Here is a 102,715-nt window from a genome sequence, read left to right as displayed (position 1 = left end):
CATTTTTACACTTTTCAACAAAGCAATCTACAAGGTTCACTTTTGGATTTTTAGGATTAGGCAGTGGATTGTTGTTGACATCCAGCTTCTCACCAAATTTTTTGAAGCTTAACCATCCATCATTAATTAAAGATTGCACATTCCTTTTTAAAGCCAAACAATATCAGTTGAGTGTCCCGCTCCTCCGACATGATAATCACATTGAGCATTTGAATCATACCATTTTGGATAAGGAGATTGTATAGGATTCATTGGGATAGGAGCTAACTTTCGATTTTGAATTAGCTGAGGTAAAAGTTCTGTATATGTCATGGGAATTGGGTCAGATCGAAATGTATCTGAGTCGGTCTTGCTACCCTGACCTTGTACAAATGGTCGAGAAAAGTTTGAATTAACAAGTTTTGGAGCTCCAGAGAGTGAGTGAGTTGGTACATAGTTGTTATAAGGGATATGAGTAACATTGCTTATATATGAAGGAAAACTTTGGTCATGTTTTCTTTGGCCGAAAGTTGATTTGTGGTTCCCTAAATTAGGAAAACCAATTGCATGAACCTCACCTTCTTTCTTCTTAGGTGTTGTTCCTTTCTTTAGTCCACCATATTCAGCTTAAGTCTCTGTTAACCTCTCGTGTTCTATCCCATATTCAATTCTTTCACCAATAACAATAATGTCAGAAAAATTGGTTGTAGCATTACCAATCATTCAATCATAGAACGACGCCCGCAAAGTATTCATAAACATAAATGTCATTTCTTTGTCTGTTAATGGTGGTTGAACCTCTGTGGCTATATCTCTCCATCGTTGAGCATATTCTTTAAAGCTTTCTGAACTCTTCTTCTCCATCCATTATAAGTCTAAACGATCTGGAGCCATATCAATATTATGTTTGTATTGCTTTAGAAATGCATCAGCTAAATCCTTTCAAACATGAATGTGTGCATTATCTAATTGAATATACCATCGAGTAGCTGGACCAGTCAAACTGTCCTGAAAGCAATGGATCAACAATTTATCATTACCAATATGTGTTGCCATCTTTCTACAATACATTATAAGATGACTCCTTGGACACGATGATCCATCATATTTGTCAAATTCGGGAACTTTAAACTTTGCTGGAATGATCAAAACCTGGTACTAAGCACAGCTGTGTTGCATCTATATTTCCATAAACATCAGTCCCTTCAATTGCTCGGAATCTTTCTTCCAAAACATCTAGTTTTTGCTTAACCGAATTGCTCTCATTTGCCCCATGTCTTGAATTTTAGCCTGAGCTTCCAATTGTTCTATATCTGGGACAAGAGGTGGAATATGAAAAATTGAATTCATAGCAACATAATGTTGAGCGGTTTGAGACTATGTAACGTTCATGTGGCGTGACGTAAGTCCTGGGGGATAAATGGGATCATTGGTCTCTTGAACTGGATTGCTTGATTGTGCTATTTCTACGACAACTTTCCCTTTTCCTACTGAAAGTAATTCCAGTATTTTTGAAACTTGTTCCCCAAGACTATTAATATCTTGTCTCATTTTATCCATGTCTTTATCTTGTTCTTCTATGATTCGACTTTTATGCATCGTATTGTAAGGATGATGAATTGGAGTAGGGTGAGCTATGTTTTCCTTTGATTATTTTGAAAACTTTGAAGACTAAAGAGCAAGGGAAGAAAGAGAAAGAAAATTTAAAATTTTAAAAATTAAAAATTAAAAATTTAAAAATTAAAAATTTAAAAATTAAAAATCAAAAATCAAAAATCAAAAATCAAAAAACAAAAATCAAAAATCAAAAATCAAAAGAAAAAATCAAAATTAAAAAGAAAAAAAACATGAAAAGAAAAGAAATAAGAATTTTATGTACTTTAGCTTAATTATTTTTTAATATTTAGTTAATTTTAGAAAATGTAAAGGTTTTCATGTGTCTCTGCAATGTAAACATTACTTTCTTTAAAGTATGCATGAAGCCAAATGACCCAATTTCTAGGGAACCAAGATAAATAAAATTTAAATATCAAACTCAAAATAATAATAATATAGAAAATATTGTTATTGAATTTTTTTAAAAAAAATGAAATATGTATTATTTAAAATTTTAGGAAAATGTGAAACTTTGTTAAAGTAAATAAATAAAAATAATTTGAACAGTTGACTTTTGGATAAAATATGTCAAAAAGAAACTGACATAGTGTTGGTATCATCTAAACTCTTAGAAGTTAAAGGCCCTCAAACTTATTCTAATGTTATTTAAGAAATAACAAAAGAATTAATCTGAGTGAGGATTTTTCATGTGCCTACACGGGAGTCGAAACCCCTCGAAAGTCAACACTACTCTATCCTCAATTCTAGTCCTATAAGGTTGTAGCCCGGGTAGAGGGCTTGTGAGTGTGTATAAATGCATGCTGGCATAAAAAAAATGTACCAATAACATAGTACAAAATATTACATAGGAATCAATAAAAAAAAAAAAAAAAATTAAGTGAACCAACATATTATAATATAATAAGAATAAAAGATAAAAATGTACTGGCTTGACTCTCTTACACATTGCAATGTCCCCAGTGGAGTCGCCAAGATGTCGCGACGTGATCGCTACGCGGAGCGACCGACCTCCTCGTTTATTTAATTTTAATAAATAGTTTTGGAGTCGCCACCAACCATTTTAGGGTGTGATTGGTCACCCAAAAAAAAGAAAAAAAATGGTCTGCGTAAATTCTGAGATTTAAGTTCGGGAGTCAGTTGTGTGTAGGGAAGGTGTTAGCACCCTACAACACCCACAAAATGGTTACCCAATTTTATCTTTTAACTTAAATCATAGAGGTTCACAAAGCTAAGTCTGGGCATCACCGTTCGACTTTTGTGGGCAAGGAACTTCGAGATCACTTAAAATCGGCCACCTAGTAGTTAGATGTGAACTTTCGAGGCCTTCGACCCCGTTCTAAGTTCGGTCATTCCTTTCTAGGCCATTGTGCCTTTCTTTGGCGTTTTGGGACAGAACCAAGAAACCGAGTATGGGGCATCACCGTTCAGCTTTTGTGGGCAAGAAACTTTGAGATCACTCAAAATCAGACCACCCAGTAGTTAGATGTGAACTTTTGAGGCCTTCGGCCCCGTTCTAAGTCCGGTCGTTCCTTTCTAGGCCATTGTGCCTTTCTTCGGCGTTTTCGGACGAAACCAAGAAACCGAGTCTGGGGCATCACCGTTCGGCTTTTGTGGGCAAGAAACTTCGAGATCACTCAAAATCGGACCACCCAGTAGTTAGATGTGAACTTTCGAGGCCTCCGACCCTGTTCTAAGTCTGGTCGTTCCTTTCTAGGCCATTGTGCCTTTCTTCGGCATTTTGGGACGGAACCAAGAAACCGAGTCTGGGGCATCACCGTTCAGCTTTTGTGGGTAAAAAACTTCGAGATCACTCAGAATTAAAAAACAAAAGCGGGCACGTGCACTTCACGCGCGCCTCTCTAGGATTGCGAATTTGGCTTCCGCACGGCTGGTGGTGGGAGCTTCAGGCGGGTGATTTGGTTATCTTCGGTGAATTGCAGTAGCGTCTTCGGTGAATTGTGGCAGCATGGAGTGAATTCGGTGATTATTTAATTCCATACGCGGTGATTTTCATCTTGTTTTGTGAGATTTATTGTCCAATCAAAATTTTAGTTTAATCGGTTTCCATGTTCGAATTTAAAATTTATTTGAGCTAATATGTGTAAGAACTTCATGTGGTTGAATTTAGAAGTATTGAGTATTAGATCTGAGTTGAAAGATAGTGTTTTACGTTAATAGTCTCCAGTTCGTTCAATTTCATCCGCTGGAGGGCTCTAATTATCATATATGGGTTTCAATTCAATTTCTTTCTGAGCGCATCCATCACGGGTGTTTGGTTCAAAGCATGAAATGATGAAGAAAGGCTCTAGTGACCCTGAAGAGGTGAAACGTGCGATGTCAGGTCTTCAACGCGTGCACGATTTGGCGGCGAACGACTGGAGGGCGGTGACTGCAAAAGCTGACCTAATTTCTGTGAGGAAGAAACGGTCCGACATGAGTGGAATCGAACTGGCTCACGTGAACCGGGAAACTAAAGAGAACCGAAATGCTGGATAAAGGGAGGATGGGCCATATGTTTTGGATGTGAACTTAACGTCGCCCATGGATGGAGTGACGAATGGGCTGAAACCGATTGGCATGGATGCAAGGTAGAGCTGATAGCGGATGGGCCGCTAGAATATGGGCCATCAGATGATGGGTTGACCACTACATCTTACTTCAAGACCACACGGAAGGAAGACTTAGTTGCTGGTAGATTGTGGACTCATAATACTAGGCCAATTGCAGCTGCAAAAAGCAATTGGCCCGGGTTGGCGGCTAATAGAATGGTTTCAAAGAATGGGTCGGCTGATTTCAGAGGACCGGTTGGAGCTACTTCAAAGGGTGGGCCGCCAGATCCGAAGCTTGGGCATGATGGGCAGAATTCAAAGATTCTACAAGATGAAGCTAAAAAAGGAGGAAATTCATGGGCAGCCTTATTCGGGTCAACAAGGAGTTCTTCTTTGCCCTATACACCTCCGACCACCGTGGGAGAGAAAATTGTGTTGACTCCATCTGAAGAAGTTATTAGCCAAGGAGTTAGATTGTGGGAGAACTCCCTCGTTGGCCAATTAATTGATGCCAAATTGTCGTATACTATCATCTATTGTCTTATAGAGAAGATTTGGGGTAGAATTGAAATGCCCACTATCATTCTTATGGAAAATGGGCTCATCTGCTTTCAATTCAAACGTCCGAGTTCGTTAGAGTGGATCTTATCCCACGGCCCATGGCACCTTGGAGGCAAACCTATGCTCCTCCAAAAATGGAAACCAGGTATAGTTCCTGAAACCTTTGTCTTTGATTTTGTTCCTGTTTGGATCAAGCTAGGGAGGATCCCATTGGAGTTATGGACGGATGCCAGTTTGACTGCTGTAGCGAGTGCGATAGGAAAACCTCTCTCTTTTGATCTTGCTACCAAAGAAAGACGTCGCCTTTCTTATGCGTGTATATGTGTGGAATTGAATGTGGATAGTACGATGCCTACCGAAATAACTGTCAACCTTAGAGGAGAGGAACTCATTGTTACAGTTACTTACGAGTGGAAACAGAGAAAATGTAACAAGTGTCGATCATTTGGTCACTCACAAAGCACATGTCCTAAGGAAATAGCAAATGAAGATAGTAAAAAGAAAGCTGTTAGTAAAGAGAATCTTGTTAAAGAGGTAGTTCCTATTAAAAAGGTAGTTCCGACTTGCGAGGAGTATGGCGATGTTGTGTTGGAATCCTTCCAACACCTAGAAGAAGGTGAGATCATTACCCATAAACTACCTGAAAAGGTGGAGAGTGAAAACCGTGAGGAATTTACCCCAGTTGACAGAAAAAATAGAGGGATGATCTCTGTTCGGGACAAAGGGAATAGTGCGGAAGTAAGTATCACTAACTCCTTTGACAACCTCATGGAGGTGGATAAAGGAGAAAAATGGGCTTTATCTATAGTGGATGGCTCCCCTCAACCCTTACGAGTAGATGACTCTGCTATAGTCCTGTTGAGTACTACAGGTGATGTAATTCCTATGGGAGAGGCTGTTCCCATACGACCTTATGGTTAGTTGGTGTACGTGGAACGTGCGGGGCCTTAATAGCTCTGTAAAGTGTAGAGCGGTGAAGGACTTCTTAGCCGTGTCTATGGTGGGTTTCTGTTGCATTCTGGAGACTAGAGTTCATGAGGAGAACTTTGTCTCGATATCCAACAGATTTGGTGATTCATGGGGGTTCACTAGTAACTACAACAATAATGGAGTAGGTCGGATGTGGATTATGTGGAAACGTAACAGATTCATGTTCATGACTTACGAGATTACCGACCAGTTTATTTCTAGTGGGGTAACAAATTTGATCTCTGGGGAGAAGGCAGAGGTTCTGTGTAAGTATGCCTCTAATAGTAATATCAAGAGACGTGTGTTATAGAGGCGTATGGCTGAGATCTCTGCTGGTTGGAGAGGGTCGGGCATGGTCATGGGTGATTTTAACACCATCAGACTACACTCTGAAGTCTTCGGGGGTGCTCCGAACGTAGAGGAAATGGAGGAGTTTGACATGGCTATTTGAGAGGCGGAACTTGTTGAACCCGCGGTCCAAGGGAACTGGTGTACTTGGACTAGTAAGATACATGGGTCGGGTTTGATGAGGAGGCTTGATCGTATCCTAGTGAATGATGAGGGGCTTGGTACATGGCCTAACATGAGGGTTAACGTCCTCTGGTGGGGTATTTCTGATCACTCCCCCATACTTGCCTATCCTAGTAATCTGTGAAGCCAGTGACTGGTGTCTTTTCGTTTCTTTAACCATTGGGTTGAAGAAGCGTCCTTTATGGATGTTGTGTCCTCTGCTTGGACCAAAGATACTCGAGTTTCTCGAATTATGAATATTGTGAGGAACTTAAGAAATCTCAAGCCGATCCTTTGCAGACATTTTGGTAGGCATATCTGGACCATCAGTGAGGATGTTCGTCTTGCCAATGATACCATGGACCGAGCTCAGAGAGAGATGGAGACGAACCCTCTTTCGGAGGAGGTGAGCAATCACGCGAGCTTAACCACGGTGAACTTTTGGAAAGCGGTTAAAGTGGAGGAAGTCGCGAATCGGATGGTTGAAGCTAGGTGACCAAAATACTGCCTTTTTTCATCGATCTGTTCGATCAAGGCAGAGCAGCAATGCTTTGAGATCAGTTATTGACCCAGATGGAAATCGGTTGACTAACCATGATCAGGTGTCTCAGGTGGTAGTTAATTATTTCAAAAATAGTCTGGGTTCTTAGAATATTAGCTACAGAGAGATCTCTAATAGTATTGAGGAGATTGTTCAGTTCAAATGGACTGAGGAGTGTTGCCAACTCCAGGCGCCTATTGGCAGGGAGGAAGTGAGACATGTTCTGTTTTCCATGGATAGTGGAAAGGCTCCAGTCCCTGATGGGTATTCGGTTGGCTTTTTTAAAGGAGCTTGGACGTCGGTTGGAGAGGATTTCTGTGATGTCGTCTTACACTTCTTTGAGACCAATTACTTCCCTCAAGGGGTAAATATGACTGCCATTACACTTATTCCTAAAAGGAATGGTGCTGATCGGTTGGAGGATTTCAGGCCTATATGTTGCTGTAACGTTATTTGCAAGTGCATTTCAAGAATATTGGCAGATAGGCTTCGTGAGTGGCTTCCTTCTTTTGTTAGTGGAAACCAGTCAGCTTTCATCCCTGGGAGGAGTATTATTGATAATATTCTTCTTTGTCAGGAGCTTGTAGGGGCATACCATTTGCACAGAGGTAAACCTCGGTGCACTATGAAGGTTGACCTCCAAAAAGCTTATGATTCTGTTAGTTGGGATTTCCTCTTTGGCCTGCTGATTGCCATAGGTACGCCTTTAAGATTTGTGAGTTGGGTTCGAGCATGTGTGACCTCTCCGATGTTCTCCATTATGATCAATGGATCGTTGGAAGGTTTTTTCCATGGGAGGAAAGAACTTAGACAAGGTGATCCTTTATCCCCGTTCTTATTTGTGATGGTCATGGAGGTGCTATCTCGCATGTTGAACAACCCGCCTCAGAATTTTCAATTCCACCAGTTTTGTGAGAAGGTCAAATTAACTCATCTTACTTTTGCCGATGACCTAATGATCTTTTGTGCTGCTGATAATTATTATATGAGTTTCATAAAAGACATTATTAAGAGGTTTGGTGAGCTTTCGGGACTATTTGCTAATCTCGCTAAAAGCTCTATTTTTCTTGTGGGGGTTAATAGTTCGGAAGCTTCTCGGATTGTTGCTAATATGGGTTTTTCCATTGGCTACCTCCCCGTTCGTTATCTTGGGCTTCCTCTCCTCTTTGGAAGATTGCGGAGCTCTGATTGTGATCCCCTTATCCAGCGTATTACCAGTCGTATTCGGTCTTGGTCTGCTAGAGTGTTATCTTTTGTCGGTAGACTTCAACTTATTCGCTCAGTCGTTAGGAGCCTTCAGGTTTATTGGGCTAGTGTGTTCATGCTTCCTATGAAAATCCACAAAGACGTGGATAAGATTTTGAGGTCTTATCTGTGGAGAGGTAAGGATGAGGGTAGAGGTGGTGCTAAAGTTGCATGGGATGAGGTTTGTCTTCCTTTTTATGAAGGAGGTCTTGCTATTCGCGATAGAACTTCTTGGAATATTGCAAGCACGTTGAAGATCTTATGGTTGCTTCTAGTTAAATCTGGGAGTTTGTGGGTTGCTTGGGTGGACGCTTATATCCTTAAAGGGAGATCGTTGTGGGAGATCGATGCTGGGGTGGGTCGTTCTTGGTGTTTTAGGGCAATCTTGCGCAAGCGGGATATCCTTAAAGCTCATGTTAAGATGGAGGTGGGCAATGGCAGGAAGTGTAGAGTGTGGTTGGATCCTTGGATTCAGGGTGGGCCAATTATCCAGCAGTTTGGGGAGAGGGTGATATATGATGCGGGTAGTCAGCGGGATGCGAGGCTTGTGGATTTCATGGGTCAGGATGGAGATTGGAGGTGGCCGCTTGTTTCTTTGGATTTGATGGACATTTGGGATAGGATTCAGGGAGTTAGGCCGAGTCTGAGTGTTGAGGATAGGTGGGTCTGGGTGTCGGAGAGTCTTGATAGTTTTTCTATCGCAAGTGCGTGGGAGACTATCCGTCCTCATAGTAGTAGGGTTGGCTGGTCGGGTTTACTGTGGAGTGGGGGAAATATTCCTAAGCACTCCTTATGTGCTTGGATGGCCATCAGGGATAGGTTGGGTACTAGAGATAGGTTAAGTCGGTGGGATAGGTCGATTCCTTTATCGTGTATGCTGTGTGGAGGGAACTATGAGTCTCGTGATCATTTGTTTTTTTCTTGTCCTTTTGGGTGGGAGATTTGGTCGAGAACCCTTTTGCTTATGTCTTCTTCTCATAGAATAGGTTATTGGGGGGTTGAGTTATCTTGGATTTGCAATTAGGGTATTGGGAAGCGTGTAAGGAAAAAATTGTGGCGCCTTCTCTGGTGTGCTACAATATATTTCATTTGGCAGGAGCGAAATCATCGTCTTCATGGTGGTGCTGTTCGGGAGCCTATGGTTGTTTTCCAGCTCATTCAGTCGTGTATTAAAGCGCTGCTGCTTCTTGGAACGATGGAGTTCATGGTCTTATTTAATATGCTTTTCGTTTGCTTGTCCCCGAGCTGTGGGGTTTCTCATCTCTTTTTTGTCTTTGTTGTCTTTCTTTTTCCTTCTTATCCTTTTAATGTTTGGTAAACTAGTTGGTTTCTTTTGGTTTTGAGTCTTGTCCCCGAGATGTGGGGTTGTTTTGGGTACTTATGGGTTGTTTTGCCTAACAACTTATTCTGTGCGTATTTTTTGCACTTGTGCCTTGACCATAGGCTGTGAGGTCCACCTTGTTGTATAATATTATCATTACCTTTTCAAATAAAAAAAACCTTCGAGATCACTCAAAAACGGACCACTCAGTAGTTAGATGTGAACTTTCGAAACATCCGACCCCGTTCTAAGTCCGGTCGTTCCTTTCTAGGCCATTGTGCCTTTCTTCGGTGTTTTGGGAAGGAACCAAGAAACCGACTCTGAGACATCAACGTTCGGCTTTTGTGGGCAAGAAACTTCGAGATCACTAGAAATCGGGCCACCTAGTAGTTAGATGTGAACTTTCAAGGCCTTCGACCCCGTTTTAAGTCTGGTCGTTCCATTCTAGGCCAACGTGCCTTTCTTTGTCGTTTAGGGACGGAACCAAGAAACCGAGTCTAGGGCATCACCGTTCGGCTTTTGTGAGTAAGAGACTTTGAGATCACTCAGAATCAGACCACACCTAGTAGCTAGATGTGAACTTTCGAGGCCTCGGACCCCGTTCCAAGTCCGGTCGTTCCTTTCTAGGCCATTGTGCCTTTCTTCAGCGTTTTGGGACGGAACCAAGAAACCGAGTCTGGGGCATCACCGTTCGGCTTTTGTGGGCAAGAGACTTTGAGATCACTCAGAATCGGACCACACCCAGTAGCTAGATGTGAACTTTCGAGGCCTCTGACCCCGTTTCAAGTTCGGTCATTCCTTTTTAGGCCATTGTGCCTTTCTTTGGCATTTTGGAACGGAACCAAGAAACCGAGTCTGGGGCATCACCGTTCGGAATTTGTGGGCAAGAGACTTCGAGATCACTCAGAATCGGACCACACCAAGTAGCTAGATGTGAACTTTCGAGGCCTCGGACCCCGTTCCAGGTCTGGTCGTTCCTTTCTAGGCCATTGTGCCTTTCTTCTGCGTTTTGGGACGGAACCATGAAACCGAGTCTGGGACATCACAGTAAGGCTTTTGTGGGCAAGAAACTTTGAGATCACTCAGAATCGGACCATCCAGTAGTTAGATTCGAACTTTAGAGGTCTCCGACCCTGTTCTAAGTCCGGTCGTTCCTTTCTAGGCCATTGTGCCTTTATTCGACGTTTTGAGACGAAACCAAGAAACCGAGTCTGGGCGTCACCGTTCGGCTTTTGTGGGCAAGAGACTTCGAGATCACTCACAATCGGACCACACCCAGTAGCTAGATGTGAACTTTCGATGCCTTGGACCCCGTTCCAAGTCCGGTCGTTCCTTTCTAGGCCATTCTGCCTTTTTTCGGCGTTTTGGGACGGAACCAAGAAACCGAGTCTGGGTCATCACCGTTCGGCTTTTGTGGGCAAGAGACTTTGAGATCACTCAGAATCGGACCACATCCAGTAGCTAGATGTGAACTTTTGAGGCCTCGGACCCCGTTCCAAGTCCGGTCGTTCCTTTTTAGCCCATTGTGCCTTTCTTCGGCGTTTTGAGACGGAAACAAGAAACCGAGTCTGGGCGTCACCGTTCGGCTTTTGTGGGCAAGAGACTTCGAGATCACTCAGAATCGGACCACACCCAGTAGCTAGATGTGAACTTTTGAGGCCTCGGACCCCGTTCCAAGTCCGGTCGTTCCTTTCTAGGCCATTGTGCCTTTCTTCGGCGTTTTGAGACGGAACCAAGAAACCGAATCTGGGCGTCACCGTTCGGCTTTTGTGGGCAAGAGACTTTGAGATCACTCAGAATCGGACCACACCGAGTAGCTAGATGTGATCTTTCGCGGCCTCGGACCCCGTTCCAAGTCCGGTCGTTCCTTTCTAGGCCATTGTGCCTTTCTTCGGCGTTTTGGGACAGAACTAAGAAACCGAGTCTGGGGCATCACCGTTCGGCTTTTGTGGACAAGAGACTTTGAGATCACTCAGAATCGGACCACACCCAATAGCTAGATGTAAACTTTCGAGGCCTCGAACCCCGTTCCAAGTCCGGTCGTTCCTTTTTAGGCCATTGTGCCTTTCTTCGGCGTTTTGAGACGAAACCAAGAAACCGAGTCTGGGCGTCACCGTTCGGCTTTTGTGGGCAAAAGACTTCGAGATCACTCAGAATGGACCACCCAGTAGCGAAATGTGGACTTGTTCCAAGTCCGGTCGTCCCTCTCTAGGTCATTGTGCCTTTTTTCGGCGTTTTGGGACGGAACCAAGACACCGAGTCTGGGGCGTCACCGTTCGGCTTTTGTGGGCAAGAAACTTCGAGATCACTCAGAATCGGACCACCCAGAAGCTAGATGTGGACTTTCAAGGCCTCGGACCCCGTTCCAAGTCCGGTCGTCCCTTTCTAGGCCATTGTGCCTTTCTTCGGCGTTTTGGGACGGAACCAAGAAACCGAGTCTGGGGCGTCACCGTTCGGCTTTTATGGGCAAGAAACTTCGAGATCACTCAGAATCGGACCACCCAGTTGCTAGATGTGGACTTTCGAGGCCTCGGACCCCGTTCCAAGTCTGGTCGTTCCTTTCTAGGCCATTGTGCCTTTCTTCGGCGTTTTGGGACGGAACCATGAAACCGAGTCTGGGCGTCAGCGTTCGGCTTTTGTGGGCAAGAAACTTCGAGATCGCTCAGAATCGGACCACCCAGTAGCCAGATGTGAACTTTCGAGGCCTCGAACCTTGTTCCAAGTCCGGTCGTTCTTTTCTAGGCCATTGTGCCTTCCTTCGGCGTTTTGGGACGGAATTAAGAAACCGAGTCTGGGGCGTCACCGTTCGGCTTTTGTGGGCAAGAGACTTCGAGATCGCTCAGAATCGGACCACCTAGTAGCCAGATATGGACTTTTGAGGTCTCGAACCCCGTTCCAAGTCCGGTCGTTCCTTTCTAGGCCATTGTGCCTACCTTCGGCGTTTTGGGACGGAACCAAGAAACCGTGTCTGGGGCGTCACCGTTCGGCTTTTGTGGGCAAGAAACTTCGAGATCACTCAGATTCAGACCACCCAGTAGCTAGATGTGGACTTTTGAGGCCTCGGACCCCGTTCCAAGTCCGGTTGTTCCTTTCTAGGCCATTGTGCCTTTCTTCGGCGTCTTGGGATGGAACCAAGAAACAGAGACTAGGGCGTCACCGTTCGGCTTTTGTGGGCAAGAAACTTCGAGATCCCTCAGAATCGGACCATCCAGTTGCCAGATGATGACTTTCGAGGCCTCGGACCCCGTTCCAAGTCCGGTCGTTCCTTTCTAGGCCATTGTGCCTTTCTTCGGCGTTTTGGGACGGAACCAAGAAACCGAGTCTGGCGCGTCACCGTTCGGCTTTTATGGGCAAGAAACTTCGAGATCACTCAGAATCGAACCACTCAGTAGCCATATGTGGACTTTCGACGCCTCGGACCCCGTTCCAAGTCCGGTCGTTCCTTTCTAGGCCAATGTGTCATCCTTCAGCGTTTTGGGACGGAACCAAGAAATCGAGTCTGGGGCGTCACCGTTCGGCTTTTGTGGGGAAGAAACTTGGAGATCACTCAGAATCGGACCACTCAGTAGCTAGATGTGAACTTTCGAGGTCTCGGACCCTGTTCCAAGTCCGGTCGTTCCTTTCTAGGCCATTGTGCCTTTCTTCGGCGTTTTGGGACGGAACCAAGAAACCGAGTCTGGGGCGTCACCGTTCGGCTTTTGTGGTTCGGGATCACTCAGAATCGGACCACCCATAAGCTAGATGTAAACTTTCGAGGCCTCGGACCCCGTTCCAAGTCCGGTCGTTCCTTTCTAGGCCATTGTGCCTTTCTTCAGCGTTTTGGGACGGAACCAAGAAACCGAGTCTGGGCGTCACTGTTCAGCTTTTGTGGTTCGGGATCACTCAGAATCGGACCACCCAGTAGCTAGATGTGAACTTTCGAGATCTCGGACCCCGTTCCAAGTTCGGTCGTTCCTTTCTAGGCCATTGTGCCTTTCTTCGGCGTTTTGGGACGGATCCAAGAAACCGACTCTGGGGCGTCACCGTTCGGCTTAAGTGGGCGAGAAACTTTGAGATCACTCAGAATCAGACCACCCAGTAGCTAGATGTGTGGACTTTCGAGGCCTCGGACCCCGTTCTAAGTCCGGTCGTTCCTTTCTAGGCCATTGTGCCTTTCTTCGGCGTTTTGGGACGGAACCAAGAAACCGAGTCTGGGGCGTCACCGTTCGGCTTTTATGGTTCGGGATCACTCAGAATCGGACCACCTAGTAGCTAGATGTGAACTTTCGAGATCTCGGACCCCGTTCCAAGTCCGATCGTTCCTTTCTAGGCCATTGTGCCTTTCTTCGACGTTTTGGGACGGATCCAAGAAACCGATTCTAGGGCGTCACCGTTCGGCTTAAGTGGGCAAGAAACTTTGAGATCACTCAGAATCAGACCACCCAGTAGCTAGATGTGTGGACTTTCGAGGCCTCGGACCCCGTTCCAAGTCCGGTCGTTCCTTTCTAGGCCATTGTGCCTTTCTTCGGCGTTTTGGGACGGAACCAAGAAACCGAGTTTGGGGCGTCACCGCTCAGCTTTTGTGGGCAAGTATCTTCGAGATCACTCAGAATTAGACCACCCAGTAGCTAGATGTGTGGACTTTCGAGGCCTTGGACCCCGTTCGAAGTCCGGTCGTTCCTTTCTAGGCTATTGTGCCTATCTTCGGCGTTTTTGGATGGAACCAAGAAACGGAGTCTGGGGCGTCACCGTTCGGCTTTTGTGGGCACGAAACTTTGGGATCACTTAGAATCGGACGGCATAGTAGGTAGATGTGGATTTTCGAGGCCTCGGACCCGGTTCCAAGTCCGATCGTTCCTTTCTAGGAAATTGTGTCTTTCTTCGGCGTTTTGGGACGGAACCATGAAATTGAATCTGGGGCGTCACCGTTCGGCTTTTGTGGGCAAGAAACTTCGAGATCACACAGAATCGGACCACACAGTAGCTAGATGTGTGGACTTTCAAGGCCTCGGACCCCTATCCAAGTCAAGTCGTTTCTTTCTAAGCCATTGTGCCTTTCTTCGGCGTTTTGGGACGGAATCAAGAAACCGAGTCTGGGGCGTCACCGCTCGGCTTTTGTGGGCAAGAAACTTCGAGATCACTCAGAATCGGACCACCCAGTAGCTAGATGTTTGGACTTTCAAGGCCTTGGACCCCGTTCCAAGTCCGGTCGTTCCTTTCTAAGCCATTGTACCTTTCTTCGGCGTTTTGGGACGGAACCAACAAACCGAGTCTAGGGCGTCACCGTTTGGCTTTTGTGGGCAAGAAACTTCGAGATCACTCAGAATCAGACCACCCAGTAGCTAGATGTGTGGACTTTCAAGGCCTCGGACCCTGTTCTAAGTCCGGTCGTTCCTTTCTAGGCCATTGTGCCTTTCTTCGGCGTTTTGGGACGGAACCAAGAAACCGAGTCTGGGGCGTCACCGTTCGGCTTTTGTGGGCAAGAAACTTCGAGATCGGACCACCCAGTAGCTAGATGTGGACTTTCGAGGCCTCAGACCCCGTTCCAAGTCCGATCGTCCCTTTCTAGGCCATTGTGCCTTTCTTCGACGTTTTGGGACGGAACCAAGAAACCGAGTCTGGGGCGTCACCGTTCGGCTTTTGTGGGCAAGAAACTTCGAGATCGGACCACTCAGTAGCTAGATGTGGACTTTCGAGGCCTCAGAACCCGTTCCAAGTCCGGTCGTCCTTTTCTAGGCCATTGTGCCTTTCTTCGGCGTTTTGGGACGGAACCAAGAAACCGAGTCTGGGGCGTCACCGTTCGGCTTTTGTGGGCAAGAAAATTCGAGATTGGACCACCCAGTAGCTAGATGTGGACTTTCGAGGCCTCGGACCCCGTTCCAAGTCTGGTCGTCCCTTTCTAGGCCATTGTGCCTTTCTTCGGCTTTTGGGACGAAACCAAGAAACCGAGTCTGGGGCGTCACCGTTCGGCTTTTGTGGGCAAGAAACTTCGAGATCGGACCACCCAGTAGCTAGATGTGGACTTTCGAGGCCTCGGAACCTGTTCCAAGTCTGGTTGTCCTTTTCTAGGCCATTTTGCCTTTCTTCGGCGTTTTGGGACGGAACCAAGAAATCGAGTCTGGGGCGTCACCGTTCGGCTTTTGTGGGCAAGAAACTTCGAGATCGCTCAGAATCGGACCACCCAGTAGCCAGATATGGACTTTCGAGGCCTCGGACCCCGTTCCAAGTCCGGTCGTCCCTTTCTAGGCCATTGTGCCTTTCTTCGACGTTTTGGGACGGAACCAAGAAACCGAGTCTGGGGCGTCACCGTTCGGCTTTTGTGGGCAAGAAACTTTGAGATAGGACCACCCAGTAGCTAGATGTGGACTTTTGAGGCCTCGGACACCGTTCCAAGTCCGGTCTTGACATGGTTTGTATTGACAAAGAACACAAATAAGGACACAATATTGACAAAGAACAAATAAATTAAAATGGTCAATAACTCTTGTATCGTTCCTATCTCTCTAATTGGAGTTTTTTTTGTTCACCATCATTTTAGATGTGACATCATCTAACAACGTTGTTTCCACTATCTGCTTAAAAACCTCGAACTCGCCATTTTGTTTGAGTTTGTTGAAATCTGCATGCACTACAAATCTAAAAGGTTTGATTGTATACACCTTAAACCTTGCTCATACAAATGCTCGCAATACTTTCACCCTAGCCAACTCATTGGCAAAAAAAACCACCATCATTCCTCAACTTAAACAACTATATTCTTCTTGTGTTGAGAGCTATGACGAAGTTGTTTGTGACATTTGAAAATGCCCAAAAGGACTTCGCACGTGGGGACTTTAATGGTGTCAACATTGTAACTTCTGGTGATATGACAAATATTGACGAATATCAGGATAAGTTCGCGCAACCGTCAAAGGATACATCATTGCTTTTGAAGAATGATAAGACTCTAAAGAATATATGCACCATTATTTTGGTTATATCCACTCCTCTTTGAGGGCTATGTATAATTGGATATTTTGATCAATAAATAAAATGAAGTTTAATTATTAAAATAATAACATTACAATGTGATGGTGATTGGAATGGATTATTTTGATTAGTTTTTTAGATGAATAAAAAATCAATTAATAGATTATTCTAACAAATCTAAATAAATAAAAAATGACTTGAAAAAAAATTTTCCTCATAAACTTATATTAATAGATAATTCTAAAAACTTTACTATACTTATAAAAAATTTGTTATATTTGAATTACAAAATATAATCTCTTCAATTTACGAAATGTTTTCAACAATACTGTAAACTATTAATTTAAGTTTAATTATTCAAATTTATACAATATATAGTTGCTTTTATTAATTCAAGTGTTATATATTTGAAAATAAATTTAGTTTTTTAAAATAACTAATAAATGATAATTAATTTCAATATTTGTACAAAGAGGAAAAAATCTCTAAGTATAGAAGCAGTTTTAGCCACTATAAGAAATGTATGATGTATAATAAAAGGAACGATGAATTTTAAATTTCTGTTGAAATTAAAATAAATCAAAACATTATTCTAAAAGAATCATTGTTTTATTTTAAACAACAAACTAAAAATATTTTAAAAAATGCATAGTTTAATATTACAAGACGAATCAATGATTATAAGTATTTTTTTCTAAATAATATGGACCGAATGTGAAACCTAAAGAGAGTACATATGTAATAATGTGAAATAAATATGTTCAAATGTATATTATAATGCGTCTAAAATTCATTAAATAAATACCTTAATAATTAAGAAGGAACAAATAAAACTAACCAAATACAAAATATCAAAAAGTAAATAATCTATTTAATTTGTTAAACCAATATGGTTACATTAATTAAAATTTAAAGAACACAAAAACGAAAATCATTAATATTATAATTACATTATAATTCTATATTTTGTAATTAGAATCTAAAAAATACTAAGTAAAAATTAAATGATCATTACTATGAAATATAAATAATATTAACAATATGCAAATACTTAATGATTAGTTTAAATTATATATTTAACATAAAATGTGTATATGTTTAATCAACGAAAAATTAAAAAAACTTAAAAATATATAAATTTATGAAAAATATTTCAAATGAAAAAAATGTATTTATGATTATTTTGTTATAGAATATTAATATAATACAAACAATAATATAATAAACCTAAAATATGCTTTGGAATCTCAATCAATAACCTTTTTCTTTAAGTTGAAGTTTTGAATTCCCCACCCCCACTAGTTATTGCACTTATAACCTTAAAGAAATGTTTTTTTAATACTTCAAATTTATATGTTTTGAAGTAATGATTTTTTTTAACATATAGTTTAGATTGAAATAAAGGGATTTGTTGACACGTCTCTTAGTGAAAATTAAACTATATTATATTAAAAAAGTAGGTATGAACCTAATTAAACAAATTATATTTTTAAACACGTAGGAAGGACGAACTACTAAGGGTTGACCAATTCCATATATTTTAGGATCTTCTTTACTTTCCAATTTAAAACAATATAATCCTAACATTTTTAATAGAGTTTTATTCCAAAAAAAAGTTAAAAGAAAATTTAAAATGAACTTGTAAATATTTTATCAAATATTTTATTATTTTTATATATTTTTTTAAAAAAAAAAAATTGTCAAAAATATCAAATTTAATAATAAACATTCATATGTATTACTCTAAGTTTTTCATTTAAAGAAAAAGACAAGCAAACAAAAAATGATATAACTATAAAGTTTCAACTCTTTTTATCTTAAAAATATCTTGTTTACAAATTAAAATGTGTGAAAAATCTATAAAATTGGCACAATTTTTTTTTACCTTAATATATAATCAAATTATATCAATTATACATTTGAGTTAAACTATTTAAAAAAACATTTTTTTTTAAGAAAAAAAATTGTTGTTGAAATATTTAAAAGATAGTCCAACAAATGGTGGACCAAGTCTTAGAAAAATAAATTACTTAGGGAGAGCCAATATTAAATATTGTATTGTTGAATTAAATTGTTGAATATATAATCTTGATCTTTTATTTAATTAATTGTCAACGTTGTGTACAACCCTCCACCGCAACATTAAGCCCTTTAAATACCGCAACTAATTAAATATCAATTCATCACCCTCACGTTATTGGATACTTTATTTATTAGTTTGTATTATTTGTCCCAATATCTCTTATTTTTTTTAATTTTTTTTTGTTAATTTCCAACCCAAAATATTTGACTAAGTCGAATTTTAATAACTTAATCTTTCACGAGATATGTAAATAAAAAAATCATATTTTGTTGTGCAAGGGTGTCTCTTAGATGTAATTATACACATTTTTAAATGCAAGATGTAATTAATTAGTTCTTTAGTTTATGTATGATTGGAATCGTTTGTTTAAGATTTCACGTGATTTTACATATTGTATAGTATTCTTTATTAGTTACAAATAGAACGATGTAATCAGGTTAGCTTAATTAGCAAAATCTAGCCAATGACTTACACGTCTCGTTGTCGATAAATTGCATTTTGGTAAAAAGAGATCACATGCAAAATAATCAAAATAACATATATCAAGAAGTGTTGTGTGCTTGCCACAAATATTCTAACATTACTTACCTTTGTTTCCAACATACGGGTTAGAGCAAATTTTTCAAGGGAAAATGAACTTATAACTTATTTTGAAACTATAAATTTTGTATGCATGTAGAGGGACTATGAATCTATAGGATTTTCTTCGTCACTTTAGAAAAATTAATCTAATTTTGTTTTGTCTCTTTATAAATAGGGTTCTTGACACCGACGAATTTAGTATAGGTCTAGGAAGACGAGTCCCCTCAACTTTATGCTTTATGTATAATGTATATATAAAAAAAATGAAATGATATTAATACGAGTAGTTGGTTTCATGGTGAAATTCTTATATTTTTTTAAATTATTTTACTAAATTATAAAGCTTTCATCAACAAAATTCATTGATCCAACACGAGTGGTTAAAGTGCTTTTATCTATCTTATTTAATATCGGTCAACATAAGAAAGAGGAGTTGGCTTTCATTGTGTCCAAATTCTTTCTCCCACATCTCATTAGCATTGGCTTCTCCCTATCTCTGTTTCATGATTGTTTCAGGTCAGTTTGGGATGTGACAACTTTTTTCCCATTTTACTTACATATTTGACTTCATCTCTTAAGTTTTTAATCCCAAATTACCCCTAACAATAAATATGAAAACAAAATTAGGTTGTAACAATTAAATGTAAACCAACTATCAAACTTCAAAATTAACGATCAAAATCCAATTTAAAATTTAAATTACACTTTTTAGCACAATTTTAATTAGAATTGTTAAGATAAGTATTAATTAAAATGTCATTTCGATCTTTACTTCTTATATAGATGATATATACAATTTTAGTCTACACGTCCTCACAAAAATTTGTTTTAATAACTACAAGAAAAAATTCTTATTTCACTAGATTATTTCAACGTGGAAAATACAAATTATTAGAATATCACATTTGTATATTATTAATTGGTCTCTTTTTCTTCTCCCACCAAAAAAACGCTTTTTTAGGTGTGATTTTTATTTTTAACCTTTTGTTTAAAAAAATACTTTCTTCCCTTAATTTTATTTTTGTAGTATTTTTCAGTTTTTTTTATTAAACCAATAGTTATGGTTGAAATAATTATATTTTTTAACAAAAGTATAATTATTTTTAATTCATACCAAATTCTTTAGATTGTATTAATAAAAAAAATGTAGAATTTTTTATTTTAAAATTTCTTATTCCAGTTTAAATATTTTTTATTATAAACGCCGGTGAAAAAATTTAAAAATGTCCTTGAAATTTGAAGAAAATAATGATATAAAATTAATTTTACTCTTCATCAACAAAAGACGAGTTTTTGAAAAATGTAACCCATTTTCAGACACGAAAATTGAAATTGTTCATATTTGTCAATTTTCGATAAATTATTTAGGCAAAAAACCAAACAAGTTTATGAAGATTAAAAAAAATCTTAAATTTTTAAATTTGTGTCTAATAGTTTTCATAAAAATTACATATCTAAAAATTCTAAACAATTTAATTGTATACAATAGGTTATTGACAAATTTAACGTTTAAAAAAAAAATTATGAAGCTTCTATTCTTGATTGATAAGATTTTATAATGAAAAATTATTATAAATGATAAAATATATAATATATATATATATATATATATATATATATAATCACTCTATTATTAATTATAGCAGTTTTTTAAATAATTTTGTTAATTTTGTTAAAGTTGAAAGTCCCCTTTCATAATTTCATATTTTAGAATATTTGATCAATTTAACAAATATTGAATATGATAACTGTTTATGAAACACATAATTAAAAAATTTTAAAAAGTGACTTACTAAAATATAAAATTAATATATTTTAAAAAGTTTAGAGATTTATTAGGGACGATAATACTAAAAAAAATTAAAATGACTAATTTAACCCTTGAAGAAAATATTATGATGTAAATTAATCGAAAACTAGACAAAGAAAGAAGGCTATAATAGACAAAAAAAAAATTATTAAGAAAAATCATTATCAATAATCATTAATCATATAAGCCACATGAAACATGATGTAATTATTAATAATATATATAGCCCTACTAGGTCAATGTCTAATAAACTATGAAAATATAACTCGACGACGGAAATAATAAATTACAAAGTTTTAATCATATGAATTTTTTTTTATATAGTCAATCGAGAAACGATATCACACTTTGGTGCATAGGACGGTTTGTTTTTATTTCTACTTTATAAATTTTTTAAAAATAAATAATTTACTTAGTTCTCAAAAATCAAATGTCCGATTCTCATTCTCTGTGTTGTCACTACATTAACACATGTGAAAGACCACTCGATGTTGCATTATATTTTAAAATATTTTTAATATAACAAAATAAACCAAAATATGACATTTTTTGTATTTATACAACAAAACAATTTATTTTGTAATTGTTTATTTGTTTTAAATTGTTTTAAGAGAATTGCTACCAAATTTAGATAAACATTTTAATCTTTTCATTTGTTTCACAAAATTTTACTTTCGACTGTTATTTAGTAAAATTTTACTTTAAAGATAACAATATAAAAATATAGGAAAAATAACCTACACATGAATGTTAATTAACCATTTCGTCAATTTGAGTTAATTATCATTATTAAAGTATAGATATATGGTTTAGACTTGGTAAATTTCAATTGATACATTTTGTAATTAATATTATATAATATCTTAATTATTTGATTGTGAACTTTTATTATATTCTAACTAATTTATATAACAACATATTAAGTAATGTTAAATTTAAATTATGGCTCTCTTGCATTCATTTTAATTAAGTAATTATTTAACTTTAATTTCTATGTACAAAATTGGTAAATAAAATACATACATTTAATTTTCAAACGTTAATTACAAACACATTTATTAATTATTTGAGATATTTATATATATCCATTAAATAAGATTTGTAATCCAAATGTACTATAAAACTTTCATAAAAATGGACCCGTGTCTTTCAAAATGTTTTCTTTTCACTTTCATACTTAAGTCCATTGCATCATTCTAACCTCACAAATACTTCACTCATACTTGCTTTGAACTCAACAATAACGACTCCAGTTAAACATGCTTAACTTTGAAATTTAGATGTAATAATAACTATCAATCATTTCTTAAGCATAGCTTCATATATTCAAAATCAAATTTGTTTTGATATAATTTCAACTCACATTCGTGTACCTCTCTTAAACTCCAACGACATTACATAAAATGTCACATCAACATTTATAATTAATTTAAAAAATTACTCAGTAAGGACCCTTTAAGTTTTATTTTTAAAACCTCGACAAATAACAAAATCCAGTTTAAATTTCAAAATTTAGAGATATCTGTTGTAAAATTTGAAACTAAACTAATTTTTCATCCGAACGCGATTGAAAAAGAAAAGAGAGGATTGAGATTTACTCTAAAACTCGTAACAAACTTCATTGATCACATAATTTGAATAGAAGGGCCTTAGTCACCTAATGTAACCAAAACAAAAATAATTGCAAGTTGGATTTTACTTGTTTTGTTTATATGTTTCTTTGAACATTACGAAAAATTCCAACAATTTTGATGGAACATAAAGCCAAATTATGACGTTCGTTTATACCTAACATTTAATTTTTTTTTATCCAAATTCTTCATTCCATAAAATTGGTAAACTATATATTTTGCCACTTTGTCAAATGCAGAAATAAATAATGCTTATAGTTAAGTTTTTATTTTAATGCTTAGATTTATTATTATTTTAAGAAAATCCCAAAATGTATTAGACTTAATACTTTGTTAATATCATTTCTTTAATTCATTAATGAATTATTTTAATTGAACGTACTTATTCATTTAATTCATTTAATGAGTTATTTTAAATGAAGATACTTAAATAATAGACCATGATGAATAGCATTATTGAATCCAAAATTTTCCTGTAGTTTTTAAATATTTTAATTCAGTTTACTATTTAACAAAATATCCCTATTTAATTATCTACTTTAATAACACAAAGTTGAAAAGAAGTTAAAAAGTTATTTAAAATATCAAAGAAAGAATCTGACACATGACACATAATTTGAACAACTATGAAAGCTTAAGAATATGAGTGTACTTATAAGACATTTTTATATTTGAGATATAGCTCTGCTAATAGAAAATGCAATGACGAACTAAAACCTTATATTGACGTTAAATGACATGCACAACTTTTCTCTTCGGTGGTCAAAGCTTCAATCTCTCATTTCCTTGACGGTTGTTGTGCTAAAATTTATGTTTTTTTTAATTATAAAAAATTACATGATTTTATTTTGATGTTGAACTCATAGGTAGATGTGAAAATATTGATTGAAATTTATTGAAATGAGGGTAATTTAAGTAATTTAGATAGAGGAGGTTTGAAGTAGTTATCTCTTTGTCTATGGTTGGTTGATATCAAAATGTTAATCTTTCCGTGGAATGATTTTGGATGGTTATGTGTGTTAAGAAAATGTGTTAATTAAAAAAAGAAGACAAATTAAGGGTAAAAAAAAGAAGTATTAAATTAAAAGAAAGTAAAATAGAGTTATGTTCCCGCCCCAAACATGAGAATCACGTGCTAATGGTTGTGAGCTAACTAACAGACGCAACAGCGAGCACGTGCCTTGATCACCCTCTTCAACGTTCTTGGGTTTTTACCATTTTCTCCTTCTCTATATAAAATCCCATTCCCATTTCTCAACTTCCAGTGTTCAATTTCCCGTTAATCCCACCACCGCCGGATTCCCATCCCTCACTTTCCGTTCAGGTCCGTTCTCTCTTCTTCTTCTTCTTCTTGACTTCGTCTTCTTCTTCGTCTTCAACTACTCATCATTCTACATTCATCATCTTCTCTTCTTCCCCTTTTCTTGATCTGTTTCTCACTTCTCTTCGATTTCGATTCCTCTTTACCTCTTTTACATTACCTTCCTTTCTCTCGTTTTTACTCATAATCTTCTAACCTCTGCGTTTTCCGATCTCTTTACACCTTAACTTCTGTATTTTGAAGAGTTTTTTTTATAGATTTGAAGATCGTGTTTCTCTGCATTTGATTTCTTGATCTGCTGGATTTGCCAGTCGTTTGTGTTTTTTGAGGCATTGAGCTTGTTGATACGCTTGGTCAATTCGTGAGGGTTTATCTCTGTTGTTTTTTGCTTTGGGATTTGAATTTTTAGTAGATTTGTTGTGGTATGTAGTTGTTTGGATTTCTTTAATTTATTGTCTCGGTAGATCATAATGTGATTTGTTGGATTTCTTTCCGTTTTCGGGGATAGATTTGTTGAATTGTGTATGGATTGAATGTAGAACTATTTAATTATGTAGACGTTATTGGTTTTTTTTTTTTTTTTTTTTCGCTTTCTCTACTTATCAACTTTAGATCGATTTGGTGTTTGAACATATGTATTTAATTCGCGAAGGGCTTTTAGTCGAAATATAATGAAACGGAAGAATTATTATGTAATTAGCTAATTGGATTTTAGATAATCGGTATTTGTGATGATGGGAGATGTATTGATTGAGGAAGTTCATTTTATCTAATTTGTGTCTTGGTAACTGTGTTCACTGAATCGTGTGTTGATAAACTTAAAACCTAATTTCTTTTGTTGTAAGTTTATTTAAGTCTTTGCTTTTTGGGGGAAAAAAGTTACGTATAAAGATCTTGTGAAAAAGGTATGATGAAAGATTGTTCCTGTCCTCAGTTTCCTTTGACGGTCACCATGGCTACTGGACAAATATTTTCTCGTACGACCCAAGCACTGTTCTATAATTACAAGCAACTACCCATACAGCGGATGCTTGACTTTGACTTCCTTTGCGGTATGTTTCATTTCTTATAGTTTCCTCTTTTTGTATATGTTATCTTCTATTTTGAGCACCATATCAGTAGTACAGAACTAAAATTTCTGAGTGTTCGAAATTGGTTATCGTTTTTGTTCACTGTGGATTGTGGTTATCTGCACGATTAACTTTTCATTTTGACTTGTTACTCAGGTAGGGAAACACCATCAGTTGCGGGAATCATCAATCCAGGTGCTGAAGGATTTCAGAAACTCTTTTTTGGTCAAGAGGAAATTGCCATCCCTGTGCATTCTACGTGCGTAACTAACTTACACATTCTCTTCTATTAACTATGTTTTTTCACATCTCACCATAATTTCCATCTAATTCCTAGATATGATTTTGTAGCCATTGACCAATGACTTTTTTGTTGGCTTTTAGTTCATAAAGCCGCTTATATAGTTTGTCATTCCTCCAACTTGTGTTTTTTTACTGTACCATGACATGACATTATCATGAAATTCAACAAGTAGTTTAGAGTGGTAGTTTTATCAATCTTCTTAAATTGAATTAAGCATCACTGACCAGTATTACTTCTTAAATAATGAATAGATCGATTGACTTCTGGCTTTCTGTTTGGTACATTTTCAGGATTGAAGCAGCTTGTGCAGCACATCCCACAGCCGATGTCTTCATCAACTTTGCATCCTTCAGAAGGTTAGTGTTCATTCATGTAACTTTATTATGAGAGACATTGGGTTTTCTGTTCCCACTCATAACTAGTTTATGCGCCATGTGCACGGCAGTGCTGCTGCATCATCATTGTCTGCCTTGAAACAGCCTACCATCAGAGTTATAGCTATCATAGCTGAAGGTGTTCCAGAGTCAGACACCAAACAGTTGATTGCATATGCACGAGCTAACAATAAGGTAAGAACAGATTTTATGCTTTTACTAAAACGAAGCTTTTAGCGTCAGTAACACACAGAAATACATACTCGAGGGCACATACATGCACCAAATGACAAGTGAACTGAAACAGCAAAAAAGGAGTAAAAATCTATAATACTTAGGGCCTATTGATGAAGTGGAACCTTTTCTCACTGCTTAATCTAAATGCAGGTCGTTATAGGTCCAGCTACTGTTGGTGGTATTCAAGCTGGTGCATTTAAGATCGGTGACACTGCTGGAACAATTGACAATATAGTACAGTGCAAGCTATACAGGCCTGGATCTGTGGGCTTTGTCTCCAAATCAGTATGTGACTGTTGATGAACTCTCCGTGGAGTCTTTTCCTTACTTTTTTTCAGTGACTTAGTGGTTCAAGTCTACCAAAAGTGTCCGCTTATGATGGAAAAGATTGTTTGATAGATTTATCACGCACCAGTCATTTGTGTTTTTTGGCATATGTCATCAATTTTTATGTTTGCTTGTTGAATAAAGAAAAGTGAACCCTCGTTGCCACCCTCTAAAGTAGTGATTTACTGAGAAATTATACAAATATGATAATGTTTTACAATTCTATAGGGTGGAATGTCTAATGAGATGTACAACACTATTGCCCGTGTTACAGATGGAATTTACGAAGGTAAACTTCCTAGCTTTTCACTGATCTTAGTCTAGGCAGTTTTGAAATATTCAATCTGATTCACATCCTTTAATTGCACAGGTATTGCAATTGGAGGTGATGTGTTTCCAGGTTCCACTCTTTCGGATCATATTTTGCGGTTTAACAACATCCCACAGGTATTGTTATTGACACCTTAGTGTTGTTTATTGCCTTTCGCTTTATTTCTAGTCAGAATTCCTCCATTCACATACAAAAAATGCATACAAGAACAAAATACTTTAACTATAATACTTGTTGCCTCCGTATCATGGATGGCAGTGATGATAACACTTGAGGATCACTTCCACCCTTCACAAACACACAAATGCGAGTAAAAATTAAATGCTTGGCTTAAACTAAGATACTTGCCTCCATAATCGTGTATGGCAGTGTTGATATCACTTCAATGAAGTTATTGACCAATTGGCTTCTTTGAGTACTTTATTCTCTGCATTTAACATGCCTTTATTTTTGCTATTTCTTAGGTTAAGATGATGGTCGTACTAGGAGAACTTGGTGGTAGGGATGAGTATTCTTTAGTTGAAGCCATGAAACAAGGAAAAGTTAACAAGCCAGTGGTTGCCTGGGTTAGCGGTACTTGTGCGACATTGTTCAAATCTGAAGTTCAATTTGGGCATGCTGTAAGTTTACAATGGAAATGGACTCATCCTGCTTCCTGTATTTAATTGTATGTGATACGATTTGCATGCACGTTATTTACTCCTTGACCTTCCCTGACATTGACTTATAGGGAGCAAAAAGTGGTGGTGAGTTGGAGTCTGCACAAGCGAAAAACCAAGCTTTAAGAGATGCTGGAGCAATCGTTCCAACTTCATATGAAGCCCTTGAAGATGCAATTAAGGAAACATTTGGAAAATTGGTAATTCATTAAGAGCTCTTTTATACTTTATTATCCAATTCATCGTAGGGAGAGCTGGAGAGGGATGATGATCATTAAAATTTATCTCCGACTACCAGATAATTTTTTTTCCATCTGATTTTGTGCCTAGGTGGAAGAGGGTAAAATTACTCCAGTAAAGGAAGTGAAGCCTCCACAAATTCCTGAAGATCTTAACTCAGCAATTAAGAGTGGCAAAGTTCGGGCGCCAACCCACATTATTTCCACCATTTCTGATGACAGAGGTTTGCTTTTTAAACTAGTGACAAAATTTTCTTTCAGTGCCTTTTTAGGCTTTATTGCATTAAATAAGTTATGATTGGTTTTTGAAATAAAATAGGTGAGGAGCCCAGCTATGCTGGAATTCCAATGTCTTCCATTGTGGAGCAAGGTTATGGTGTTGGGGATGTTATCTCACTATTATGGTTCAAGCGCAGCCTTCCTCGATACTGTACACATTTTATTGAGGTAAGTAGCTCACAGTAGAAACGGATGATTATAGTCAGATCCCCCTCCCACAAAAAAAAAAAAGAGTCGGGTTTGTCTAGTATTCACATATATTAGATAAACATGGAGTTTGATTTCAAAATGAATTTGCTCTAATTGTCAATTAAGAATATCTTATAGAGAGTGTGAGGTGGTTTGACAAGTTTCGTGCTCTTTTCAGATATGCATCATGCTCTGTGCTGACCATGGTCCTTGTGTATCCGGAGCACACAACACCATAGTAACAGCTAGGGCTGGAAAAGACCTCGTGTCCAGCCTTGTCTCAGGTTCTAATTCAACTTATTTGTACAAGGATGTAATGAGGTCTGTATTTGATTTCCCTAATCAACGACTGTATTCTGAAACAGGTTTGCTTACTATTGGCCCTCGATTTGGTGGTGCCATTGACGATGCCGCTCGGTATTTTAAGGATGCATATGACAGAGTAAGATTTGTTCGTTGCTGAAATTTAAATTAAGTTGGTGCTTTCTGAATCGTTTTTCTCTAAGACTTTATAATGTGACTTCCTGACTTTTTCAGAACCTTACACCTTACGAATTTGTCGAAAGCATGAAGAAGAAAGGGATTCGTGTGCCTGGAATTGGCCACAGGTATAAGGACGATAGTCTCTTTACAAGTTACAACATTTTAGGTTGTTCTCAGTTAAGATTTTCTTATTGGTTATTCAAGTGGCTAATCGATGGTTTGATTTTGTGGAATAAGGATCAAGAGAGGCGACAACCGAGATAAGAGAGTGGAGCTACTGCAACGGTTTGCTCGGACGCATTTCCCATCTGTGAAGTACATGGAATATGCTGTGCAAGTTGAAACTTACACTCTCTCAAAGGCAAACAACTTGGTTCTTAATGTAGATGGTGCAATCGGGTCCCTTTTCTTGGATCTTCTTGCTGGTAGTGGAATGTTCAGCAAACAAGAGATTGATGAGATTGTCGAGATCGGCTATTTGAACGGGCTGTTCGTCCTGGCTCGATCTATTGGTCTGATTGGGTGAGTATGAAACACTCTACTAACCATTATTATCCAAGCTTGTCTGCTTCCTTTCGAACTTAAAAATATATCTATATATGAGACTACAGATACACCAAAACACACTTCTTATAATATACAATTTATAAAGTAAACTCAATAGGTTCACACATTTATATGCTAAAAAAAGAGTTAAATTTATTTCGCTCTATGTCTATTTAGTGTAACATAATACGTGTTTAATACAAGTCTCAACATACGTTGGACGTGTATTGATTTTGCACTAGTAATGTCTTAACACATATTTATTATGCTAACAAACGTGTGATACCTGTCCAAGTGTCGGGCACGGACACACTATGCAAACATAAAAGCATCGTATTTCTTAGTTTTTGGAGTTAAATTTGATCTTTTAGTTATTACCTAATCCGCTTGTTGTAATTGAAATTTCCAGACACACTTTTGATCAGAAGAGACTGAAACAACCACTTTACCGTCATCCTTGGGAAGACGTTCTCTACACCAAATGATGAAATCACAAATAGCAAGAGTTACAAATATCAATCTCAAGTAGTACGTTTCCTTTGCAATATTGAATTTATATTATTGGTGCCTTCTGCTTCTTCTATAATTTTGTGGAATGTCTCTTTTTCTTCTTACATTTCCTCCCTTTAGAACAACTGTTTGTAAGGCCTTAGTGTTACTTCAAATTTCTCAGGTTTTCTAGTTCATAAAAGGAAGAATTGTAGTTCATTTTTTAAATAAACCCAAAACAAAATGTCATCAATCACTATCTTTATGTAAAATTATGTCTTTATTTGACCACTACAAGCTATGCAAATTCTGTCCTTCATTTTTTGGTTCCCCATCCATAAATTAGTCAGTATTTTACTGCTACTTCTAGGTGTTTGGTTTACCAATAAAATTCCACTTTTTCTTTTTTCCTTTTACGTATAATTTTATTTATTTAATTTCATTTTTGTTAAGAGTATAAATATATTCCTAAAATGTTTAGTTTGAAATTCAACTTTAAAGGAAAATATAGTGTATAATTGAAAAAACCAACCCTATAGTTCATAAATACATTAATCAGTCTCAGTTGATAACTTTTTTTTCATTAAGCTTATAAACACAATAAAAACTTACAAAAACTTGTTTTGTGTTTTGTTTTTTGGTTTAGGAATTAAGATATTATTTTAGAAAAAGAATGGTGAAAATCATAATAGGACAAAATTTGAAGAAAACAAAAACTTAATAAATGCATGGAGTTAAGGCAGAATTGATAGTGAAAGAAGAAAAATTCAGAACACACTTCAAAGAAGAACTAAACAAATGTTGAACTCAAGTATTGTTGAACTCAAGTATCGTACTTATTTTACAAGTGTGATGGATGTTAATATTGAAATAATGTTTGAGAGAATGGAAGCATGAATTTGAGTGCAGTTTTAAGGCAATATTTGAGATGTGAGTTGGAGAGTAGTTGTGTTATGGTAAAATTGAGATGGCAAATTGGAAGGTTGAGAGCAGGGAATTGATGGCATTTATATCCAAAGCTGATTGCTCAAAAGTGGAAACTTTGGAAAATTAATAAAGGTTGTTGTTTGGTTGGTTGTATTGTATATGTTCATTTTATTTATATTTTAATTTCATGGAAGAAAAAGAAAAAGAGGGCATCACCATCCACAATTAAAACCCAAACTACGTACAATTCAACTTTACAACTCTATTATAAAACTAACGAATTTGATTGGACTTTTTCCACTTTCTCTCTCTCTCTCTCTCACTATTGATGTCACATGTAAGCAATTTGCCAAAATGTATATATAATAATAATAAAGTGAATATAACATTTTAGCATTTTTTATACAACCATGAGATTGGGAATCCTTCGTTTGCAATTCTTGTTTAACATTTATTCTACTTTGGGTTCCGTTCCATTTTAGTCTTAGTTAGTTCTTTTAATTGTATAGTTTTAATCTTTATAGACACGTTTAATCCTAATTTTAATGAATTCTATATTAATCTTTTTGTTACTAAATCGACAAATAAATAAAGTAAAAGAAGTAGACAATAAAGGTTGATAAAAACATTCTCTAGTTTACGATATATGTTGGTTATGCCTACATGTATCGATAGTGAAAGAGAAAATAATCTGTTATTATGGAGAAATGTCATATATTGTAAATATGCATTTAGGGTCAGAAAATCTAACATGTATAACATGTCACAATAAATCATAGGTCCAAATTTGTATAAAATAAAGAAAATGTATATTTTTCCGAGCTTCCATTGGGGCATGTGATACAAAAACCATAGTGGTTGGAATTGAAAACCCTTTTGAATATGAAAACTCATAGTTTTTCAATCACTAATAATCCAAATCTATTTGATTGGGTTGAATCTGAGTTATCAAATATCTTGAAAAGAGAACAAGTTTCTTGCCTTACAATTCAAGCACTCCATAAATATATAGGATGACCAATCTAGAATGTTCTTGACATGCAACTCAATACATGCCAGATTATGGAAGCTCGTTGGCTAAACTTGAAAGAAAAAGCACCGAGATGAATTCAATTCATCGTAGCCTCCAAAACAACCTAAGGCAAGACTTTAAATAGCCTTCCAATAAAAACTCTCTCGCATCATAGTAAAATAACAAAACCAACCATACTCAAATGTCATCAGAAGCGTAAAATTGGAAGGTTAGTAAAATTACATCAAAATTATTAAATAATATTTAAACAATACATTGAGTCTAGACAATTCATATTGTCATGTCGCTCCTTAAACCTCAACTTCCTATGCTTTGTCATCTTGACAAATGCACGACATTCCAACAATTTCTATATAAATTTTATATTGAAATGAGTTTTTTAAAAAATAATAATTAATTTCAATGCAAAAAAAAAAAAACTGTGTAAACATATTTTTCATCCTTAAAATTCAAACATTTAAAATAACAAAAAAAAATGATAGCAATAATTAAGTTCAACTTAGAGATGGTTTATCATCTCTTTTTTTTACCCACGAAAAAGAAAATACAATTAGTACCTAAGTTTTGTTCTTTTTGTTAGAGAGTGGAGACGATGTTTTAATATAATAATAAAATAGAAAAAAGAATAATAATAGAAGGGAAAAAAAGAAAAGATATATGTGGGGGTGGGTTGGGTATGTGTGTTTGTTTCCAAGTTGCAAAGAAATGGAATGCCCTTTTCAGTCATATGTTTTGCACGCAACCTTAACTTTCCCTATTTACCCTTTTCCAACTCTCCAAAAAATTCCCCAATTCCCCAATTTATTTTTGTTTTCTTTTTTCGTTCCTCATTCAATTACTAACATTTATTTTTATAAACTTTAACAATTTGGAGAACTGAAAATATATATAATAAAGTCTTTCACAAAATAATATCCTCCTCACTTTTTTTATTTTTTATAATCAACTTTAATTTAAAACACATCCATATATTCTTGAATTTTTAATTTTACGTTATCTTCAATCTATTCTATTTTTTTTTCTGACTGTTAAGACTATACAATGCAGGAAAGTAATTTTTTTTTTTTTTATGTTTAACATAATATTCAATTTTAAATTTAATCTATTAATAATAAAGTTTATTTCTAAAAGACTAATGATATATATATATTTTAAATATCACTATACATTTAACTATTAGCCCTAAATTACTACTAACGGCAATTAAAGAAAGATTACTAACTCATTAGTCTCTATTAGTCCCCCTTTTAACTTCGAAGGTTTAGACATTTTTTTTTACATAAAATTTAAAATTTTGTTCTTTAGGGTTTAAACAAAAATTAGTCAAATATTTGACTTCAAACGTAATATAAAAATATCAAAAAAATATTTACATTCCATATAAAAATTGTATATAGTGAACTTTTACCTATAATATATATATTGTTTATTATTATTATTATTCTTACAAAACCCCATGTATATATATACTCGATATTATATCCCATTTTCTTGTAAAGCATAACCATATTTTAAGGAGAACGAAGTTATATGTCTATATCATGTAACATATTAAAAAATTTAAAGTTAAAACAAAATATTTGTCACATGACTGAATAGTTTTATAGGTTGCACAAATATAGTCGTAGTCTATCGAGTAAGTGAAAACGTTAAAGGTTTTATATTATTAAATTGCATATGGGCATTATGGTCATTTAGTTTACATTTAAAAAAGATAGCAATTCGTGTTAAATAATATTAATTTAAGTGTCACACATCATCCTTAGGTCACTTAATTTCACCATATATTATTGAGTAATAATTTGTTTGAAATTTGAAACCTGTGTACAAAAAATTCAATTTAAAATAAAAATAATACACCAACAATAATTATTTCAAATTTCACTACTAAAGTTGTAAAATTATATCAATTTTTATTTTACAAACTTTTTTTATATCATCAAGTTGTTCATTTTATAATAATTATATTTTGAATGAGTCTAAGTTTGCATTTCAAGGATGGACTAAGTGGCAATATTAACTTCAATTTTGAAAATTATGACAATTCTTACCTTATGATAAGTTTGTTAAAATATAGTTTCACATCATTTAAATTAATTAATTATAGTATATAAACTTGAACATTATAATTACCTTTTATGAGTTCTGCAAAAGTTACTAATATAGTTTATTTTCTAAAAGATGTTCCACAATACATTTTGTTAAATTGTGATGGGATGAATGGTCAAATACATACATGACAAGTTTCTAACAAAAAAGAAAAATAAATATGTATGGATGAAGATTAGTATGACCCGTGAAACTTTCACCACTAAAAATTAAAATACTTTATTTCGTTTTAACATTGAAAAACAACTCAAATAAGTAAACTATGTAAAAGGAGAGAAATGTAAACGAAATGATAAGTTTGACTAAAACGAGCACAGAAGTTGGTATAATAGAAAACAAATTTTGTTTGAAGAGAGTTGAAATGTGGTAAAAACAAAGTATAAGAACACTTTGAAAAGAGGATGCTTCTTTAAGACCCATAATCATGAAAGAGGATAGGTACTGTCTTTATAAAGAAGCAAAGTGTACCCTTTTTCTTTTCTCTACTTTTACCCATTTAATTTCCTTCCCTTTCATATACCCAATTTTAATAATAATAATAATAATAATAAACTTACAATAAAAGAAATAAAATAAGTAATGCCAATTTATTAAGATTTTCGAACTATTTGTATAAATTTAAACCTGAACCTAAACTGTTGTAGAAGAGATCAATCGTTATTGTTTAAAAATAATCACTTTAAATATAATTATATTCTCATATAGGAGTTATGTAATAACAAAATTGAAATGAAAATCTTAAATTGATACGATATAAAGTTTGTTATGGACATAAAAAAATATTAATTTTTTTTAGTGATTTATTATTATTATTAATGTAATTTCAAACGAAACCTAACTTAACCTAATTTTAATTATCGAATTTCGTACTAATCAAAAGACAAGTACGATTTAAGAAACATACAAATCTTTCCTACGGCTTTCTAATCAAATAACTACCTTCATCCAAATAATAATAAATACTCATAATAAATAAGTTATCTAACTTAAGCTTTAATTATTCAAACTCATTTAAGAAAAAAATTCATAATTAAAAAGTCAATGGCATTAATTGGGCAGACAATGGATGAACCAAAAGCAATTTAAAACAAAAGGATTTTTGACTCATAAAATCACATCCCAAATAAAATAAAAATACTTTAACATAAACTTCTATGTTATATATATATTTGTGAATGATAAGACATATAATAAATTATTTTTTGAAAAGAATAAAATAAAAAATTAATTATAAACTTGGACTAAGTTTAAGATTTATGATAGAAATTAAAATCTAACATTTAAAATACTAAAATAGAACGGATTTTATAATTAAAAAGAAAAACTAAAATGTAATTTAGAAAAGAAAAGGGTACATCCTAGTCTATAATATCTAGTATATGTTTGGTAAAATCCATCTTTGTTATTATACACAAAAATTATTTTCAAAGACTTTCGTTAAAAGTTAATTTTATAATTTTAAATATAAATTTTACAAAATTAATTTTATATATCATAAAACTGAGTTTAATACAACTACAACTATTTAATTTTGTAGGATTGAAAACATGTTTCGTGAATCAAAATATGGTGGCAGAACGATTTTATTGATTACTAATACACTCATTTTCTTTTTGGTATAGTGGTTGAAAAACAAAAAAAAAAAAAAAAAGTGTGGAAGTCGCCCACAATTAAAGGGACATTTAATATATATAATTTTTGAGAGAGAGAGTTAAAAAGAAAGAAAAAGAAGAAGATTTGGATGGAAATTGGGAGCAGAGAAGTTAGAGGGCGTAATAAAAATAAATTGGAGGTGTGTGATTGGCCACGATACCTACACTCCCAATTCTCCTCTTTTTCTCTCTTATTTAACATTTTTCCTTTTCTTCTTCTTCTTCTTCTTCTTATAATTAACCTCTTTTCTTTTTCTTTTTCTTTTTCTTTTATATATATATAGATTCAGATGATAATGATAAGATAGAAAAACATAACCGCCCAAATTGAACGAATAAGAGTTTGAGAAAAAAAAAAGAAAAAGAAAAGAAGAAAAAAGACTACAACATTTATTAAAACCTACCTCAATACAAAAAAAACAATATATATATTTCTATTTCTATTTCTATTTCTATTTCTATTTCTATTTCTATATTAAATTTGGAGTAAAATGAAATTAAGTTTATTAAAAAAAAAAAAGAAAGAAAGGCGGAGGTCTGTAGGAAGGAAGACTCAAAGTAAGAGGGTGAGCAGGTTCTTGACCCATCAAGACGAAAAACCCTTTCATTCTCTATCAAAAATTTCTGTCTCAACCGATTGACTCTGCTCAACAACAACTGGGTTTCGATTGGATTACGTTTTATTCAATTCGGTTGGTTGGTTCTTTTCTTTTTTTTCTTTTAAGATTACGATCTATCTATCTATCTATCTCTGAGTTCAACGGAATTTCTTGATTTTGATGCTCTTTTTTCTCTTTTTTTTTTTTTTTGGTACAGATTGAAATCTTTCTTTCATCTCTGGGTGTATTGATTTGATGGTCATTTTTGAAGAGGGAAGAGATTTGAAAGATCAGAGGTAGATTGAAGGAAGGAGAAGAGAGGGGAAAGAGTTTGAGAGCAGAGAGTTAGATTGGAAAACAGAGCATTGTTTTTTTTTCTTCTTCTTCTTCTTTTGGGTGTGTGTGTGTGTGTGTATTTTGTTTCTTTTTTTCTTTTGGTTTTTGTTTTTAAAGATTGCGGCAGTGGAAGTGTTGAATATTGATCCGTTGTTGTTGGTTTTTATGGGAACTCCACCAGCAGAGGAGCTTCTGAGGAAGGTCCAAGAGCTGGAGGAGGGTCAAGCGCATCTCAAGAAAGAGATGTCCAAACTTCTTCTCTCAGGAACTGCTGCCGATTCCAACTCCGACCACCAAATCCACCATCACCACCATCACCATCAACGTTCTCAATCCATATCACCTCAACGTTCTAGATTTGCTGCCACTCGTAGAAGAGGTGGCACTACCGGAGGTTTAGACGGCGCTGCTGCAGCCTGGAAAAGAGGCTCTTCCTCGTTTCGACATTCTTCTCCTCTTCAGAGAGAGAGTAGAACTCGCGACCCTATGAATCCCGCCGCCGCCGCCGCCGCAGACGGCGGCGGCGGCTGCTCTGGCCCCGCCGCTGTGAATTTCACCAACAAACAGTATCTAAATATCTTACAGTCACTGGGACAGCCTGTTTATATTTTTGACCTTAATTATCACATAATTTACTGGTACGTTACCTGTTTATATTGTTTCGAGTTTTGGACTAGAACCCAGTTCGTAATTTTCTTTCGGATGTGGCTTTTTTGAAAATTTTATCTTTGTAGGAACCGAGCTGCTGAAATTGTATATGGGTATTCTGCGGCGGAGGCTCTTGGTCAGGATGCCATTGAACTTCTAGTAGATCCTGAGGATTTCGCCATTACAAACCATGTCATTCTTCGTGTAATGGCGGGTGAGAATTGGACTGGTCATTTACCTGTAAAGAACAAGATGGGGCAAAAATTTGTAGTTGTTGCTACCAACACTCCATTCTACGACGATGGTGCATTGATTGGGATTATTTGTATATCCAGCGATTCCCGGCCATTTCAAGATTTGAAGATTCCTTTATCAATAGGTTCTAAACAGCAGGATGCAGATTCAAGCATGGTTCGATCACGAGTCCCGGTTTCGGTTAAGCTTGGTCTTGATCCTCAGCAGCCTCTTCAAGTGGCAATCGCTTCGAAGTTATCGAATTTGGTTAGTATTTTTGTTTCATTTCCCTATGATTTCTTTTGTAGTTTGTGTATCTTGATAGTTTGTAGCCTTGAGATAGGCATCAAAAGTAAGCAACAAAGTCAAGTCCAAAATTCGAACTGGAGAAAACAGCTTGGATCGTGAAGGTGGAAGTGGAGATGGTTATCACTCTGATCATGGCCATCCGGATGCAGTTCTTTGTGATAATCGGGATGATGCAAATTCGAGTGGAGCTAGCACGCCACGAGGAGATTCCACGGCTCATGGTGCATTTTCCCAGGTTGAAGAGAAGTTATCTGGGAGACTGGTGAGGGATTCTAGTGATGAGGGTAAGGGAAAACCTACCATCCAGAAGATTTTATCCTCAAAGGCAGAAGAATGGATTGCCAAGAAAGGCTTATCGTGGCCGTGGAAAGGGACTGAGCAGGAAGGAGGATCTGAAACAAGAGCAGCCCGTTTCGTTTGGCCTTGGGTACAAATTGATCAAGAAGCTGAACCAGCTAATCATAAGAGTTCATCTATATCTGGTAAACTAGAAATGCAGCAAAATGACGGTCATCGAGCAGTCAATAATGAGGCATCGGGATCTTGGTCATCGATCAATATTAACAGCACTAGCAGTGTAAGTAGCTGTGGGAGTACCAGTAGTAGTGCTGTCAACAAGGTTGAGTCGGACATGGACTGCTTGGATCATGAAATCTTGTGGGAAGACCTTACCATTGGGGAGCAAATAGGACAAGGTAAGTGATGGCCTTTGGAATAAATTAGTTTGTGTTTGCAACATTCAACATTTTGTTTCTGCTTTACCATTTATTTTCTGCTCATTTCTCGTCTACTGCTGCTTTACATGATCGACAAAATGCTGGAAATTCAGATGAATTTTTTTAACCTATTTTCATGATTCACCGCTATACCTGATTCTAATTCTCCATCTGTCTAAACTGAAATAATTCAGGAACTCATGGAACTGTTCTTAATGTTTCGTTTAATACTTGTGCAAATCAATTCGATTTTAATCCATGAATTGCTTTCATGTCTGCAGGTTCTTGTGGAACTGTCTATCATGCACTGTGGTATGGATCAGTATGTTCACTTATCCTTTCAATTGCTTCACTTATGCTGTTGTGCAACTAGAATTCTGAGATTCTTTAGGTTTTTTTTTTTTCATTCTATATATAGAAGTACACAACATAAAGAAACTGTTATAATATCTTTGTTTGAAAAATGCTTTGAACTGTTCTTGTAGGATGTTGCCGTTAAAGTGTTCTCCAAACAAGAGTATTCAGATGATGTGATTCTCTCCTTCAAACAGGAGGTATCTTTTCTTTCTGGTTCTCTCTTCACTTCCATGTTCATCAAAACTTTCTGCCAATCAAAGCTTGATTCTTAGAGCTAAATTCAACTTTTTACTTTTGTTTTTGAAGGTATCCCTGATGAAAAAGCTTAGACATCCCAATATTCTTCTCTTTATGGGAGTAGTGACTTCACCTCAGCGTCTCTGCATTGTCACAGAATTCCTTCCACGGTTTGTTCTTGACTATCCCTTTTGGTTTAAATTATTTTGTTTCATTCTTCCAAAAGGAGCATTGTTCATAGGCTGATTGAAGTGTCTGGTACCTATAAAAAACAGTGGAAGTTTGTTTCGTTTACTACAGAGGAACACAGGCAAATTAGATTGGAGACGCCGTGTTCATATGGCTTTGGACATTGTGAGTTTTTCCATATATTCCACAATTTTCTGTTTTAGAAATGATGGTTCCCGATCAACTTTCTCTTCTTTCCATATTGAATACATTCAACTAATTCTTGATAATTCTTATGAATCTATTGTTATTTCATGCTTTTACATGTATTACTCTTTTGATAGGCGCGAGGCATGAACTATCTTCACCATTGCAATCCACCCATTATTCACCGAGACTTGAAATCGTCGAACCTCTTAATCGATAAAAACTGGACCGTGAAGGTATGTCGTTGATTCCTTGAATAAATATATATAATACAATTGCAATTTAAAGTCCTCTAATCTTTATTACTTTTGCAGGTTGGAGATTTTGGTCTATCTCGACTTAAGCATGAGACTTATCTAACAACTAAGACCGGAAAGGGCACGGTAAAGCCCAACATTTCCTTGATTGCTAGTTCCATTGGCATTCAATTCTAGAATTTCTGCTTTGTGCTGCTGCAAACATTAATTACTCAGTTCATTTTCCTTTATGTAGCCTCAATGGATGGCGCCCGAAGTTCTTCGTAACGAGCCCTCAGATGAGAAGTATGTTATTTTCCTTCTAGCAAGCAATAAGACGTTTCAAACTTCATTCTATTCTGAATTGTGAAAACTCAAAGATCGATACGTTGATTATGGTTGCAATATACAGGTCTGACATATACAGTTTTGGAGTCATATTGTGGGAGCTTGCAACTGAGAAGATCCCTTGGGAAAATCTCAATTCAATGCAGGTACTAATTTCTTCAAGTGATACCTAAGAACGTACTTCCAATGCAAGAAAGCAGCAAGTTTATTGTGTTTGTTCTTTGCCAAATGCTGGCAATTGCATATTTGACCATTTTCAGAATTGGTAGGTCATTGGTGCTGTTGGTTTCATGAACCAACGTCTTGAAATCCCAAAGGACGTGGATCCACAATGGATTTCAATTATTGAAAGCTGCTGGCACAGGTACGGAGCCTCAGCTTTATTTATAGTTTCTTAGATAGATAGTTGTTGAATTTATTTAGGGGTATCTGATCCATTGCGTGGCGTTAATAAGTCTGACTCTAATATGTGTAAGACAGAGTTCATCAATGATTGTAAATTTTAAATTAAGAGGAGAAAAATGGAGTTCTATGGTAAAAGTGGAAAGTATAAAGAATGGAAGACGGAGTTACTCAATAAGTATGTTGTGGAAGTATTTACTAACTTAAGAAGTTGGTGGATAAAAGAGGTGATGAATGGTTTAAAAGTAACGGTTATAAGATAAAAAAACTTGTTACGTTTTTCCTTAATAGCATACGTGGCTGAATTAACAAAAACTACCTCTCTTTCTTTGCTATTTATTTTTAAGCTTACTCGTATTCTTCCAAAACGTTGCAATATTACTCCTAACCTATCACAAATGTTACAAAACTATACTTACGGATTAGAAATCACTTTGAGAAACTTGGAACACTTGTAACAGTGATATGGAACAGGTCTCAATTTCCACTCCATGTCACATTCACGTTGTTCCAAGGTCTCATTTCATCCAACATTCCAACAGATTTCTTTTCTCCTCGTAATGTAGTTGTAAAAGTGAAACATTTATGAAAGGTCGAGTAATATTGCAACTTTTGATAATTTAGCCGAGTTTTTGGAGTAGCTCTTTAGCATTATTCTATTTGTTTGATGTGGACAACAGTGAACCTTCAAACCGGCCATCATTCCAAGTTTTGATAGAAAAGCTGAGAGACTTACAAAGGAAGTATACTATTCAATTACAAGCAGCTCGTTCGGGTGGAGATAACAGCAACAGCAACAACAACAATATCCCTCAAAAGGAAACATAATAATAAAATTTAAAAGAAAAACCCAACATTCAATTCTTATGGGTTTATTTTTGCGTTGTCTTCTAATTGATGAAGAAGGCAAAAGTCAAAACAAAAGGTGTATCAAAGTTTTGAAGAGGTTCACAAATGGTGGCAGTAGGATTTGGACTCTCAACATTATTTGAACCACAAAGTGGACATGTAAGTTAATGGCTGTGCATTGGCAGTGAAGGATTTTTTTTTTTTTTTTTTTTTTTATGGCATTTGAGAAGGAAAAGAAAACAAAAGGAAATTGACTCCTCAGACACTGGTGGTAGTCTAGTGGGTGAGACTCTCCCCCATTTTATTTTTCCCTTTTTCTAAAAGGTAAAGTGCCATAATAAAAGACCTCTTTTTTAAAAAAAAAAAAAAAAAAAAAATTAGTGGTGTTTGATTAGGGATGTTCAAGTGTAACCCACTTGCCTTTTCATTTGGTTGTAAATGAGTTTTTTTTTTCCTGACCACTTGTCAAAAGTTGTACAAAGATGATGAAAGAAACACCACATTAATTTTTTTAGAGTTTAGAATTGTGAAACTTAAATGTTCTTTTTTTTTTTCTTCTTTTGCCTTGTCTTTGTCATCCTATTTGCCAATTACTTGTTTGTAATCAGTATTATTGGAGGAATTTTGGTAGAATAATCACTTTTGATTTGATTTGATTGTTTGGTTGTTGTGCCTTTTGGTGTGTACTTCATTGCAAAGATTAAATCAATCAAAATCATGTGAGTTATAAACTAATTGAAACAGTAAGGTGGACTTGAAAAATTGTACATATTAACATGTTAACTCTACTCGTAAAATATTATTGAAATAATTTTGAATTATTCGACACAAACTTATGATCTTAGTTGTCAAACACTTTCCTAAAGCTTGCCATTTGGAATTTAAAAACAAAAAAAAATCCATAAGATAATTTTTAAAGTCCCAAGTATTGTTTTTCATCTAACGCATGGAGACGTTTTCCAACACTTCTACCTAGCAAAAGATCATTTGGCTTCTCATCAAATGGCTTTTGATGGAATACTCTCCTTCAACAAAAACATGTGTGTACGGTCAGGATAAGAAATAATGTTGGAGTTTTACAGACGAACGAAGAAAAGAAGAAACTTCCAGCAAAAAAAAAGGTACAATTCCATACAATCTGGAGTTACAGAAGGCTTTGGGTCTTTTCAAAGTTAGGAGAGACCTGCTTAACGTAGTAAATATCGTATAGCAGCAACAGCGTCGCCTTTGTGCTCTCGCAGTGTTCTTTCAGCAACCTTCTTGTCCAACTGTAGACAGTATAAGAAAAGATTGTGGGAATGAATTAGAACTTGAAAGCTTATTATAAGATGTTATCTACGTTGAAGATGTGAAACAAACCTCGAGTTCATTTGCGATTATGTCGACGTCAGCTGCATTTATCTTGACAGCAGCAAGCTCTTTCTCTCTGAAAGAAGCAAAATACAATGATTACTTAGTAAACAATTCATGCTAGAATTTATACAAAGTATTGTAGCTGGAAAAGCTTAGCAAAGAAGAAAAACATGTATAGTTCAAAGGTCTACTATCTGAATGATGAAAATTAGTTGTTCACAATTATTGGTTTTACTGGATAGCCAAAGATTATGATAAGTACTCATTGTACCCGCACATACGAGAGATGTAGAGAATTAACAACTTGGCAGTTTTGTAGGTAACTATTGAAATTTGGGCAACATTACAATGAAATTACCGAGATTAAATATCAACCACGAAGCTTATACGACCGACATAAAGTTTTGAAGCATTGATGATGCAAGTGGGAAATGATATAACACAAGGTGTACTAAAGGAAGAAAACATTTCGTTGAGACTAAGTTGAATAAACATTTGGATTGTGAAAATCATTCATGTTTTCTCACAATTTCTTTACCATAGTTTTAATTTTTTCCTTGATAAGGATTACAATTCTTGTTCAGCTTTCAGAAGCAAAAGACAAGTTTGTCTTTGATTTTGAAAACACTCTTGACAGATCGATAAGATAACAAAATAAAGAAATCAATTGGTATTAGTGGTGTTATAAGCTTAATCTTCAAAAATACAAAATACAAAATACAAAACAAAGGGTAGACTTGAAGAAACAGAAAATGGAGCAAAGTTCATCCAAAAAAGAATCCCAATGATATAATGGAACTCATTATTTGGCAACAATTCCAAGTCACGTATAAACCAAAAATTTTATCATACCATGACCTTCACCATTTCCTATAAATTAAAGGGGAAAATTCAGGATTTCTATACACACCTCAACATCATAGCGTTCCAATCGGCTTCAGCCGATGCAGCAATAGACGCCATTGCCTGCCAGCGATCGCAAAATGAAAGGACGTTCAATTCAAAATTGTTTCCACTAATTTGTTCATGAGAATCTAAACAGAGACTGCTAGAAAAAAATGACGATACATATATAAAAAACTACAAAACCATTTCAACTTTGTAGTCAAGATAATATCAATTTCTAACTTCAGTCGTAGGTCAGTTAAATTGCTAGTAAATTCATTCATGTTCTAAGCAAGAATAGAAAAGCAAAAAGAAGTGGTTGCAGAAGTAAATACCTCCTGAACACGAGTGGAATCGAGTTGACGGTCTTCAACGCGATCAGTGAGCTTATCGAAGGCTTTACTCTGTTGTTGCATATCCTTCGAATCAACCAGCCTCTCGATTCCATCGTCTCCAGCTTCCATTTTCTGTAAACGAACAACGCAACAATATTTTTGGTGATTTTGTAGTGAGAATCGAAAGAATTTGGTGCGTCTCTGTTGAGAATCGAAACAAATCGGCGATGGCGATGAGCAAAGATCAGCAAAACCCTTACCTCCAATTTCCAGCTCGTCGTTCACTGAGACTAGAATGGAAAGCGGCGCCTAGGCCCAAAATGCAAGCCCAAGCCCAAGTTTTAGGGTGTCATGACTCAAAAGCCCAGTCATTAGAGCGGGCCCAAGAAAAAAGGCAATTAAAAGAAGAAAAAAAATTGCAAATTTAATCTAAAGTTAGGGTTTTAGTTCCAATAGTTTGATAAAACCATTGGTCCTATTATTGCTTCATCTAAGAGATATAGAAAAAAAAAACCATAAAAAGATATCTTATGTATCATATAGTAAAACTATGAACTAGAGCTAGCATTTGAAAATGTTCCTAAAAAATAACATGGATAAGTCACAGTATTAAAAGCAAAGTTCAAAATTTAGTTTGGAAAGTATCCTGGTGATTTACAAATAGAAAACTTTTTAAGTGAGTCTCAACCTCAAAGTTGGCTATCTCAACAAACATAGTTAACTATTCAAAGTCTCTTATACCAATTGAGTGATGGTTATGTTCAAGTTAAAACACTAGGTTGTATTGATAAAATATAAATTTTTTTAAAAAAAGTCCCCCATATTTTTTAATTTTCATTTTGCAATGAAACTTAGAAATGTGTGAAAATTTTCGGAAGCAGATAGAATTTGATAGTGCTTTTCAGTCTTATCTAACGTGAAAGATGAGATTTTAACGTATCTCATGATTTGCTCGTTTTCCCATACGCGATTATCCACAAACTTCCCCATACCTTTCTCTATATCAATGCGGCAACTCTTTTTAATTCAATTTTCATTACCCAATTTCATCATTTCTTCGCCGGAATGGATCGCTCTTCGTCGGAAAATCTCATCCTCGTTAACAGAGAATCAAATGGGATCGCATTCATTACGATCAACCGCCCGAAGTCGTTGAATTCGTTAACGAAACATATGATGGCAGATTTAGCTCACGCGTTTAAGAGCTTAGACCGCGACGATTCTGTCCGGGTCATCATCCTCTCTGGATCAGGACGAGCCTTCTGCTCCGGTGTAGATCTAACTGCGGCTGAGGATGTTTTCAAGGGAGATGTGAAGGATGTTGAATCCGATCCCGTTGCGCAAATGGAACTCTGCCGGAAGCCGATCATCGGAGCGATTGCAGGTTTTGCTATCACCGCTGGATTTGAAATCGCTTTGGCTTGTGATATACTCATCGCTGCCAAAGGAGCCAAGTTCATCGACACTCATGCTAGGTTATTTTCCTCTTTCTTTCAATTAATTGATTAATTTGCTAGGATAAGGGGAAACAAAGTAAATTTCTGAAATTTATTGGCGGTGCGATGCTGTTCTTTTATTGAAATTTCTGGAACCAAATACTGTTACGACAGATTTGGGATATTTCCTTCATGGGGATTATCTCAGAAATTAGGAAGGATAATTGGAGTCAACAAAGCTCGTGAAGTATCGTTAACGGCGATGCCTCTAACGGCGGAGGAAGCAGAGAAGAGGGGATTGGTGAATCAGGTGGTTGAAGGAAGTGAATTGTTGAAGAAAGCTCGAGAGGTTGCGGAGGCAATCTTGAAGAACAATCAGGATTTGGTAGTGAGATACAAGTCAGTCATTAACGATGGCTTGAAGCTTGATCTTGGCCAAGCTCTTACGCTAGAAAAGGTAATTCATAACTATTTCGAATCTCTATTCATCATTGAATTCTGATTTCTTGTTCATGAATTTTGCTTCAAAATTGTCTGGAATGCAAGGATTTGGACTGAAAATTGATTGAAATGGATCAATTTCAACTAAAATTTGTTTGGAATTACACCCTCAAAACTCCAAAATAAATTTATAGAAAAGGGTTAAAATTGGACTCTACTAGGAATCAGACCCTCAATGATGAAAATTGAATTTCAGATTTATAGAATTGTCAACCTTAAGCCTCCAAACTTGTAAGCTAGTAGAAATTTTTGTCTCTTGAACAATAAATTTTGTAGGAATGTTATTATGTTCTTCTAGATTCATATATTTGGGCAATGGTATGGGATGGGATGGTCCTTTCAGTACTCATTTTAAGTTTTTAACCATTTTAATTTTTGAAGTAGATGTTAAGAAGGGTCGAATTTTGTTAGGTAACTTAGATAGTAATATTAGTATGTTAGTAGCAAGGAATCTATTGGTCATTGAATGGAAAGTTAGTTACCGGATGTTGTATAAAATAGTATGAAGGTGAGTGGGGAGAGGAAGACTATTTTGTGGACTGTGGAGTAATCTAAGACCACTGAAGGGAGAGGCCGAGAGGGTTCCTAGCACCATAAACTTGGATGATCCTGTAGTTCTTCTTTAGTTCTCAATATGTTTTCAGAAATTGATTCTTGTTAGGTAGTATCCTAACAAATTTCTTCCATAAATTTTATCTATTTTATCATTTAGTCTCTAAGGACGGTTGGGACATTGAATTCGTTATTGACTTATTAGAGTTACTAGTTAGTACAGGTTATGAGTTATAATAAACTATGTTTAGGATGCATGGTTTGGGCAGAAAATAATGTAATGAAGAAAGAAAAAGATACCCTATAGCAAATAGTAAATAATATAGGTTGTAGTTAAAAGGGATTTGAATAGTAACAACGTTAGTTATAATAGTTAGAAACACGAACTTGAAGTTCATGACTCAAACACCTCCTAAATGTTTGAGATTCAATTTTACAGTTATATGTGTAAGTTTGAACAAGCAACTTTAACATTTGATAAGAGCTCAATTTTTATCGTTGAGTAGACATTTCGGACAAGGAGTTGATTATTATAGCTCTAGGTTGTCGTTGTTGAGTTTAGTTGCATTTGAGACATAGCTTATTTTAGTTTTAATTATAACATAGTATATGTTTGAGGTATAAACTTGTTTAGCTTAAGAAGGAAATAATAAACAAAGTTGTAGCAAATAGAGATTTTGAAATAGTATTGATGTAGCTAATTAGAGAGTACAAAACAATATGGTACTCTAGCTACTATAGTCTTAGGATAACCCTTGTTCTAAACGTTTCCTGAATGTCTGTGTATATAATTGTAATTAACATCATACTTCATAATCTTTTTTGAAAAAAAATAAGAAATCAAAATAGTTATCAAACAAACACGATGAAGTATAGTAATTTTGAAACATCATTAAACTCGTTTATGTTTTGTGAATGCAGGAGAGAGCTCATGCGTATTACAATGGAATGACGAAAGAACAATTCCAGAAAATGCAAGAATTCATAGCTGGTCGGAGCTCCAAGAGACCTTCCAAGTTATAATTAATTTAATTTGTCTAAACCCCTTTCACTTTTTCAATAATAACAAAAACAAACCTTTCATCTTCTTTTTAGCTGTTACTATATTGGAAACAAGAATTTCATCCCCATCGCCATAGCCGATCGATGCGAATCACTTCATAATTAATCTCATCTTAGTGGTTCGATAATACGTAGTTCCACAGAATTGAAGGAATAATTAATTCTAATTCTAACTTTTGGATTTTATTTATCAAACTCTAACTTTTTCTTAATCAAATTTATAAATTAGTAGGTTAAAATACTATTTGGTTTCTGAATCTTTGTTTAATTGTAAAAAAGACTAAGAGATATTTTCAAAGTTGCTTAGGCTTATAAAGTTGATTTATTTAACAATGGATGGTAGAGTTTTGTGCACTCACACACAGTGGTAATCATTTTAACTAACCTAACTCAAAGTTGGCTTTCTTTCCTATTGAAAATTATTGATAATGTTATTCCTATTCCTTCATTTTAATAAATTTAAATTTTATTGTAAGTAGAAATTAAAAACTAAATATTTGGAACTATGAAAACTTCATTTTTTCTATTTTTGAAAAAATAATTAAGAAAATGGGTCAGTCCAACAGACAAATAAGTTCAAGTTTAACAGACAAATAGGTTTAAACTCAGGCCTAACAAGCAAATGAGTTCAAATTCAATAGGCAAATGAGCTTAAGTCCATGTAAAGTCGATGAAATTTCTCTATAAATAGAGATTTTGCCTCTCATTTAAGGAGGTCTTTATTTGAAGGAATAATTGAAGTTTTTATCTTATATTTGAAAGAAAACATTAAAGGAGCAATATTTGCTATATTCATCAATATACAAAATTTAATTCCATAATACAAAATTCAATTCCATAATATACATTTCTTCAAAATATAGTGTGAACACGTACATACATAATTTTATAGATAATTTTTTTTGAAAACTTTGAATAATTCTTTTAAAAATTCTAATAAACCATAAATGCTAATCTTTTAAAAATTTGATGATATAATTTAAAATTTTGATTATTGAAATGAGCATAATGTTTTAAAAAGGTTTAACCAATTATTGAAAAGTGATTTGACAGAAGAAAAAAAATGATAATGAAAAACCGAATTCTGGCGGTGTCCTAAAGAAGAATGAAAGTTGTGAATTTAGAAAGAGAAGAGGGGAAGAGGATGCGTAGTGCGTGCCGCGTTGTTCATTCGTTCATTCATCGCCCATTTCCCATAAAATCACAAACACATTGTTATTTTGGCCCAATCCCACACCATATTAAACGTACAACTCTCTCCCATTACATTCATTGGATGAATCAACCTTTCTAATAACAAATTCCCTTTTCATTTTCATTTTTATCTTTTTCCTTTTCCTTTTTCTGTTTTTAAGCCAATCATTTGACACATATCCATGGTCCCTCTCTTTAATACTCCAACTTATACAGTGTATTATACTAGCAATTACGACTCTACTCGTTTATTTTCAAATTGGTAGAGGTTTATCGGCTAGCATGGTTGGCTAAATTATGAGGTTTTGGTATTTTTCTCTTAGTAAATATGTGTTGCTCTGTGCCTTTTCTCAGTACCCTACGTGCACATGTTTGTGGGCTTTGCTTTGGGTCTTGTCGTGAACAACACTCGACATTTTTGTATATAGGTAAAAACTTAGTTCATGGAGTACATTTCAACATTAAAAAATTGTAATAATTCCTTAGACCATGTTTGGTAACTTTTTTTTTAATTTAGTTTTGCTAGTCCTTAAAACCATGTTTGGTATTTTTTTTTCTATTTTTTGTTTTTGAAATTTAATTTTTAAAAAACATGTGTGATTGGTAACTAATTCACTTTAAACAATAACTTGTTCTTAATACTTTTCTTATCATCTTCTCCCTTTCCTCGATCTTTAAGATCTTGGGCTAATTGAAAAAAAATGATTGAATATGGTGTTAATTACAATTAAATCTTTAAATTAAACTTTTAAAATAAAAAAATAAGCTCCAAAATTTATCCAAATTCTAAAGTTGAATCATCAAACGTATATAACTGTATACATTGTATAAGTTTTGATAATTTAATTTTTCATCATTTGTATGTCCAATTCTAACACTTTTAAAAGTTTAAGATTCATACGTTATTATGGATAGTTTGAGAGTGTAATTGCATCTACGGTCATACTTAGGGATAAAATTTACAATTCTCCCTTCAAATTATGTTTCCACTATTCTTTTTTTTTTTTCTCTATTATTTTATGTCAAATGGTCAAGTTTTCAAATAAACGAAGTGCTTTTTGGTCTTTTAACCTACTCCTTATACAATTTTCTAATATCCAAAATAGTTTTTCAACTTCCAAATAGTCAAATCCTTTGAAGTTATGTTGAAAATCAAACGAATTTGAAAAAAACTTATACTCACTTGTCCTTTTCCTCAATTCTTACCCTCGATATCAGATTTAGAAGAGAACAATCAACTATTACGATATTGTCCACTTTGTTTTTGTTACCATCCCAAAAGATTTTTTACTAATGGAGATGGTTGTCCTCGCTTATATACCCAAGATCATTCTCTTATCTAATCGATGAGGACTTTGATTCCATTACATAAAATTTTGTGGATATCAGGTTATAGGATTTAGTAACCAGGTCAAACTGACCAGGTTATTATTGTTATTATTAATAGTACTACTACAAAGAAAAAATCAACTTTTAATGAAAAAGTAAATAATTAGAAAAAAAAAAGTCATAAATTATGAGTTGGGTTGACCCTTGCACGTTTAACTAATAGATTCAATTTTTGCTAAGCCGTCACTTCGAATTGATCCATAATTTGTCTCAAATCCTACTCAACTCGGCTTATTAGTTACACCCTTAATCTCAAAGCCTCTAAAAAAAATTACTAAACTAATAAACCCAAATAATTATTAAATGAAACATGTAAACAATTATCAAATGATGGAAGATGGAAAAGTAGGGGAAGAAAAAGATAGTGAGAGAGAAATTGACGTATAAATGTGGCGAAGAGATTTTTATATAAACAAAGCAATGCAAAGAGAGGAGTTGGCTTAAGGTGTGATGGAAAGGGTACCGTTTTGCAATTAAATAAAATTCGACGTGTCTTTCTCCCAGAGGCCCCCCCAAAACTACCAATTTGTAAAAAACGCCCTCCCCCACTGCCACCTCACCATTTCAATAACCCTTATATTCTACTTTTTGTTTACTCCATATTATTTTTAGCTCCTATTTTGTCTTCTTTTTTTTTTTTTCTTTTCTTTTCAACTTTTACATTCCTATCAATTTTAAATACCCTTACCTACATACCAAATCCATTCATTTGTTTTCTAGATTACATTTCTACCATTAATTCAATCTTTTAATTTTTTGTATTCGTCGAAAACGTTCGCTTTATAGTACGACAATAATTAATACATGTACGACACTTTTAGAATACGTTTAATTCATTAACTTTAAAATATGTATCTTTATTTTGTTTTTTACCCTTTCTTCCATAATTACTTGATTTTTGGCTTTTTAGAGTTTTTTTTTTTTTTTTGGAGAATTTGATTTAGAAACTTAGTAATTAAATCTTTTATTAAAAAAACAATTTTTTTTTAAAAAAAATAACTATGAATTTAGACATTACAATTAAGTGTGAAGAAAAAAAAATGAACACAATCTTCAAAAAAATCAAAGGGTCATGATAGACACCAAAAATTTCAAAAGTACAAATCTAGTCTATGATTTTGAATATTAAAAATATCTTAGATAGACTAGACACAAAATAAAAGTGTGGGGTTCTTATTCATAGATTTCAATTTTTCATTTTATAAAAATAAATATTTAAGTTACATATCTCGAGTAGGCATTTATCTTTTTGCATCCAATTAAATTGTCCAATTATAACTCGACATATAACAAATTATTGATATTTTTTAAAAATATTTCAAGAAATGTTTTATGTTAGAGACAAGAAGGTATATACATTTCATAATTTCAATCAATCAGTATTGCAACTATGAAATATGGTTAATTATCTTTTTGTGGGGATGATGCAGCTGCTAGATGCTCACTAACATCTCACTACTACACATTTAATCAAACTATATAAAAATTCTCATTAATTTCATGTCCACATTCAAAAGCCCCTTCCCAACGGTAAGTTTGTACCTACAAACATCATAATATATATAGCTTCATTTAAAACATGTATCCTATTTTTAGATATATTCCTTTCCTATACCAAAAGGTTTAAATATCATTTTGTTATTTCTATCTTTTATTTATTTATTTATATATTCACTTTAAATAATAATTTTAATTATATATAAAGGTAAACAAACACTCCATTATTTGTTTTGAAATTGACGTTTTAATAAATGAAACAATGAAGCTAAATTTAGAGAGAATAATGCTAGAAGTAAATCTAAATTAATTGCATAGGAAAGGTTTAGATTTAAATTATTAGTTTACAATTTGAGGTGATATAACTTCAAAAGAATTGTTAGTCTTTTTTTTTTTGGGAATAAAAAACAAATGGAAGAATATTTTAGAAAATACCATATGGTATCTTAAAAATTAGAAACAATCAACACTCCCCTAGGAAACTGTCTTTTAAAAACCAAGCATAGTTTTTTCTAATTTTTTATAATAATTTAAATATTTTCTCAAGCGGATGAATTCTTAAGGAAATTTTAAAAAATAAATCTTTAATAGTTGCATAGTTGGTAGTTTTTCAAAATGTAGAATAGATAAGTTTAATTTTAAAAAACAAAAAAACAAAAACCATAAAATTTACCGTTTTTTTGCTTCACATAATACTTTTTTTTCTCCTGACAGATAAGCAAAAAAATGATAAGGATGAAAGGATGATTACCACACAGTATTGTTGAGCACATAGGAAAAGAAATGGGATATTTTTTTTTGTAATTTAGCAGAAAATAAGCTGTTTTTCAAAATAAAGAAAAACATTCCGTTTTTCTTCCATTATTTAATTTCGATATTGGACCCATTCTTTGGTTTTTAAACAACAATGGTAATGAAAAAATAAAAATCTAAAAAACAGTAAAAACAAATTTTAAAAAACGTCCCCGTGATTCCCTTTGAGCCCATAAATAGTCATTGAGCATTTGCTACTAAACTTACTCCCTTTCAACGCACCGCCAAAAACGTTTAGTTTTCCCGTCACCATCTTAAAACGACATCTCCTCCGTCGTTTTGATACCAAGGAATCATATCTCTCACTCTCTCTCTTTATTTGTTTTGTTTTGTTTTATTTTATTTATTTATCTCCTTCAAGAAAATAAAAATAAACACTCAAAAATGGCTTCTCCATCTCTTCCTCCTTCTCCTCCTCCTCTCGACGGCGAAGACAAACACCCCACCACCGTCGATGGCGGCGACGAACCAAACAGATCGCTTTCGTCTCCATCTCCACCGTCGTTCTCCTTCAAACGCTTCGACATCGTCACCGACTACTCCGATCACCATTACGCCGATTCCAACCTCTTTCCGAACTGCATTGGATCAGACGTCTCGAAGAAGATCATGAGAGAATGGAAGGTTCTCGAAAGGAATCTTCCGGAATCAATTTTCGTTCGGGCTTACGAAGAGCGAATCGATCTATTAAGAGCAGTAATCGTCGGTCCATCCGGAACACCATATCACGATGGATTATTCTTCTTCGATTTAGCCTTCACTTCAGACTATCCAAATACTCCACCAATGGTGTATTACCATTCCTACGGATTGAGATTGAACCCTAACCTATACGAAGACGGTTACGTTTGCTTAAGTTTAATCAACACCTGGGATGGAAAAGAAGAAGAGAGATGGAATCCATCAATTTCAACAGTTCTACAGATTTTAATATCGATTCAAGGGCTGGTGTTGAATGAGAAGCCGTATTTCAACGAACCGGAGTTGGAAAAAGATGAAGCGGATCAAGGGGAGATTTACTCAGATGCGTATAATAAGGAAGTGTATTTGTTGTGTTGTGAGATGATGATGAGATTGATGAAGAATCCGGTGAAGAATTATGAAGAATTTGTGAGGAATTACTTTGGGGGAAAAGGGGAAAGGATATTGGCAGCATGTGAAGCATATTCCGATGGAAGAGTTAGGGTTGGGAGGTACAATGAAAAAGAGAACAACAACAACAATAATAATAATGGTGAAAACTGTAAAAGAGGGGATGTTTCTGCCATTTTCAAGACGTTAATGGAGAAGATGCATCGGGATCTGCACGCAGCTTTTCTCCATTTCTGCACCTCCTCATAGATGGTACCAACTTCCAACCTCCAGCTTTTTTGCTCTTTCTTTTTTTAAACTTTATTCAACGAATTTAAATTATACAGAAATATTTCGGGTTTATTATAACAAAATCCGAAAACAACTATATTTATTAATTTCTTTTTTTATTTTCCCTTCCTTAATTAATTTCTATATTTCCAAAATCAATCCTCCAAACTTGCAAATTTTATTACATTTCAGATACTGCGATGCTATATTACAACATTTTCTTTATCTATGAATTAATTTGGACTTCCGATAATGGTTCGATGGATTATGTTTAGAGAAGTCTAAGGTCATCCCAGCAACGTTCCAATTTTAAATAAATAAATAGTTTATAAGAGCTTTTTAAATTGAGATCCAAACCTTGTGAATATTGAAATTAAAACCTGAATATGATCGCAATTTATTTGTTTGTAATATAAAAATAGTGTATAACGTAAGAGGTTAGTGTGTCCAAGCTAAAGATACAAGGAATCTCCAACTTTTTGAAGAATATGTTATTAAATTAGAAGTAATGGAAGAAAAAGTACCAAACTTATAAGACTAAAAAAGTCATGAGACAAAAATTAATAAATAAATAAATAAATGTGTGTGTGTGTGTGTGTGTGTGTATGCATGGCATATAAAAATGGGGAAGCAATGGTTAGAAGTGATGGTTTCTAGAAGTGGTAAATTTTAGATGTATATAATGCAAAAATTAGATACTATTTCTTTAAAAAGGGTTATAAAGGACACTTTCTACTTTAAACAAAAGTATGTCCTAAACTTCCCATGTGATTTCAAATAAATAATTAAACAAATAAATATAGACTATTAACTAAAATAATAAATTATATATTGAACTTAAAATATCATTTTGTACATTTTAGTTATAAATTTTAAATTTAGTGTCTTCAAGTTAATTTTAATCAGAAATACAATATGTGAATATGTATATTTTTTAATATTCACAGTGAAGTTATTAAAAGTTGTGGAACTAAAAATAGATATTGAGACAAGAAAATACTCTAATATATACATATACTAAAGTGATATTTTAGATATTAAAGAAACTTTTTAAAAAATAAATAAAATCAGAAGGGTATGTTGCGTCCAATAATAAAATGGTGACTAAGGGCCAATAGGTCAAGGATCCACATGGTCATTGTCAAAATTATTGCTGTTTTTTTTTCTATTATTACTTTGTTTGTATTAAATTATTTATTATAGAACAAAAAAAGAATTATAAAAAATAACAAATTTGATAAAAATATCTATTACATATAACAAATATTTTAAATTCTATCGATAATAGACATACATAGACACTGATATGGTGCATTTTGATAACAGTGATAAAAGTCTATTAATTTCTATCATTGATAGAATCCAAAATTTTGATATAACTTGTTAATTTACTTTACTATTTTTAAAAATGTTATGAAAAGGATCGCAAAATATAATTGGTATATGTGATTGATATTAACATAAAAAAGTGCAATTAGCTTTGGAGTGTTAGGTTTGGGATGTGTGACATGAAATAAAAAAATAATCTAAATGTCAAATATTAATAAAGTTTCTTCCTCTTTTATAATACCCTGACCTAACTTCTAAACTATATATTATTTCACATTCAGTGTACTTAAATAATATTTTCCCTAACTTATTCTCAACATTATATATATATATATATATATATATATATATAAATAAATATGGTAGACATTGACAAGTGTTTGTCTCGGTTGATTAGTTAATTTGAAACTTTAGTTTCATTTTCAAATATTAGAAGAAAGATGAGATTTTTTTCTCAAAGTGCGAATGAGTTTGAGACACGTCTTTCGATTTTCTTTTAAGGAAATGATTTAAAAACTGTAATTTTAATTAAAATAAGGTTTGTGTTTGGTCTACTTTTGTTAGAAAGTGATATTGATTATGACTTTGTTTGGATGCACTTTGACCTAAAAGTAATTCTCCAAATGCTAAATTAACATAAAAGTCAAGAAACATCGTCAAATTTTGGAAAATCTGCTGAGTAGTGATTTGACAAAAATGATTTAAAACGAAAGTAATTATTTCAAAAGTGATATTTATTACTAAACAAGTATGAGTTATTATAATATACTAATTATATTAATTGTACAAACTATACAAAAATTTAAAGAAAATATTGAACTTCTCCTTGCTTAAGAAATCAATCATCAAAGATGAACAAGAAACAAGAAGCGACTCACAAATTTATATACACCTTCTTTATCTTCAGTTCTAAATATCGTTACAAAAAAGCTAATTACCATTTGAAAAATCGATAGTTCGATCTTGTACGTATTCTTATATAATCATTGAAGTAACATTAAAAAAAAAAAAAAAAGTTAAAGTAAAGAGAGAGATGTGTGGGAGTGTAGGGAAGAAGGGGAGAATATAGTAGAGGACCCAATTTGATAGAGAGATGTGGACTGGCCATAGCCCATGCTTCCTTCACACCTTGCATTACCTACATGGCCGACCCCCCCCCCCCCCCCCCCCCCACCCCCACACTTTTTCCTTTTTCTTCTTTTTCCAACCCTTTATTACGTTTCAATTTTATTTTTCATTTCTTACCATACTATTTTATTTTCGTTTTTAAATTTTCATTTTCATTTTAAATTCATCTTCGTTTCAATTAATAGTGAAATTTTATTTATTATAATTGTTTTAAATTAATTAATATACATTAACCCCAAATACCAAAATAAGTATATTTAAAACGTATGCACAAAAAATTAACATTAAAATCAAGGATATCATTCAATGTTTTATTTTGTAGTTTTGGGTTTGGGGTTTTTTAAATTTTTATTGATGTTTTTGAAAATGAAGTCAAGTTTTTAGAATTTTGAAGTAAAACACACCATAGTACTAAAAAACAAACAACATAACTCCTATCAAGGGACCACGTTAAATTTGTAAATAGTAGGTTTTGATATGACTCCAGCATATTTCTAAATTGATGTATATGTTATACATAATGAATCGAACTATGTGTCAAATGATACATTGTTTATTGATTTTTTTTTATTTTGTATTTTGTATTGAATAGATTTAATTATGAATTTTAAAGACGGTCAAGATCCATCTACACATCCATTTGAAAATTTAGAAATCTACTTTACCCTTTTTAAAGTTTGTAGATTCAAATAGACCTTTATGATACAATCTCAAATATCTAGTGACAAAGTTTGTAATTTAATGTGATACTTAAGAGTGATTTTAAAATCGTCCAAAATCAATTTCTTTTTTTGTTTTTTTCTTTCAAATTACTATATAATATAATGTGCTTTTAATCACTTAAATTAATTTCAGAAATATTTAGACAAAACACACAAATTTACTCCAAAATTTTTCAGTTGTTCTAAATTAAACTTTATTTTCTTGATTAGGATTTGGTATATTTTTAGAATAATTATAATCTCGTTACAATTATTAATTATATATGATTTTTGAAATAAAATTCAAATTATTTCCTTATTCACGTTACATCCCATTTATTAGGCTATTAATTAATGTATAACTTTATTATGAAAATAATTTTAAAATAGTTTATTAGTTAAATATAAAACAAAATATTTTTTAACATGAAATAATTTAATAATTAAGTATAATTGTATATCATTGTTTTCCACCACATTAAGAATGTGAGAGCTTTCATCGGGCGCGGGCAATGACTTCACCGTTTGCCATCATTCAATTTCGATATTTTCTTCCATCAATTGCAGTGTCTTTAATATCATTATTCATTGTTTCCTATTTGGTCTTTAGTTTATTCCGTCATTTCGTTCTCTTTAAACTTCCGGTTAGTCATCTTTCTCAATTCATTGCATTATTCGCCAATCCATCACATCGTACTTTACCAAGAATGTGTTGACTTTTTATTTCATTGTATTACTTACACATATATATCACTTCATATATATAATAACATATATATAATGATATACAGTAAAACGTTTGAATTTTTTCCTTTCGGTATTTTTTCTTTTATATTTTGTTTATCCTATAGTAATATTAAGTTGTTAGTCATATAAACATTTATAGTTTATATATACTGTAAACTACGATACGTCTCGGTCATTTTATTCATATTTCTGTTTAGAAAAGTTTCCGTCAACAATATATACATTTATATATCACCGTTTTATCTATTTCTATTATGTGATTTATCAAATATATACATTTTATTCATATTTGTGTTATGTGATTTGTTACATATATACTACTAAATATACTCAATAATACACAATTTATAGTTGAATTTCATTATATATAACTCAATACACAGATGATGTTATCAATATATACATTTATATATAAACAATAGCATGTATAATACTTACTATTCTTTCAAACATAACGTATTATTAACTATGTAAGGTATTAATATTAAATAAAATAATTAAGAGACAATTTTTATTATAATATTACCATAATAGAATTAATCATTTAACGTATTTATATAGTATATCTAATAAAGGCAAATGTTAATCATGATCCACTTTTCTTTTTCTTTTTTTATTAATAATAAATATGGGTATATTGGTTACTTATACCTTATATTTGTATAAAACATCAGTCAATTTATAACCTTTCTAAAAAATTGGAAAATTTGAGTCCTACTTAATTTAATATATATATATATATATATACACACATATGGGTCTTTAACTCATATAGCCTAATTTACCATATGATTTTACAACAAAGACACAAATTGATCAAATTTTACACAAATGTACTAAATGAGCCACAATATTACACAAAAATAGGCCCAATTTACATATATACCTATTAGGTAGTTTTTTCACACAATATACATATTATATTACTATAGAAAATGAGAGAAAATCGTGCAACATTAAAATAGGAAAGTTCTTTGACAGTTTTCTCACTTTCCATATTCAACTAAATCATTGCCCTTTCGACGGTCAAGGAAGTGATTCGAGTTTTTGGTTTTCGGCCGTGAAGTTAAAGCGTTTAAGCGAATTCGATGGTGAAGGTTTTCTAAAACGGCCGACCAGTTTATCTGTTTTCCGACGGCCAAAAGATACAAGATTAGGTTGTATATATTCTATACACATTTTGCATTTGGTATCTTACCTAAATTAAAGATTTTAGTCTGAATAGGCAACGAAATCAAAAATGTGATTTTGCATGTGTTATATCCTAGGGTTTATTGAGGTATCAGATTGAAGAATAAGTTTTTTAGGAACGTCGCATGAGTGTTTTTCATATGGATATTGGGTATATCTGAAATTTTCTTTGGGTATATGTTGAATGTTCTAGTTGTTGAGCAAATGCAAAAAGGTAATTTTTTTTTAGACATACTCTCGTTATAGATTATTATAAAGTATAATTGTAAATAATATATGGTATATATCATATAAAACATCAACTAAAAGTATTATATCTCACGGGTAATATATAAAACTAATATAAATGTGAATAAGATGTGGTCTATATATAATAAATCACATATACAAACTATTATATAATGCGATAATATTATAAAACTAGTATAATCATAAATAATATATAGTATATATTTATAAAATCAGATCGGAATAACATTAAAATGAGCGGTATATTGTTAATATATACGATATATATGCAGGTGATATACTCAGAATGAACTAATCAGGTAGTTTTGTTGTTTAACTATTTAATTTTAAATGGGTAAAAGAACAAATGATTTACTGCAGACTTTATCGTAGCTTCAAGTGATGAAGAATTGTATATGTCAGCGACTTGTTAAGATTCTGCAGCTTACAGTTATGAGAAATTTGAATACAAATTGAGAAAACAATGTCATAAGAAGTTCAAATTTTATGATTGAATATCTAAAAGCTTCAAATGATGGAGAAGAATAGGTAAAAATAGTTACCAGCGATAGAGAAGAATAGATATATAGTGGCTGTCGGAGAGGGGAATAATTAGGTAAAGATATAATTTTGAAAAGAATATATAAATAGTTTATTACAAATTAGAAAAAAATTACAAATATTATAGTATATTTTGATTTATAATTAATTTAAAACATACATGAAATTTATTATTATTAATCAAATAAAAATTCAAATAATTTTAAATAAGGTAGTTTTTCAAATAATTTTATGAATATAATATCTAATTAGTATTTGTATTATATAATTAATAATTTATAAAATGTTATAATTGTTGGTAAAATAATATCTTTTCAACTTAAAAAAATAAATTTAAATTAGGACATTCATTCAAATTTTTTATTAAATGAATGCATTTCATCTAAATCTTTCTATATATATAGTTATTGAAAATATATGTAGCCCAAATAGAATGATTGGATGGCTAAGAGGCCCAATTGGATTTTTTAAAAAAATAATGTGTTTTGTGAAAATATTTTGAAAAATAGGGTTGTTGGAAAAGAAATTATAAGAATAAGGTTGTTTCCCAAACTATTTTAAAAAATATGTGTTTTTTTGAAATTGAACGAAGTCATGTACCCCGTACACGACTTCCTAAATGCACATGTCAGCACATTTGACCACTTCGCTCCACGTATGCACGAGTTTGACCCACGTGGACGGAAGTCGTGTACGGGGTACACGACTTCCTAAATAATTGTTTTTCAAATTATTATATTTTAAAAGATTAACTATTTTTAGGGTAAAAACATTTGTGAAAGACGGATTTTTTTTTTAAATAATGTGTTTTTAAAAAGTATTTTCAAAATTAGGGTAGTTGGAAATTTATGTTTTTGTTTAAATGTTCAACTTTAAATATGTGAAAATTTTAGTTTTTGTTTAAATGGCCAAATTTTTGGTAATTTATGTTTATTATGAACAAATTAAAAAAATAAACCAAAGGTAAACACATCATTAGTGATATCTTATAATAATTTTTGTTAATTTATTAAAGAAATCTTGTGGCTTAAGATAGATTGAGAAAAAAATATTTTGAACGTTTTTTTTAATACTTGGTTCTCTACTTTTAAAAAATATATATTATATATTGATATTATTAAGAATACTCCTACATCTAAATCATGTATTAGCAACTTCTAATTTATAATTAATTTAAAAAAGTTCAACTTTTTATTTATACAACTTGAATAAGTTCTAGCAAAATTTAAAAACACTTAAATTATACAACTTAAGAAGCTTCCCCATCTCCCTCTACGACATCATCGCCTTGTCGTCGTCATCGCCGTCGAATGCGTCTACGATCTGTGTCGGCAACATTTAAACGTCGAGTCCGCTGAACAAGGCTGTCTATATCTCCCATGACTTCGTCACACATTGGACTAAAAATTTCAAAATTGTTTTCCATGGAGACTCGACGTACGTCTTCAACAAAATTATTCTGAACGATTGTAAATAATATAATTAAAAAATGTTCATGCTTGTATTAAATTTATAAATCATATTAAAACTATTACCATGCGATAACAGTAAGCGCCATCAGGTGTCATGAAGCGTCGGGTAATCGACGTGTACCAGAAAAAATAGTTATCTGATACTGTCGGCTTCTGTGTTGCTTCTGCTTCGGCACAAAAATTATTTCGTGAATGCCACATTGCTATATGTTCTGCATGAATCCTACTCCAATCTTGATCGTGCTTGCCTCTTAAATCAATTTGGTGTAGGCCCTGATCTGTGGAGCAAAACTCTGGTGGCATTTGTAGCATATGGAACTGTCGCAATACACGATCTGTTTGATGCTTCTCAACGAGATGAAAGCAAATCACAGGACCCACATATGTCCACATCGCTTGACCGTTATGACATTGATGTGGAAGCAATGCCATAATGTGGGACGTGTATGGTGTCCAATTAATCTGTTAAAAAAAACGAACATAAGGAAACAACAAAAAACATGCCTACGCAATATTAGTATAATATTTTACTATCTGAGAGTTGATCAGCCGATCAAAAAACATTCGGTAGGTGATCAACATATTTGCGGACAGTTCTGACAATGGTATAACGCCGCTCCATCTAATGTGAGAAATGAAATCATTAATAAGTTATAAACCCTGCAAATTTTACTAAAAAATTATATATATATATATAATATATATATATATATATAATACCTGAAACTCAAAGGTCGACCAACTGATACCTCAACTGGTACTTGTGGTGCCAGAATAGGAAATCTGTCATACGCCCATACTTGCAACAATATTAATAGGCCAGCAATCTCTAAAGATCGTGCATTACTCGCTCGACACAATTCCCAATACAACCATGCGAGGCATGCAGTTCCCCAAGCATACGTACCAGCCTGGTCAAAATTAATTAAAAGTGAGAGGAACATACAGTGGACCAGGGTGTTTGATTTGTCTGCAAATAGAAAGCCTCCAATTAACTGCATAATGTATGCACGAGCGTATCTTTGAACGCTCACTACATCAGCATCCGGTGGCAATTATGTGAACTGTTCTGCCAACCAAGGAAGGCTCAATCGTTTACCTTTCATTTCAGGTGGACGAACTCCCAAGTAATCCTCACAGAGTACCTTCCAGTCATATAATAACGACCCTACCACAGGCTCACCATCCACAGGTAACCCTAACTGAACTGCAACATCCTATAGGGTGATCGTGCATTCCCCACAAGGCATATGAAATGTGTGGGTCTCTGGTCTCCAACGCTCGACCAGAGCAGTAATCAAATGCCAGTCCAACTGCATAAATCCTATTTGGGAAGCCCCTAGAAATCCAGCAGCCTCTAAATATGGTACAATACGCTAATCAAATGGGATCGTACGCTGAGATGCTGCCTCTCTTCGTCGACAACTCAAAACAACTTTGGAGGAGGCCTCCCATATAGACTGTGAACGATGGGATGGTTGTAGATATAGCTGTGTAGGATCACTCGGCCCAGGTTCCATTATGCAAATAACCTAAAAAATATCGAAATACTATGAGGATCAATTGACCCAAGTTCCATTACATGATTACAATATTATAAATTTAAGTTGTTAATTTTACATACCAATAAATTATAATTAAACTATTCATCAAATACTAAGATATACATCAAACAATTACATAGAAGTCATGCATTAATAATTACATCAAACCCTAAAATAATTACATATCAGTGTCTTGAAGAAGAAGCACGTTGAGGACAAGTACGTCTGTTATGTCCTTCTACTTTACAGATCGTGCATCTAATTGATTGACTAGACTCTTTCCAATCCATTTCATTTTGGATCATTTTGGATCCATTTCAAAAAATATAACTAAATTCAAAAAACATAACTAAATTCAAAAAACATAACTAAATTAAAAAAATATAACTAAATTCAAACAAATTTTTTCCACAAAATAAGAAAATAAAATAACAAATCTAAATAAAATTAGGGTTAGAATAAACATACCTTGTGAAGATGAATGAGACAATGGAGGATAGGAGACAATGGAGGATAGGAGAAGCTTACAACAAAAAATAAATTATTTTATCAACATAATAATAAAATAAAATAATTTTAACAACAAAATTGTGTACCCCGTCCACGATTTTTAGAAAAACATACCTTTATGACAAAATAGAAGAGGAAAAGTGAAGAGAGGAAGAGAAAATTTGAAAGGAAAAATGGATGAGAGGAAAAGAGAAGAGGGGAAGAGAAAATTTGAAGTTGGAAGGGAGAATGAAATAGGAAGAGAAAAGATGAAGAGGGGGAAAGGAAAGATGAAAAGTTGGGAGGAAGAATGGGTTAGAAAGAGGAAAGATGAAGAGAGAAAAAACTAGTAAAAATTATGAGGTGAAGAGAGGAAATATGAAGGAAGAGGAAATATGAAGGAAGAGGAAAGGAAAGACGAAGGAAGAGGAAAGGAAAGACGAAGGAAGAACGAAAAAGAGGAAGAGGAAAAATTAAGAGAGGAAGGAAAAAAGATTTCGAATGAAGGCAGAATGAAGACACGTGTCCACACCCTCTGAACCCTACGTCCACCCGTGAACCCTACGGTTGACTGGACTGTTGACCGTTGACTCACTGTTGACTCATTGTACGGAAGTCGTGTACGGGTTACACGACTTCCACCATACGCGGCAAAATGTGCTAGCTGTACGGGAGTCGTGTACCCGGTACACGACTCCAGTCAGAAAACGTGGGCCGGGTCCACGACTCCACTCGAATATCGTAAGCCCGGTTCACGACACCATTTCGATTTGTGGAAGTCGTGTACCCCGTACAGGACTTCAGTCACCTATTTTTTAAAATACTTTCCCAACTACCCTATTTTTGTAAATACTTTTACAAAACACATTATTTTTTTAAAAAAATCCGGCCCAATTCACAACCATATAATTGACCAACAAGTCTATAAAAATTGCAAATGCTTTATAATTTATTCAAAATTTTATCATAGTTTTGTGTTTAGACGTTATTTTATTTTATTTTATTTCAATTTTTAAACTCTATTTCATAACTATTTATATTTTAAAAAATAAATAACAAAACAATAAATTTGGTGATCTAACAATGTTTATCTTAAAAAATTCAAATCATAAATCAAATATTTATTAACGGGGCCTTACTTACTTACTAACACTTATTCTAACCTTGTTTGTTTTTAAACAAATGATTTTTTTACTTGTTAATTATATTTCAAAAATGAGAATGAAGTTTTGAGTCTTCAAGATTTGTAAAACGGAAACACCAAAATAATTTTCATCGTAGATAGGAAAATAATATTTATCAATTTAAATATGGTTGGCTCGAAATAGTCTATCTCTCTAGGATTTCTTGGTAATTAGAAAATAACGTTTTGATTAATTTAAGTGTTTTAGAATTCATTTACAAAGAGTTTTTTTTCTAGGGGTGGGTAAGAATACACCAAATTACTACAAATTAATTAAGGATATAGCAAATCTTTAAAAGAATTGCATGTATGACAAATTTTAATTAAATTTCAAGGTAAAAGAAGAAAATACTCCAAATACACTTTTTTTTTCATATTCTGATTTTCTTTAAAGATTTTCTTTACTCCACAATTTTCTCTCATTCTCCACAATTTTCTCCATTTTTCATCTTCATCGCTTTCTCCATTCTCCATCTTCACCGTCTTTTTCTCCGTTCTCCATCTTTACCATCGTTTCTTCTCCATCTTCTTTGTGATTTTCTCCTATTTTAAGATCATTTATTCTCTCCGCGATTTTCTTCCATCTCACTTTGATATTTTTTTAGATGTGATTCTTCCCTAAAATTTTACTTCATTCAATTTTTACAATTTGATTTAATTTCATCACTCTAGGTTGATTTTGTTCAATTCAATTGATTTTACTAGTATTTTTATATTTAAAAATGTGTGAGAATAGAGATAGTATTACACTCATAACATTGATTAATCATAATTCTGAATCGTTGCAATATATATATATATATATATATATATATATACAGTTTATCATCCTAGTGTTGCACTTATAGCATTATAGCAGATAGAGTCTATCACTGATTGACTAATATTAGTGATGGCCTAGGATACAAGTTTATTATTGATAGACTACTATCAGTTATGGACTAGGATACAAATCTATCATTGATAGACTACTATCAGTGATGGACTAGGATACATATCCATTATTGATATACTACTATCAGTGATAACTTAGGATATTAGTGATGATCTGGGATAGAGTTTAATATCAGTGATGATCTATGATACGAGTTTATCATTGATAGACTACTATTAGTGATAGACTAAGATAAGAGTCTATCATTAATAGACTAATATCACTTATGGATTAGGATAAGAGTCTATCATTGATATACTACTATCATGATAACTTAGGATATTAGTGTTGCACTAGGATACAAGTCTATCAATTATAAACTAACATCATTATGCTCATATTAACTAATCCAACTAATAGTCTATCAGTGATAACTTGTATTCATCAATATTTTTAGGAAAAAAAATCTCAATTTCTTTTAACCTAAAATTGTAGAAGTGATAGAAAAATTCTTAATATGTTCAATTTCTATGAATCCTCTTACTAATGAAGTACAATACAAGTGAAATTAAACACATTTTTAAATATAAAAATATTGGTAAAATTAATTGAATTGAACAAAATCAAGTGAGATGGAAGAAAATCGTGGAGAGAAGAAATGATCTTAAAATAGGAGAAAATCACAAAAAAGATGAAGAAGAAACAATGGTAAAGATGGAGAAAGGAGAAAAAGACGGTGAATATAGAGAATAGAGAAAACGGCGGTAAAGATGAAAAATGGAGAAAATCGTGGAGAGAGAAAATTGTGGAGATTTCTTTTAAAACAATGGTAATTTTAAAATAGTTTAAAAAAAATACAAAATTTGCTATATTTACAAAATTGTTTAAGAAATTGGTATATAGAAAAAGTTATTAATTATAAAATCTATTTTTTCTAATGATATCTAACATTACAAACCTACTTAATCAGAATCCATCAAAAATTGAGAGAAAAGTTAATACAAGATCTTTGGAAGCCCAAATAAAAGTCGCGATTGGGCCACTTTTCTTAAACTTCTAAACCCAATCCAAAAAGAAAAAAAATATTAGGGATAACTTTAGATACCATTTACATCATATAAATACATAATTATACCTTAAGGTCATCTACACTTGGGATGAAAATCCAACTTTTTTTAGAATGTTTGTAGTAAGCAACGGTTGATTATATTTTGCAAACAACCAACGTTAATCTCAATGAAAATTCAACAACTTTTTTCAAAAATACAAAGCTTTCATTGTTATCAACACATAAAAGTCAAGTAAATTCGTTAAATCGATTTTGAAAATCAATGTTAACGTTTATCTAGGTTCAGAATGCAGATGTGATCAAGTGAGATTGTTACTTGACTTATGAGGATGGAGTAAATGCACTCGATTATATAAAACACAAAGTCAAGGCTAAATAACAATCGTACATACCTTAGTTTTTTATAATCAATACATCAATTTATTAGTTGAAAAGCGTTTGTAATCCACTAAATGATTATGATTATGGTTAAAAAGAGAAACCCTTTAAGAATAAATAGGTTGAAAACTTTGTAATAATTCATTAACAACATAAAATATAACAACCAAAATTATTGGAGGAATTAGAAACGACTATGTTTTATTTTCGGTATAATAAACAGTGACAAAATAGAAATGTAATCTAACTTTCAATTTGAATGGAGAAAAAGTCCACGTCAATTACTCGTTTTGATATAATTAGATCGTATTTTGAGTATATCTTAAAGAAACTATTTAAGACTCAATAAATATCATTAATTTTAAAGATTTAATGGAAGATGGACTAATAGTTAATATGAAATACTCAAATTAAATGCATAAATCATTTGAAAATTATTATTAATCATCCATAGATAATATCGGAAAATGTAGAAAGAAAAAATAAAATAATGTTGAGAATAAATAAACAATTAAACTCACATGGGAATATAATATACTATTTCTTTTTAAATCTTTTTAATATTAATTTACGTTTAAAAAATTAAACATTTTCACCTACATTTTTTGTTCACAGCCTTAGCTTTAAATTGTGTTAAAATTGAGTTATTTTAAAATACAACCAAATGAACTTAAATTATTTTATAAAATATAGCAAATTATCCCAATATATTTAAAAATTCTCTCCCAATCATTCATAAACCTTGGAGATTAAAACGAGAATTTAACAAAATAAAAAAAAATCAAGATTTAATTAAACATACATTTTAATATTTGAGACCAAATTAAAAAAAAAAAAAAAACCATATCTTAAAACCTAAAATCTAAATTTAAGTTATGATCATCACAAAAAGCCTCATTTCTATCACAAGTTTCATCCACTTTTCCGCGCCTTTTATATGCCGATCTTTTTTCATTTTAAATTGAAAATTTATTTCCTCATTCTTTAGAATGTTTTGATTGAAAAAAGTTTGATACATACTTTTTTTTTTTTTTGTACTAATTCAAATTAAACTCATATGACATTTTAAAACTTAAAACGAGATCGAAAAATAGTGGAGTTATAATTTTTTTGTACCTGTTGTTGATTTGTTAATTAGATTAATTATAAAAAGAGAGAAAGAAGAAAAGAAAAGGTGAGAATAATTACGTGGGCGCCAAATGGGGGTTTGCACGTGAAATATCCACATGCATACGTATGCCCATACGCACCACTTCCATTTAACTACTCATTTCCCTAATTAAACAACTCTTAATTAATACCTTCTTTTTTCAATGACCATCCTAACAAAATGGCAAACAAACACATAGGTAACATTTATGGTCCCTAATCCTATACATTCATCTCATCTTTCAAAAATTATCATAATATTTATCCGACGTAAAATTGAATTTATTAGACTATAATTTAATTGAACTGTTGGAAAGAAATGTTTGTGTCTTGTTGATATAGGTAAGTTAACTTTAAGTTCTTTTAAACTTTTTTTTAACTATACTTTGATGTTATCGAGATTTCTCTCCACTTCTTCTTAGTTTGTCATTTGAACCACAATCTTACAAGAGAAACACTATTAATTTAATATCGTTTATAACGTCTTGGACCTAAGGTTTGGATTTACATTTCAAATCTCGAGCTTGGACACTACGGACGGAGTAGAAGTTTTAAGGCAATTAAGTTATGTTTATTTGAAAGGAAATTGAAATGTAGTTTATTGGAGTTAATTATAAAGAGATGTATGGTAAAAACAAAATGTGATAAAGTTTATGGATGGAATTGAGATTTTATGATAAACTAATAATTGATGGATTGTATCATTGTGTATTCTAAATTGATTTTGTCAATTTTAAATTGTAATAAAGACAGTGAACATATAGATATATAATTTGTAATATTGAAAGTAAATAGAAAGAGACAAATTAAACATAGTATAGGTACTACGATATATATACACACATATATATATAGTTTGATCCCAACACATCACTATAACATTATCTAAATCAATACAACTATTTAAATTATATCATACTTGCCCACTCGCAATTAATTTTCACCTAATGGTGCTATTTCCACCATTTTCAATTTAGAAATTAGCTTTTAAAAAATACAAAGTCTAATAAAATAGAAATTAACAATCCTCAAAATACATGGACCAAAATAATATTATAAGCCTCGAGTAATTACATTAAACACACTTTTAAAAATATCAATTAAGGGTATAACAATGATATTGGGCGAGAGAGGATGGGCTAAGCCCAAATAAAATGGGCTTGAGACGAAAGAGAAAGCCCAGCCCAGGAAGAGTAAACGTGTAATCTAACGTAGCAGTTAGAGAGAGAGAAAACGCGGCGGACTTTTAGATTTTTATTTCTTTTCCTTTTTTTGAGAAACAAGAAAAAGAAAATCAATTTCCAATACGCGCAAAATCAAAAGAGATCATAAAAACACAAAAACTAAATTGTAAAAAAGTACTTTTGAATTTTGTTTCTTAATACTATTCTTAATCTTTTATGACTTGGAATAGTGTTTATTGACACAATGCTTGAGATCTCAAATTTCTAAACATATAGCAATTTTGTACTTCAATAATTGTTAGATGCTTATAAAGGTTTAGAAGTAATATTGTAATTCTTAAGATAATATAAGTATTTGTACAATAAATAGCAAAGTTAGTGTTTTTTTTTTTTAAAGTTCGATCTCTATCAAATTGAAATGAAGAAAGATTATATATTCTGGTAATTTGGTAAAAAGAATTTAACAATCAACTACTAAAATGCCATAAAGTGAAAACAATTCTATTGGAACATTTTCAAAATATAACGAAAATTTGCAATTATCTCAAAATATATTATTGACGGAAAAGTTGAATGTTAGAAATTTCCAAAACCTTAACCAAAAAAAAAGAAAAAAAAAAAACGGGAAAATTAGAGGAAAGTTGAGAGAAAAAGAGAGAGCGAAGTGAAGAAGAAGGATTCCCCACAGCACTTTCTTCTTCTTCTTCTTCTTCTTCTTCTTCCCCACAAGAGAATTGAGGCGAAGACCTTTCTCTGTTTCTCTACAACCCAACACACAAATCTTCATCTTCTTCATCTTTTCTAGGGTTTCATTTTTTGTCTTCATTTCTTCATTCCCATCATCACCAAACCTTCCTAGGGTTCTTACTTACTTGGGGGGAGGGGGTTTTCATCTCTCAGAGATGTGGGATGCTCCGGGAATTCATGAATCTGCTCTCTCTTTGTTGGAAGCCTTTTGGGCATCCTACTGATAATTTCACCTCTGTTGGTGTTATTGGGACCAATTGTGGTGCCAAAGACACCAAAGACACCTTACTTTGGTTCTATGATTATGGTCATTATGCTTCCGGTGACTTCTCCATGGCTGTTGTTCAAGCCAACCAAGTCCTTGAAGACCAGAGCCAAATTGAATCTGGCCCTTTTGGTACTTTCCTCGGTATCTACGATGGTCATGGCGGTCCCGACGCTGCTCGTTATGTTTGTGATAACTTGTTTAGACGTTTCCAAGGTTCGTTTCTTTTTCTTTTTCATCTTTCTTTTTCCTTTCCTGTTGTTTTCAACGCCCTCGTGTTTTGTTTCCCCCCCTTTTTTTGGTTTGATTTCTTGCGTTTTATTAATCATTGTCTCTACTGTTACTCATCTTTAGATCTGTTTTATTTTTCTTTGTTATTTGAACTGCGGGTTTTTGCTTTTTGCTATTTTTCTCCGTCGGAAACTGATTACTGTTTGTGATTGATTACTGTCTTTGAGTTTAGTGTAGATTATATAGCTTATGAAGTTGAAGGAGATTGGGGTAGCTAAATGGAATTTAATTGTGTATTGGGTTTTGTTTGAAGACAGTGGATACACGTTTCCTCTGATTGGCTGATGATTCTATACATAGTTTAAATAATTTTACGCGTATGTTTTCAAATGACACTCGTCGTTGTGTTCCTTGATTACTCACGACTTATCAAAAGCTAAAATATTTTTGAATGCCAGAAATTTTCTTTTTGATCGTTTCCTTCTTAAATAGAGTGGAGGGGATGGTTAGGTTGACATTCTCGTTAACTTCTTTGATGCTTTAATTTCAGAAGAACATCAGGGAGTGGTGACTCGTGAAACCATTCTGAACGCTTTTCGTCGAACAGAAGAAGGGTTCACGGCTGTCGTGTCAGAGTTATGGAGTACTCAACCCCAGATAGCAACAGTTGGGACGTGCTGTCTAGTAGGGGTTATACACGAGCAGACACTCTACATTGCGAGCCTGGGGGATTCTCGTGCTGTGTTAGGGAAGAAAGTTGGCAACACTGGTGAGATTGCTGCCATTCAATTATCAACTGAGCATAATGCAAATCTTGACGAAATCAGGCAAGAGTTAAGCGAGATGCATCCAAATGACCCTCAAATTGTGGTCCAAAGACATGGAGTTTGGAGAGTGAAAGGAATTATACAGGTAAAAATAACTGTCATTATTGCAGTTCTCAGGCATATAATATCTGGCGTACAACTTTAGAATCTGTTTTCTTGTCTTGTAGCATACCGATCTTAATATAATCATAGGATGATTTAAATTTCAGATTAGGTATCATGAAAGGGTCAAGATATTTCAATTCTTTCCCCCAGTCTTACATTAAGATTGTGAAGGAATGATACTTCCTGCACACTTCAATTTCAGTGTATAGTGGCCATATTTCAAAACTCTATCTAATTCCCAAAACTACCAAAGCTTCCATTATGCTACTTGCTATCGTTTTAGTGTAACTGGGGAATCACTGGACTTGTGCTGTAATATAAAACAAAAATACTGTATCTTTCAAAGCAAAGGCATATAGTCGAGTTTTCTTTATGTTAAAAGTTGATCTTTTTCTTTTTGCGCTAAGCTGACCTGGGCACTCAAGGATAATAAAGAAAAGTTAATTCTTTTTCGGGGTTGCTGTCTAACATCTTTGTGATTTGTCATTTCGTTTGTGTAATTTATTGATGTTATTTTTTTATATAGATATTGGAAATTGTTTCCTGTAATGGAGGAACCATAATTCATAGTTTGGCATTAGTTAATTGTTTTTGTTGGTAGAACAAAAAAATTGTGGAAATACCATATCTATCAAGGCTTACAGTTGATTTTTTCGTTACTTTTGAAATTTCTTTTCCTTCTCTTTCAAGCTGAAATCCAATTTATTTGTCACTATATGTGGTTATTTCACCGGTGCCAATTTCTTTAGACAGTTTTAGAAAATGGTTCCCTGTAATTTATTGTTAATCAAGGAGACAGTGATGATGCATATTCAACCACTAATGGTTGGTTGATAGGTTTTTAAAAGAGATCGTTCGCATCAGAATAATTACTCTCTTGCTTGCGGTTCTTGTAGGTTGTGAGAGCTCTTTGAAGTTCTCTACTATCAGTTTATTTTTATTCAATTTCTTAAGTGACCGTTATCTAGAAATTGCTAGACATCTGGCAAAATCCTTTATATGTCCTCGTTATTTTTAATCCATTTTTATCTGTGTGGATAATGATTAAACTTTCTTCTTTCTGATGGCAGGTTTCTAGATCCATTGGGGATGTCTATTTGAAGCATGCTCAGTATAATAATGAAAGAATCAATGCTAAATTTAGGCTTCCTGAGCCAATTGATATGCCTATATTGACTGCTGTACCTACAATTATTGCTCACCCTCTTCATCAAAACGATTCTTTTCTCATATTTGCATCTGATGGACTTTGGGAACACCTAACCAATGAAAAAGCAGTGGATATTGTTCATAATCATCCACGTGCAGTAAGTTTCTCTCCACATTCAATTCTTTAGTTGCTTTCATATCTAGAATGATAAAAAAAGGGTGAATTTCTTGAACTTTTAAGTTTGTTTATATTTGGTCTATTCAATCCACGGCTCTAAAAAGTGTCAGTATACTTTCAAGTTTGTGTTTGTGTTTATTTGGTCTCTATTCTATAGTTAAAAAATGTTTGATACATTAGGCTATAAACTTCAAATTTTGTGTTGGATCCTTGTCCTATACGATCTTTTCTAAAGCTCATGTACCTACTAGATAGTGTAATAAAAATTCATCTCTCCTTTTCTTTGCCACTGGGTTGTTTCTGTTGTGGTGAACGTGATACTTCAGATTTGAGTTTCAAATTATCTGTAAACAAACATTTTGATTGCTTGCAAGCATTTTCTGATGCACATTTGATTTGCTCCTTTCTTGCCATTTGCTTGATTGGATATTGGATGCAGGGAAGTGCAAAAAGGCTTGTGAAGGCAGCCCTTCAAGAAGCAGCTCGAAAACGAGAGATGCGGTATTCAGATCTCCGAAAGATTGACAAGAAAGTTCGGCGTCATTTCCACGATGACATTAGTGTTATCGTTTTATTTTTCAACCACGATCTTATATCCAGAAACAATGTCCACCTAGATCAACCATTATCAGTAAGAAGTGCTTTTGATCATTGATTAAAATTTTTGTTCCTTAAATATTAAAAAAAAAATCAGAGAAAAAAAGAGCGACTAACTTAAAAAAAATACTCGTATAACTTTGCTCTTTATTTCGAAAGTACACATATTTTTTCAAAACTTGTAATATTGCTCCTCGATCTTTTGTAAATGTTTCAAAACTATCGTTTGAGTAAATATCATTTAGAACTGTAGATGAAAATTGTGATCTGAAACTAGTGTTGGTATTCCGATCTCTACTTTCAGGTTCAATTCTTTTTCAACAATCTAATGGTAGTTTCTGAAACGTTTATGAAAGATAAGTGTAATATTGAAGCTTTTGAAATAATAGACATTTTTAGACAAAGGAGCAGAGTTGTGGAGTAGTTTTTATAATTTAGTCAAAAAAGAAGGAAAAATATCCAATGTAATTTGATATTTAGATACATCCGGATCCATCATAGAGAGGTTCACTGATAAGAAGAAACATATTGAAGACTCTTCAAAAGTTTTTCTTTTTTTTCCTTTTTTGGAAAGATTTGTATAACTTGTTGCAAAACATTTACACTGCAGACCCACCCATATGTAGAACCCAGATCAGATATTTAGAAGCTCATCTGGGGCTGTTCTTTGGATTCAAGTAAAAAATTCAGTAACCCAATTTTTCTGATATTTCCTTCTGTTTCTCTCTGTGTTAAAACCTTTTTTTTTTTTGTTATTTTATTTAATTTAAAAGACCATGGAAATATGTCTTTTAGGTTAATCTTTGTTATGTATGTCTAACAGAGTGTTTGTTTTCAAGGACGTTTTAACATTTTCAAGTCTTTGAACTTAAAATAATATCCTGGTGTACATCTCTACTGACATGTACTAAGAAGGTCCAAAAGAACCGAATCCTAATGGTTTGTCTGATGAACTGAAAAAAAAGGTTTGATAGTTTTATAAGATAGTTCTTACAATTTTCATTTAGGAAATGAGACTTTAGAAGAAAAGTATAAGGTCTTGCTTGGAACTCTAAGTACTGTAGACTGATATCAAGCCATTATGAAGATTAGACAAATTTGTAATTTAATTTTTTTAGAATATTTTCTACATATCTATTGAAAATAGAGAACCTAAAACAAATTACGCATTCTGAGGCAAATTAACAACCCTAAGTCTTTTATAAGTCAATTATTAAACTTCAATTTGTATTCAGTTTGATAGTTGACTGTATTTAAAAAGATTTATTTATTTATATATATATATATTAAATTGTCGAATTTAGAAATAGAGAGGCGTTGAAAGGGAAATCTGGAAGAGTATGATTTTGTTTCCCATGATTATTTTTTTCTTAGAAGATATTGATTAATGATGCGTTACAGCTTTTATTGGATAACCATAAATCATGTATTTTTAATTACCTATTTTTTTTCCTTATAATAATATTCTTATGTATATTTAATTGAATATATTCGTGGTTTTATTTTAATGATTTTTTAATTCCTCGAGATGGCGTTACTGTTCCCTAAAACACGCCCACATGATTTACTTATTTTAATTGAATTAGTGCTCAAGTTGTTGCAACATTATTTCTTTTTTCTTTTCTCCATTTCAAATTCAAATTTTACATCATATACATACACAAAATTAATATCCTATTTTAACATTTTTTTTAGAATATATTGATACGTTAGATGTTAGTAATTTGGGTTTAATTATTAATTCATCTATTTTTAATATATCTAGATGTTTGAAAAAATTACAAAAACCACATCTAGGTTGGATAGGTTAGGTTGGGTGGTAATTGCAATTATATTCTTAAATTTATTCAAACTTTCAAATTCAAATTATATTAATCATTCAATTTTTACGAATCATAAAGGTTTCATATTAAATTTAAAGAACTAAAGTGTTACAAATTTGGAAAAGGCTAAAATGTATTATCTACCAAAACATTATCACACAATGTTGGGTGTTGGAACTAGACAAATCATGGCATAAAATTGTAAAATAATATTAATTCCAATGAGCAACTACCCACAAGTCTACAACTATCAATACAACTTCATAAAACTGTTGATTTTAGGAAAAATTGTCATTTCTTGACAAAACAAAAACACATTGCTTACCTATCTTCTTTCTTAAAAGAAAACATTTTGCAATTTTTTTTCTATAAATATGTAAAACGAGGATCTTAACTTTAAAGTTGGTGATAAGTTGAATTATGCTCATTTTGATTTTATACCCTTTCTACACTACAAGAATGAAGACATTTTTCAATAAAAAGACGTCGAAAAAAAAACACAAAATAAGTCGGGAAAGGTATTTTCGACTTGATATATGACGTTGGGGAAATAATGTTGGGGATACCTTTCCCGACACACACGATGCGAACGTTGGTGTAATGTTCATCGATATAGAGGTTTGACGTCAGAAAAGGAAACCCCGATGTGTGTCAGCACATCAACGAAGTCTTTTCCGACGTGAAGTCATAAAACGTCTTCCCCAATATCAATTGCGAAATGCCGGGGTTATTTGGCCATTTCTCCAACGTGTATTACACGTCAAGGAAAGCTTTTATTTTATTATTTTATAATTCTTTTTTCTTTTTGTTATTGTACATTACCGATCACCAAGCTGTGACATACTAAGAGGAGTTGCGGTTGCAAATGTTTCTAGGACTTTGATGATGATTATTTGAAAGATGACGGTGGAACCAAGGACAATAACAAACACATAGTTATCAAGTATGCCTTTGAACACATCGATTTTGTCCATCTCCCTTGAACTTATTTCGTTCAAAATCCGCAAGAAGAAATCCAGAATTAATCGAGTAGATGAGTTTTGATAATTTAGTAAATAGATATTCAAAAAGTGGTTGGATTTGATCATATCATCAACCATCTCCCCATAATAACATAAATGCAAAAGGTTGAGAAACAGTAAGCGTGTGTACCTGACATAACACGAATGAATTAAAGATTGCGTCAACACGGATGACAATGACAAAGACGGACGACATAAACAGTGGGGGAGGACAGCAAGCTCTCTCCTCTCTCTCTCGATCGTCTTTCCTTTACTTTCTCTATGTGCTTGTCTTATCTTCTGTGTTGAACGAGGAAGAAATAGAGCTGACAATTTCCGACATCTTCCAATACGTTGGGATAAATGACCTTTTCTCGACGCTATAAGTGACAAGTTGGAAAAAGTTCATAATTCAAATTTATTTATATGATTCTTACGACGTGGTCAACGCAACGTCGGTCAAAAGGGTATTAATTTAATATTCCAACCTTTTTCTGACGTGTATGTGTCACACGTCGGGGAACGTTGAACTATTTAATTAGTTTCCAATTTTTCCGACGAATTTGGTAGACACGTTGGAAAAAGTTGAAACATTAAATGAATATTTATACTTTCGACGTGTATTTTCCATACGTCAGGAAACATCTTCGAAGCCGACGTAAATAATCTTACATTGGCGTTGGGTGGTCAACGTCAACGTTTTTTTTTTTCAATGCCTTTTTTCCGCATCAGAATTACTCTGATTTCTTGTAGTGTTAATTCAAACACTTATTTAACATGATATAGATATTAAATGAAGATCAATGGAACAAAGGAGCATTCATATATATATATATATTATCAAACCAAAAAGGAAAATTATTTCTCTATTAATTAGTTTCATTTAATGATTGCCGATAGTGATTTTTCAATACCAAAAGTGTTAATGAACAAATTTACTATAATTATAAACAATAATTAACAAATTATACCATCTTTGCAAAATTTAGAAATCACAACCCATCAACATTAATTAAAAATTCACCATGAATATTTTGATTAACGTAATACTTTAATACACATAAATTAATGTTTTATATTGCATGTGTTGAATAACATTGTTTGCTAATTTTATTAAAACCACACATGGTTAATCATATCAATCACGGTAATCTTAATTGAAACGTATCATTTCTTTTTAAACGAAAGGTTTGATCAATCTTCAACTAGATCAAAAGTTTAGCTTAGAAAACTATAGTGTATTTCAAAAGATCATCAAAATTATGTAAACTGATCAATGTTTAATAATCTATAAATTTAGTTAATAAAATTAAAAGTTAATTAACTATTATTAGTAAACTTGTAACTTAACAAAATTTGATTCATAATTAACACATAAAATAAAACTTAAAATCAGTAGAACATGAACTGGCAAGTTTATATTACTAATAATAAGATTAAGATCATCACCAACTTTATATTAGTCATTTTTCCTTTCATAAAATAGTTACAAGACCCAAAATCATAACGCCATAGCATATAATTTATGATACACATAATATATTTTGATTTCATCCACATTATTCAAAATATATTCTATTTTTCACAACACACATCGAACATCAAACTCTATGAAATGCCAAAAGCTTGCCATGCTTAATATAAAGCCAACCATCTCTTTTTAACTATAGGGCTTAGCTCTTATAAAGCAGGCACATCCCATGCACATTTCACAGTTTATTGCAACACAGAAAAACACTTCATGTCTTTACAATTGACTACCTTGGACGAAGACGAAGACAATGGTGATGATGATCTTAGAAAGACTTTCTAGGGTCTATATGGCTTATCACTTGAGAAGTATCGGTGAGTTTCAGTATCAGAGCCCTTTCCGTAATTTTTATAACCAAGATTGGCATCGTCATCTTCATTGTCATCGTTAACGTTGTTGTTAGCTACAACGTCGTCAGGAGCAACATCAGTGTTCTCAAGGTCAGACTCATTTGCATCGTTGAACACTCCTGCTTTGGGGGTTCTTCGCTCACTGAAGCCTTGAGCTAGCTTACGTGCACCCTTCTTCTCGACAATAACAGCGTCTGCCATGAGGAGCAACAACAAGGCAGCAAAGAGAAGAAGCACCCTCTTCATCATAATCATTACTGCAAAACCCTAAAGGAAGAGGAAAAACAAAGCTTGAATTCAGTAAATAAAAGGCAAAATCAGGAAAGAATTTGATGTTTAAAAAAGTTACCTTATGATTTGTTTGAGAATTGGAAGGATAATATGGTATGAATTAGGGAAAAAATGAAGCATATATATAAAGGTAAAAGTGTGACCACTGTTTTGTACACTGCGAAGAGATAATATATATGGAGAGGGGAAAACATTAACAAGAAATATCATGAGTGTTTTTAAAAAAAAGCAATAAAGATTGTGAATAACGTCTTAAAGCACTTTGTAGAATTCATCATCATGCAGGAAAAATAAAAAGTGGGGTTTTACTAACCGCAGTGGAGACACCATATATGTTTGTCGCTTCACTATTGGCCCCTTATTTACAAAATATCATTTTTAGGGTTTACATAACCAATATATATATATATATATATATAACATTTATAAATCCTACAAATTATTGACTAATAAGTTAAGTAAATTGAGGTAAAAAGAATGTATGTGCCAAACTCGTTTAACATCTCCCTGTTTTGATCAAAAATTAAAATATTTTTCATAGTAATTATTATTATTTAAAAATAAAAAAAGAAAAAAGAAAAACTAATGTGGGGGCAAGGGGATCCCTCACTTCCCACCCAGAGGTAATTATGATTAACGCAATTTCCATCAATTTAAGTTTCAACCATTTAATAATTAAATCACCAATTATATATTGTTTAATACTTTTTCAATGTTATTTAAATTCCTCATTTTCTTATTAAGCCAGCAATAATTATGAGTAGAATTTTTTCTTTTTTCTTTTATAAAAAATATATATATTAGGATTTTTTAGGTATCAATATCTGTATCGCAATCATCTTCATCAACTTGGACCCTAAAATTCCAATATAAGGAAATTATTTTGAACCCACGTGTACATTAGGAATTATGTTTTGTTGATGTTATGTTCTACACAAATGTTGTTTATGATATTCATACATAATTAATTTCGGTTTTGATAATAATTTGATTTGAAGATCATTAAATTAATCATATATATAACAAATCAATTCAACTCCAATTTCTTTTACCATTTATGGACCTAATCAAACCTACTAGCTTCCGGTGAATTATTAAGTACATAATTTTGCGACTAATTGGAACAAAATGTGATTGCTTAATAGAAAGGTTGATACTTGGTTGGAACGTATACATGATATTGATATAAGAATTTGTTGAATTATGCTTAGGTTTAGTAACCAAGAGTCATAGTTTTGAATTCTATGTTTTCATTTATAATGCAATTTTATAGAAAACACTGTATACGTGACAAGTTTTACATTCTCATTTGCTCTCATGTTTTTTAATACACTTCTTATTTTGTTCTTTGTTATATATTTAGGTTGAGGTTGATACACATACGTAGAGTGGGTAGTGGGTGTATTATTTTGTATTATGAGTGTGATTTAGACAATATATTTAAAACATCGCAATAATCTATTTTATAGTGAAAATGGAGATGTTTGCACAAACTATCACATCATTTTGTCCTAAAATTGTGATGCATGTTTCGTGAATGACTGTTCTTCGTAAAAAACTCATGGCTTTCTATTCACGTTATTTACTCTTTAAAATTTTATAAATTCATATCACCTTGGTGACAGCTAAACACATTTAACCCACAGATACCATATACGTTGTCAATCCAAAATTAATGATAATATCCATTGGGCCCTGTGATTGTAATTTGTAGGTGGAGGTCCCTTCTAAATGGCTCAAACCCTTTCTCCCATGTTCTAATTGAGATTATCCAACTTTTTTTTCTGGTAAGAATGACTACACCAATCATTAATCAAAATTAGTTTCTTATTTTTCTCTGAGTTATGTTTACGTTGAAATCTCTAACTTTTTATTAATCTACATAGGTGGTAGAATTAAAAAAAATGAAACAACGCTTATACATATTATTCAAACTTTAGAAGAGTAATTGATGCATTATCTATTCAAGATATACTTAAAAGAGTCCATTTAAGAACCATTTCCTCGTTTTCTCTCGAATTTTCTATTGTGATTTTTGGCATTTTATTAAAAAGAAAATACTAAAATCGTCAATTAAATTCTAAGAAAAGAAAGAAAATTTTTAAAATTATAGATATATGAAAAATTGAAAAAAATAAAACATTTGAGTAAGAAACGAGGGTAATTAATTTTTTTTATTTAGTGGTTTTGTTTTATGAAAAAGTAAATAGTTCATAAATAGTTTTATTTTCGAAAAAACGTCGATGTATATATATATATTAAATGTTAAAATTAAAAATTTAAAAATTTAAAATTTTGGGGCATCGTTAATTTATGTGTTTCGTATGGTAATGGTGCACAATATCTGTTGGCGCCAAAGCTTAATTTCAGAACTTCCCCAAAGTTTTCCCGCGATTTCAAGAATGGAGAAAAGGATGAAAGACCATCAAACTCCACAGAGAGAACAAACCACAAATCGTACATCAAGGAAGCCTCAGAAGGTACGATTTCTCTGCATATTTTCATTTGTTGTTCGTTCTCAATCTTCCAGCTCATTATTATTCTCTACTTTCATTACTTGTTCCTTCTACTTCCTTCAAGATCGCCAAATGCTTCAGTGCCACATTGTTATCACTTTCCGAAGATAAAATCCACTCAATTTCTAAAGAAAACTCCTCTCCCATCTCTGCTGTCTCAGACCTCAATCAGATTTCAGATATCCACAGTGTAAGTTCCGATTCATCTGTTGTTTTTGGTTTTACTTTTCATTTTGTTCTTCTATTTCTATTTTAGTTGATCTCTATTCATAGAGTAGTAGATTTGGAATATGTTATTTGCTCAAGTTTTGTTCGTATGGAGATTCACTTGATGTATTTAACGTATGATTAAACGATGAATCGAAGTATACGAGACATTTACGGCATTGATCTCGAACCATGGAGCAGTAGATTTGTAATTTATTCTATGCCCAAGTTTTATTCGTATGGAGATTCATTTGATGTTTTTAACGGCTAAACGGTGAAACGAAGTATATGAGACATTTACGGCACTAAGTTTTTTTAGCGATCTAAGTTAGTTTTTATCAATTTTCAGAGTTTCTTGCAAGGTGTTAATCCGGAATTTTCTGCTTGCTGCGATACCTCGCTTTTCCCCGATCTTTCTTCATCTTCAGTCGTCAGTTTTGACAATGAACTGCTTGACAAGGTTTCAGCTGATTTTTCTGGATCTAATGATATAAATGAAGCAAGCGCGGGCTCAGTAGAGGCAGAGATTGCTGTGAATTTTATACGGCGTGCTTTAACTCAAGTCCTGCAATCGACGGATGTTGATCATCAGTCGAAGAAGCTTATAGATGCATCTATGCGTATCATTGCGGACGACTTCCTTGCTATACCTCAACAGCGAGATCAGATTGCTCAACTTATTTCTGCCAAATATCATGTTCTCTGTGTGTGTGTATTCCTGTGGATCATCGTCTTGGCTAAAGCTTTCTTTGTCGGTTCGGGAGTCGAGAGCTCTTTCACTGGACCATTGCCAACTTAAACTTGCGAAGCAATCCATTGTATAAGCATCAAAGGTTAGCTCTTAAATTGATCTCGCTGTAACTTCTTACCTTTGAATTTGGAATTTGCCTCTTTACTCTTCCTACAGAAGAAATCTGCTGAACGTTAAAATTTGTAGTCAAAAGTTAATCCCGAACTTGTCGGTGATCAAAACTTAGGTTTAACGGTTACCGTATTATGATTTAACGCTATTTGACATTCTCATGAACTAGTTGGTGATCATTTAACTGCTAATTAGCTTGCAAAGTTTCTACTTTATTATTTTTTTTCATTTTTCAAAATCTATATTCTGCCTAGAGAATTCATTGCAGTTTGTTTTAGAATTCAATATTATTATGGTGAGACTTAGGGAAAGATCCAAACTGCCCTGCATTCGGAATATCTCGTTGAAACTTGCTGAATCATTTGTATATCATTTCCAGCATTATTGCATATTTTTGGCAACTACTTTTCCTTTTTGGTGCATCACATATATGCAAGTATAAAATGCACTTGCGTCTATTAGACGCGATGGCTCAAACAATGAAATCATATAAATGATTGAAGAGAAAATGTTCGTGGTTGGCACAACCTGATATTGATAATGAAAAGATTACCGCCATGCAAACACGTAGTTTGAATGTGAATTTAGAAAAAAATGTTTTAGAAGGAACAAAAAGGAATGTTGCATATTTTTGACAACTTTTTAGTGCATCAACTCATCAGGTATGCTATTATAAAATATATTCTCTAGCAAAAAAACTGATAACCTAAACAACGAAATCCTATCATATTTGATTGATTGAAGAGATCATGTTAGTGGTTGGCAGGCATCACCTGTCGGCAACGACAGATCAAATTAGTGCCAACTGACTGAATATAGTTGAAATATGTTTTGGAATTTTATGCAAGGATTGGATTGTAATTAGTTCTTTTAGATGACTCCAATACACATATGCCTTGTATTTATTCCATTTGGTAACTTGAAAATCTGGAAGGAATGAGTTATTGTTTATTACATTGAATATTAAGGCTCTGCTTTTGCTGTTTGATGTTGTTTAGTTTTAACTAAAACAAACAATTTGTTAGGTGAATTAATGATTAAAATGCCTTAAATCTATTTTTCAGATGTCCTAAACAATCAAGCACAAGCACAGGGTCTTCACGTTCCTCGAGAAGTGTGCTATATAATTCTAAATTTGTATCTGCTCATTCTCTTTTTTTTCTCTTTTAATTGTTGATCTCTTAAGGTGGGTATTGTTTAAGCATCTAATGGATGTGGTGGTAGTTGATACCTGTGAAATGATGATGGTAAATCCCAGTGGCTAAGTAAATCCCAGTGGCTAAACTCACTATGAAAAAGCTACTGGTTCTCTGAATGGCAGGGCATGTACATGTTACCTTCCTAGTGGTAAATAACTTTTCCTTTTATAGAAAGATATTTTTATATATCCTTTTTCTTTTTATACAGAAACAGATGCTTTTATAGAAAGAGATTTATCAAGCTTGGATAGATACAAACTCGACTCACACTAAATATTATGTTGAAATTATTTGAGTTAGTTCCTGGGGAGGTAACCTTTATCATCTACATTTATTTATCATTGCAAACACTTATTCTGTCATATGTATATTTATATATACAAATAGGAGGATTACGTCAATTATCATACTATCTCATAGTTAACATTTACAAATGACAATAATCAAGCTGTGGGGTCCTAAATCACCAGGCCTTTTCTGATGCTAATGTGCAATATATACAAATTTTACAGACCTGCATGCATGCAACTGCCAGGTATGTGTGTGTATCTCTCTCTCTCAACATTAATCTTTAATTGATGTTTGTTAATTTGTTATTATTATTATTTTTTTCTTTCCCCAATGTGAATGTGACTGGCTTTGGCATCTTCCTCTTTTATGGTACTCTTGAAATCCTATAAAACCTCCAAGTCCCCTCTACTTTATTGTGTCTGACATGGAGGGGGCAACTTCTCCTCTTAATCATAATGGCTCTTATAGTAAATCTAAAGTTTAGGTATAATTTAAGGTTTATTTTCGGTGGCTTGTTCTCTAGTGTATTGATTACACATGGTCTCAATGATTTCTTTCAGAAAGAGGATTAGGTTCATCATTATCTATTCTAATTCTATAATATTCTAGCCCTAGCTTCTGATAGCTATCCTTATTAGGGCCTATAAACTTTTGTTGACGGAATGTTGACACGTCGTAAGAAAGATTTGACTCTTCTGAGTAGGATGAGAGTTGTAGTTTTTCCAGTTATACTTATCTTTATGTCTCTCTTTTAATAAAAAAAAATATAAAATATTGTTTTGTTTTATATAATTTATGATTTAATACTTAAAGTTGGAACGTACCAAACTATTTTTCATGTCTAAAATTCATTTTATTTTAATGTTTCTAATAATAATATTTAATATTATTGTTATAAAAAGTAATGGAAGTAATTTGGGAGATATAACACAAGTAGATATAATAAAGTTTATGAATGTTGATGTATAAACTTCTATACTAAAAAAAGTATGTACTAATACTTTAAATTTGATTTTTATATTTGCAAATTTCTCCCATCAAATTTAGTTCATAAATAAATATTTATTTGAATTAATAAATCTATTATACACAGTAAAAGTCTAGGTCTCTTTTGATAATCATTCATTTTTCTAAAAAATTAAACTAATAACCTTCTAGGTGTTAACCACGATGGATGAAAATCGTGATCTCTTAGTTAGATTTTAAGAGTATGTCTTTCCTTTTTATTACTAGGTTAGCTCATAATGATAAAAAAAAAAGTTAATTTAAATGATTAAATTGCTAAAAATGTTTTAAATACTTTTGTTATAATAAATATCGATAGGAGTTGTTTATCCTGATCTATAACATATATAGATATTTTGTTATATTTTAATTTATTTTATTATATCTAAAAACAAGAAGCATGTATTTTTAAAAAGTAATTAATTTTTAAATTTTGATTTGATTTGTTGAAAAAAATAATAAAAGTAATAAAAAAATTAGAGATAAAAGAAATGTTATCTTAATCATCATTTTTTAAAATAAAAAATCGAATCATTATCAGATAATAAAATTGAGATTAGATTATAGAGTAGTTAGATAAAGATGGAATGATTTAACGACTAAAGTTATAACTCAAAAAGTGAAGTGAAGTTGGTTGTTTGAATTATTGTTTTAGTCGATCAATCCCAAGGCTAACAATAAGAGTTCAATATATGGCAACCTAACTAGATTGTGTAAAAGAATAGGTGTTATAGAAATTTGTTAATTTCGAGATTAAATAGTTTCTTTCTAGATTGCAATTTTGGATTTTTACCTTCTTTATTTGTATTGTAAAGTTAAAAAGTTATAAAAAGTTGCCTGAAGTGATAGGTTGTCAAAATTTGTTGGTTTAGATATTATTTTCAACTATTTAATATATTAATATATAGATTTTATAAAATAGAAAGTTGTCAAAAAAAAAAAATTGTCAATTATATAAAGTATAAATAATTTGTGAATTTTTATCATTTAGAAAAAAACCATATAGGATTAACATTTAACGAAAAAAATCAACAATCAAAATTGTATTTAAAAGTGTTGTACTTATATTTAGTTGTTAAGTTTATGCTTTTAGAGTGATTTACCTTTAAGAATTTAAAATTAAGTTAATGTTTATTTTTAAATACAATTTTCATATTTTTAAAATAGAGGAATTTTTAAAAATAACAAAATTTTCAAATATTTACAACCTGGTGCAAATTGTTGATAGCATTCTTATGCTACAATAACCGAAAACTATCATTACAGAATTCAAAATTTTGTTATAGTTTGTTATTTTGCTATTTTAAAAAATGTCTTAAAGATTTTTTTTATAATTTATAAATAGTGGAAAAAAGAATTACAATAAATAAATAAATATATATGTATGTATGTATAAATATAAAGACTTGAATAGATTAGAGTGAATTTTATTTATTTTGTTATATTTGGTAAATAGTTTTTTTTTTTTTTTTTTTTTTTACATTTGAAAATGTTTTTTTTTTCCTTACTTGTAATCAATTTAAGCAGTTGTGGAAGTTTTAATGTAATTTCAAGCTGTGACAACAAAAAAAGAAAATCATTCCTATGTATATATTAATTGGGATGAAGAAAGATTTATGTGAAGGAAGTTTTAGGGGTGGGGCATAGCAATACAAAACAAAATAATATGGAGTTGGAGATAAAGACACTGCCAGATAGACAAAACCCACATATCACATGCACTTTTTAATTTTATTCCCCATTTTCAAAACTGTTTTTTTCTTTATATTATAATTTCAACATATTTCCTGACTAACTTGACCTATTGATATAGTTAAAACACATGTACGCTTAATTCTCTATTTTCTTGACTTGTTTAACTACAACAGTTGTGGAAATACCAAATACTGTTGAACAATCGAACCAAGTAGAGTATTGTTGTTATTGAGCTCTAAATAAAAAGTTGACCATACCTAGAATTTAAAATCAGTATTAATCAAAGCATCAAATTCTTTTATGCCACATAGTGTTTACTGATTGGCTTTATGCCTTGCCTTGTCACCAATAAATTATCAAAACCACAAAAAGTTATCTAAACAAACTCCAATAAAGACATTGAGATACAGAACACAATTTGACAACTAATAAGAATTGTCAATTGCAAGCAAACATGTGTACAAAAAAATATGTTTAATTAACAACAAAACAAAAATTAAATATCAAATCTATACTTAATAAGAACAAAATTTCAATTCATACCTTTAAACATTAATAATCCTATCAATTCAAATCTATTTATCTACTCTGATTTAGAAGTTTTTATTAAAATTATGTACGCATCAATTAATTAACCTATTGATAATTATAATCTGTGTGAACAATTTTGAATGGAAAGTCTTTATTTAAAATTCACACCAAACTTATCTATCAAAATTTAAGTTTGATTTGAAGTGCTCTACACTCAATGGAATGAGTGGAAGAGCTTTTGTTGTGGACTACTAAGCTATCCTAAGACACATTTATTATAACACAAAATGTTAAAAGCACATTTCTAATTTTTATTATTTTTTCCTTATATGATATACTTCCAAAATCATGTTAAAAATTATAGTAAGTTTTCTTTATATTAAAAGTAGCTTTCAAATTTTAGGTTCCTATTTTCAAAATTTAACTAAAGTTTATAGCACCTTTTAAAGGTAAAACAAGCATATGTATCTTTTATAATTTTAATATTGATCTATTCAACTACATTTTAACTCATTATCAATAAAAATTGTTGATTTAATTGTTTGTTAAGGTAAAAATATCATTTTGGTCAGTTGAGGTTTCTTTACCTTTATGTATTTTAAATTATTTTATTTAATTTAGGCACTTTTAATCAATTTTAAATTCAGTCCTTCAAAATTATTTTATTTATTACAATTAGTTAAATAATAATATTTCTTCCATGTCAACAAATATAAATATAATTTATGGATATGTTTTTAAAATTTACATTGAAAAATATAACTCGAGATAGGAGTTTAATTTAAGATCATTGAGGTTACAAAGACTAAAATTAAACATTTGAAATTAAATGATTAAAATAAAACAAACTTCAAACTACAATAAGTAAAATGATATTTTAACTTCTTTTTTCTAAAACTATACTAAACTATATATTTTGCCTAAAAAAATACTCTTAAAATTTGGAATTTTTTTTATAGAAAAGTTATAAAAATTTAAAAGAAAAAAGGAAAGAAAGAAAATGGAGGAAGCAATTAAAAGATTTTGAAGGTAAAAAAAAATCCAAAATAATGTTTATTTAATTGCAAGTAATAGTGAAATTGATATGAAGGCCCTGAGATCTCTCACTCAATTATGGTAACAATAATTCCAATTTTATTTTCTTTTGTTTCTTTGTGTTGTCTTTTCAACACTTGCAAATCTTATTTTTGAAATGAGTAATTAATATTGAACAAACTAAAAGATACCATTCTAGATTTGTTCAATTCATAACTTCTTGACTATATATTCCTACTGCATATATATATATATATATATATATATATATATAATATATATATATATCTTAATATGTGATCTACATTTTTATGATTTGATATTAGTTTAAATTAGATAGATTTCATCATTCATCAATTAATATTTCAAAACTTTAAATCTCCCATTTTTTATATAATTAGAAGTAAAAACATAATTGAAATTCTATTTAAAAACGTTTTTCTTCTTCTTTTTTTAAGGAAGAAAAGAATAAATAAAATTGATTGATGCATTGAATATTCATCGAAAGGGTTCGTAGGTGTCTTTAATGCACACGTGTACAGCTTTAATTGGACCACGCTCCTTAATAGCTATCATTTTCTATTAAAGGTTTCATGTTCCTTCCTGTGGTTTTTTCTTCTTTCTCTTTTTAAAAAGTTTATTTGTTTCTATTTTTGTTGGGTCAGGAAAATATAAATGGAAACCCAATAACTTTCTTCAACTCAAAAAATAGCTAATATTACAAATTTAATACCACTTAACTTTCATATTTCTGTTTATTTCATTTCCATTTTTTTAAAAAAATATTTAATAAGTTTTTAAACTTTTAACAATTAATTCCTCTGTTTTTGGAAACTAATAAAAATGGTTTAATTTGTTGTTATTATTATTATTATCATTTTGAATTTTCAATTTAATTTTTGAAACATTACTTGATATTAAAATAAAACCTCAACTTTTCTTTCTTTCTTTTCTTTTATTCAGAAGATATGTGGATTTAAATAATATCATAGGTAAGGGATTAAATTTGTAGTTTCATAGTGGAAAGAATTAGTTTTGTAGTTTATTTTTTTAAAAAAAAAAACAATTTAATACATGATTTCATAATAATACTCATTCTTCGTAGTTTAACTTTTGCTATTATGTTTTGATCAAATTGTTGGATTGAAATTTACTTAAGTGCAATATATAAAATTCATCCATCATATCTTTACATTAACATATATATTTTTAAACTTTGTTGCTTTTGTTTTCTCTTAATTATGATGTGGTTGATCATGCTTTGGTTGGAGTAGCTATTTGTTAGTTTTTTTTTTTCTTGAAAAAGGTAACTTTTGAGAGAAGTTTGTAGTTATGGCAGAAATTGGAGCAAATGTTAAAAAAATAAATTATCAATACGTGTAAAAAGTCCATTTAACTCCAAAACAAGTGTGAGGATATGATGCTCTAACCAGGTCTTGTTCCTTCTCCTTGTTTCTCATAAGACACACACAACTACAATTGTTTTTCTTCCCCTTCCTTCCTTCCTTGCTTCTTCTTCCTCTTGCTTTTTGTTCTTACTTTGGCTTGTTAGAAGAATCAGTAAAGTAAAAACGAAATTGTAGATCAAAACGAAGTGGAAGAAGAAATACGAGTGAAAAAAGTTGCAAATTGAGGTAAAAAAAGAAAATAGCAACGAGAGATAATAAAATCGAGATGGTTTTGAGATTTTCACGTTGAGATAACAAAACATATGTTTTCAAAATCAATCAACTTTCATTTTAACCTTTATTTTAACCATTAATGTCATTTTCTTCTTTCTTCCTTACTTGCTTGCATTTAATCCCTTTTCTAACGTATGAATTTTATTAGAGGATACTAATCAATGTTTTTCAACTCTCAATTTTGTATTTATAAAATTACTCTACAAATAGTCTTTTTGCAAAAGTGGTTTGTATAAACTACTAACAAAATATAGTAAAAAAATATTAAAATTTTATGTTTTAAAAAACTTACCACTCAATTCGACACAAGATTGAAGGTTGAATTATATATATGATGAGTTTTTTGAATAAAAGAAATTAAATATACAATAGGTTAGGTAATGGTTATAGAAGCATTGTGAAAATATAAATAACATTTGAAACAAACATGTATAGTATTGAATTTGGATGGACATATCAATATTTTTATTTTTCTTTCAACTAACCTAACTATCTGTAAATGGTTAAGAATGGAGCCAAAGCCAAAGTTTACTCTGTAAATGGAGATCCAATTTCATCTAAAACCAAACCAAAGGGTGAATACTATTTTGAAAATAGCAAATATTTATGGCAGTGCCCACTAGTCAGACCCCGGTGTGGACCCAGTCGAGTCATCACAGACCATGGGACGAGCCCCATGCCATTTGGCTATGACTATGGCTCCATAAAACACAAGTCACATGGTCCAACTTCAGAGCAATAAATCTTAGTTTTGGTTCCTTTTAACAACATCCCGTGCTACAAATTTCCCATCTTCTTCATCTTCTTCCTCTCTCTCTCTCTCTCTCTCTCTCACCACTTGCAGAAGAAGACACCATAAGAACGTGTTCCATTTATTTCTTCTTCAATTTCAACCATCTCTCCCTTTTCCCTCTCCTTAATCTCTAATTCAATCTTCTTCACTCACACTTCTATCTATTTCTCTTAATTTCTTCAAGGAATTCCCCTCAAGGTACGCATCTTATTCTAAGTTTTTAACCTTCTTCTAATCATCTTCATCCATTTTCAATCAAGTTTGTTAATAGCCTTTTCTTGTTTTTCCTGATTCTATCAAATTCATCTCGATCTGGGACTTCCCGTTTTGTTACGGAGTTTTTCGTTTCTGCTTTGCTAAATCCGTCATGCCCTGATGATCTTTTTTTCTTCTTCTTCTTTGTTTGCTTAGGAATTCGTTGTGTTAATTTAGAGGAGGGGAATTGGATTAAGGGTTTGATGATCTTTGAATCATTGATTTGTTGAGGGAATCATTTTTTTGTTTTCTGAAGATCGGATCGGTGCGTCTTGATGGCGTCATCTGTTCTTTCGAACTCCGATCGTGCACGGGAGTCTTCTTCGAGGAAGCAAAAGAAGAAGAAAAGCCATGGCAATAGAGATCATCATCAAAACCAGAATCATCATATTAAATGGAAATCTCAAGCTCAACAGGAAATTTACTCATCTAAGCTAGTACGAGCATTGAATCAAGTCAGACTCGGTCCTTCAAACGAGGCGCCGCCACGCCGCGGCAGAGCTGTACGTGAAGCCGCCGATAGAGTCCTTGCCGTTGCCGCCAAGGGGAGAACTAGATGGAGTCGAGCCATATTAACGAACAGGTTGAAGCTCAAGTTCAGGAAGGCGCCAAAGAGACAGAGATCAACATCCACCGCTGGAAACAACCGCTCAAAGAAACCTAGAGTCAGCGTATTGCGGTTGAGAGGGAAATCCTTGCCGGCAGTACAAAGGAAAGTTAGGGTCCTTGGTCGGCTGGTTCCCGGTTGCCGGAAAGAACCATTGCCGGTTATTCTGGAAGAAGCTACCGATTACATAGCTGCACTTGAAATGCAAGTTCGAGCCATGAGTGCCCTTGCTGAGTTGCTCTCGGCTTCAACTTCTGCTGCAGGCTCTAGTTCATCTCCTCCAAGCTGATTCCTCGCTTTTCCCACTGGTGTTTTCCTTTTCCCCATAAATCCTACCATTTTTCTGCTTCTTGTTTCTTTGCTTTGCTTGCTTCTATACAAGTGAAGCAATTATCTGTTAAATATGATTGCTGCTTTTTCATCTTCCCCCATGATATTCTATTTTTTTTTTTCACTCATCTTCTTCCCCATCCTCTTGAATAACTTCTTTGGAATCCTATGCCCATAAAGGAGAAAACCAAAAAAAAAAAAAAAAAAAAAAAAGAGAAGGGAAAGAACAACTTCGAATTCGTACATAATTTGTGCTGTAATCTTCAACTTCCTCAAGCTTGTTCGTTGTTTTAGATTTACTGTTGTGGATTTATTAACCCTCTTAATAACATTCTGGATTCTACAGAGTTAATGAGAAGAAGGAGAAGAGAAAACAGAGTTTTGATGAATGTTAGGCAGTATTTTGCTTAGCTGATCAGGAAAAAGCAAGAAACAAAAGGGGTAGTCAAGTTTGTTTCCTTAGCTTTTAACATCTATTATTCCAATTCTTCCCACTGTGTGATTGGATTGTGTTTGATTTGGAAACTCAATGTTGATTTGTCTGAAAAAATTGGCTTCATTTATGTTCAGTTCATAAGAAGTCTATTTTTTGAGCTCTAGGATCAAATTCCTTTACCCCCCTCCTCTCCTCTTCCTTTAATTATTACAGTTGCTGTGCTGGTTTTGTTTTGTGGTGGGTAAAGTTTAGAAATGGGGAAACTGTTGTTCCAGTGGGGCTAAAACAACCCACGAAAGAGACAATGGAAAGAGAAGGGTCAGTGGTGGGAAGGATGTAGAAAGGATTTTGTCATGTCTGAGTTTAGTAAAGCGCTGTTTGTGGGGGCATGGCAGTCCTAAATCTGGTGCTTGAGAATTGTGTGTTTAAGTAACATATCACGGATGTTTGAGGTCTCCATTTGACTTCAGTCCTGAAGTCTATAGTTAATATGTTAGAATTAGATAGTGTTTACACTAGTGTTATCCATCTTAAGTTTCATTCTTTTCGTCTCTCCCTTCCTCCAAACTCTTGATGCCAAAAAATTGTGTTTGGATTAGGGGATGGAATTACTTCACGAACTTCTTAAATAGTGTGTACTATTGATGAAATTATTTAACGAACAGTTAGTAGATAGAGAGAGAGAGGGAGAGGGAGAGGGTTGTTGTGGCAATGATGTGGGTTATAGTTGTTATAGTACCCACGCTGAACAGTGACAGCCCTAGATTTTTGGGGCATCCATGTGAGTTTTTCAGATATATTGTATTTATGTGAAGTAATTTTAGGTTCCACCTGCCCTATTTAATATCCAAAGGACCTTTGTGTTTTGTTTGGTTTGGCATTCAGATAGATACAGCTCATACTCCTAGTGGTCTGCCACTTCCTCACCTCTTTGCTGGCTCCCACATCTCCCACTCTTCCCTTTTCCTTTTCTTTTTTCTATCTCCTTTCCCTCCCTCGCCCACCTCTTCCTTTCTTTCCATGATATATTACTAAAAATTCTTTTAAACTCCTCTTTCCGGGTTTGTCTATCTAGAAGACCTTCAAATTACTCTTTTTCAGTAGAAAGGCTTTAAGATTTCACATGGATAGATTGTCTTTTTTTCTTTTTTTTCTTTTTAAAACCTCTGTATGATATGTATCCCAATAGTAAGTGGTTTTGAGGTGTTTATAGTTTCATATGATAGTTAAAACATCAGGACGATTCAAACATCCATTGAAAACTCTAAAAACTTTTTACTCCAAAGTAGTTTCTCATCTCACGTTTCTTGTCCAACCTCACTTTCCAGACCATACCAAACTTATTTCGATGAGGATTATAAGTGAGAGATTAGTTAGTTGTACTTTGATTAATGTGAGATTATGTTCACATATTTCAAACATTAACATCAAGAGATTAGCAAGTTGTTGTCGTATTTTAAATGGTTGGTTGGTGTTCACTTGAATTGATAGCCTAACTAGACTAGACGATGTTCCCATAATTTAAAGAATATATATTATATTAGGTGGTGAGTTTGACCCCAAAAAAATTGATCTTATCACTTAAGTGATAGAGAGAGAAATGGAAAACATATAAAATTACACATAAATTCTATTCAAATTGACCACTTCTTTCTTCTTTCTTCCATTCCAATACATTAATTTTGACAGCACACGTAACAACGACACTCATTTTTGCCAATTCAACAAATCTAACACTTTCCATTTAACTTTACATCATCCAATGTTGTTTATATCTTAGTCTCCCAAATTTCTCACCTCAATATATCATTTTCGATTCCTATTTTCACGTTTGTTCAATTTTTTTGTCTTTATATCTTAATTGTTTTTTTTTCCAATTAATCCTATATTTAGTTCCTAATCTTAGTTAATTATTGTTTCTTTTTTATATTCCTTTTATCTATCTGGATCTTATTTTAAGTAATTTTACTATATTTAAAAACCCTTTTTTTAGAATTCGAATCTCAATAACATACTCAATTTCACAAGTATGGAGATACATTTTAACAATAATTTTAGAGTAACATAGTTTATTTCCATTTGTAAAGATCTTTTATTATTATATTTATCTTTAATAATTAATATGGGGTTTTCTCATCACATATTATTTAATAAATATGATGAGAATACATTATTTTGATGTGGCCGACAGTCAATCACAGAAGCCTTCATGCCCAAGTTTGAGAACTTTGTTTCACCTAAACCAAAAAGGCACACCCTTACTCTAATTTTAAAAAATAAAATTAACCAATCAATTAATTAATTATATGTATAACACTAAGATAAATGAATTGAGAGAATCCAACTTTTAATTTTTTTGAAGTTAAGGAGAGATGAAATTAAGCAAATAGTCACATTTGAAAATAAGAGTGTCGGGTGTGATAGCAACCAAATATATTCTAAAATATGGTACACTTAGCTTATTTTAATTTAATTTATTAAATTTTGTATACATATATATATATTTATTTGAAATTTAATACAAAATGTTGTTATCAATCATTCATCTAATCTTGTCTCCCACCTTCCACTACTTTTGTTCTCACCAAAGATTTCATTATTAAATAACTTGGTTAATGAGGGTTGTAATGTAATTTAGGTATTTGTTAAATCAAACAGCTCAACACCTTCCCTTCATCCCTAAGTTTTTCTAAAAAAAGTTCATCATTCATTTTCATAGTACATTTCATTTCATTTGGTTGTTATTCATAGCTAAACAAGTTCTTTCAAATTGATAATTACTCCCATCATATTTTAGCTCAAATATTTCCTTTTTCGTTTTTCTTCTATTCCAAAAATACATCTCTATCAAAATCGTGTCAAAAACATTATTTCTTGAAACGTAATTTTAAGATGTCATTATTCTAGATTTATATCATCAAATATATGTTCTATTTGGATCAAACAATCTATTTTACACAACCACACCACTTAAAACTCCAAATGCCTAAATAACATAAGTGGTCTCTAGGTTTAAAAGTGTTATACAACTTTTTCTTAATTAGTAAGGTGGGAGACAATAACACAATAAGATGGAGGAAAGATAATTAGACACACATATGTCATATCTCACATCTCACATCTCACATTTCAATACCATACTATAAACTAAATAAACTCCCTAACACATATTTTCCCCTTTTCTTTTTCTTTCACTTACAAGCGACACACCCTGTTTAATTTCTTTTTCTTTTAGAGAATTTTGAGTTTCAATAATATCTTTCTAATGTGAAAAAAAAAAAAAAAACTATTTTACTATTTCTTTATAGTTTGATGTAATAAAAACCCCATTGAATATTGATTGAAAATGGTTTGGTTTGGAGCATCTGATTTCATTTCAATTAAATAAGAAAGCAAATACAAAATAAATATCTTATTTTTAATTTTAATGAAAGTTTTGAAGGACATTGCACATTGCATATTCCACATTAGCACATGCAAATGGCCAGTGGTGGGGTGTGCTCTCTCTCCTTTTTCTTTATTTGCATTCAACTCTAACGATCACTTATAATATCATTACATTTCCCCCATTTTAATGTTTAAATCTTTACTTAGTTATATATATATATATATATATATATATATATATATATATATATATATATTATAATAGGGCATGAAACGTATAATTGTTTTAGTTAAAGTTCTAAATTGTTATAAATGAATCACTTAAAATTTGTTCGTGCATTCAATTGGATTCTTATACATGTATAAGGATTTTCAAATTCTAGACAATTAGAATTGATTATTGTAAGAATTTAAATTGATTTGATTATAAAAGTTGTAGGGTTTAATTAACATTTTTTTTCCTTTTGCTCTTTTTTTATGTTGTTATATCGCTAATAGCTTGGCAAAAAATAGGATACATTCTTATTAGTTTTTTCTCTTCATTATTACCATCATTTATTTCTTTATTACTTATGTTCGTAAAAGTGTTTTAATTACAAGACTTTGTTTAAAAATAAGTAAGGAGGAAGTTTTTTTATTTATTTTTATATTAAGGATTATTTTATTTTGAAAGAAGCTTCTAATTATGAAAGTTAAAACAAAGTATTAATTTGTTTTTTGAAAGTTGAAGGATATGAATTATATAGGAATGTTTAGGGTTATATAACTGAAACCAATTATAGAATTGTGAGATAATATTTTTGATGATTTAAGGTTTTGAACAATTGATTAATTATATAGAATAAATAGAGATGAAGGTGTCACTTTTGATGGGTTGCATTTATTTTAATTCATGAAGCAGATGAACATTAAAATTTTCTTTTTCCTTAAAACAAAAGCATTCTCTTTGGCATTATTAATTGAATAAATTCAGTGACAGTAAAAGTACTTTTGGAGGTCTCACTCCCTAAACACACTCATAAATTGGATAGGCCCCAGAAGGCCTTCAATTCTCTTTATTTATTTATTTAGAGGTTTCACCATATGCTTTGCCATTGGAAAATAGGAAAATTTGTAGTGAAATAACTATTAGGTATGAATATGTTAGATATTTGTGACTCTATTTTAATTTTTTTTACTGCCCCATGAAAAAATTATTTTGTTATAAATGAACTAGATATTGAGAAATTGTATGTATGTTATAAAATCATAATTATTTGATGCGCAAACATCTTCCAAATAACCCACATAAAAAAATAGAATCTTTTTATACATCTTTCATAGATTTTAATTTCGTAGTACTGTCTATTCAAGTGATATCACTTTTTGAGTCAAGTATTAGGGTTTTGTAGTACTCTTTTTCGACTCTTTTGAAATGGGATGTATATGCTCGAAGATGATTGCATTAGTGTAGAGTAAATTAGTGTATAGATTCTTTGAATGTATATGTGATGAATGTAGGTGTAAAAGAAAAATAAAATAATTAAATACATGCATTTATATTCTTAAAAAACAATTAAATTAATCAATTTCAAAATTTAGAAAAAATGTTGAAAAATTGATTGATTGAAAGTAATAATTAACTATTTAGATTTTTAAAATATTAGAAGAAATTATTTCATTATATACGTTACAATATTAGAATATTAACATATTAATGGAATGATTTAGTTATTACAACAAATTTTCTTGCTCCAAATCATGTAGAAGATTTTTTTTTTTTTTTTGAAAAAAATTAAAGTATAAAAACATTTAAATAAAAAGTATTATAGTATCTAACTTCTATTTTTTTATTTATTTTATCATACGTTTTAGAAGTTATCATCGAAAAGAAACTAATTGAAAATACAAGATTTTGTATGCATGGTAGGTGTTTCTTGACTAATATATATATATATATATATCCTGTTTAATATTGTATTATAAAATGAATTATATATATTTTTTCATTTTAATAAGTTTATCCCTAGTTAATATTTGGATATATTATATATATGAAGCAATTAGATATTGTATAATATAATAAAGCATTAAACAATTAGAGGCATTTGTTCACGAATTACATCAATCAATCCTTTGCATTAACACCCCATTTTAAAACATTTTCTATGACAAGATTGATGCCTACTTTTCCTTTTTTCTTTTTTCTTTTTTCTTTTTTCATTTTTCATTTTTCATTTTTCTTTTTTCTAAAAACATAATATATATATATATATTTAAAATTTCATTTAGATTCCTATTTTCTCATTCTAATATTTACAAATCTTTATTAACCTAATTTTTCAAATTTATTTCAATCTCTCACTACAAAATTTGTTCCCAACATATATGTATGTATATTGTAACCTAGTCCAACTAACTCTTTTACTGCTAGCTCGTATTTGTACCAATTACATATAAAAATATATAATAAATCATTAAAATAAAATTGAAAATTTAAATCTCTTAACTTTTTCGTTATAAACGCATATATGTTTTTTTTTTCATGTTAATTTTAAATTTAAAGCAAAATTCATTTTGTGTTATGGTAGATTATTTGTAAGTGGAGGGATATCATTATCATATATATTGTTATTGTTATTGTTTGATTAATTAGGGAAATGTTTGTGGAGAATCTGTCTACCTTTCCCTTCATTTTCTATTATATATTTATTTATAGTTAAAATATCACTAATTATGAAAATTAAACTTGGAGAAATTTGTATCACTTTCAAACCATTTTAAATTAAATAATTCCAAGTCCATGTTTATCAAAATTCCTTACAACTTTATTGCTATTTTAGGGTAAAAAAGATATAATAGGACAATAGTTGTAAAAATATAAGAATGAAAATTGATTAATAAGGATGGAACGTACCTAAACAAAAACAATATCTTAACGCTTATTTATTATTATCTTTTTAAAAAAAGCACTGCTTTTTTTTTTAAAAAAATAAGTTGATTAATTTTAAATTTATTGTTTAAGAATTCTTATGGATTTGATTTGACTTTACATATTTAGTGTAAGTCATGATAACAAAGTGGGTTGTGATAAAGTGGTTTAACTTCCACCCGCCCGCGCCATACATAAAGGCAGGAAGAGTTGGTAAATTTTGTAGAGGTGTGCAACCCTCTATCTGTCTCTCTTTCCCTCCCACAGTCCCCTTTGATGGATATCAACCTTAATTAACACACGTCTAATGTGCATATATCTCATCTCATCTCATCAAAAGAATGTGCATATATAACAACGTGATTCCACATATAACATAGAACAAAATTTGGTCACTTCTTGATCGTTCATTAGTTAACAATTTATGTGTGGATTTTAGTTGAACAAAATATATATTAGCCATGGCAGAAGCTCTAGCTAGCTAGGGTTTAATTTACAAAGGTTGAAGAGGAGAAGGGGAAAGAATAAAATAACAAAATAACTAAGCCATCAATAAAATAAATATATTTGAAACCAAGAAGGGAATTAAAAGAAAAGAAAAGAAAAGAAAAGGTGTGTTGAAAGCATTGAAAGGAAAGAAAAGGATTGAAATGGGGAATAGAAAGAAAGAGAAAGGAAGATTGATGGGTATGGTGGGTATGGTGGGGCGGTGGGGCGGTGGTAGAAGTGGCGCCACCGGCAATGGCGGCGTCTGTCCCCCAACCCCACGAACCGCATTCTTCTCCCATTCCCTTTTCCCATATTCCTTTCATTTTATATCTATATATATTCTCTACAATATTATTTGACTACCAATATTTAAAAAATCAACAATCTCTCTTTGATTATCAGTTATCACTACAATTATGCTCCAACCTCATTTCTTATTGGCATAAAATGAAACTTCTTAAGAGGAATATTATGCATTAAGTGAATAAGAAATTAAAACAATAAATAATAAAGTCAAATTTTGAAAATACTATTAATAAGATATGAATTAAATATTTACATAAAATCTAAATAACGGTTTAAGAAAAAAAAACGTTCAATAGGTTAAAAATCAAGACTAAAAAACTCCTATCAAATAATTTAATATTAGAGGTTTTTTTTTCTAGAACAAAATCATTAAAAACAAAACTTAGGTTTAAATATTTTTTTTCAAATGTTTTATTTTTACAATTTCATGTTATATATATATATATATATATATATATATATAGTTAAAAAAATCCAAATAAGAAATCTTAGAGAAGCCATTTTTACTTTTTAGTGTCCAAAAATTTGGTATGGGTGGACAGCATTCATGTGGTGAATTTTAGAACCCATAGGGCCATATTGGGCTTTTTTATTTTTGGAACTTATAGATCGTTTTAAGCTGGGAAGGTATTATCTTGATCTTTAAAATCCGGCCCATTAGTCCTTATTGTCTTACAATTGGGCCCACGTGGGTGGTGGACCTCAGGCCCAATAGGCCTACGGATCAATGGGGGACAAGTTCCGCTAGACATAAACGACTTTCTTTTTCTTCTTCTTCTTGAAGTACAATCACGGGTTTGAGCCAGCAGAAATTGAGGTTATTAACACTGAAATGTGAATTGAAAACGTAGCAGGTTGTATTGTTAAATCATAAACTAAACGTTTTTAAATTCACCAATTAACTCTAAGTCTTAAGTTGATAGGTGAAGGCAAGTTTAATATAATATCTAACACACTTTCGCCTTTGGACTTGAATTACGAAGAAATGTCCAAACAACTTGAATTCAATATTAAATGGGGACGAAGCAACCATAATGCATGAGTTTGAACCTGCAACATCGACGTTCAGAGTGAGGAAGAGCAATAGATATACACTAAATTTTACCTTCACCTACTACCTAAACTTTTGAATTGAGTAAGTGATTTAAGAAATTTCATTTCAAATTTAAAAAATTACAGGTTCATCATTTGTCTTTCCTTCACTTTCAAGTTATGTTATACCTCATAAACGTATCTAAGTTTTTTAATTTTAAAATGGTATCAAATAAATTCCTAAAATTTGAAAAAATGTCTCATTTCAAGGTTAAAAAGTTTTAGAATTCTATTAGAATTAGAATTTAAAATTAAATCTAATATGTTAATTAAATATTAAAAAATTAAATATATTTTACAAAGGATATAAAATTTAATAACACAAGAAACAAGTTACCACACATGAAACCACTTTTAAAGCCCCAAAAATAGTGGTGTAATTAAAGGAAGTTCTTTTTTAATGCTAAAATAATGTTTTAAGTTAAATATGTAACCCCAACTTCTCTATAAAATTCCACATTGATTAGTACATTAATTTAGTACTAAAGTTGGTATGTACATTTGATTGTATAGATAACTAAAATGATAGATATGCAAAATTATCGAAGTTTGGTATCTTTAAATAGTCATATGTGTTCTCTTTCATAACCGTCTATTTTAATCTTTTTAGTATAGTTAGTAATTTAATCTAACGTTAAAATTTTGAAAGTTGTATAGAGTTTCAAAATCGTGTAAAAATTTGATTTTGTATTTCGATAACCTTTATACATCATTAAAAGATAAGATAATAAAGATTGTTGGGTTGTCGTGTTAGGGGAATGGGAGAAGTTTAAGTTTAAGATGAATAGAGAATGGAATAATATTATGATCAGAAGAAGTTGAAGGGTAAGATTAGTGGAAAGAAAAATGATAATTTGGGGAATTTAGGGGTAAAATGTTGGATATGAAGAAACAATGAGAGATTTTGTTTTATTTGGTAATCTTTTTTAATTCCAAATGATAATAAAAACACACTGCCCGAAAGCAACGCGCTTTCTTGGATGCATTTTTAGGGTTTCCTTTTCGCAGCCTTCCTTGAATTTCCCTTTTCCACTCTAATATATATATATATATCATTCCAATTTCGTTCTCCAATAACAAAATTAACAACCTATCATTTATCACATGTCTATACAAAACAAAATATCATAAATTCCTTTTTAGGGTTTTGAACATTGTCGGTCAAATAGATCGTCTTCGAAAAATTGCATTTTTATAGTGTGACAATCCGTTTTTGTCTCGGTTAGATAATTTGTATGAGAGAAAAACAAGAAAAGTATCTTGAATTTGTATAAACTAGTTGTGAAAGAGCTCTTACGATTTTGATTAAGAGTTAGGGACGTTATAAGGGTCGGAAAATTAGATTTGGTCCATATATGTGATGGTGATATGGTGATGTGTTTGGAAGTCAAGGTAACGTTTTTAGGAACCGACCTATTTGACCATCCAATATTAACCCATCAGTGAGTATGGTCCCCATGTCTGTTTTAATGTCTATCTCTCTCTCTTCTTCTTCACCTCCATCACTTTCCAAATTTCCTTCTTCCATCACTCCAACATTCCATTGATATGTGTATACAAAATCTCCCCTTTTAATTTGTGTTTGGCTCTCTCTCTCAAACCCAAAAAAAAAACAAAAATAATCTCTTACTCTTCAAATAACCATTTCCTTGATCTTACCAAAAAAAAAAAAAAAAGAAAAAAAAGCATGGGCTAGGGTTTGGGAATTTGGAGCCAAATCCGAGAATATCTATGTAAATAAAGGTATCAATTACTATTTTAAAAGTTGATAGGTTTAAAATTTTAGGTTTCTAGATTTTTATACATTAAGCTTATTTACACACGATTTGTATAAACTTTTCTATTTCTCATATGAATAGTCTAATGATGATTCAACTATTATCTTCGCGAAATCCCAACCCATTTTACTTTTTCAACCCTCTTTACACCATCTAATTTTAGAAACATATATATACCATGCAGTAATATCCATAGCAAAAGAAGCATTGACAAGCACTGCATGAACAAAATATAAAATAAATCCCCTCATAAACGAAAGCAATAATAAGAAGCAAGAGGTTTTGGAATGAGAAAATCCATATATTTAGTATATACAACACAATATATTAATTCCATACTTATTTGAATTTTATAGAAATGACGATGGTAACATATATATATGACAAGCACTGCATGAACAAAATAGTTAATTTATACATTATATATCATCTTATATATATATGTCAACCAAATATATGTAATGTATAGTTAATATTTTTCAATATATTTGAATATTCTTACAAACTCAATGGCGATGTGATTTGAACCTCTAAAGTAAAGAAATTAAATGATAAAGGAATTATAGGGTTGGCCACCTAAAACAAATGGCAGTAATTATGTGTATTAATTAATCTCACTTTGTGAAAGGCCAGTGTAGTTTTATTTTCATTATTATTGTCATCATATATTATTATTTTAATAAGAAATATGATTTTATTAATTTAGACCTAGCTCTTACATCACTCTCATAATTCAATTTGAACTAAATTCCATTGGTAGAGTCAAATTTTGATAGTTTTGTTGAGAAAAATAATTTGGCACCACAACTTAAAGTAAGAAAAGAAGAAACATCATCACTATCTATATCCATATGAAGGAGAAAGTGACAATTCATTAAAATGGAAGATAATGTACTTTTTTCTTTTGTGTGTGTGTGTGAGAGAGAGAGAAGCAGTTTTGAGGGATGGGTATGAGCATTTTTCCTTTTACATAACTCTTAATCCTTTTATATTCTTCTTAACTCAAAAAAGATATTACACAAAACCCTAAATTTCTGTGTGAAACTTCCCCCCTATTTCTGTTCTTAAAATTACACATTACATTGATGTTGGAAGGAATATTTAGGTACGATGGCCTCTCAAAATCTTGATCAATCCAAAAAATTGTTTCTAAAAAAGACAATATTACTTAGGTAACATCTCAAAATCCACCATTATAATTTCGTGCATCCATACATAATTTTTCGACTATGGTATGTCTCGCTACAATCACACACAAAGAATTTTTTTAAATAATAATCGAGAAGAATTCATCATATATGAAAAATTATGATCGAACAATTTAGCCGAACATATAAAAAACGTAACTAGTAACTTAGCTTTCACAAAGACAAAAGAAAAATTGATGGGAGAGGAAAGGGTAAGATGGAATAATAAAAAGATAAACATGAATATTACTAGAGATTGATGTGTAGTACTTGCAAAAACAATAAGGGTTTAAATTAATTGTTTATTTTAAAAGTCCTTTAGTACTCTTAACTATAGTAATACATATACATATATATCATTTTTCATTTAAAATTTTGACACATTTTTAAATTACATAACGTTAAAAAAAAAACTCCAACTTCTAACCTATAAATTTATCTCTTAAATTAATCATCAATTCAATCCCAAAGCTTAATTAACAAATGAGTGGAGGTAGATTTAATATACTATTTACGCCACTTCTTTTGACTTGTGTGATTGAAATATTAAATGAAGAGGAAACAACGGTGTAATGGCTTCTCTAAACCACCACCTACATTTGATACCTTTGTAAGTCATATCGCTTAATCGCTTTTGAGTTGAATGGATGATTTTAGAGAGAAATTGGTTGAGTTACATACGGTGGAGAGTAATGGGCAGAGGTAAAGAAGTATGAAGATGGGAAAGAAAATGAAGAAGGAAGAAGGAAATAGTGAGATGCAATCATGAGGCCATAAGAGTGAAAGGAATATAATAAGGAATCATTTATCTTTTTTTTATATATATATATATATTATTATTATTTATTTATGATTTTAT

The 102,715-nt window shown here is 32.3% G+C and overlaps 10 protein-coding genes across 20 annotated transcripts; 7 read left to right on the top strand and 3 right to left on the bottom strand.

Annotated features, from left to right (window-relative positions):
• The first annotated feature begins 23,523 nt into the window (after positions 1-23,523).
• On the top strand, positions 23,524-29,518 carry LOC101222110 (ATP-citrate synthase beta chain protein 2). 2 transcript variants are annotated; one of them, XM_004148757.3, is made up of 17 exons: positions 23,524-23,670; positions 24,602-24,719; positions 24,894-24,996; positions 25,332-25,397; positions 25,487-25,610; positions 25,803-25,937; positions 26,208-26,268; positions 26,350-26,426; positions 26,775-26,930; positions 27,041-27,169; positions 27,300-27,432; positions 27,528-27,655; positions 27,855-27,960; positions 28,042-28,118; positions 28,214-28,284; positions 28,397-28,681; positions 29,115-29,518. In XM_004148757.3, exons 2-17 carry the CDS (start codon positions 24,620-24,622, stop codon positions 29,188-29,190), a joined length of 1,827 nt encoding a protein of 608 aa, XP_004148805.1. In that variant the 5' UTR covers positions 23,524-23,670; positions 24,602-24,619; the 3' UTR covers positions 29,191-29,518. The 2 variants fall into 2 exon arrangements, with proteins under 2 accessions (XP_004148805.1, XP_031743767.1); XM_031887907.1 differs by having other exon boundaries at positions 27,855-28,118.
• Positions 29,519-35,361: 5,843 nt separating this feature from the next.
• Positions 35,362-41,217, top strand: LOC101221874 (myosin light chain kinase 3). Of its 7 annotated transcripts, none has more exons than XM_011658996.2 (15): positions 35,362-35,607; positions 35,732-35,810; positions 36,032-36,488; positions 36,585-36,999; positions 37,076-37,736; positions 38,039-38,079; positions 38,243-38,311; positions 38,421-38,521; positions 38,627-38,705; positions 38,864-38,962; positions 39,041-39,109; positions 39,219-39,268; positions 39,375-39,456; positions 39,580-39,674; positions 40,393-41,217. In XM_011658996.2, the coding sequence occupies exons 3-15, from the start codon at positions 36,094-36,096 to the stop codon at positions 40,538-40,540; spliced, it is 2,304 nt and encodes a 767-aa protein (XP_011657298.1). In that variant the 5' UTR covers positions 35,362-35,607; positions 35,732-35,810; positions 36,032-36,093; the 3' UTR covers positions 40,541-41,217. The 7 variants fall into 7 exon arrangements, with proteins under 7 accessions (XP_011657298.1, XP_031744007.1, XP_031744006.1 ...); XM_031888147.1 differs by having other exon boundaries at positions 35,732-35,910; XM_031888146.1 differs by having other exon boundaries at positions 35,732-36,346; positions 36,389-36,488.
• Positions 41,218-41,441: 224 nt separating this feature from the next.
• LOC101221485 (huntingtin-interacting protein K) lies at positions 41,442-43,423 on the bottom strand. Its single transcript, XM_004148754.3, has 4 exons — positions 43,135-43,423; positions 42,825-42,880; positions 41,921-41,987; positions 41,442-41,829 (listed from the first exon to the last, which is right to left on the bottom strand). Exons 1-4 carry the CDS (start codon positions 43,261-43,263, stop codon positions 41,749-41,751), a joined length of 333 nt encoding a protein of 110 aa, XP_004148802.1. The 5' UTR covers positions 43,264-43,423; the 3' UTR covers positions 41,442-41,748.
• A 563-nt stretch (positions 43,424-43,986) lies between these two features.
• On the top strand, positions 43,987-46,791 carry LOC101221248 (probable enoyl-CoA hydratase 1, peroxisomal). Its single transcript, XM_004148753.3, has 3 exons — positions 43,987-44,609; positions 44,745-45,027; positions 46,545-46,791. The coding sequence occupies exons 1-3, from the start codon at positions 44,200-44,202 to the stop codon at positions 46,644-46,646; spliced, it is 795 nt and encodes a 264-aa protein (XP_004148801.1). The 5' UTR covers positions 43,987-44,199; the 3' UTR covers positions 46,647-46,791.
• A 4,929-nt stretch (positions 46,792-51,720) lies between these two features.
• Positions 51,721-53,193, top strand: LOC101221014 (probable ubiquitin-conjugating enzyme E2 25). The gene has a single exon (XM_004148752.3). It carries the CDS (start codon positions 51,963-51,965, stop codon positions 52,917-52,919), a length of 957 nt encoding a protein of 318 aa, XP_004148800.1. The 5' UTR covers positions 51,721-51,962; the 3' UTR covers positions 52,920-53,193.
• Positions 53,194-59,907: 6,714 nt separating this feature from the next.
• LOC116404682 (serine/threonine-protein phosphatase 7 long form homolog) lies at positions 59,908-62,506 on the bottom strand. Of its 2 annotated transcripts, XR_004217685.1 has the most exons (4): positions 62,310-62,506; positions 61,018-61,829; positions 60,361-60,919; positions 59,908-60,284 (listed from the first exon to the last, which is right to left on the bottom strand). XR_004217685.1 is itself a non-coding variant. In XM_031887958.1 (2 exons), the coding sequence occupies exons 1-2, from the start codon at positions 60,727-60,729 to the stop codon at positions 60,123-60,125; spliced, it is 531 nt and encodes a 176-aa protein (XP_031743818.1). In that variant the 5' UTR covers positions 60,730-60,955; the 3' UTR covers positions 59,908-60,122. The 2 variants fall into 2 exon arrangements, 1 of the variants encoding a protein (XP_031743818.1); XM_031887958.1 differs by lacking the exons at positions 61,018-61,829; positions 62,310-62,506 and having other exon boundaries at positions 60,361-60,955.
• Positions 62,507-68,774: 6,268 nt separating this feature from the next.
• Positions 68,775-72,975, top strand: LOC101207284 (probable protein phosphatase 2C 42). Of its 2 annotated transcripts, none has more exons than XM_011658994.2 (4): positions 68,775-69,395; positions 69,964-70,322; positions 71,413-71,649; positions 72,109-72,975. In XM_011658994.2, the coding sequence occupies exons 1-4, from the start codon at positions 69,077-69,079 to the stop codon at positions 72,322-72,324; spliced, it is 1,131 nt and encodes a 376-aa protein (XP_011657296.1). In that variant the 5' UTR covers positions 68,775-69,076; the 3' UTR covers positions 72,325-72,975. The 2 variants fall into 2 exon arrangements, with proteins under 2 accessions (XP_011657296.1, XP_004150986.1); XM_004150938.3 differs by having other exon boundaries at positions 68,778-69,395; positions 69,961-70,322.
• Positions 72,976-76,509: 3,534 nt separating this feature from the next.
• On the bottom strand, positions 76,510-77,433 carry LOC101207042 (hypothetical protein). The gene is made up of 2 exons (XM_004150937.3): positions 77,321-77,433; positions 76,510-77,238 (listed from the first exon to the last, which is right to left on the bottom strand). The coding sequence occupies exon 2, from the start codon at positions 77,224-77,226 to the stop codon at positions 76,900-76,902; it is 327 nt and encodes a 108-aa protein (XP_004150985.1). The 5' UTR covers positions 77,227-77,238; positions 77,321-77,433; the 3' UTR covers positions 76,510-76,899.
• Positions 77,434-79,580: 2,147 nt separating this feature from the next.
• On the top strand, positions 79,581-82,447 carry LOC105435846. Its single transcript, XM_011658993.2, has 4 exons — positions 79,581-79,742; positions 79,843-79,968; positions 80,335-80,818; positions 81,912-82,447. The coding sequence occupies exons 1-3, from the start codon at positions 79,587-79,589 to the stop codon at positions 80,782-80,784; spliced, it is 732 nt and encodes a 243-aa protein (XP_011657295.2). The 5' UTR covers positions 79,581-79,586; the 3' UTR covers positions 80,785-80,818; positions 81,912-82,447.
• Positions 82,448-89,037: 6,590 nt separating this feature from the next.
• LOC101220618 (transcription factor bHLH147) lies at positions 89,038-90,628 on the top strand. 2 transcript variants are annotated; one of them, XM_004148751.3, is made up of 2 exons: positions 89,038-89,276; positions 89,590-90,628. In XM_004148751.3, exon 2 carries the CDS (start codon positions 89,609-89,611, stop codon positions 90,227-90,229), a length of 621 nt encoding a protein of 206 aa, XP_004148799.1. In that variant the 5' UTR covers positions 89,038-89,276; positions 89,590-89,608; the 3' UTR covers positions 90,230-90,628. The 2 variants fall into 2 exon arrangements, with proteins under 2 accessions (XP_004148799.1, XP_004148798.1); XM_004148750.3 differs by having other exon boundaries at positions 89,045-89,276; positions 89,490-90,628.
• Positions 90,629-102,715: the final 12,087 nt, after the last annotated feature.

This window comes from Cucumis sativus, chromosome 6 (assembly GCF_000004075.3).
Source record: "Cucumis sativus cultivar 9930 chromosome 6, Cucumber_9930_V3, whole genome shotgun sequence".
Lineage (NCBI taxonomy): Eukaryota > Viridiplantae > Streptophyta > Magnoliopsida > Cucurbitales > Cucurbitaceae > Cucumis > Cucumis sativus.
Note: the sequence above shows the minus strand (reverse complement) of the source record. Positions and strands in the feature narration are given on the sequence as shown.

Coding starts and splice junctions, on each gene's coding strand:
- LOC101222110 (XM_031887907.1), top strand. CDS start 24,620: ATGGCTACTGGACAAATATTTTCTCGTACGACCCAAGCACTGTTCTAT. Junction 28,119..28,213: donor TTAAGGATGCATATGACAGA/GTAAGATTTGTT, acceptor TGACTTTTTCAG/AACCTTACACCTTACGAATT. Junction 28,682..29,114: donor CGATCTATTGGTCTGATTGG/GTGAGTATGAAA, acceptor TGAAATTTCCAG/ACACACTTTTGATCAGAAGA.
- LOC101221874 (XM_031888144.1), top strand. CDS start 36,016: ATGGGAACTCCACCAGCAGAGGAGCTTCTGAGGAAGGTCCAAGAGCTG. Junction 38,080..38,242: donor ATGCACTGTGGTATGGATCA/GTATGTTCACTT, acceptor CTGTTCTTGTAG/GATGTTGCCGTTAAAGTGTT. Junction 38,522..38,626: donor GTCACAGAATTCCTTCCACG/GTTTGTTCTTGA, acceptor TATAAAAAACAG/TGGAAGTTTGTTTCGTTTAC.
- LOC101221485 (XM_004148754.3), bottom strand. CDS start 43,263: ATGGAAGCTGGAGACGATGGAATCGAGAGGCTGGTTGATTCGAAGGAT. Junction 42,881..43,134: donor ATTCCACTCGTGTTCAGGAG/GTATTTACTTCT, acceptor GATCGCTGGCAG/GCAATGGCGTCTATTGCTGC. Junction 41,988..42,824: donor TGGAACGCTATGATGTTGAG/GTGTGTATAGAA, acceptor TGCTTCTTTCAG/AGAGAAAGAGCTTGCTGCTG.
- LOC101221248 (XM_004148753.3), top strand. CDS start 44,200: ATGGATCGCTCTTCGTCGGAAAATCTCATCCTCGTTAACAGAGAATCA. Junction 44,610..44,744: donor TTCATCGACACTCATGCTAG/GTTATTTTCCTC, acceptor CTGTTACGACAG/ATTTGGGATATTTCCTTCAT. Junction 45,028..46,544: donor AAGCTCTTACGCTAGAAAAG/GTAATTCATAAC, acceptor TTGTGAATGCAG/GAGAGAGCTCATGCGTATTA.
- LOC101221014 (XM_004148752.3), top strand. CDS start 51,963: ATGGCTTCTCCATCTCTTCCTCCTTCTCCTCCTCCTCTCGACGGCGAA.
- LOC116404682 (XM_031887958.1), bottom strand. CDS start 60,729: ATGGCATTGCTTCCACATCAATGTCATAACGGTCAAGCGATGTGGACA. Junction 60,285..60,360: donor GCGCTTACTGTTATCGCATG/GTAATAGTTTTA, acceptor ACAATCGTTCAG/AATAATTTTGTTGAAGACGT.
- LOC101207284 (XM_004150938.3), top strand. CDS start 69,077: ATGCTCCGGGAATTCATGAATCTGCTCTCTCTTTGTTGGAAGCCTTTT. Junction 69,396..69,960: donor CTTGTTTAGACGTTTCCAAG/GTTCGTTTCTTT, acceptor CTTTAATTTCAG/AAGAACATCAGGGAGTGGTG. Junction 71,650..72,108: donor TTCATAATCATCCACGTGCA/GTAAGTTTCTCT, acceptor TATTGGATGCAG/GGAAGTGCAAAAAGGCTTGT.
- LOC101207042 (XM_004150937.3), bottom strand. CDS start 77,226: ATGATTATGATGAAGAGGGTGCTTCTTCTCTTTGCTGCCTTGTTGTTG.
- LOC105435846 (XM_011658993.2), top strand. CDS start 79,587: ATGGTAATGGTGCACAATATCTGTTGGCGCCAAAGCTTAATTTCAGAA. Junction 79,743..79,842: donor CATCAAGGAAGCCTCAGAAG/GTACGATTTCTC, acceptor ACTTCCTTCAAG/ATCGCCAAATGCTTCAGTGC. Junction 79,969..80,334: donor AGATTTCAGATATCCACAGT/GTAAGTTCCGAT, acceptor ATCAATTTTCAG/AGTTTCTTGCAAGGTGTTAA.
- LOC101220618 (XM_004148751.3), top strand. CDS start 89,609: ATGGCGTCATCTGTTCTTTCGAACTCCGATCGTGCACGGGAGTCTTCT.